General features: G+C 44.6%; 1 protein-coding gene across 1 annotated transcript; it reads left to right on the top strand.

Annotated features, from left to right (window-relative positions):
* The first annotated feature begins 36,913 nt into the window (after nucleotides 1-36,913).
* On the top strand, nucleotides 36,914-120,852 carry LZTS1 (leucine zipper tumor suppressor 1). The gene is made up of 4 exons (XM_040346130.1): nucleotides 36,914-37,034; nucleotides 101,755-102,281; nucleotides 113,826-114,452; nucleotides 118,070-120,852. Exons 2-4 carry the CDS (start codon nucleotides 101,862-101,864, stop codon nucleotides 118,574-118,576), a joined length of 1,554 nt encoding a protein of 517 aa, XP_040202064.1. The 5' UTR covers nucleotides 36,914-37,034; nucleotides 101,755-101,861; the 3' UTR covers nucleotides 118,577-120,852.
* Nucleotides 120,853-144,179: the final 23,327 nt, after the last annotated feature.

The following is a 144,179-nucleotide window of genomic DNA, read 5'->3' as shown; positions in this document are numbered from 1 at the left end:
AAGCCTGCCTGCTTTCTGTTTGTCAAAGTGGGTGCAGGGCCGCCATCAGGAATTATGGGGCCCCTTACACAGCTTCAGGCATGGGCCCTCCTGGAGCAGAGAACCGGGGGGGGGGGGGTGCTGCTGCTGCCTGAATATAGAAGTGGGGGGGCTGCCGCGACTTGAGAAGCAGGGGGAGGGAGCCCTTTACAAAAAAGTAAAGAAAAATATATATAAAAAAAGGGGGCTAGCCATCCGGGGCCCTGGGGACCTCTGGGCCCTTCAATAAAAAAAAAATATATATATATTTTTTTTTTAAAAGGGGGGTTGCCATCTGGGGCCCTGGGGACCTCTGGGCCCTTTAATAATAAAAAAAAAGAAACCTCTGGGCCCTTTAAATATATATATATATATATGTATATATATATATATATATATATATATATATATATATATATATATATATATATATATATATATAAAAAAAATAAACATTTATAAAAAAGTATATATATAAAAATAAAAAATAAAATAAATAAAAAAAATATATAAAAAAAGTTATTTTTTTATTAAAAAAAGGGGGGTTGTCATCCGGGGCCTTGGCAATCTCCGGGCCCCTGGGGACCTCCGGACCCCTAAAAAAAAATTTTTTTCCCTTTAATAAAAAATAAAATAAAAATATATTAAAAATATATATATATTTTTTTATAAAAAAATAAATAAAAAAAGGGGGGTTGTCATCCGGGGCCCTGGGAATCTCCGGGCCCCTGGGGACCTCCGGGCCCCTTACAGGTGTACTGCCTGTACCCCCCTGATGGCGGCCCTGTAAGTCACCTAGAGGAGTGAAGGTATCCTCTGACTGCATGTCAAAGCCCACCCATCTAAATGATTACCCTTGACATTCTCAAACTTAAAGTGGTTGTAAAGGTTGAAGGTGTTTTACCTTCATGCATTCTGGTCGGGAACCGGTTAAGCAATGAGTCGGGAAGCCGGCTGCCCATGTCCTTAACAACCATGAGTCATCATCTGTCAGCAGGCTTCCCCACTGACACATGAATGTAAAGAAAACAATGCTGGTAATTGAAAAATGTAAAAAGAAAATTGCGTAGTGTCCCCCCACCAGTCCATACTAGGCCCTTTGGGTCTAGTATAGATTTTAAGGGGAGCTTATCTGAATCTGGAAGCCCCCAGATCCCACCCCTTCCCTATGTGAATTGGTATCGGGTACATCATTTTTGACAAACCCTTTATTAAAGCGGAGTTCCGGCCACAATTTCACTTTTTAAATATAAATACCCCTGTAATACACAAGCTTAATGTATTCTAGTAAAGTTAGTCTGTAAACTAAGGTTCGTTTTGTTAGGTTGTTATAGCATTTAGACACTTTATAAAATAGAAACTGACTGGGGCCATCTTAAGTGTGGGCATCATGAAGCCAGACTGTATGACTTCCTGGATTTCAGCCTTGCAGACCTCGCACGTGCTCAGTGCTGCACAAGCAGTGTCAGATCAGGTTTCAGCACCTGTGCTGTCCAAGTCACATGATTCTTTGAGACTGGGGAGTGCACAGACTCCTGGAAAGTTACACCCACTACATTCCCAGGAGTCTGTGCGGTGTAGGTTAGGAAGCATTAAGCTCCTAGGTGCAGGAAGTGGGAAGATGAACTATTCTGCCTAGCAACAACCCTTTGAAGGCATCTAAAAAAAAAAAAAAAAAATCGTAAAGGACTAATGACATTTTTTTAAAACTACTGATGTAATGTTATATTTATGGGTGGAACTCCACTTTAAAAAAGAAAATACAGTTCCCCCCCGATGTAGACCCGCCCTTAATCACGCCTACTGCCGACCTGAAAAAAAATCGATCTTGGCGACACAAAGGCGCTATGCCAGGCTCCTCCGTTTGACATTTCTTTTATAGGGTAGGGCGGGGCCACCTGTCTACGTCACCTTGTGACACGGCCTCCCTTCTGCCGTCACAGACGTTGGAATTCAAATAAATTAAACAAATTTTCATGGATTTCATGAAATTCATTACTATTCGTTACTATTTCTTTCGGAGATTCAGGAAATACATCCAAGTCTCAGAATAACCCGGAAAATTTGCCTGAATTTGTATTCAGACCGAAAAGAATTGCACATGTCTACCCAATAACTGCTGTAGTGCCTGGGTGGTGACCCGGCGCTTGGAGCCAGTCATTTGAGCGGACCGGAGCGCCCTCAGAGTAGGTAAGTATAGACAGCTTTCCTTTTCAGGCATGGGCGTCCGCTCCATAGGGCAAGGGAGGGTGCTTGTCCCCCCTAGAAACCAGTGCCATGATCCTTGGGGAGAAAAACAGTGGGCAGGAAGCAAGGCTGTGGCACGGCAAATCCAATTAGAGCCGCTCTCTCTTTCTCTTCTAGCTCCAGCTGACAGAGAGGGGGAGATATACAGTACAGCCAGCCCGCGGCTCTCCTCTCCCTGTCACAGCGCCGCTGCTGAGTTCTCTGGTAAATGGAGCAGCGCCGATGTGACACTAACACACAGCTAACACAGCTAACACTAACACACAGCTCCTTTCTCTATCTGCAAAGTAGAGAGCGTCCTGACCCTCCTGCTCGCCCCCTCCCCCCTCAAGAGGCTTTCTCCACACCAGGGAGAAAGCCTTGCATTACTGTGTGTAGTTACAGACAGAAGAACAGGAATATCCACAGACATCTCCCCCCACTGTAATATCCACAGACATCTCCCCCACTGTAAAATCCACAGACTTCTCCCCCACTGTAATATCCACAGACATCTCCCCCACTGTAAAATCCACAGACTTCTCCCCCACTGTAATATCCACAGACATCTCCCCCCACTGTAATATCCACAGACATCTCCCCCCACTGTAAAATCCACAGACTTCTCCCCCACTGTAATATCCACAGACATCTCGCCCACTCTAATATCCACAGACATCTCCCCACTGTAATATCCACAGACATCTCGCCCACTCTAATATCCACAGATATCTCCCCACTCTAATATCCACAGACATCTCCCCCACTGTAAAATCCACAGACATCTCCCCCACTGTAATATCCACAGACATCTCCCCCATTGTAATATCCACAGACATCTCCCCACTGTAATATGGTCCACATCTCCCCCACTGTATAGGAAGATTATTGCTTGCTTAGTCTAAGGCCCCATACACACGATAGAATCCATCCGCTGAAAAATCCCAGCGAATGGGTTTCAGCGGATAGATCCTATGGTGTGTACACTCCAGCGGATCTGTTTCCGCGGATATTTATCCCCTGGGATGGATGCCAGCAGATAAATATTTGCTGACATGCTAAACAAATCTATCCGCTGGAATCCATCCCAACGGATGGATCCGCTGGTCTGTATAGACTCACCGGATCCATCCGTCCGAAGGGATCCCCCGCATGCGTCGTAATGATTTGACGCATGCGTGGAATTCCTTATATGACAGCGTCGCGCACGTCGCCGCGTCATAATCGCGGCGATGGCGCGACACATCATCGCCAGAGGATTTCGGCGCGGATTTCAATGCGATGGTGAGTACACTCCATCGCATGGAAATCCGCTGAAATCCTCGAGAGGATTTATCCGCGGAAACGGTCCGCTGGACCGTATTCGCGGATAAATCCTCTCGTGTGTATGGGGCCTTAGAGAAGCCGACTGAACATGAGCAGTTGAGGCCGGGTGATGATGTCAGCGCCCCGGTCTAGGCTCACCATGGCCGGCGCTCCTGGAGCTAGGCCGAAGCCGTGGCCTTTCTGAAAGGCGAGGCAGCAGCAGAGCTCCGCGGATCACGTGGTGTGCCGATCCGTATATGGTGACCCGTTCAGATCACAGATCATTTACGATCCGTTGCACCACTAGTACCGATCGAAAGATTTTGATCGATCAAAATTTTTTACAATTAATCGAGGAATTAATCTTTAATTTCCACAGCCCTAATTATTGACCTCTACACATTTTGAACATTTAACCCTTGCAGTGCACGGGTGGATTTTTTTAAAACTCTTGGAGTTGGACTTTAACCCTAAAACTCTATCCAAAACTTCAAAATAATAATTTTTCTGCAGATGGTCTTGATAAAAATACACAATGTTGATACCGTAATTAGGTACCCCTCCTGTCACCTTGCCTCACTAGGCCCAGGTACTCTTGTGTCCTATTGTAATACCAGGACACAAATATCTTATATTCTGCATAGGCATCGGTCAAGTCCTGGGGAAAAAAGTGTGGGAACTCCCACCCAAGATCCATTCCCCCACCAAAAAAAAATAAAAAATGATTCGCCCATATGTATAATTACTAAACCGCATGTTTTTTTTTTTCGATCCACTGTACCTTAGTAATCCTTTATGTTACTGGCCGCTTCCTGTATATGGATTCATCGGGTAGTGTGCGGGTATTCGCAAGTTACCCGCAAGTTCTTTTGAAATCCCACGATAACTCGCGGCAGACCTCCGCAATGTCTCCTGGGAACAATGACAAAAGCTCCCAGGAGACATTGCGGCATCTAGGAAGTGACGGAATACCCGCACACTACCCGATGAATCCATATACAGGAAGCGGCCAGTAACATAAAGGATTACTAAGGTTCGCCTGCCCCTGACAGTGACTGGAGCTGGGCATCGCCACTTAGTGAAAGATTGGCTTGGGCGGCTCGGCTGCTCTCGGCTGCTCTAGTCCTGCAAAGGGAACTGAGTTCCTGCTGTGAAAAAAGTGCAGGAACTCCGTTCCCACGCGTTCCCGCAGGACTTGAGCCCTGTGCATAGGGTTCAGTGAACAATGTAGCTCAGATTTGCCTGCTGAGTCTAGAGCAGTGTGGACACCAGGACATGATCAGAAACATTTAGAGGCTTTTAAAAATTTCACCCTCGATGCTTTGATATAATACATCTCTGCTGTGTACCAGTGTGGTAACAATACATATGCTGTCACCTTGTACTAGGAATCTGCTCTGCTCCAGCAGTGAAATCACAGCACAATCCTTCTGTTCTCATTTACCTCAAGCGCCTCCAACTCACGCCTACCACACATTCACTCGCACATAATATAGGCTCCTTTATGATCTATAAGGTCGCTTGTAGCACGCTGAGTCACATTTTGCTTGTTGTATGCTCTGTTGTACAATGGTCCTCTCAGTGTATGTTTTGTACTCTTATTTCATGATTCTACCAGGTTTCTTCTTTATTCCTAAGAAGAACATAATGGAGTGTATAGTAGCAGTCTGTGAGAGTTGTTTCGAAATGGAATCAGCAGTCTTGTATGCCATTTAATTACAAAATAACCAATCACTGAACCTCGTTTGAAGCCACAGCAGTCATTTTCTATATGGAGATACGTTGGCAGCCGAAAGCGAGCACTTTAGCTATTGCGCAAATGCGCACTGTGGAGCAGTTATGCAACCAAGCCTAATGTAACATTGTCCCATTCACAGTAGAGAGAGTTAGCTCTCTTTTTTTCACAAAACAGTTTGCCCACCTGCAGTGGCATATGTAGGGTATGGCAGACATGGCAAGTGCCATGGGCACCATATGAAGGGGGCGCTGTTGAGTGGCTGGGCAGCAAGGCACTTACCAGGGTCTGAGGGTCTCTTCTTCCCTCCTCCCGAGCATAGGCAGGATCTCCTTTTCAGCACCTTTGCTAATGGACAATGACATCGCTATCCCTGCTGCGTTCAGCCACAGCCCTCCCCTGTTCTCCTAGGCTCTCCCATTCCATCTGGTCGGGTTGGCAGTGCACAAAGAAGGAGGAACATCAGTTTCTCCCTCTCCTCTGTAAAAACTGAGGCCTTAAGTGATGAAGATTTCATCACTTCCAGTATTGGTTCTGTATTTTCCTGGCCTTGGAGGGCAGAGGAGGGATCAGGGGTCTAATAAACCCCAGATTTCTCCATAAAGAGGATATGTCACTACCCAAGGCATCACAAGGGATGATAAATATCACTAGTTTTGTTAGCTGTTTTTTTTTTTTTTTAAGTTTATCTGAAAGTTGGGTTTTAAATGTTTCCACAGGGGTGCAATTTCAGCGCTTGCCATAGGCGCTATTTTCTCTAGATACGTCTCTGCCCACCTGATGGTTTTTTAAAAGTGTTATCCTGAGAAGATCTGTCACTAAAGACCTGTACACAGAGCCATTAGATGCAATACAACCCCCATGCAAGTATACAGGTCTTTGGCCAAGTCAGGTGATCCAATCTGTGTTCTGTTCAGCAGTTTTACGGAGAGTGTTTATGTGTTAGGCCATTCGGCTAGGGTGACCAGACATCCCCGGTTTCCGGGGACACAGTCACTTGCTCCGTAAGTTGCGGCGGCGTAGCGTAAATAGGCTGGCGAAAGCCCGCCTAATTCAAATTTGAAACAGGGGGGCGTGTTTTATGTAAATGTTCTGTGACCCGACATGATTGACGTTTTTCACGAACGGCGCATGCGCCGTCCGTGGAAATCTCCCAGTGTGCATTGCTCCTAATACGCCGCAAGGACGTATTGGTTTTGACGTGAACGTAAATTACGTCCAGCCCCATTCACGGACGAGTTACGCAAACGACGTAAAATTTTCAAATTTCGTCGCGGGAACGACGACCATACTTAACATTGGTACGCCGCACTTACGCCACCATATAGCAGGGGTAACTTTACGCCGGGAAAAGCCTAACGTAAACGACGTATCTGTACTGCGTCGGCCGGGCGTACGTTCGTGAATTCGCGTATCTAGCTGATTTACATATTTTGACGCGTAAATCAGCGTACACGCCCCTAGCGGCCAGCGTAAATATGCAGTTACGATCCAACGGCGTTAGAGACTTACGCCGGTCAGATCTAATAGAAATCTATGCGTAACTGATTCTAAGAATCAGGCGCATAGATACGACCGGCCAGACTCAGAGATACGACGGCGTATCTGGAGATACGCCGTCGTATCTCTTTTGAGAATCTGGCCCAGTAAGTGCAGAATAAGAAAAAAAATCTGAATTACACCTAATTACACCACAGTCCTAAGACTCCCTGGCCAATCGGGTCTCAGGAACTGCTTCCTGATTGGCCAGAAGGAGAATCAGGAAGACAATAGTGAATATGAATCAAGTGGGTGGGCTCTGGGTGCAGTGCTTTGCATCCTGAGCCCACCCTTTTTTGAAGCCATTAGCACCTCTGGCTCTAATTATGTGCTTTAAGAAAAAAACAAAAACCCATTGAAATCCATGCGTCCGGCACCCTGCATGTAGATTAGGGAGCCAGATGAATGGATGGGGGGGGGGAGCACCCGTCCCCCCCATGGATGGGCCACCACTGGCCCTCGTATTGGTTGTCAGTGGAAAGAAGAATGTTCTTAGCATTGGAGATCATTAGAAAGAAGAATGCTATGCAATTGTTGGTCAGTGGGAGGACAAATGTCCCTGCATTAGTGGTTTGTGGAAAGAAGAATGGCCCAGCATTAGTGGTCAGTGGGAAGACAAATGCCTTGGTGTCAGTGGTGTCAGTGGTATGAAGAATGCCATTGTTTTTTTTTCAGTGGAAAACCCTTTGGGAATACCTTCCATTAGCACTAGTGTCAGTGGGAAGACTTCCCAACACAGATGTTTGCAGGTAGACCCACTGCCCCAGCATTGATTACAATGGAGGGTTCCCTCCCACCCCCTTCCCCCAGTATCGGTGTCATTGAGAAGTCACTTCCCCTCTTCCCCTCACATTAGCATTGGTGTTAAAGTGGAGTTCCACCCATAAATATAACATTACATCAGTAGTTTTAAAAAAATGTCATTAGTCCTTTAAGATTTTTTTTTTTTTTTAGATGCCTTCAAAGTGTTGTTGCTAGGCAGAATAGTTAATCTTCCCACTTCCTGCACCTAGGTGCTTAAGCTTCCTAACCGACACCGCACAGACTCCTGGGAATGTAGTGGGTGTAACTTTCCAGGAGTCTGTGCACTCCCCAGTCTCGAAGAATCATGTGACTTGGACAGTACATTGCTTGTGCAGCACTGAGCATGTGCAAGGCTGAAATCCAGGAAGTCATACAGTCTTGCTTCATGATGCCCACACTTAAGATGGCCCCAGTCAATTTCTATTTTATAAAGTGTCTAAATGCTGTAACAACCTAACAAAACGGACCTTAGTTTACAGACTAACTTTACTAGAATACAATAAGCTTGTGTAATACAGGGGTATTTATATATAAAAAGTCAAATTGTGTCCGGAACTCCGCTTGAAGTGACAACTTACCAAAGTAGACACTCTGAGGTTTGCATTTCTACATTTCACACTGACTGATGGTCTCAGCTCTGGAACTATGCAGGCACTGCCAGGCAAGAGTTCATCCAGTCCTGGCCTGGCATTGATCTGGGAGTCTACTCATTACAAAAAGAAAATATTAAGACAAATGTTAAAATAGAATGCATCCATTACACACTACAGTGGAACCTTGGATTACGAGCATTATCCGTTCCAGGAAAATGCTTGTAATTCAAAGCACTCACATATCAAAGCGAGTTTTCCCCATAGAAGTCAATGGAAACAAAGATAATTTGTTCCACATTGACTTCTATTGCATACAATACCGCATGTGACCAGAGGTGGGGTCGCCGGAGAGACTCGGAAACACTTGGAGATAGCTTGGTTCAACTCGGAAACCCGAGTATTTCTGAGTTTTTCTGAGTGATTACGAACGGCTGCGAATCGTTCCGAGTGTCACCAGCGTCACCTCAGGCCAAATGCAGTACTGCACACCGCAGAGGCTTGAATTCTGCTCATTTTGCAAGACAACGCTCGCAAACCGAGGTCAGGATTTGAAAAAAAATAAAAATTCTCGTTTTTCAAATTGCTCGTTACCACGTACTTGTAAACCAAGGTTCCAATGTACTTATCAAAGTAAGTAATAGAAAATTGAAATAATCCATGTGTAATATTTAGAATATATCAATATGATAATGAGATATTTCTATATGCATAATAGACGTGTCTGTTTGTATGTATTTATATATTTGTGTGCGGGAGGCGGGAGCTGTGGTTATATAACAGCCATTACTGCTAATTATTATTTCTAATGATTCATCATCACAGCTAATCGTGCAGAAGATGAAGTAAAAAGAAGCGGAGAATTGTGGGTACAGCGTGACATATAGCCATGTTCTGTGTCTGATAGATATTAGAACTTGAGTGTCAAAAAGACCAGCTCCTGTCTTCAGATACTGTATATCTGATGATGGAAAGTTGGGACGTCAAGTGTTTTTGGATGTAGTAATTAAAGTTTATTTTTAAAGTGACACAGGCAGACAAACACATTGTGCTGGGGTGTCATTATGTTAACATTGACAACAAATGCTGATCGCAACTGCGTTTTAAACTAAGTGCGGGAAACACGCAGGGCCGTCTTTAATATGGTTTGGGCCCTGGGCAAACATTTTTTTTGGGCCCCCCTCCAGCTTATTTTGGGCCTGGCTGGTTCACATGTATGTTTTGGCGGTCCTCATTTGTGCAGGTACAGCAGCCCATTGATTTGAATGGGCTGCCATGCCTTTGTTTCCTGCAGAAAAAAGGTGCATTCAGCATTTTAAAAATACAGTTGCCTTGAAATCCATTCTGCTTTTGCACCATACTACTTACCTGCAGTTCTTGCACCATGCTACTTACCTGCAGTTCTTGCACACACAAACGCACTGGGTTTTTAAAAGCGTGACCTAAACGTCTAAAAATGCAGCAAGTTTGACAGTGCGGGAACTGCAGATAAGTCACAGCAGACAGCAGAATGGACAGACAGTGCTGTATTTCAGTGTTTGATGGGCATGGGCGTGCCGTGTGCGCAGCCTATTACATGAGGCATGCGCTTTTCTTTGCAGGAAACGCAGGCATGGCGGCACATTCAAATGAATGGGCTGCTGTGCCTGCGCAAATGTGGGCCGCCAAAACACATACATGTGAACCAGCCAGGCCCAAAATAAGCCCATCAAGCAGTTAAATACAGACAGTAATGCCATGTGCTCTGAGACCTTACTCAGCCTGGACTGCAGGTCTGGTCTGTGATTTAAAGAGTTCCTCTATTTTACACATGGCATGGCGTCCCATGGTGCTAATACAGAATGGACAGACGGTGCTGTGACCCCCATGCCATGCCATGTGTAAAATAGAGGAACTTTTTAAAACACTGACCAGACCTGCAGTGAATCATCAAATATTATAAAGACTTTGGGCACACTCTACAGAAAACTTCTATTTACAATATAGATTAGCAAACAGTGACATACCTTGAGGAGCAGGACATGAAGAAGTCAGTCTCGGGAAGAGCAAACTGGGGATGTTATAAAATCACATTCTAATTCACTTTTATATACAAGCAGCACCCAGTGGCAGGAAGGGAGAAGTGCACGTCTAAAGGGAAGCCAGGGGTGCTGTACATTTTAAAACACTGGGAAGGGAAGCAGTACTGTCACTGGCTGCGTGCCGCTGATGATTTTCAGCCTGATTTGTGGGCAGCACAGGGGCTTAACGGGCGGCAGGGCCGCCATCAGGAATTATGGGGCCACTTACACAGTTTCAGGCATGGGCCCCCTGGAGCAGAGAACCGGGATGGGGGGGTGCTGCCGCCTTAAATTGAGAAGCAGGGGGCGGGCTGCCGCAAATGTAGAAACGGTGGGCCCTTTACAAAAAAAGAAATATAGAAAGAAATAAAGAAAAATATATATAAAAAAAGGGGTGTAGCCATCCGGGGCCCTGGGGACCTCTGGGCCCTTTAATAAAAAGAAAAAAAGAAATAAAAAATATATATAAAACATATATTTTAAAAAGGGGGTTGCCATCTGGGGCCCTGGGGACCTCTGGGCCCTTTAATACTTTTTTTTTAATAAAAATAAATTACAAAAAAAAGGGGGTTGCCATCCGGGACCTCTGGGCCCTTTAATAAAAAATAAAAAAATATATATAAAAAAGAAACATTTATTTAAAAAAAAGGGGGGGGGGGTTGCCATCCAGGGCCCTGGGGACCTCTGGGCCCTTTAATAAAAAAAAATATATATATATAAACACAAATAAAAAAAATAAACATTTATAAAAAAAATAAAGGGTGTTTGCCACCTGGGGACCTCTGAGCCATTTAATAAAAAAAAAAAAAAATATATATATATATATATATATATATATATATATATATATATATATATATATATATATATATATATATATATATATATATAAAAAAAATAAAGAAAAAAAAATAATAATATATAATAATAATATCCCTGGGGACCTCTGGGTCCTTTAATAATAATAATAATAATAATAATAATAATAACATATATATATATATATATATATATATATATATATATATATATATATATATATATATATTATATATAAAAGAAATAAAGAAATATATAAAAAAGGTTTTTTTATATTAAAAAAGGGGGTTGTCATCTGGAGCCCTGGGGAACTACGGGCCCCTGGGGACCCCCAGACCTCTAAAAAAAAATTGTCCCTTTAATAAAAAATAAAATAAAAATATATTAAAAAAAAATATTTTTTTTAATTTAAAAATAAATAAAAAATAGGGGGTTGCCATCTGGGGCCCTGGGGGCCTCCGGGCCCCTGGGGACCCATAAAAAAATTGTCCCTTCAATAAGAAATAAAAATATATTAAAAAAAAAAAAATATTTAAAAATAAATAAAAAAAAGGGGGGTTGCCATCTGGGGCCCTGGGGCTTGCCATCTGGGGCCCTGGGGCTTGCCATCTGGGGCCCTGGGGGCCTCCGGGCCCCTGGGGACCCATAAAAAAACCCATAAAAAAAATTGTCCCTTTAATAAGAAATACAAATATATTAAAAAAAAAGGAAAATTATTTAAAAATAAATAAAAAAAAGGGGGGTTGCCATCTGGGGCCCTGGGGCCTCCGGGCCCCTGGGGGCCTCCGGACCCCTAAAAAAAAAATTTTTTTTTATTTTTTTAAAGGGGGTTGCTTTGGGCCCCCATCAGAGACAGGGCCCAGGGCACCTGCCCCATTTGCCCTGCGGTAAAGACGGCCCTGGAAACACGCACGGAATGCAGGTCTCCTACACCGCGTTCTGGTGTGAACTGGCCCTTAAAGGACAAGAAGCTTACAAATGTCCCCTCCCCCTTAAAGTGTTACTAAACCCACAACAGTTAAATCAGTCTGTATATGCAATAAAGCATGCTTGTTATGGAACCTAAGGGGTTAATCCTCTGCATTGTGTATAAAGGCTGTTTGATCCGGTCTCTCTGATCCTCCATGTCTTTAACTGACTCCAATCCATCTCGTGATAAAACACAGCATTAGGAGTCAGGCTGCACATGCTCAGGTTGGTGTGTATTGCTAGAAAGTGTTTTTTCTTTTTGCATGTGATCATCACAGGGCCAATCAGCACTGTCCAGACAGAGGGTCTGGGGATAATGAAAACTCCTCCTACAAGCTTTAAGCAGAGACTGATACAAGTCACAAGACTGCTATATACTGCTGATGAGAAAATGTATTTAGCAGGTTATATGTACTAAAATACCGTATATACTTGTGTATAAGCCGAGTTTTTCAGCACATTTTTTTGTGCTGAAACCCCCCTCGGCTTATACTCAAGTGAGGGTCCCACTTACTGCTCTCCGGTCTCTCTGGGGCCGATTTGAGCTGTTTTTGCGACCGCCTCTAGAGGTCTGGATCGTGATGGCGATCCGCCTCTAGAGGTCTAACAGAGGCCTGCAGTGTTTCGGAGTCGCCGCCATTTTGTTGTAGCCACGGCTCAAACCCGACAGTACAGTGAACATAGGGAGACTGTAAACAAGGTGAGGCTGCAAATGGGCACAGTAAAGCTGCAAATGGGCACAGTGAGGCTGCAAATTGGCACAGTGGGGCTGCAAATGGGCACAGGGAGGCTGCAGATGGGCACAGTGAGGCTGCAAATGGGCATTGTTTACCAGTAGCTGCTGCATTTCCCACCCCCTAGGCTTATACTCGAGTCAATAAGTTTTCCCATTTTTTTGTGGTAAAATTAGGCACCTCAGCTTATATTTGGGTCGGCATATACTCGTGTATATACGATAATTGCATTTCCATGTTCTGTGTACTGTGGGAGACCAGATATAGTGAATGCAGGGTCCTGGATTTAGTAACACTTTAATTCCCTGTACACACGGTCGGAATTTCCAACAAGAAAAGTCCAATGTGAGCTTTTGGTCGGACATTACGACCGTGTGTATGCCCCACCAGACTTTTCCTGTTTGAAATTCCCCAACAAAAATTTGAGAGCTGGTTCTCAAATTTTCTGACGGAAAAAATTCCAATCGTCTGAAGTGTTGTACGTCACTGCGTTCTTTGGTGGTCGAAAGTTCCGAGAACTTTTGTGTGACCGTGTGTATGCAAGCCAAGCTTGAGCGGAATTTTGTCAGAAAAACCATCCAAGGTTTTTCCGATGGAAAATCTGATCGCGTGTACGCGGCATTAGTCTCAGCAAGCATGAACTCCATATTGCCCCTATATGGGTGGCATTATAAACATTTATATGATTTTTTTCTGTACTGCACAAGCTGCCCAGAGCTACAAAGTGATCTCCATTCCTGACAAATTCTTATCACTTAGCTGTTACATCGCATAGAACATATACCGTATTTTCCGGTGTATAAGACGACTTTTTACACCGGAATTTCACAGCCAAAATCCGGGGGTCGTCTTATACGCCGGGTATAGCAGCTGCTCAATCGATATCAGCTGCCGGGGGCTCTGTACAGCTGCATGTATTCTGTATATGCGCCGCTTAGCCAATCCCAATGCACTGTGTGATGACAGAGCATGCTAAGCCTGCTCGGATTGGAGTAACGACCTCTGCCAATCCGAGCAGGCTACATGTATGTAGCCTGCTCAGATTGACAGAGGTTGTTATCCAATCCGAGCAGGCTTAGCATGCTCTGTCAACAACACAGTGCATCGGGATTGGCTGAGCGCGCATATACAGAATACATGCAGCCGTACAGAGCACCCGGCAGCTGATATCAATCGAGCATAAGGATTGGCTGAGCGCGGCGCGCATTTTACAAACTACATACAGCTGTACAGAGCACTCGGCGGGCTTCTTCATTACTTCCACACAAGGGGGTCTAATACGGTGAGTAGACTACAAAACCACCGTTTTTAGCAGCATGTTAGGGGGTCGTCTTATATGCCGAGTCGTCTTATACGCCGGCAAATACGGTAATTGTAACATTTGCCACTTTATACCTATGTACAATTTCACACAGAAGCATTTCCCATTGAAAATTTTAAAAAATCCAGGTGTTCAAGAATCTTCCTGGGACAGTTGAATTCAGCAATTAATGACAGAGAGAATTTATTATAGAAATATTTTGTGGTGATATGATGAATGTTTGCTATAAATTTCTCTAAAGCTGGCAATACAACACAATTTTTAGTCATTTTAAGTCACCTTCTAGCCACCTAGAATTGCCATCACTTCTTTTCACAGTGTCAACAGAAAATGTTGCTGGTGAGTAGCATTCGTTCATTTTGGCCTATTTTTGTGTTTCAAAGCCAGTTGAATGTGGTAAAAGAGAAGTATCGCCAAAGCTTTTTTTTTTTTTTTTTACATTCTTCTCCTATTGGTCACAGGAGTGTACTTACTTTTGCTCTTCTGAGGCAGTGAGTGAGCTGATAGCAGGCTATTGCTCACCGCAGACTGATAGGCAGAGCCGCTCCAGGCTCTGGAAGGATACTGACAATAGTGGGGTAGATTCAGAGAGAATTTACACCGGCGTATCTATAGATACGCCGCGTAAATTCAAATCTGCGCCGGCGTATCTTCTTTCTGTATTCAGAAAGCAAGATACGCCGACATTAGCCTAAGATACGACTGGCATAAGTCTCTTACGCCGTCGTATCTTAGGGTGCATTCTCACGCTGGCCGCTAGGTAGCACTCCCGTCTTTTTTGGTGTAGATTATGCAAATTACCTAGTTACGCCGATTCACAAACGTACGTGCGCCCGGCGGTAGTTTTTTACGTTGTTTGCGTAAGTCGTTTTCGGCGTAACGCTGCTCCTGCTATTAGGAGGCGCAGCCAATGTTAAGTATGGACGTCGTTCCCGCTTCGAAATTTGAATTTTTTACGTCGTTTGTGTAAGTCGTTCGCGAATAGGGCTGGACGTAATTTACGTTCACGTCGAAACCAATGACGTCCTTGCGACGTCATTTGAAGCAATGCACACTGGGATATGTACACGCAAGGCGCATGCGCCGTTCGTAAATCACGTCAATCACGTCAGGTCATCACATATTAGTATAAAACACGCCCCCCCTTCCGCCCTTCCACATTTGAATTACGCGGGCTTACGCCGGCCCCATTTACGCTACGCCGCCGCAACTTACGGAGCAAGTGCTTTGTGAATACAGCACTTGCTCCTGTAAGTTGCGGAGGCGTAGCGCAAATACGATACGCTGCGCCGCCGTAACATAAAGCGCAGCTACCTGAATCTACCCCAGTGTCTGTATCCTCTTAGCTGCCTGATTGACAGCTGGCTCCGCCTCTCTGTGTGCGGCTAAGAGTTGGAGCTACCTGCCCTTACCCCCTCTCCTACCGGGGGCTCCAGTAAGTGCTGGAGGAGCAGAGAGTGGTTGTGACAGACAGTCACTTTTCTCTACTGAGCAGACCAAGAACTGAGTGATCAGAGGTAATATGATCACTCAGTTCTTATAGCCAATGTAAGACAGCTTGAGCATCACCCCGATGATGCAGCATAGAGATGAGTATGTATGTTTGTTCTCCTTCTCCTTTAAAGGTTCCTGAAAGTTGTAATTTCTTGTGACCAGCATATTGCAATTTTGTTGATTTCAATCAGCATTTTAACCTCAAACTTTTCCTTGATTTAAGCAAACAAGCAATCAGTAGAACCATTATGCATGGCATTGAGGCGCTCTCCACTGATTTTCACCCCATTTTCAATCATTTGATTGCTGGTAAACTAGCTGACAGCTAATTGAAGGCCAGTACATTGCTAAGTATATGGCCATCAAGTGTTTACCCTACAACTTACTGTATTTTTATTGGCATTTTTGCACTTGGGTAAAGCATTGCTGTGCTGTCCATAGTGTAGTGCTGGCAACACACACCACAATTTTTAGTCATTTTAAGTCACCTTCTAGCCACCTAGAATTGACATCACTTCTTTCACAGTGTCGACAGAAAATGTGCCATAAGGGCCGCGGGTGAATGTACTTGTCTCCCACCCTGCACAGCCAGGCACACGGATTTCCAGTCACTCAGAGACAAGAAACAGTCCTTGCAGTTTTTTTTTTTTTTTTTTTATTAGGGCAATTGAACTTGGATGGGGAAGAGTGCATATGAAATGCCCATTTGATCAAAAAAAATCTGTAGGGAGCTGCGGTGGCTCAACGCGATTGGCACTGCGCTGATAAGCCATTCACCTCTGCAGCTAGGGGTTCGGACCCCGGTCTCGGCTACATGTGAATTGAGTTTGGTGGTCTCAGCCCGGCTCCCGGTGGGTGTGCTATGCGAGGTAAGCCTGCGCTTAGTACGCCCACCCCCCTCCCACAAAAACCACCACACTTACATGCACTCGAAATTGGGTTAACATGCACGCACTTTGACCACGCGGTCTCTATAAAAGAGAGGCGAAGGACTAACGGGGCTGGTTGAGCGGGCAAATCCTCTCACTCCCTTATAGGGAGTCCCTCTGCCCCGTTGGGCTTCAAAGCGGAGCAGGTAGGGTGGGCTGTGTGGGAGGACCCCCTCACACACCTGCCATTGCCACCCGGGGCATTAGAAAGGTGGCAGATTGCCTCTGGGGGAGGCCTGCCTACTCCCAAGTCCGGCTCCTCTCTCGAGTACACGCACAAAATACACTTTAAAAAAATCTGTATGGACTTGAACTATATACACTCCAGTATATACATTCTCTTCTCTTCTACTTCCAGCATATACATTCTGGCAGACTATTATTCCCAGGACCAGCTTGCACAGGTTTCAGACTCAGCACAATCTCAGCTGGGTCTAACTGAATGCCCTTTGCAGGCAGGGACCGCGGGCCCCTATGGTGTAACAAAAAAATGTAAAGTCTTTTGTGCTAGCTTTCTTATATGTGTCTATTGCTCCCAGTACCAACTCTTCAGGCACTGCCAGTCCTCCTGGCTTCAGCTGCCCCTGCGACCATAGTCCTGTACCCATCCCAGTCCTCTCGGGCATGCCTCCCAGTCCTCCTGACTGTGTATAACTCACCAGCCCTCTTAGCTGTTCCTCCTGGAGACTTGCTTGGCTGTGTTCTCCTGCGTTCCTCTCCTTGCTCCCAGTGCCTCCTGGCTTGGACACCTCTGTGTGTTTTGAGAAGGTCCTGTCAGCACCTGAGCCCAGGCCCAAGGTCACCGCCCAGGGAGATCCCTCAAAGGCCACAACAGCCTAACACTCCATCTCCTTTACTGGTACCTGTCCACTGACTCTTCTAGCTGAAGAGAGTAGCCCTCACTGGACAGGCCCAGATCTGTACTCACAGTAGGCAGAATCAGATCCTTCCTGGTGTCTCCTTTCCAGTCAGCTCTGCAGGACCTCTGGGTTCAGCTTTTCTCTCTCTCTAGGCCCTTAGGTAGACCACCCAGGCCTGCACGGCCTCCTCCGGGGAGGAGAGGGCAGACGCCCCCTCCCTCCTGGACTCTGTTCCCTGGCTCAACTAACCCTGAGCACATGTACTCTGGCTTTATATACAGTATCCCAACATACAGATTGCTGTGCATAGTACAGCAAAACAGCATCTTTCTATGTTTTCAACTGAAACTGGATTGGTTGCTATGGGTTACTGCACTTTGCATGCAATTATCATTCTTTTTTTGCCCTGCTTTATTGAAAAAGCCTGCATGTGCTATCAATGTGTGTGCTTTGCCTAGTGAGATACAGTGACAGCTACATGTACACTGACAGACAGCTGCTGTGTTAAATAACAGGCAGCAAAGTGTTTCGGTGAGAGCCATGTAGGCGTCTCATTGACAGATGCCGGTACCATTGTTCACCTGCAATCTAGAAAGTATGGTGTGTGTGTGGCTCAGTAATAGCTGTAATGTATGTGTGGTAGATAGCAGTGTGTGTGTGAGTGTGTGTGTCTTTCTGACAGGTAATTGCATGTCTGCTAAAAAAAAAAAAGCTTAGAGACTAGTGTCTCGGCAATTGTCTATGTTGCTTTTATGTATCAGTTGTTAGGCAATATAGAGGATGCACTACAATGAAAATGAAGAGAAAACAGCCAAATACAAAGTAATATTGTGATATGGAGAAAAAGTAAAGGATTAATTATAGATAAATTCCAGGCAAACAGCTAACTGCACAGCTGTGCAGTTGGATCTTCTGATCCAAGCACCTCTGCCAGGAAGCACAGCCAGGCTGGTGAACCTATTTAAAAAATATATAATTTAGAACAACCTTTTTCAATCTTTTTACCATGAAGGAGCTTTTCAATAAATGTGTATAAATATATATATATATATATATATATATATATATATATATATATATATATATATATATATATATATATATGGCAAAAGCATTCTGGGAATGGCAAAAGCATTCAGGGAGAAAATGGGGTTGATGGGAAATGTAGTCTAAACACTGTGATATAGCCATGTGGAAGGAGCAGTTGGGACTACATTTCTCAAGGTGTCTAGGGAGAGCAGGCAGAGCAAAGAAAATAACGAGGACTAAGAGCCTGGGTGGAGAGAGATAAACAAACATGGAGATACAGAGACTGTAGGCACAGGTTGGGGGGTGTGCTGACTTAGGCCCCTTTCACACTGAGCACGGGAGGTGTGCTGGTGGTATAGCCGTAATTTTTGCTGCAATATTCGGCCGTTAGCGGTGCGGTTTTAACCCCCGCTAGCGGCTGAGAAAGGGTTAAAACCGCCCGCAAGCTGCTGCTACAGCAGTGGTTTACGGGCGGTATAGCCGCAAAGTCCCATTGATTTCAATGGGCAGCAGCGGTAAACACACCACTCCTTAACCGCTCCAAAGATGCGGCTAGCAGGACTTTTGGAGTGGGCCTGCTAGCGCACCGCTTCAGCGTGCAAGCCTTCGGGCTTGTACACTGAAGACTGCAGGGCAGGATTTTTTCAGGTGTTATTTAGGTGCTATTTTTAGCCTGAAAAACGCCTTGGTGTGAAAGGGCCTAAAGGAACAAGAACAGATCTCTGTCTGGCTGCTACTGAAGAGAAAGGTCACAGAACAAAGATATAGGGCTCCAGGCCTGCCTGTGTGAACTGAACTGCTACAGGGCAGTGTTGCCAACCGTCCGTATTTTTACGGACAGTTCGTAAAAACGGGCACTTTTTTCCCCCGTTCGTAAATGTCTGTAGTTGCGGGAATGTGCCACTAAAAATAGCCGAGATTGGTTCGGCTTGGAACTGCGCATGGAGATTGGAGGCAGGGGGTGATGGTGGCTACGTTGGCACCACAGAGGGGGATGGAGGCAGGGGGAGATTGGAGGCAGGGGGTGTTAGTGGCAGGGGGTGTTATTGGCAAGGGGTGATTGGAGGCAGGGGGTGTTGGTGGCACCGCAGAGGGTGGGGGATGGAGAAAGGGGTTGTTGGTGGCAGCGCAGAGGGGGATGGAGGCAGGGGACGATGGAGGCAGGCGGTGATTGGAGACAGGGGGCCTGGGGGAGATTGGAGGCAGGGGGTGACTGGAGGCAATGCAGAGGGTGGGGATGGAGACAGGGGTTGTTGGTGGCACCGCAGAGGGGGATGGAGGTAGGGGGAGATTGGAGGCAGGGGGAGATTGTGGCACCGCAGAGGGGGGTGAAGGCAGGGGGTGTTGGTGGCAGAGGGGGATGGAGGCAGGGGGTGATGTGACCACATAATTTGTCATTATATCGAAAATAACAAAAATATGTTTTTTTAACTTAATATCTACCTTAAATCACATTTCTATTTGCCTAGCGTAATTGTTTGTAGCCTAAATACTGAGATTTGCACCTAAAAATGTAATTTAGTAACTTTTGTGAAATGCCAGTAAAAACGTGGCTGCGCCAGTACATTTCGGGTGTCGTGCCAGTAAATTTCAATCTGGTAGGTTGGCAACACTGCTACAGGGAAACCAGCTTTCAAACCTGTTTACTGTTGTGCTGCTACGGGATCCAGAGAGCGGAAACAGAGTACTGAGGCCTTTGTTGCGCCATTACGCTGCATGCTGCCTTATGTGTGGACTGAGTAGCTGCCATTCCTGTCTGGGACTGCTGGCTGCCAGAACCTGTGTGGCTGCTGTGTGCTCTGAGTAGGGATGAGCCGAACACCCCCCGTTCGGTTCGCACCAGAACCCCATTGAAGTCTATGGGACTCGAACGTTCAAATTCAAAAGTGCTAATTTTAAAGCCTAATATGCAAGTTATTGTCGTAAAACGGGTTTGAGAACCCGGGTCTTGCCCCAGGGAACATGTATCAATGTAAAAAAAAGTTTTAAAAATGGTCGTTTGTTCTGGAGCAGTGATTTTAATGATGCTTAAAGTGAATTTTTTTTAAAAAAAAATTCCTTTAAATATCGTACCTGCTGGGTGTCTATAGTATGCCTGTGAAGTGGCACGTGTTTAGAACTTTAATGTAATGTCTGGTCCCTGCAATATGGATGAAAATCATTGAGAAAAATAGCACAGACACAGACAGTACACACATTACGTAGCTTTAGGTGCACACTGCAAAGGACACAGACAGTACACCACGTGAAAGTACTTGCAGCAATATCCTCTGCCTGTAGTATTAATATGAGCCTGACTCTAGGAATAAACATGAGAAACACCAGCTTTACGTTAGGTGCACAATGTGCAGAGGACATGGACAGTACACACACCACGTAGCTTTAGGTGCACACTGCAGAGGAAACAGACAGTACACCATGTGAAAGTACTTGCAGCAATATCTTCTGCCTGTAGTATTAATATGAGCAGATCCCTGACTCTAGGAGTAAATATGAGAAACACCAGCTTTACATTAGGTGCACAATCTGCAGAGGACACAGGCAGTACACACACCACGTAGCTTTAGGTGCACACTGCAGAGGACACAGACAGTACACGTGAGAATACTGCAGCTAGCACAATCACCTGCCTGCCTGTCAGTAAATTAGGAAGAGCGGATCTAGCTAAACCATACAGTGTATAAATATATATACAACACCTGGGATGCATATATATCCTCTACACACTGTAACTCTAACTGACTAGCCTGCCTGCCTGCCTGCTCTATCTACCTGCAATAAATGACACTCTCTCTCTGTCTCTCTCTGTCTTAACCACCGCAACACACTACACAAGGCCGACTTGCAGGCGGCCTTTTATAGTGTGGGGCGTGTACTAAACCCCCTGAGCCATAATTGGCCAAAGCCACCCTGGCTTTGGCCAATTATGGCTCTCTGTTTTTTGCAAGCTGTGATTGGCCAAGCATGCGGGTCATAGTGCATGCTTGGCCAATCATCAGCCAGCAATGCACTGCGATGGCGCAGTGAATTATGGGCCGCGACACGCCACTCGAATTTGGCGCGAACGGTCCATAACGGTCGAACATACGATGTTCGAGTCGAACTCATGTTCCATTCGAACACGAAGCTCATCCCTAGCTCTGAGTAAAGGTACTGTGTGGTGCTACTGCTGTGGACCCCAGGGGAGGCAGAAGGCTGCAGTTTCATTCAACATCAGCTTGAGGGGGAAACTTCTGCCTGATCCTGTGAGATTGTGAAGCAGATCCCATGGTTCACACTTTGTGTATAATTGCCATTCTGAGTTTTGACCACAAGAGGCCGCTGTTTTTACAGACTGCAAGCTCTTGCTTATTTAGAGGAGGTGGAGCTGAGCTGGAGAAGCTAGAATCAGGAAGCAGTTGGAGCAGACATGTTTTGTGGGACTGTGTGAAAATTGAATCTGTTCGCATCCAGGGGGGACCGTGCGTCCTAGAGCTTCAGGAACGGCAGCTGAGTAGTCACTGTTCAGTACAGAGCCTGTCCGGAGGAAAAAGGGATCGTTTTTCAGGAAGGCTGATAGGAGTTGAGACACGGAGAACTATCTCACCTGCAGTACCTCATGTAGAGTTGCCACCTCATCCCTTTAAAACAGAACACATATGAATTACACAGGTTCTGAGGCTAATTTAATGCAAATAAGGCACCAAGTGAGTTTAATTACCTCTTTAATCAGCCACAGAACCTGTGTAATTAATATGTGTTCTGTTTTAAAGGGATGAGTTGGCAACCCTAACCTCATGGTTGCTAAAAAGGACTTTTGTTAATCGGTTGGAAGACATCATCTTCTACAGATCAAGACCCGGGTCAGTAATATCGTGCACGCACCGCCTAGTGATGTTTGGCGCCTAAAGATTAGGCCTGTAGTTAGTCATGCAGGAGGATCATTACAGTGTATCAGGCCAAAAGTGTTGCTACCATTAATACAAGGATCCTGCTACTTAAATAGACATTGCATACGGAGAGCAATCTTCCAAACTACAGAGACGTGGGCACTGGGCACTAAGAACAGGGGACTTGAAGAAACAGCAGCTCCTTCGGGTGTGAATGCGACATATGGAAAATATAACGAATTGACTGAAATAACAAATGCTTTTTTTCACCACCACTGGCTTTTCAAGATGACAAAGGAATTAACTTAGGCCGCGTACACACGGGCAAACATGTATGATTAAACCGGTCCGCCGGACCGTTTTCACCGTACATGTCTGCCCGGGGATTTCTGTACGATGGCTGTACTAACCATCGTACAGAAATCCGCGCGTAAACAATACGCGGGGCGTGTCCGTGCCGTCGCCGCGACGATGACGCGGCGACGTGGGCGGCCCTGCCAGTTCAATGCTTCGAAGTCATTCGACGCATGCGAGGGATGGCGGCACTCGGACATGTATGGTAGGTCTGTACAGACGACCGAACATGTCCGAGCGGACAGGATTCCAGCGGGCTGTTTTAAAACAAGTCCAGGAATATTTGTCCGCTGGGAAAAGGCCCGGCGGGCAAATGTATGCTGGAATCCTGTCCGCTCGGGCCTACACACGACCGAACATGTCTGCTGAAACTGGCCCGCGGACCAGTTTCAGCAGACATGTTTGGTCGTGTGTACGGGGCCTTAGAGGTTGAATTAAAGATTTAGTGCAGTTAAAGCGGGGGTTCACCCTTAGAGGGCACTTTTCCCCCTTAGATTCCTGCTCGTTTTTACTAGGGGAATCGGCTATTTAATTTAAAATATGTGCAGTACTTACCCGTTTACGAGACGCATCCTCTCCGTCGCTTCCGGGTATGGGCTTCGGGAATGGGCGTTCCTTCTTGATTGACAGGATTCCGAGAGGCTTCCGACGGTCGCATCCATCGCGTCACGATTTTCCGAAAGAAGCCGAACGTCGGTGCGCAGGCGCAGTATAGAGCCGCACCGACGTTCGGCTTCTTTCGGCTACGAGTGACGCGATGGATGCGACCGTCGGAAGCCTCTCGGAAGAATGTCAATCAAGAAGGAACGCCCGCTCCAGAAGACCCATACCCGGAAGCGACGGAAGAAGATGCAGCTCGAAAACGGGTAAGTACTGCTCATATTTTAATATAAATAGCCGATTCCCCTAGACCGAACGAGCAGGAAGCTAAGGGGAGATTTTTTTTTTTTTTTTTAAATGGGTGAACTCCCGCTTTAAATAGCCAGATTCAGAAAGACTGGCTTAACTTTGAGGCGGCGTAGCGTATCTTATATACGCTACGCCGCCGTAAGTCAGAGAGGCAAGTGCTGTATTCACAAAGCACTTGCCTCCTAAGTTACGGCCGCGTATCGTAAATGGACCGGCGTAAGCGCGCCTAATTCAAATGAGGAACAGGGGGGCGTGTTTTATGTTAATGACTCGTGACCCGACGTGATTGGCATTTTTAACGAACGGCGCATGCGCCATCCGTGGACATATCCCAGTGTGCATTGCTCCAAAGTACGCCGCAAGGAAATTCACGTCCAGCCCTATTTGCGTACGACTTACGCAAACAACGTAAAAAGATAGGCTCTTTCCGACGTCCATACCTTGCATGGGCTGCGCCACCTAGGGAGCAGCTTTATCTTTACGCCGGTGTATCTCTTACGTAAACGGCTTAACTAATTGCGACGGGCGCACGTACGTTCGTGAATTGGCGTATCTTTCTCATTTGCATATTCAACGCGGAAAACAACGGAAACGCCACCTAGCGGTCAGCGTAAATATGCACCCTAAGATACGACGGCGTAGGAGACTTACGCCGCTCGTATCTTAGCCTAATTTAAGCGTATCTGGTTTCCAGAATACGCTTAAATTTACGACGCCGTAGATTCAGAGTAACGACGGCATATCTACTGATACGCCGCCGTAACTCTCTCTGAATCTAGCTAAAAGAGTACATTTTTCGTATAGAGGTCTCTATATCAGACCAAAAAAAAAGAGACAGCTGGTAAGAAAAGAGGTGGAGAAATGAGACAGAGGTATTTGGTTCCAAAAACAAACAATCCCTCCAAATAAGGGACAGTTGGGAACTATTTTAAATTTACAGCTCATGAGAAACTTGCGAGAACCGTAAGTTGGAGATATAATAATAATAATAATAAAAAAAATGCACTGTGCAGTGTACCTAGCATATAGGGCACCAAGTGGAGATACTTTTTTAACACCCCCACCTATGCTACACAACAACATTAATTTGAGCCCCGATTCTCTTTTTTTGGGGTCCCCTGACAGCATTACAGGCCCTTCCTCTTCATCAGGTGCCCCCATGGAAAGCTGCTTTTCCCAGGGGCACCTGTTTGGGCTCGCTCCTGAGCCCTGCTGCTGCTGTGGTAGAGAATGGGAAATGTACAGCATGGCATATGGAATGAAGAGGTGCAAAATTTGAAACATACAGCATGGGGTATGGCGTCTACCCTCAGAAATATTTTTGGACCTCAATAGAACGATCCTGGCCCAATCAGACCTCCATTAGTGAAATCCACCATCTATTGCAGTGATAGCTTAGGCAGGCCATAGATGGTGCGAATTTTGCAGGAAAGAAATTTGCACAATTCCCCCATCAACACAGGCAGTGTTGACAGAGGAATCAGCGATTGTCTTCTCCCGGCGGAGGAAGCCACCCCCGACTGGAGAAGACCGTGATTATATCTAGCGGCTACAGTATAGCAGCCGTTTGCGATAATCCAGCAGGCTGGTTGTACCCAAGTTGACCAATCAATCAACTTGGTACATTGAGCCTGTTCATTAATGGTTCAGCTGACATATTGACAGATGCAGGTTCTTTTACTAGCTGTATTTAACCAGTTGAGACCTGCGCTATGGTCGAAAGACGTCCACAGCGCGGCTCTCAACTGCCGGGTGGACGTCCCTGGACGTCCTGCTGTTGTTGTTCCCCGTGCGCGCCGCTGGGGGCGTGCAGCGGGGAAACAACGTGCCCGGCGCATCGCTCTGGAGCCGATGCGAGTGCCTGGCAGCCGCGATGTCCGCCAGACACTCGCGATCGTCGGTAAACACAGCCGGTAACACAGCAGGACGTGGAGCTCTGTGTGTAAACACAGAGCTCCACGTGCTGTGAGGGAGAGAGGAGACCGATCTGTGTCCCTTAACATAGGGACACAGCATCGGTCACCTCCCCCAGTCAGTCCCCTCCCCCCACACAGTAAGAACACAATGAGGGAATACATTTAACCCCTTCCTCACCTCCTAGTGTTAACCCCTTCACTGCCAGTCACATTTATACAGTAATTAGTGCATTTTTATAGCACTGATCGCTGTATAAATGTGAATGGTCCCAAAATTGTGTCAAAAGTGTCCGATACGTCCGTCGCAATATCGCAGCCCTGACAAAAAAAAACGCAAATCGCCGTCATTACTAGTAAAAAAAAAACATAAATCTATCCCCCATTTCGTAGGCACTATAACTTTTGCGCTAACCAGTCGCTTATTGCGATTATTTTTTTTTTTTTTACAAAAATACGTCGAAAAATACGTATCGGCCTTAACTGAGAAAAAAAAAAAAGTTTTTTTAAAAAAAAATTGGGATATTTATTATAGCAACAAGTAAAAAAATATATATATTTTTTTAAATTGTCGCTCTTTTTTTGTTTATAGCGCAAAAAATAAAAACCGCAGAGGTGATCAAATACCACCAAAATAAAGTTCTATTTGTGGGGAAAAAAGGACGCCAATTTTGTTCGGGAGCCACGTCGCACGACCGCGCAATTGTCAGTTAAAGCGACGCAGTGCCGGAAGCTGAAATTTCGCCTGGAAACGAAGGGGGTTTATGTGCCCAGTAAGCAAGTGGTTCCAGTTATTTGTAATGAACACATAACTGTATTACAGAGTGGACTTTTGTATCTGCCTGATCTTTACCATAAAGGGATATTAAAGTATTTTTTTTTAATACTAAACAAGTTATACTTACCAACTTTGTGCAGGGGCCCCGATCCTCCTCTTCTGGGGTCTCTCGCTGGAGCCCTCAGCTCCTCCTCTTCTCTGTGTGCCACCATAGCAAGCTGCTTCCTATGGGGGTCTTCTTGCAGGATAGTTAGAATAGGTGTTAGGAAGGGTGTTATCCTAATGCGTTCTATATATTAAGATAAAAAAACTCATTTGCCTGGTACTCCCCTCATTATTAGCTGAGACAGCAGCTAAAAAAAATAAAAAAAGAAAAAGAAAAAAGAAAAAAAAAATTGAGACTTTACAATCACTTTAAGTTAGGGTTAGGCTGGAATGCCAATTTAAGGTGACTGGATTACCCGTGTGGATATAAATACAGTACTAGGGTATGCCCTTGACACTCATTAGAGTTGAGGAATCTGCTTTGATTATTAGCAAAAAATCTTCTACATCTTTACTGTTACAGAATACGTTTAGAAAAATGTATCTGGAACTAGGAATACCATGACCTAGATAAGTAACAACCTTCACAGATATATCGGCATCTGATTTAAATGTATTATTCTGCACGCAAGAAAGACTGGAAAATTGTTGGAGCATTAGCATTGTAGTTATTTATTTTGAATGGCAACCTAACAAATCTTCAGAACACAGCTGCATATGTGCATTGGGGTGTCCTGCAAAAAATCAGCAGGACCTATTTAGGTGCATTGATGTGTGTTACAGCTCACTCATTTTGAATGGGCTGCCTAATGCAACTCACCCTAATGTTAAAAAAGTGTGTTGCAGCACACTGCAATTTTGTTTGTGTAGCGCCGGGCTACTTTCAGAGCCGGTGCTATTCTAAATTTGGGGGGAGAATTCAGAGAAATAGTTGGCTCTGAATCAGTTTGATTGTTTAAATTTGGATCTCTGCTCTAGCTTGGCTGTACTTTAGGCTAACCTTTCGTCCAGGGACTCAGGTCACCCTCCGGACGGCAGGTGGCAGCAGTGGGGTCAGGTGCGTCTGAGTACCACTCCTTAGCAGGCAGTCGGGATGGGCCGCCTCGCTGTGCATGCTGGGGAGGGGTATAAAGGGGGCAGACACCATTGCCTCAAGGTCTTCTTCCTCGTGTGGCGCCCACCAATGGGGTAGCCATTCCACGACACCCCCGCATATGGTCCTCCTGGCCAGGGTGTGTGTGGGTAGCAGTGTCCCTGGTTCCAGGACCACGTTGGCCCGGAGCAACTGATCTGCTGTGCGGGCCCAGTGTTTGACTGGGAGGGGGTCCCGAGCTGTCTGTCCAATTGGAGGAGGCTGACCAATGAGGAGTCTGTCCGAAGGATACCAAGCACGAGGCTGGTGTTCCAGGAGGGGCCTGTCCATTTATCAGGGAACTACCTGGAATCTGACAGGCTGGATGTTGGTTGCCTGTCAGTCGCTAAATTGCAAAGACTACCTGAAGGAGATCCAGGTGCTGAATCTACTGAGAGAGGATTCTGGACCATAATTGTCTCCATTCTTTTGGGAGGGTCTGTGGCAGAGACTTGGTCCCAAGTTCGAGTGACACTCTGACTGCCAGGCTTGTGAGAGAGGCCTGTCCAGGTGTGGCTGGAGTGGCAAAGTAAAGTGTTGTTGTAAGCAGGGCTGTTTCCCCGTATGCAGTTACACCTGAGTCTGCTGTCTTCTATTTGCTATTCCTTCACCTTTCCACTGTTTAATCATTTTTACCCGGCTGGGTAATAAAAGCACAGAAAATACATCTGTCGTGTGGACATTCCCTTTACTACAACTCTCATTCAGTACCCTAGACGGCGGAGATACAGAGGTAACATGCCACCCAAAACAAACCAGCAGCTCCTTCGTTGGTAGTGCTACATTTGAATGGGCTAAATGTCTGTAATTTTATGTATTTTGATGTCTAGCTTTATGACCTTTAATGTGCCAATGGCTCAATGGCTGGGATAGAGATAGTAGTCAACATTGCCCTTTTGTAGCGCCCCCTTACTTTCAGAATGGGCACTACGCTAAAGTTAGTGGGGAATGGGAGAGTTATTTTGCTCCCATTCACAATTTGCGAAATTTGGGCTGCTGTCATTCCTGAACTGTCCTGTAGGTCAGTCTGCGCTCCAGGGATGTAGTTTTCATCCCTGGGCGGCAGTTGGCGCTAGAGGGGTTCTGGCAGAGCCAGATAGAGGAGTTTTTCCCTCGCGGGGCATGCTGGGGGAGAGTATATCTGTGGCAGACGCCATTTTCTTTGGTTCTTCGCGGGTTCCAGGTTCCAGGTGCGGCACCCACCTTCAGGGTGTGCGCATCCAACAGACCCCGGGGTCATACGCTACGCGGAGCTCCATGTTGCTGAAAGGGGCCCCAGTGACTTGCTGGGTCCCCAGTTTGACTGAGGAGATCCTAGGCTGTGTGCCGTTCGATGGGGGGTTGGCTTGAGGAGAACCCGAAGGCAGGTTGTCCAACAGGGCTTGAACGAACCATCGGGGATCTGGTGACCAGGATGTTGACAGGTACACTATTGCTGTCATCCGGTGACCTATGCTTAATCTACTGGGAGGATTCGCTCAATCTCAATCCGTCCATTTACAGTAGCTCATTCAAGTAATTGGCCTGTGGCAGAGGCCCTAGAGCCAGGTCTGTGGCAGAGGCCTGTTCCTCCCAGAAATCTAAAGTGACACTTCGGCTGCCAGGCTTGTGGCAGAGGTCTGTCCGGGGGCACTTCACCCACTCTGGCTAGAGTGGCGACGAATTGTGTTTATTACTACTGTGTTACTGAGAGCAGGATTGCTCGGTTCATATCCAGGCCTGATACTGCAAAGTTCTCTCTCGCTTCATCAACCTTTTTCTCCTGATTTGACGTTGATGTTGTATTCAACGACTGGACATTCGCTCACTGCTCCAAGCTACTCTACTTATCAACTACACCCCTAGACAACACTGAGGTAACTTAAAACGCCAATCCCAACAACAACCAGCGGCTCCTGCGGGGGTAGCGCTACACTTTCTTTTGGGAATTTTGTTATTCAAACCCACAATATTTTAGGCTTTATTTATTGTGAATACAGTGTCATATAAGTAATAAGAAGCCACCCTTTTAGCGGCCCTTCCTCAAGGTGTCACAATGTCACCTTGAAGAAGGGATCCTCCGAGGCTCTGAAACATTGGTTTCATATCACTTATGCTATCTTCCCTATAAATATTTGAATTGCATTGATTTGGAATGCTGGTGACTTCATATCTTCTTATCTGGTCAGGGCATAGCACTATCCGTAGCAATCACTTTGAGCACTCACCAATTATTAAAGGTCTGTCAGAAGTGCAGCTTCTATTCAACCTTTTTTGAGGTTATTATATAAGTCTTGAATCCAAATTAGAAAGGATTAAGAAGAATGTAAAAAAGGTCATGGTAGTGAATTAAAGGCCTTCCAGACATGGGCAAGAGTCATTTCCAGTGAATGCGAATTTTGGTATTGTGGCAAGTTGGATGGTTTTACTAATGCAATCCGCTCCTTTGCTTGGGATAAACCTGTTTGGCAGTGCCGGCCCAAGACATTGTGCTGCCTGGTACCAAGAATGAAATGCTGCCCCCCCCCCCCAAAAAAATTTTTTACGCCCACCAAAATGCCCCCACATCCATTATTTTATATCATGATAACTTAAGTGGACCTATCATGGCTCTATACATGTATATAGGAGTATAAAAAGGACCTGTTATGGCTCTATTTATGCAATTAACCCCACAGTGGAGCGGAGAGCTGAACGGGAGGAGCGGTCGGGCGGCAAATAGCCCCACAGTGGAGTGGATAGTGGAGCTGACGGAATGGGATGGCGTGCGGGCAGGAAATTTGCTGCCCCCTGAAAGTGCTGCCTGGTACCATGGTACCATCGGGTCCCATGGTAGGGCCGGCCCTGCTGTTTGGTCTTCATGTATAAGCTGGTATAAGATAGGTGTTTAATTGGTTGGCCAGTATTTTTTAAAAGCTTTAGGTTGATACTAAGCAGTGAGCTTGGCCTGTAATAGACAATATTTTGAGGGATAAATTTACAGACCGTCACAATAACACTAAATGTAACATAGCTGGGTTTTAAGAATTCCCTTCCTTAATATGGTTGAAGAGAGTGGTTAAATGGGGGGCTATGATGTCTGAAATTTTTTTTGTAGGGTCAAAAAAATCTCCTGGTCTTGTATTCTTGTTCTTATTAAGTTTGCTTTTGGCTTGTTTAACATCAACATCCTTGATGTCGGATTCTAAGAGGACTGTTGAAAGTAAAACTAGGTTTGCAGCTTCAATCAGTGAGAATAGTGAGGATAGGTAATGGTGGGTTTTAAATGTATCTGGAACCTTGCCTGGATTACCAGACAGTGTGTTAGGCTGGCCATACACGGTTCTAATCTCGGCCGGTTCAGCAGGAACCGGCGGAGATTCAAACCATTAATGGGCAGGCTGGATGTACTAAGCTCATCGATCAACTTGGGCACAACCAGCCTGACGGATTCGCTTTCGGCGAGGAAGGCTTCCCCCCTGGGAGCAGACAATGGCCAGGAGGGATTTCATTGTCACCACTGTCTGTGCTAATGGGGGAATCATGCAAATTTTCTTCCTGCTAACCTTGGCTGCAGGAAAGAAATTTGCACCGCCTGTATGGCCAGCCTTATATTTTGTAAGTAATATAATTAGCTTATGTATTTGCTTTATATTGCTTTCTTTATATTGCTATCCATTTCTGTATAATAAAGTTAGTCAAACTTAACTCTTTTCCAAGGTACTTTTTGTTGTAGGTTAGGGGTTTTATTTTTAATTGAAATGGAAAATCTAATTATAATTATGATAAACAATTGGATTTCCATGTGTATGGCCAGCTTGAGCGCATTATTCTGGGTTTCCAGCAGTGTGCTTATTGTTCTTGAGGCCAAACAGTATAATCAAGCTCCACCTATTGATTTTTTCACAGTCAATCCATAGAGAGTGAGCTGACTACCTTTTTTGGCTAAACACTGAAAAAGAAAGTAAAATGTGTTATCCCGGTACTTCAGAAGATCCCGAAGGAAAGTGGGAGGTAAGTGTTTGCATCAACGCATTGATATCCAGTTTTAAATACTAGATTTGATTGGACTATGCCAGATTTGATTGGACTATGCCTTTAAATGGCTTTAAAAACTCTTTAGTGACTGTATAGGTGTGGTATGTTACTTTTCAAGCACCTGAAACCTAGAAATAAAAAAATAACCCCAAATGTCACTATAAGCTTCTTTATATCTCCAACAATACCCTAGCCCCTATTGTCACCCTCTTACGTAAATGAAGCCTACAGAGAGAACATTTGTGAATCTGCATACTTGTTACATAGTTAGTCAGGTTGAAAAAACAAGTCCATCTAGTTTAACCATAAAAAATAAATAAAAAAATATCGTACAATCCCATATACCCAATTCTATACCCACAGTTGATCCAGAGGAAGGCAAAAAACCCCAGTAGAGCACGATCCAATTTGCTACAGCAGGGGGGAAAAAATTCCTTCCTGATCCCCCGAGAGGCAATCGGATTTTTCCTGGATCAACTTTACCTATATTACCTATAAAATCCACATTTTCACAGCTCTTATTGTGAAGAAACCTTTCCGTATTTGGAGATGAAATCTCCTTTCCTCTAGACATAAAGAGTGCCCCCTTGTCCTCTGTGTTGACCATAAAATGAATAACTCAACACCAAGTTCACTATATGGACCCCTTATATTTTTGTACATGTTAATCATATCCCCCTTATTATCCTCTTCTCAAGAGTGAATAAATTCAGTTCCTCTACTCTTTACTCATAGCTGAGCTCCTCCATGCCTCTTATCAGTTTGTTTTCTTCTCTCTGCACTTTCTCCAGTTCCCCGATATCCTTTTTGAGAACTGGAGCCCAAAACTGAACTGCATATTCCAGATGAGGTCTTACTAATGATTTGTACAGGGGCAAAATGATATCTCTCTCTCTGGAGTCCATACCTCTCTTAATACAAGAAAGGACTTTGCTTGCTTTGGAAACTGCAGCTTGGCATTGCATGTTATTATTGAGCTTATGATCTACCAAAACCCCCAGATCCTTCTCCACTACGGATTCCCCCAGTTGTACTCCCCCTAGTATGTATGATGCATGCATATTCTTAGCCCCCAAGTGCATGCATATTCTTAGCCCCCAACTTTACATTTTTCAACATTAAACCTCATCTGCCACTTAGTCGCCCAATTAGACAGAGCATTGAGGTCGGCTTGTAAATTGGAGACCTCCTGTAAGGACGTTATTCCACTGCATAGCTTGGTGTCATCTGCAAAGACAGAATGTTACTTTTGAACCCAGCCCCAATATCATTTATAAAGATATTAAAAAGTAAGGGTCCCAGCACTGAACCTTGGGGTACACCACTGATAACCTTAGACCATTCAGAGTAAAAATCATTAACCACTACTCTCTGAATTCTGTCTTTTAGCCAGTTTTCTATCCATTTACAAACTGATATATCCAATCCTGTAGACCTTACCTTACACATGAGCCATGTGTGGGGAACTGTATCGAATCCAAGTATACCACGTCCACCGCCACCCCTCTGTCCAAGGTTTTACTTACCTCTTCATAAAAAGAAATCAGGTTTGTCTGACAGCTTCTGTATTTCATGAATCCATGCTGTCTGTTGCTTAATTAGTTTTAAATATTTTTTTTTCCAGCAAGAACTCATCTATGTGGTCTTTTATTAAGCGCTCCAGTATCTTCCCAACTATAGAAGTTAAACTAACAGGTCTATAGTTACTTGGTAAAGACTTTGTTCTCTTTTTAAATATGGGCACCACGTTCACCCTGCGCCAATCCAGTGGTACTATTCCTGTCATTAATGAGTCCCTAAAAATTAGATACAGTGGCTTTGAAATTACAGAGATCAATTATTTTAGGATCCGTGGGTGGATGCCATCAGGTACAGGTGCTTTATCCACCATTATTTTGTCTAAATATTTCTGGACCATATCACTTTTGAGCCATTGTGGATTATTTGGGGCTTTGTCACTCTCCCCCCCATTATGGACATGAGCTCCCCCATGCTCCATTGTATACACAGAGCTGAAGAAAGTATTTAATCAACTTGCCTTCTCTTTGTCCCCAGTCACCCACTCATATCACTTATTTTGTAAAGGGCCTACATGCTCAGACCTGACCTTTTCACTATTAATATATTTGAAGAATTGTTTGGGGTTTGTCCTACTATCTTTTGCAATCTGTCGTTCATTTAGAATTTTTGCATCCCTGATTTCCTTTTTACATATTCTGTTAAATTCTTGTAACATTTAAACGTTCCTTCATTTTTATATTTTTTCTTATTGTTTATAGCTTTTTTAACTTTGACCGTGAGCCACATAAGTTTTATTTTTAGCCTTTTAAACTTATTGCCCATGGGAACATACTTTGCAGTTAGGTCCCAAACAGTCTTTTTGAAGAATTCCCATTTCTGTTCTCTGTTTCTCAATGCCAACTTGCCCTCCCAGTCTAGGTTTTTGCAGAGCAGCCCTCATCCTTGGAAAATCTGCTCTCTTGAAGTTAAGTGTTTTTATCTTTCCCGTATGTATTTCTTGCTTACAGCTAGCATCAAATTAAATCATGTTATGATCATTGCTACCCAGGTGTTCCTTTATCTAAACATTAGTAATAAGCTCTGTATGGTTTGAGATTACCAGGTCCAACAGAGCATCATTCCTAGTTGGGGCCTCAATAAACTGGACCATGAAATTGTCCTGTAATAGGTTTGTAAATGTTTGCCCTTTAACTGTCCCAGCAGTGCCATTACTCCAGTCAATTTCTGGGTAGTTAAAATCCCCAATTATTATCACCGTTGCAGCCCTTTCCATCTGGGCAAGGAGCTGAGTCTCCACCTCCTCGTTAACATTGGGTGTTCTATAGAAACACCAAACTTCAATGATTGATGTGAAATACGCACATCTATATGCAGTTCCACCCATAATGCTTCAGCCTCATCACACTCTCCATCAACCAGGGGTGGATCCAGGGGGGAGGGCAATGGGTCAATTGCCCCCCCCTCGAAAAACTAGTGAGTAGGCTGTGCTGATGCCGACCTCCTATCAGGACAGGGCAGCGGTGCCGAAACTCACAGGCTCTGTGTAGAGACACAGGCAGAGCCGCAGCTGCGGGGGATTTCCACCCCTCCTTCTCCTCCTTGAGCAGAGAATTCATCTGCCAATGCCTGCTCCTATTGGCTACATTCAGAGCCAATGGCTGGGAAACTAGAAACAGAGCATTATGGGACATGTAGTCTAGGATACCAGCAGGCTCCATAATGATTCCCTGAGAGGACTGCAGCCCCCAGCATGCCGAGCAGGAGGAGGAAGAGAGGAGAAGAGGCTGTATGGTGGAGGGAGCCAGTGATTCTATTATTATCCTGCAAGGTAAAAACTTACCTCCCCTCCACCTGGCTTCTCCCGACCTGTCCTCCCCTCCACCTGGCTTCTCCCACCCTGTCCTCCTCTCCACCTGGCTTCTCCCACCCTGTCCTCCCCTCCACCTGGCTTCTCCCACCCTGTCCTCCCCTCCGCCTGGCTTCTCCCACCCTGTCCTCCTCTCCACCTGGCTTCTCCCACCCTATCCTCCTCTCCGCTTGGCTTCTCCCACCCTGTCCTCCTCTCCGCCTTGCTTCTCCCACCCTGTCCTCCTCTCTGTCTGGCTTCTCCCACCCTGTCCTCCTCTCCACCTGGCTTCTCCCACCCTGTCCTCCCCTCCATATGGCTTCTCCCGCATTGTCTTCCTCTGCACCTGGCTTTTCCCGCCCTTTCCTCCCCTCCACCTGGCTTCTCCTGCCCTGTCCTCCCCTCCCCCTGGCTTCTCCCGCTCTGTACTTCTATCCACATGGCTTCTCCCGCCCTGTCCTCCTCTCCATCTGGCTTCTCTCGCCCTGTCCTCCCCTTCACATGGCTGCATCCACCCTACAAATTGCCCGCAAATATTTTGGCAGTGCCCCTCCCAAGATTAGACTCTGTATCTGCCCCTGCCATCAACCAGGTCCTCTTTCATGCTTGCTTTGAGATGCCTTCTCACATAGAGACAGTCCCGCCACCTTTCCTTTCTACTTTGTCTCTCCGAAAGAGTGCATAGCCAGGAATATTAATAGCCCAGTCATGTGAGGATTGAAGCCAAGTTTCAGCAATACCGATTACATCCTGAGTGAGTGAGTGAAAAACTTGTAAAGCGCAACACATGCGAACTCAATCGCCTCCTAGCTCTCCTCATGCACCAAAGCTTCCAACTCACCTATTTTGCTTGGCAGACTTCTGGCATTGGTGAACAAACACTTTAATGTATTATTACAAAGATTGAATCCACAGACAGAAGGAAAACTAGCTGTATTATCAGAAGGCCAGCAATGGCAGCCCCCATGTTTTAATTAAACCTTAAAACCCAATCTATTGTGTTACACTGAACTTTTATAATTCTCTAATTCTAAAGCCCTGTACACCCGACCGGGAATCCCGTCAGGAAAAAAACGTTGGTTTTCCTGATGGGATTCCTGGCAAGCTTCTGTGCATACAGACGGCCATTCAAAAGAACCACTGTTCTTTTGAATGTCAAGAACGCAGTGACGTCATCAACTACGACGAGCCTGCACTCGTCACATTCGATGCCGTTGCCGCCATCTTGCTACACCACACAGTAAACTTGTATGCTACCTTGTATGCGTCGAACTCTTATCGAGCATGCGTGGGTTTCCAATAGAACAGGTAAGCATACAGACGACCGGTTTTCTCGGCAGGAAACACTCTGCTGGGAATCCCGACAGGAAAATAGAGAGCAGGTTCTCTATTTTTCCCGGGCAGTTTTCCAACATCAAGAGTCACTAGATGGACCAACACCCTGCCAGCCATATTGTGAAGGGCACATTGATGTAATATTATTTTGTGACTGGATATGAAGTAATAAATTATAATAAACGATGATGTCAACATTTGATCTCAATCTTGATATGCAAATTCTATTAAACCTATACAATAAAAAGGGGGTTCGGCGGTCTTTTGGCTTGTAAGCTGACCCCCCACACATGTGTACTGCGTGTGCTTCAATAAAAATGTATCCAATTGGAACCTACTCGCAGACACTGATGTCATCAGTTTTTTGTCGATCCTTATACAATAGCAAGGCTCACTAACCACAAAAGGTGCAGACAACTGACACTGGGACACAAGCACTTGAAAAGCGATAGTGGTCTTTTAAAACTCCTAATATGCATTGCATGTTTTTTTATCTTATTTTATAAGGCTTTTAGCATTCCAGCAAAAGAAAAAAAGGTATAATAGACTGAGGAACGTGAGCATAATAAAGTCAGCTTATACAAATGGCTAATATAATGAATCACAAAACAAATGCATTTTTAAGTGGGTGCTTGGAGAAAGCCAGCATAATCAAGCGAAAAAAAATGTCAGGATATTGGAGCGAGTGTATGAGGGAGGAGAGGAGCAGCAAAGTGTGTGGGAGTCAGATGGAGTTCTATGTAAATACTGCCTTTTTCCTCTGGCCAATCAGAAGGTAAGATTGAATCCTATCCCAGCCCTTCATCGCTTGCCAATTTGGCTACCAGACTCCGCTCTCAGTGGATAATCAAATCTTCTGAGCTACAGGTCTGGCCTCCAACTGACAGGCAATAAATGGGAGCAGGTGAGTGGAAAGAGCAATAGGGACCATGACCTTTTCAGCAGGAGACATTGGTGGTCATAGAAGACTGGTGATCACTGAATGTGCAAAGTGCAATAACCCACAGCAATCGCATTACACCTCTCATCAAGCTACAGGCAGCCAGATCAATGAAAGGTGATTTCTGAATGGTTGCTGTGGGTTACTACACTTTATTCTTTACCTTATTTCATTTGTTTCATTCTGCAGGAAAGAGATATTTCCCAATGTATGTGATGACAACTCCTCTATAGAAATGCTTTTTGTGTAACTTTATATGTATCGGGTATTGACATATCAGAATGTTTCAAAATATTAAGGCTATAATTTAAAAAAAGAATATGTTCCAAACTAAAACGCAGGGCCAAGCGACTCTATTCTTGATGGGAACAGGCTGATGATTTGCATATATGTGGGGGAGCACGCAATGTTCTGCAAGCAAAAAAGGGAGGGGGGTACTATTTAAGGAATTGGGTGGAAGCAGTGATACTCTGCAGGGACACAGAACAGAGCAATATTCTGCCGGTAGGAGACACAAGAAATGCAATGTTCTGCATATCTAAGGGCTAGAGTAGACTACCCATATTTGATGTACTACAAGTCCCAGCATAACCTGGCATATTTAATATAATAAGGCTTGCTGTAACTTGTAGTTCCTCAACAGGTAGACTGGGAAGGTTTATTAAGGATAGACTGCATTATCTAGACTTGATGGTACCAATGAATTCGGTGAAGTTATTTTCTAATGAAGATGTCTTTCTACAGATGACAAAGTCAGTGTAGAGTTAATGGCCGATGACAGGAAAGAATTACATTTGAGATGTTGAAATGAGAACTCAATCTGTCAGATTTCAGGCAGCGACTCTCTGCTAGAGTGATGCTCTGCAAGTTTCATCAGACAAGGCGATGAAAAGGCTTTCTACGGGATATCTCACACGCTAAAGAAAAGAAGTTCAGCAGGGGGCTAATAAGTGGGGTGACATCTCATTAGCCCATTTATGCTGCGATGTTCTGCATCATTGCTAATGAGTTCTTGTATGTAGGCAGATTATGGCTGGGGTGGAATTGGAAAGATGATCTGCATGTTTCCCTTGGCAGCATGGTAGAGGAATGCTCTTCAGATGCCTAGTACTTAAAGGTATAGTGCAGGGGTCTGCAACCTTTAAGACATAAAGAGCCACTTGGACCCGTTTCCGAAGAAAAAAAAACTGGGAGCCGCAAAACCATTGCGACATTTAAAACAAATATAACACTGCATATATTGTTTTTTACCTTAATGCTATATACAGGATCGTGCAGTCAGATTACACCTCCACATGCCCAGCAAATGCAATACTGTACAATATCAGATAAGATTCCACCTCCACATGCCCAGCAAATGCAATACTGTACAATATATCAGATAAGATTCCACCTCCACATGCCCAGGCTGGCCCCAGCCCCCAGCCCTAGACTAGGCCGCTCCCCCCCAGTCCCAGATACTTTCAATCCACACATGATGTCAGTCCTCACCTGCGCTGCCTGCTCTAGTGCTCTTACTGTCCGTGTCACTCGTCGTCTGTCTCTCTCTCTTCACAGGGCCACGGTCTTTTATCCGGAGCGGAGCCTCCACAGGGGATATGTCGGCGGCTGATCTGAGAGCTCTCGAGTAGTGACAGGCTGAGGCGGGCAGGAGACTCCAGGCGCGTGCATGCGCCTGCGCCACCCGGGCCGTGAGCACAGACAGGCCAGCTCTGTGGCCAGTCACATGACGCGCCGTGACCGAATCACAGGTCAGCTCAGGCCTGTGGCCACATGACCCCCCCTGCCCCCCCGCACGCCGCGCGGTAGATGTAATTGTGGTAACGCCGCCCAAGTAATGGGAACGGCGTTACCGCGAGGGTAAGAGTAATCAGGTAGATTACTCGTTACCCTCAAAAGTTGCCCCGGAGCCGCGGCAAAGGTTCAAAAGAGCCGTATGCGGCTCCGGAGCCGCGGGTTGCAGACACCTGGTATAGTGTTATGCTCTGTTCTGACACTAGTGGAGCTGTTAATAGACTGCTACTCCACTGTGAGTCTTAGTGGAGAAGGTAAAAAGGTTATGTTCTGCATTTGCAGTTAATAGAGTGGTTAACAGAAATATGCTCTGCGGTGGTGAAGCAATGTTCTGCAGTGTCTGAATAGCCAAATTGATGGTAGTGCAATGCTCTGCTGTCTGAAGAGTGCGATAATGCTGGAGTGATGATTTGTAATGTAGAAAGAGAAATAGATTGATGCTCTGCAGTAATAATTAGTAGAAGTGATAAGGTAGTAAAGATCATTTTGAAGAAATACTCTGCGGCATCTGGTAGTACAAGTGACAATTGAGCGATACTCTGCAAGTGTCTGCTGGTGGAAGCGGTAAAGTAGTGATGGGGTACTGGAGATTATGGTGGGGTGATACTCTACAGTTTCTGATTGTGTTGGTAATGGAAGAGTGATAGTCTGCAGTGTCTGATTGAATGATACTCTGCTGTGACTGAGGTGAAGTGATAGGGAAACATTATACCTGCCTGTTTTTGCAAGAGACAGTTGAGAGATGGTCTGCAGAGTCCACTTAGTGAAAGTGATAATGGAGTCAGGTCCTCTTGTGTCACTCAATAGAAGTGATAATGGAACAGTGTCAGATAGTTGAAGCCGTAATGGAGAGATGCTCTGCATTGGCTTGTTTGTAGTAATGTTAAAGCAATGTTCTGCAGTGCTAGTTAGTAGATGTGATAATGGAGAGATGCTCTGCAGTGTGTTATTAGTGAAGGGAGTATTAGTAGAATACATCTTAGTCTCTGGGTTGTAGGGGGGATGTCAGGTTGATGCCCTCCAGTGTCTGGTAGATGAATTGGTGGTGGGGCAATATTCTGAAATTTTTGGTAGTGGAGGTGATGGTAGGGTTATGTACTGCAGTATCAACATATCAACAACGTTTTTGGTGGAGCAATGTTGTCTGCTATGTGAAGTCAATGGTGGAGCGATGCTCTGTTGTGTTTAGGTAACATAGGTGATAATGTTGCAATGATCTGCAGTGTCTGGGGCGCAAAGATGGTTGGGGTGCAATGGTCTCCACTACCTGAGAAGCAGAGATGAAGACAGAGTAATGCTCTGCTGTGTTGGGGTAATGGAGATAATGATGGAGTCAAATTGTTCAGTGTGTGGGTAGTGAAGGTGATGTTAGAGCAATATTCTGCAGACTCAGATTAATGGAGGTGGACAGGTCTAGATGGCAGAACTGATGGTGGCGCAATGTTCTGCAGTGTCTGGGTAATGAAGAGAATGGCATGGCAATGTTCTGCAGTGTCTGGATAATGAAGGTGATGGTAGAGCAATGTTCTGCAGTCTCTGGTTTGTGGAGGTGGACCAATGCTTTGCAGGTCTGGGTAGCACAGCTGGTGGTGGTGCAAATTTCTGCAGTGTCTGGGTAATGTAGGTGATCGTGGAGCAATGTTCTGCAGTCTCGAGATAGTGGAGGTGGACCAGTGCTTTGCAGGGCTGGGTAGCACAACAGATGGTGGTGCAATGATCTGCAATGTCTGGGCAATGTAGGTGATGGTGGAGCATGATTCTGCCGTGTTCAGGTAGAGAAGCTGATGGTAGTGCAATGTTCTGCAGCATCTAATTAGTGAAGGAGATGGTGGAGGGATGGAGGAGCAATGCTCTTCATTGTATTGGATAACTGAGCCTATCGTGGTGCAATGTTCTGCGGTGTCAAGGTAGTGGAGGAGAGGATAGAGCATTTGGGAAAGTGTTGTTCCTCATGATCTGGGTAGGTGAGCTTATGGTGGTACAATGTTCTGCAATAATATGTAGCAGAGGAGATGATGGAGCAAATGAGGAGCAATGAACTTCATGGTTTGAGTAGCTGAGTGTATGGTGGTACAATGTTCTGCAGTGTCTAGGTAGTGGAGGAGATGATAAAGGAGCGATATTCTTTATAGTTTGGGTAGTAGAATGCATTATGGTTAAATGTTCTGCAGTGTCTAGCTAGTGGAGGAGTTGATGGAGCAATGTTCTTCATGGTTTGGGTTGTTGAGTGTATGGTGGTGCAATTTTCTGCAGTGTCTAGGTAGTGAAGAAGATGATGGAGCAATGGAGTAGTGATGTTCTTCATGGTTTGGGCAGGTGAACTTGTGGTAGTGCATGTTCTGAATTATCTAGGTAGTGGAGATAATGGATGAGAAATGCTCTTCATGGTTTTAATGAGTTGGCTTATGTTGGTGCAATGTTCCACAGTCTCTAGGTAGTGGAGGAGACGACAGAGCGATGTTCTTCATGGTTTGGGTAGCTAAGCTTATGGTGGTGCAATGTCTAGGTAGCTTTAGAAGATGATAGAGGAGCAATGTTCTTCATGTTTTGGATAGGTGAGCTTATGGCGGTGCAATGTTCTGCAGTGTCTAGGTAGTGGAGGAGATGATGGAGACTTATTCTTCATGGTTTGAGTAGCTGAGTTTATGGTGGTGCAATGTTCTGCACTGTCTAGGTAGCGGAGGAGATGAATGATAGAGGAGCAATGTTCTTCATGGTTTGGGTGGCTGAGCTTATGCTGGTGCAATGTTCTGCAGTGCCTAGGTAGAGGGGGAGACAATGGAGCGATGTTCTTCATGGTTTGGGTGGCTAAGCTTATTGTGGCTCAATGTTCCACAGTGCCTAGGTAGCAGAGGAGATGATGGACGAGCGATGTTCTTTATGGTTTGGGTTGTTGAGCTTATGTTGATGCAATATTCTGCAGTGTCTAGGTAGTGGAGGAGATGATGGAGGAGCGATGTTCTTCATGGTTTGGGTAGCAGAGTGTATGGTGGTGCCATGTTCTGCAGTGTCTAGGTAGTGAAGAAGATGATTGAGCAATGGAGTAGTGATGTTATTCATGGTTTGGGCAGGTGAACTTATGGTAATGCAATGTTCTGAATTAGGCAGGGGAGGGGATGATGGAGGAGAGATGCTCTTCATGGTTTGGATAGGTAATCTTATGGTGGTGCAATGTTCTACAGTTTCTAGGTGGCGGAGGAGATGATGGAGCGATGGTGGAGCAATGTTATTCATGGTTTGGATAGGTAATCTTATGGTGGTGCAATGTTCTACAGTTTTTAGGTAGCGGAGGAGATGATGGAGCGATGGTGGAGCAATGTTATTCGTGGTTCTAGGTAGCGGAGGAGATGATGGAGCAATGGTGGAGCAATGTTATTCATGGTTCTAGGTAGCGGAGGAGATGATGGAGCAATGGTGCAGCAATGTTATTCATGGTTCTAAGTAGCGGAGGAGATGATGGAGATTCTTGGTTTAAGTAGCTGAGCTTAGGTGCTGCAATGTTCTGCACTGTCTTGGTAGCAGAGAAGATGATAGAGGAGCAATATTCTTTATGGTTTGGGTTGCTGAGTAATAAAGGTGTAGAAGTGCTGACAGCGATTATTAGACTTGGGAACACAGCAGGCTCGGTTTAATTTGTACTTCCAGCTGGATGTAGAAAGGTAACACTAGAAGGCAGAGGGGATAACACATGTACAATGTGCAGGTCACAGTGGGGATTTAGGGATGAATGAGCTGATGTAGTGAAGGAGCTTGTAGTCAGGGACCATCAAACCTTGTGTGGTCTCTGCGAGGTGAGCAATTATTCTGCTTGTGCTCTGTGGGCTCTCTCAGCACCGCTCTTCATATTTCTCATCTCTGGCAGGGAAATGAATGATACCGGCGAGGGGTTAATGGAGTATAATCTCAATAGTTACGCCACTATGAGATGCCAAAACAAGGTGATTGTGTATCCAGAGCTTCTTCACCCGTAGCAACTATTCAAGTCATCAGTGTACAGCCATCAGAGAAATGGAAGATGCTATTTCCTCGGTTGCTATGGGTTACCACACGTTTCCATGAAACCTCATTTACAACAAAAAAAAACCACAGGAAGGTTGTCCCTAGCAACAAGTCAAGTCAGATTTGCATTTTTAATAGTTGCTGGGAGAATTAAACATGGAGTGTGTTGTTGGTTGTAGGTAAGATTTCCTCTTTTCCTTGGATGAGTATTCCGGAATGCTTGTCTTTTGTGCTATAAAAACACATTCTATTATTATGGATTATTTAGTTAGAGGGGTGCAACCAAATCTCCAATGGGAAAGTTAACTTTTTGCATATATATATATATATATATACAGGGCTTTTTTTCAGGGGGAACTTGGGGGAACTCAGTTCCACCACCTCTGGCTCAGACCCTTTGGTGCCTGCTCACCACAATCACTTGTAGACACAGAAGTCTGGTTTCTGTGTTTACAAGTGACAGTTCTGCACTCTGTGTGTAACCCCCCTGAACTCTGCACTCTGTATGTAACGCAATCCTGGTATTTAATGCCCCTTTAAGACCCTTCTACTGTTTGTGAAATCTGAACAGGTCGTGGTTGAGTTTTCCTGCACCTATTTTCTGAGAAAAAAAGCTCTGTGTATATATATATATATATATATATATATATATATATATATATATATATATATATAAATCCAGCGTGACCGCGCTTATTTATAAAGGTCCTAACCAATCTGAACACGTTCACCATGATAGGTTTGGCAGGACTGACCGCACATTCTCAGGAAAACCTGTAAATGTGCTTAATAAATAGGGTGCATGTCTCGTTAGTGAATACATATAGCGAATCTCTTTATAAATACGGTGCATGTCTCCTTTATGAATACATATATTATTATTATACATATTTATATAGCGCCAACAGTTTACGCAACGCTTTACAATGTAGAGGTGGACAGCACAATTGCAGTACAGTTCAATACAGAAGGTACAGGAGGGCCCTGTCCATAATGAATCTCCTTATAAATACGGTCCATGTTTCCTTAGTGAATATACAATGAATCTCTTTATAAATAAGTTGCCTGTCTCCTTAGTGAATATATAGCGAATCTCCTTATAAATACTGTCCATGTCTCCCTAGTTAATTTATATAGATACTCTTCTTATAAATACGATCCATGTCTTCTTGGTGAATATACAGTAAATATCTTTAGAAATAGAGTGGAAGGGTTACATGCTGGTTTAGTCTAGGGCGCCATGTATAAGGTGTATTACATACACTGGACTGGCAGGGTCTCTCCATCTGTGTGACCGGTCCCGCTCAGCATCCTCACTTAGGTGCTTTGTGCTGCAGTTGTATGCTCACCTCCTCACATAGAATACAGGGTTAATAACCATGCACTGTACATGACTAGGGTAGGTCAGGGGTCACCAATTACCCTCTGGCCTGTCTCTCTAGCTACAGCCATGGCCAAAAGTTTTGAGAATGACACAAATACTAATTTTCACAAAGTCTGCTGCCTCAGTTTTTGAGATGGGAAATTGCATATACTCCAGAATGTTATGAAGAGTGATCAGACGAATTGCAATTAATTGCAAAGTTCCTCTTTGCCATGAAAATTAACTTAATCCCATAAAAAAAATGTCCACTGCATTTGTGAAGAAGGCTTCAGGGTGCCCAAGAAAGTCCAGCAAGCGCCAGGACCGTCTCCTAAAGAGGATTCAGCTGCGGGATCGGAGTGCCACCAGTGCAGAGCTTGCTCAGAAATGGCAGCAGGCAGGTGTGAGCGCATCGCCACCCACAGTGAGGCGAAGACTTTTGGAAGATGGCCTGGTGTCAAGAAGGGCAGCAAAGAAGCCACTTCTCTCCAAAAAAACATCAGGGACAGATTGATCTTCTGCAGAAAATATGGTGAATGGACTGCTGAGGACTGGGGCAAAGTCATATTCTCCGATGAAGCCTCTTTCCGATTGTTTGGGGCATCAGGAAAAAGGCTTGTCTGGAGAAGAAAAGGTGAGCGCTACCATCAGTCCTGTGTCATGCCAACAGTAAAGCATCCTGAGACCATTCATGTGCGGGGTTGCTTCTCATCCAAGGGAGTGGGCTCACTCACAATTTTGCCCAAAAACACAGCCATGAATAAAGAATGGTACCAAAACACCCTCCAACAGCAACTTCTTCCAACCATCCAACAACAGTTTGGTGAAGAACAATTCATTTTCCAGCACAATGGAGCACCGTGCCATAAGGCAAACGTGATAACTAAGTGGCTCGGGGACCAAAACGTTGACATTTTGGGTCCATGGCCTCGAAACTCCCCAGATCTTAATCCCATTGAGAACTTGTGGGCAATCCTCAAGAGGTGGGTGGACAAACAAAAACCCACTAATTCTGACAAACTCCAAGAAGTGATTATGAAAGAATGGGTTGCTATCAGTCAGGAATTGGCCCAGAAGTTGATTGAGAGCATGCCCAGTCGAATTGCAGAGGTCCTGAAAAAGAAGGGCCAACACTGCAAATATTGACTCTTTGCATAAATGTCACGTAATTGTCGATAAAAGCCTTTGAAACGTATGAAGTGCGTGTAATTATATTTCACTACATCACAGAAACAACTGAAACAAAGACCTAAAAGCAGTTTAGCAGCAAACTTTGTGAAAACTAATATTTGTGTCATTCTCAAAACTTTTGGCCACAACTGTATACTTCCCACTACCCAATAAAATACTCCAAGTGAGATTAAACGGCCGTAAAGCCTTTTATTATAAACAACATACGAATAAATAACAAAACATAACACTTCAAGTCAACTTGGGTTTGAAGTCCTTGAAGGTACCATATTACTGAAACATTGTGTCTGTGGCACCCACTAGATAAGATATGCCCCCAGCCACAAGACACCACCTCAGGGGCAATCCCAGCTGACCTCAGACACATTACTGGTCTACCATGACCTGGTCACTATTGGTGGAAAGCAGGGGTCAAGTCCTGGGGAAAAAAGTGTGGGAACTCCCACCCAAGATCCACTCCCCCACCAAAAGAAAAAAAAAAATGATACGCTCATATGCATAGTTACTAAACCGCATGTTTTTTTTTTTTGATCCACTGTACCTTAGTAATCCTTTATGTTACTGGCCGATTCCTGTATATGGATTCATCGGGTAGTTTGCGGGTATTCGCAAGTTACCCGCAAGTTCTTTCAAAATCCCGCGATAACTCGCGGCAGACCTCCGCAATGTCTCCTGGGAACAATGACAAAAGCTCCCAGGAGTCATTGCGGCATCGAGGAAGTGACAGAAATACCCGCACACTACCTGATGAATCCATATACAGGAAGCGGCCAGTAACATAAAGGATTACTAAGGTTCACCTGCCCCTGACAGTGACTCGAGCTGGGCATCGCCGCTTAGTGAAGGATTGGCTCGGGCGGCTCGGCTGCTCTAGTCCTGCAAAGGGAACCGAGTTCCTGCTGTGAAAAAAGTGCAGGAACTCCGTTCCCACGCGTTCCCACAGGACTTGAGCTCTGGTGGACCACCAACTTGAGGGGACCATGCCAACGATGGTTCCCCACCTTTTTCCCAAAAACCGCCATATATCCGTTACAAACTACCACCAACCCAAAGTAACCAAACAAAAAAGGGAGGGAGGGCGTTCATCTGCTGGCTCCAATTCTCCAACTGATTCTGTCACACCCCTGCCGGCAAACTATGCTTTTACACTCCTCCCCATAACCCCGTCTCTTCAACCAATCACGTAACCAGCATAACTTTACCATTTTACACGATTAACCCCACGCCGTAAGGTTCCCCTTCCACCTGGCATGTATGCCCTTCTCTTATTCATTTGAATCCTAGCTCCGGGCCTGCCTTGGCACTCAGGGACTGTCACAGCCCACCCACAGACTGAGGACAGTACTCAAGCCTGTTGGAGCGAGAGATAGACCAAGTAATACACCATACCAGGGATGGACTGGCCATTGTGACTACAGGGAGTTTCCTGGTGGGCCGATTGCTCAGTGGGCCGGCTTCAGTGACAGCGGAATGCCGCGTCCCTCCGCTCCTCTGTCTCTCCCTTCCCGCAGCGCTCACCTGGGGGGAACAAAGAAGCAGGGGGGACGACAGAGGAGCATGGGGGGAGGGGACAGACAGCTGACTCAACAGCGGGAGTTGTCCGGCCGCCATTGGAAAGATCTGTCAAAGTGGGCCAGTCTGGATGAAGTCCAGGGCCAAATTTCTGTCCCAGTCCAGCCCTGCACCATACCCCTGCACTGCTAGACTAAATGAAAACATTATCATTGCAGTACAAGGGCCCTGCTGAAAGGGTAGATTTTGTCTAATTCCTAAAGAGTTCATATCCATACCTCCCAACTTTTTGAGATGGGAATGAGGGACACCTGGTATCAGCAAAAGTATGCAGGCATAGGACACACCCCTCTACCACGCCCACTTAACCCCCGGACCATATTGCTGGTCAAAGACCAGAGCACTTTTTGCGATTCGGCACTGCGTCGCTTTAACTGACAATTCGTGCGACGTGGCTCCCAAACAAAATCGGCGTCCTTTTTTTCCCACAAATGGAGCTTTCTTTTGGTGGTATTTGATCACCTCTGCGGTTTTTAGTTTTTGCGCTATGAACAAAAGTAGAGCGACAATTTTGAATAAAAAATTAATATTTTTTACTTTTTGCTATAATAAATATCCCCCAAAAATATATATAAAAACATTTGTTTTCCTCAGTTTAGGCCAATACGTATTCTTCTACCTATTTTTCGTAAAAAAACAAATCGCAATAAGCGTTTATAGATTGGTTTGCGCAAAAGTTATAGCGTTTACAAAATAGGGGGTATTTTTATGGCATTTTTATTTAATTTTTTTTTGTTTACTAGTAATGGCGGCGATCAGCGATTTTTTGTTTTCGGTACTGCGACATTATGGCGGACACTTTTGACACATTTTTGGGACCATTGGCATTTTTATAGCGATCAGTGCTATAAAAATGCATTGGATTACTATAAAAAAGCCACTGGCAGTGAAGGGGTTAACACTAGGGGGCGGGGAAGGGGTTAAGTATGTTCCCTGGGTGTGTTCTAACTGTAGGGGGGGTGGCCTCACTAGGGGAAATTACTGATCTTCTGTTCATACATTGTATGAACAGAAGATCAGCATTTCCTCCCTTGACAGGAACGGGAGCTGTGTGTTTACACACACAGCTCCCGGTCCCCGCTCTGTAACGAGCAATCGCGGGTGCCTGGCGGCGATCCACAAAGCTTTTACGCTTCGTTTTTTCTCCGTAAGTTTTAGTTTGCAAACGCAAAATTAGTTTTGAATTTTTTTTTTTTTGCCGTATCTTTTTTTTTTCCCGACGCAACTTTATTGACCCGTCGCGATCCACAAATCTCGGCGTAACGTAATTTTGCGCTATGCACATCGGGAAAATGACGTCACGAGCATGCGCAGTACGGCCGGCGCGGGAGCGCGCCTAAGTTAAATGGGAATCGCCTTGCGGCGGCGGAATTTAAGTTACACAGCCGAAAATTTCTAGGTAAGTGCTTTGTGGATCGGGCACTTAGGTAGAAATTTTAAGGCAGTGTAACTTAAATGGAAAAATTTACGTTACGCCGGCTCTTTGTGGATCTGGCCCTTCATTCCTGTCTCCACCTAGCAATGCAGTGACATGCGGTACCTTCCTGCGAGCTGCGATAAAATGCTACAAGTATGCATTGTAGTGCAACGCAACGCACCGTGCCTCCTGGGGAACAACTGTTTTCTATGTGCCATATGGGAACTAGCATTTATTTTTCCTTGAAAACATCCATTTTGCGTCATTCAAGTTTTTCTTTATTAAAAATCGAATAAATCGACTGCCATTATCAGAAGAAGTATTTGTATAATTCAGGAGGTTTTCGTTTTGCATTTCCTTATAATATATTTCAATAAAAATGGAGGCTGTTTTTTTCTTATTGATGGCGCTGGATGTTGTTATTGGTTCGAGCTTTACATAGCAGCAGCTGGGGGAGACCTTCTAAATGCTGGGTGTTTTTTCTCCTGTAATGTGTGGGTCTGTTGCCATAGGATTCTGTCAGGATTTGACTTGATCTGGTAGAGGCTGCTGTCCCTGACGATTGCTCCTGCCTGACTCATGCAGCACAGAGTGTGCGTGGGAGGCTCAGCTACCTCTAAAGACTAGCGCTGAAAAATCAGGGACAACGAGACTTTCTTAGGGTTGAACAGAGAAGTGTGTGGGAGCTCGCTGCCTGGGAGATTTTCAACCTATCTCCATTATTGTTGTTCACTCTGATCCTTACACATTGCCCTTTTCCATATGTGTAGGTTATGTATGATGCAAAATGGTCTCAAACATAAAAAAATTATAAAATGATAACAAATGGCGCTTGCATGCTCTGATCGCTGTACAATCTCACTGACATGAGGATGACCCAAGGTTGTATACTATATTGTCAAAAGTATTGGGACGCCTGCCTTTACACGCACATGGCATCCCAGTCTTATGCCCCATACAGACGATCGTTTTTTGTGATGAAAAAAAATGACGTTTTTGAAAACGTCATTTAAAATGATAGTGTGTGGGGAAAATGTCGTTTTATGTCTTCAGAAAAACGACCAAAAAAAAATTCGAACATGCTCGAATTTTTTGTGTCGTTTTTCAAAATGTCATTTTTTGTGTCAATGAAAATGATAGTGTGTGGGCAAAACGACGTTTTTAAACCCGCACATGCCCAGAAGCAAGTTTTGAGACGGGAGGTAAAACTACCATTCATAATGGAGTAAGCACATTCATCACGCTTTAACAGACAAAAAAGCACGAATCATCTTTTACTAACAAGTAACCAGCTAAAAGCAGCCTCAAGGCGAATAGAACTTCCCCTTTAGAGTGCCGTCACTTTGTTCATCATTTTTCAAAATGATGGTGTGTATGCTCCATCGTTTTTGAAAATGAAGTTTCAAAAATGTCGTTTTTTTTCATCACTTCAAACGTCATTTTTTTTTCATCACAAAAAACGACCGTCTGTATGGGGCATAAGTCTGTAGGGTTCAATATTGAGTTGGCCCACCCTTTGCAGCTATAAGAGCTTCAACTCTTCTGGGAAGACTGTCCACAAGGTTTAGGAGTGTGTCTATGGGAATGTTTGATCATTCTTCCAGAAGCACATTTGTGAGGCCAGGCCCCAAGTTCCTCCACCCCAAACTCCCTCATCCATTAGCTAGATTCACGTACCTGTGCCTAACGTTAGGCAGGCGTAGCGTATCTCATATACGCTACGCCGCCGTAGGTTAGAGAGGCAAGTGCTGTATTCACAAAGCACTTGCATCCTAAGTTACGGCGGTGTAGCGTAAATCGGCCGGCGTAAGCACGCCTTATTCAAATTGTGAAGAGGTGGGCGTGTTTTATGCTAATGAATCGTGACCCGACGTGATTGACGTTTTGAACAAACGGCGCATGTGCCGTCTGTGGATGTATCCCTGTGCGAATGCGTCGGATAGAATGCCTAAGATACGTCGAACACTGCCTACGTCGGGAACAAGCGTGCTGTGCTGTATTCACAAAGCACTTGCGTCCTAAGTTACGGCCGCGTAGCGTAAATCGGCCGGCGTAAGCGCGCCTAATTCAAATTGTGAAGAGGTGGGAGTGTTTTATGCTAATAAAGCGTGACCCGACGTGATTGACGTTTTGAACAAACGGCGCATGTGCCGTCCGTGGACGTATCCCAGTGCGCATGCGTCGGATAGAATGCCTAAGATACGCCGAACACTGCGTACAACGTGAACGTAACTTACGCACAGCCCTATTCGCGTACGACGTAAAAAGATACGCTTTTTCCGACGTCCATACTTTGCATAGGCTGCCCTACCTACAGACCAGCTTTATCTTTACGCCGGCGTATGTCTTGCGTAAACGGCGTAACTAATTGCGACGGGCGTACGTACGTTCATGAATCGGCGTATCTTGCTCATTTGCATATTCGACGCGGAAAACTACGGAAGCGCCACCTAGCGGCCAGCGTAAATATGCACCCTAAGATACGACGGCGTAGGAGACTTACGCCGCTCGTATCTTAGCCTAATTTAAGCGTATCTGGTTTGCAGAATACGCTTAAATTTACGATGGCGCAGATTCAGAGTTACGACGGCGTATCTACTGATACGCCGACGTAACTCTTTGTGAATCTGCCTACATGTCTTTATGGACCTTGCTTTGTGCACTGGTCCAAATCATTTGGTGGAGGGGGGATTATGGTGTGGGGTTGTTTTTCAGGGGTTGGGCTTGGCCCCTTACTTCCAGTGAAGGGAACGCTTAAGGTATCAGAATACCAAGACATTTTGGATAATTTCATGCTCCCAACTTTGTGGGAACAATTTGGGGATGGCCCCTTCCTATTCCAACGTGACTGCGCACCAGTGCACAAAGCAAGGTCTATAAAGACGAACGAGTTTGGGGTGGAGGAACTTGACTGGCCTGCACAGAATCCTGACCTCAACCCAATAGAACACCCAGGTCTTCTCGTCCAACATCAGTGCCTGACCTCACAAATGCACTTCTGGAAGAATGGTTAACAATTCCTATAGGCACACTCCTAAACCTTGTGGACGGCCTTCCCAGAAGAGTTGAAGCTGTTATAGCTGCAAAGGGTGGGCCAACTCAATATTGAACCCTCCGGACTAAGACTGGGATGCCATTAAATTGGATGTAAACCCGATTCATGAAATTTCAGCTGGGCATATATATCTGCAGTGTTTTGTTCTCTCTCTTCAAAGAGCTATGTCCCGTAGCTCTCTCCTGAACCGTTCCTCTGTTATCAGCCTGGTAACTCCTGACAAATTCTCTGACACATCGGATAAAAGCAGCCTGACATTTCTGTCAGGGGAGGTTGCTAAAATAGATTAGCAGGGAGCTGGCCCTGTTACAAAACACCTCTGAGAGTCTCTACCTATGACGAGAGGGGGTGTGGAAATTTGCAGTGGTGTATCGTAAACACGTCCGGCGCAAGGCGGGCCAAATCGAATGGGGCGAGTACCATTTAAATTAGGCGCGCTCCCGACGTGCTTTGCGTGAAATTACGACGCGCCGACGTTTTGTGAATCGCGACGTCAACAAAGCAGTTACGCCGGGAAAAAGAAAAAATGTAAAAATAATGTAATGTAAAAATAATTCAAAAGCGACGCGGGAAAGACGGGCATACTTTAACATGGTGGAGTACTTTTACACCATGTTAAAGGTGCCCTATCTTTGCGACGGGAAACTAACACTTGCGACGACGTAACGACAGGAAAAATCTTTGTGGATCTCTGTAACTCCTAATTTGCATACCCAACGCTGGTTTACGACGCGAACTCCCCCCCAGTGGCGGCCGCGGTACTGCATCCTAAGATCCGACAGTGTAAAACAATTACACCTGTCGGATCTTAGGGATATCTATGCGGAACTGGTTCTATGAATCAGCCGCATAGATACTCTGAGGCCGAGTACTCACGAGCAAACATGTCCGTTCGAAATGTCCGACGGGCTGTTTCCGGCGTACAAGGCTGTTTTTTCATTTGGCCCGCTGGCTTGTACACACCAGCAGAGGATATTTCCCTGCGGACCTGAACGCGTGCACGTAATCCACGTTTGACGTCACTATAAAGGGAAAGGCCAAAGTCAATGGCGACGCCCTCTGTTCCGCTTTTGCTAGTTACGGCTTTGCTCGTGTTAGTGAAGGTTTGGTTAGAGCTGATTCGCGCTTCTCGGTCTCCAGGCTTTAGCAGGTAGTATTTTCTCGTTCAGTGCGTGTGCTTGTGGGTACGTAGTTGGCATTCGGGTACAGGCGTGCAGTTCGTTCTGCTTAGCAGATTCGTACTGTGCGTTCGTATCTGTGTGTCGTGCGTTCTTTGCAGGTACCACTGGATTTGATTGTGCTTTCTGTTGGAGTGTGTTCTTGACTGACCAGCCGGCCGGTTTGAAGCCATGATGGAGCAGCAGCGTCAATTTTCGCGAGTTGGTGCTGTTTATGGGATGGCTGCTGGATATGTTCATTATTCCAGTACTTTGGCCAGAAACAGGGGGCGGAGGCGTTTCTGGACCAAGAATTGGTTGCGCCAGCGTGACCAGTTCTCACATATGCCTCTGCTTAGGGAACTCCAGGAGAATAATCCTAATGACTATAGGAATTTTCTCCGCATGACGGACCCCGTATTCAACAGTCTGCTGGATCTTCTGTCCCCCTATATCACGAGGCAGGACACTGTGATGCGCCAAGCCATCACGGCCGAGCAGAGGCTTATTGCCACGTTGCGGTACCTGGCGACTGGGAGGAGCCTGCAGGACCTCAAGTTCTCGACAGGCATCTCTCCGCAGGCGCTTGGGGTCATCATACCGGACACGTGTGCTGCCATCATTAAAGTTATGCACGAGGAGTATATGAAGGTAAGTTTCCTCATTTTAACCTCACAATGTGTCTTTAATAATGTGGCAAACTAACTTTTTATTTTATTTCCCAGATATGCTGTGTGTTTAACGAACGTTCCCTTTTCTCACTATGCATGTTGATATCAGCTTTTACATGTTCTTTTTATTTTTGCCTACCTGCATATTTTGATCTTACCCAATATTAACCTGTCCAGCATGCTATCTTTGGGCCAACCCCCACCATGCCACTTTTTATTTATTTTTTTGTTTTCTAAAAACAGTTTAAACACCCCCCACCCCCCCTTCAAAGTGTTTTTGTCCCCATCAGAGGGCTGTGGAGTCTCTTATTAATTAAGTGGGCCTATATATTTGTGCCCCGAAATTCTCCCTTCATAATTTGCAAATGCTATTTTAAAAATGTAAAGTTGCACAAGGATGCTTGTATGATTATGTTTGCAATGTTTATGTGCCAAAGTACTAAATCTCTTTTTTTGTTTGTCCCCACAGCTACCCTCCACACCACAGGAATGGCAGTCTGTGGCTTCCCAATTTGCCGAGCGGTGGGATTTTCCTAACTGCGGTGGAGCAATAGATGGGAAACACGTCCGCATTGTGCCCCCACCCCACTCGGGGTCCTTCTATTATAACTACAAGGGTTATCATAGTATCGTGTTGATGGCGGTGGTGTCGGCACAGTATGAGTTTCTATATGTGGACGTGGGGAAGAATGGCCGGATGTCAGATGGGGGAGTGTTCGCACGGACTGATTTCTATGATCGTCTCCAAACTGGTGGTCTGGCATTGCCACCAGATGAAGATAATGTGGAAGGACTTCCGTTTGTGTTCCTAGCGGACGAGGCTTTCGGCCTTGGACCTCACCTAATGCGGCCTTTTCCCCAGAGGACCCTCACCTTAGAGAGGAGTGTGTTTAATTTTCGGTTGTCCAGGGCTCGGAGGGTAGTCGAGAATGCCTTTGGGATCCTCAGCAACCGGTTCCGCCTGTTCCTGACATCGATACATTTGGCGGAATATAAATTGAACACCGTTATATTTGCCTGCTGCATTTTGCACAATTTTCTACGCAGGCACTCCCAGACGTACCTAGCCTCCATGGGCTCTGAGGCAGGACTACCCTCAGAGAACATTCCTGGCCTGGACACTGGTCGCGCTGGCTTGGCCCCCCAATCTGCTCGTGAGGTACGCGACAAATATGTTGAGTACTTCATGGGTCGGGGGGCCATTGCTATGCCAGATCATATTTCTTTCTAATTCGGCCCCCAAAGAAAGGAATATTCTCACAACTAATAAATAATTAGACCATTGGACTTTATACAGTTGTTTGTCATTACTGCTTTTTCTCTATTTTTCTGTCTTCCAGGTTATCTCCAAAAATAGTGCACTTCTAGTGCCAAATTTACTTACTCAGATGTATTAACTAACCACATTTGCACATTATTCACTCATCTACAAACTGGGTATTGAGTCTAGAAATAAGAAGCCACTCATTTTTCTGCTTTTGATGTCTCATTTTTTTTTTTTTATTTTAGTCATTTTTTAAAAAGAAATGTGTATTTTTAGGCAGAAAACATTTCCTGCAAATTCTTGAGACAAAATATAGGCTTTTAATTATTTATTTTTTTGTCTTTATTGACAGTGATTATCAATAATAATGATCGAAACACAATGTAAGAATAATTTCACTGAAACTATACGCAAGAATTTTTGGGCTTGTCATTTGTTTGTGTCTAATTTTTTAAACAAGATTTTAACACAACACAAAATTTTTTTTTTTTTTTAGAAAAATTAGTTAACTTCTTTCTTTAGGTGAGATTTATTGTTCGTTTTGTGATCTGAAACTGGAAACATTTACAAACCAAAAAAGATCAACACCAAACAAAAATTTAAAAAAAGAACAGCAGTCAGTCATGGATGGTGTGCTTTCACACTGGAACACGCCAAAATTTCTAAATGCACACATTCAGTGAAAACTCGCCAAATGTCATTGGTTAAACAGACAAATGGCCACATGTGCTATCTGACATCATGGGTGATCAATGTCTGTGTTTTGTGGGAGCAAACCCTTCTTCCTCTCAACTACTTGAGGATCGAGGAGGGGTTTGTACCCACAAAGCACAGACAATAGATAGTCTGTGATGGCAGATAGCACATATTGGCACACTGTGTGTGCATTTAGAAATTTTGGCGTATTATAAAGTACAAAAATTAAAAAGGGTTTTGTGGGCGGGGGATGGGCGGGGGATGGGCTTCTGTGGTTCAGTCTTTGACACGGCCCATCATGTCAATGATATTTTTGTAATTTTGTTCGATGACTAGCATCCTTTGTCGCATGTTCTCCATTTCCGTGCTACACTCTGAAATGACATTTCGCACATTCTGCTCCATGACTAGCATCCTTTCCCGCATAATGTCCATTTCCGTGCTGCACTCCATTAGTTGCTGTATAATGATAGAAGCACTTGCACGTGAAAATTGTGCTACTCCATCTTCATCCCCTAAAAATAAACAAATTGGCATTCAAAATATGTAAATAATTTCCAGCCTATCTGCATATGTTTGGCCCTATTAATATAGGGGTGACACTGACCTGATGGCCTGATAATTTCCACATCCCCAATTTCTTCATCTTCTATCACTCCTCCTTCTTCCACCACCTCCCCATCATCTTCTATCACTCCTCCTTCTTCCACCACCTCCCCATCATCTTCGACTCCTCCTTCATCCATCAATCCACCTTCTTGCAATTCGCCAAATTGTTCTTGCGCCACTTGCCCTTCATCTGATATCAATTCTAAGTCCAAAATAACTTCTTCCTCCTCTCTTCCTTCCTCCTTTCTTCCTTCCTCTTCTCCTTCCACATCCTCTTCTCCTTCCACATCCTCTTCTCCTTCCACATCCTCTTCTCCTTCCACATCCTCTTCTCCTTCCACATCCTCCTCTCTTCCTTCCCCAGCCTCCTCCTGCTCAACATGTGGAGGTGTTTGATTTTCCGGGTGTCTGGCCCTCTCTGCCTCCTCCAATTGCTGGCGTCTTCTTTCCCCTATAAGAAATAATAAAAAACAAAAGGTATACTCATCAGCACACTGATATTGGATATCATAAATCGCACACATTGCATAGACGATACATTTATGATGATTTTTGGTTGTTTATTCTTTCAGCAATCCTCCATTTTTGGCGTAGTTCTAGGCCAAGCTCTGATCCTGCCCCTTTTTTGCAAAGAAGTGACACAAATGGATGTCCCCCCAAAACATTAATTCTCGTCGACCCTCCAAATAAATATACTTTGATTTTTGAGACACAGGTGCTTTGCATTTCAAGATGTTAAAAACATCAGCTTTATTTGCATTTTGGAGAATGAATCTTGTTTGCCTGTCACATTCACTCAATTTAATTTCTGTGATTTTGCTATTCAACAATGTTGGAAAACCAAGTTTGGGGCCAGTCAGCCATGTCCAGGTGTGTTGTTCCTGGAGTAACGTCACATTTTTGCTAAACAATGTCATATTACGCGTGTTTACTATTTCACCAAATTTGTTTAAGGTTGTTATTTGACATAAACACAATACAGTATCTACACGTGTTCAAAAGTACAAGCAGGCCAAGGAGGCAGATGTTAAAAAATACATGTCAACACATTAATGCAGACATTTCCCCCCCCCCCTTAAATAATATGGACTTACTTTTACGCAGAATTTTGAGTATCTTCTTCATGTGATGTGGCTCCCTCAATTTTAAATCGGACCAACGCTTCCGTAGTTGCTCCTTTGACCTGGTGACACCAAACATTCTCCTCATTCTCCTTGCCACCTTGTCCATTATGTGTGACTTCCTACGGTTCGGTGTTTTGTAGGGCCCACATTCACCATCATAATCCTTCCTCCTCATGATGTAAACCAACTCCACCATTTCTTCGAACGCCATATTAGTGGCTTTATATCTTTTAGGCCTGGATCGGGACGGTCCAGCCTCTGTCCCTTCACTTGCGCCATGAGAGCTCCGTGCCCGCTCGTGTGACATCGCCATCTTTCCTTCCCACAGAGATTAGGGGCGTGGAAACGAGGAAATGTCCCGTCAGGGGCGGAGATGAGGGCGGGGATTATTGCATATGCGGAGTGTCGCGAATGCCAACAACGTATTGACGTAGGTTACGCGGAGAATATTCGCGCGATTCCAGAACCTACACAGTTAACGCCATATTTACTTTTTCAATTGATTAGGGGCATGGCAAAGGTGACGAGGGCGGCGTTTCATACATACGCGGAGTGGATAAAAGGCGCTTGACGTGATTACGTAGGTTACGTGTTAATTCAGCGAGCGGAAGAAACGAGGATTGTGAGAGAGGCAGGTAAGAAATTTAAACATGGGATCAGCAGCGGGCTCTAAAATGCAGAGCAATGGGATGGGGCTTTGGTCTGTTGGTTGCACAGTTTTATTAAGCTATTATGTCTCTTGGATACCAGAATGTGATTTTCGTACCCAAATGCTTTTGTAGACATCACAAAATAGAGAGATCAAAAATGCTGTGACTCATTATCAATTATGTAGGGTGTATTCAGATCAGGCCAAGTAATGTTCTGTGTTGGTTGGACAGAGGTCATTAGGAAGTTTCTTTCATGTAATCAATGCTGAGGGGCAGGATATCTACACATGCAATAGTGCCTTGATGAATGCTGTCATTTGTAATAATTGTGTATGGTTGTAGATTTATATTATTTCCTGCAATGTAACCAAAGGGGCGGCATGTTAAAAAAAAATGTTAACTAAAACCAACCAATGGGGCAGAGCTGGCCAGCATTTTCTAAACAAGAGACACTGTGTTTGTATTTCTATATAGGTACTACTTTTTTAACAACATATTCTATCAATGTAAATGCTGAGGCTTTTTTTAATTGTGTTTTTGGTTTCTTTTCATTTTTTCAATCTAGAATAAAAAAAAGAAAATCAGAAATTCACAATGGATCTCCTGCAGAGCCAAGACATTATCCAGCATTTGCTGGATACATTTCGGGAAATGCCCATCCTGTGGGATTCAAAGCAGGACCATTACCACAATAAGGACGTACGAGCGGCAGCACTTGAACAGCTAGCAGCATACATGAGGACATGGGTGCCAGAATGCAGTGCCAACATGGTGAAGGATAAACTTGCCAACCTCAGGGGCACATATAGGAGAGCGTACAAAGCTCACCAAAAGCAGCTAAGATCTGGAGCAGCAGCAAGACCACCAAAGGAACCCAAGCTGTGGTATTACAGCCAGATGTCATTTTTGCGGGATCAACTGGAAGGCAGGCCATCAATGTCGAGTCTGAATCCATACCTTTCCTCCACGCTACCTCCCAGCGGGACTTCCCCAGATCACCACAGCCCTGCAGAGTCGGATGAAGAGGGCCTGGCTGACAGAGAGGCAGATCTGCGCCTCTACGATGATGAGGTATAGTAGTTTCATAACTATTTATGTAATAATCTTAATTATTGTTAGATTCTTGACTTGATATTGGTTAATAAAATACAAGCTGGGAAGTAAAAATCTAAAATCGTGGGCAAACAAATAGGTGTCAGGGATGACAACTGCAGGGGTCAGAGGGTGAGTCTGTTTTCAAGTTTAAATTCAAGGCAAAAAATAAGATTCAAGCATGAAAATGTGAGTGAGTATATTCCTAAATATATTACAACATGTCCCTTTTTTTTACACAGGAAGAAGAGACCAGCCAGGAGGTGGCAGATCCTCTCCTCACTGACAGCCAGGCCGAAGGGGTCAGTGGCAGCCAGGAGGAGGCCGGGCCCAGTGGCGTTCAGCAGCTCCCCAGGACAAGCACCACCAGCCAGGCTCCTCCCCTTTATATTAGGCCACCAGGCCGTAAGAAGAAATTGGGGGCAGTGGAGGAAGCCAGCCTGAAAATGATTCAGGAGGCGAGTGCCATCATGAGGGCCCCCCTCAACCCCACTGAGGCCTACAGTGCCTCCGTGGCACATGACCTCAATAAAGGCACGGAGGAGCAGAGGCAATTGGCCAAGGGCATCATCAACCAGGCCCTTTGGTGGATGCAGAGGGAGCTGCTGACCCCAGACACTGGGCTATGTGACCCGGCCCGGCTTGCTGAACACCATTCTCCTGCTGCCACATCATCCCCACCTGCAAGGGCCCAGGGAAGACCCGCTGGAAGGCAGCCTGGAAGGAAGGTTGCAAGGAAGAGGAGACGTTGATGCCCTGCCTTCCATTTGATCCCCCACAAATGGCATCTTGTTTGGACTACCACAGCTTGGGTTCCTTTGGTTATGTGCTGCTGCTTCAGATTTTCTTTTGTGTGCTTCCTGAGGTTGGCTAGTTTATCCTTCACCATGTTTCAAATGCAAGTTTGCATGTATGTTGCTAGCTGTTCAAGTGCTGCCATTCTGTTTTTGATCCTTTTTATAATTTGCTCAAATAAAAGCCTTTTTTTTTATTTGAAAAACGTGCCTATTGTTTGTAATACTGTGGGTATTATTTTAGGCATCAAACATTACAAACAAATAAAATGTTTAATCTAAAATATTCACTAACTCATGTGGGGGGGGGGGGGGGTCATTTGGTGTGCCAACATGGTAGACAATGTAAACAACCTTCAAAAAAATCCTGTTAAATATACAAACAAAAGCTAAATCAAAACTATTTCCTATTAAAATATTCTAAATGGTGACATAACTATAAACACCTAAAGAAAGTGGGAAAGATAACCATTAAACATTAAAAGCAAAAAATTTGAAATGTGGAGGACCACTAAAAATATGATACGTCGGGCCAATAAAAGTTTGCAAAAATCTTACTACATCACAGCTAACAAATGTCACTTTTCAGTATGGAACAACTCAGTTGAAATAACATGAGCTAAATAACTGATTATTTATAGCAAGAGAAGAATGAAGAAAACGACGGCATCAAGCATTGGTTATTGTGTGTTTTGCTTCAGTGTTCTATTGCTAGAATTAATCTTTCTATTGACGAATGTGCCATATCCCAAACAAACGTGAGTTTTACCTGAACGAGCGCTCCCGTGGCCTCATTTAGTCTGAGCATGCGCGGGGTTTTTGTACGTTGGTTTTGTGTACTCACCACCAAACATGTACGTTCGGACAGGATTTGAGCGGACGGTTTTAAAACAAGTTTGGAAATAAATGTCTGCTGAAAAACGGCCCGGCGGGCAAATGTACGGTGAAATTCTGTACGCTCGTAACTACACACGACCAAACATGTATGCTGAAACTGGTCCGCGGGCCAGTTTCAGCAAACATGTTTGGTCGTGAGTACGGGGCCTGAGAGATACAACGTCGTATCTCCTTTGTGAATCTGGCCTATAGTGTATATGAGATGTTCACTATGGCCCGGATTCACAAAGCACTTACGCCGACGTTATCTCGAGATACGCCGCGTAAGTCTATCTATGCGCCGTAATATCTGTGCGCCGTGCCCACAATCTGAGATACGCCTAAAAATAGGCTTCCTACGACCGACGTAACTTGCCTACGCTGTCGTATCGTGGGCGCATATTTACGCTGTGCGCATTTTCTGCTCCCATTGATTTTCTATGCACATATGCAAATGAGGGAGATGCAGGCTATTTCTAGCGTTATAGCGCCTGCAAAGCGCCCCAGTGTGAAAGGGGTCTAAAATGCAATATGGCTACCTGGAGACATCCTGTACAGCTGTGGCCAAATGTTTTGAGAATGACACAAATATAAATTTTAGCAAAGTCTGCTACTTCAGCGTTTTTGTCAGATGTCACTATGGTATACTGAAGTATAATTACAAGCATTTCATAAATGCCATTTATTACTTAAAGCGGAGCTCCACCCTAAAGTGGTGTCACAATTGACACCTTTCAGGGTATTTGCACCCACTTTCGGCCACACAGTCTCTGGCAGACTGCGGGCATGATGTCACCTCCCGCTCATTATGCCTTTCTCTTGCCTTTCTCTTGCAGGTTTATTCGTTAAAAAAATATTACAGAGGGTTTTCTTTAAAGGGGTTGTAAAGGTTTGTTTTTAATTTTTTAAATAGGTTCCTTTAAGCTAGTGCATTGTTGGTTCACTTAACTTTTTCCTTCGATTTCCCGTCTAAATGTTTTTTTCTTTGTCTGAATTTCTCACTTCCTGATCCTTCTCAGTAAGCTGTTCTGGCAGACTAACCCCCATGGATGATGGGGGCAAGCTTACTGAGGAGGAACAGGAAGTGAGAAATTCAGACAAAGAAAAAAACCTTTAGAAGGGAAATCAAAGGAAAATGGGTAAGTGAACCAACAATGCACTAGCTTAAAGGAACCTATTTAAAATGTATAAAAAAACGAACCTTTACAACCCCTTCAATGCACACATGTCACACATATGGCTCCATGGGGACCATGGATTCTGTGCTGGGAGCACACATACTGCCCAATCCCAGCACAGTGACTGAGCTGTCACAGACAGCTCCCAGTCTCTGTTTATTATCAGGAGCTGGCAGGATGGGCTAATGATCATGTGACCACTGTGTGTATGTGATGGCCAATTCTGCCTGTATTTGGGGGGGTATTCAGCCGCTAGCGGGGCACTTTTAACCGGTTAACAGGTTAAAACTACTCGCAAAGCGCCACATGAGCTATTGATCATGTGACCACTGTGTGTATGTTATGGCCAACTCTGCCTCCTGGCGATAAAGCCACTTTAAAGACCAGGAGGGGCAGGAAGGGGTTAAAAATTGAAACATCTGTTTGTTTAACCACTTTAGCCCCGGACCCTTTGACTGCCAAATGACCAGGCCACTTTTTGCGATTTGGCACTGAGTGGCTTTAACTGACAATTGCGTGGTCAGGCGACCTGGCTTCCAAACAAAATTGGCGTCCTTTTTCCCCCCACAAATAGAGCTTTCTTTTGGTGGTATTTGATCACCTCTGCGGTTTTTATTTTTTGCGCTATAAACAAAAATAGAGCAACAATTTTGAAAAAAAATAAATATTTTTTACTTTTTGCTATAAAAAAATATCCACAAAAAATATATATAAAAAAAAAAATTTCCCCCAGTTTAGGCCGATACGTATTCTTCTACATATTTTTGGTAACAAAATCGCAATAAACGTTTTCTTGATTGGTTTGCACAAAAGTTATAGCGTCTACAAAATAGGGGATAGTTCTATGGCAGTTTTATGAATATATATATTTTTTTTACTAGTAATGGCGGTGATCTGCCTTTTTTATCGTGACAGTGACATTATGGCGCACACATCGGACACTTTTGACGTTATTTTGGGACCATTCACATTTATACAGCGATCAGTGTTATAAAAATGCATTGATTACTGTATAAATGTGACTGGCAGGGAAGAGGTTAACCACTAGGGGGCTAGGAAGGGGTTAAGCGTGTCCTAGGGAATGATTCTAACTGTGTGGGGGCTGGGCTTACTGTGAGATGACACTGATCACTGCTTCCGATGACAGGGAGCAGACGATCAGTGTCCTGTCACTAGGCAGAACAGGGAGATGCCGTGTTTACACAGGCATCCCCCGTTCTGCAGCTCCATGACACGATCGCGGGACACCGGTGGACATCAAGTCCGTGGGTCCAGCGGGCACGGTCACGGTGCAAAATTTAAAGGGACATATATATACAACGTAGTTTTCCCTGACGAGATTCTTGGCACGAATCTCTTGCCGCCCGAGTGTACAGACTCTCGTTTCAAAAGAACGGCGGTTCTCTTGAAAGGAAATAACGCAGTGACGTCATCGCGTAGGACGAGCAATGCGCTCGTCACATTCGATGCCGTCACCGCCATCTTGCTTCACCCTACCTATGCCGTGGAAGCTACCGGGCATGCGTCAAAGTCATTTTGAGCATGCGCAGGTTTCCACTGCAACAGGTAAGTATACACACTCTCGGGTTTCTCGCCGGGAAACAGGCCGACAAGAATCTTAACGAGAAAAAAGAGCGCAGGTTCTCTTTTTTTCTCCTCCAGATTCTGGCCAGATTTCCTGACGAGAAACCTGAAAGCCTCGGGAATCTCGGCAAGAAGCAGTTTTCTTGCTGGTTTTTGCCGAGAAAACCGGTCGTGTGTACGAGGCTTTAGAATGATTTATTTTCAGAATTAGTTTTTTTGGGAGATTCAAATTCATTCGTTATGTTATGATTCAGAGATTCTGCTGTATTACCTCCAGGGCTTTTTTTCAGGGGGAACTTGGGGGAACTCAGTTCCACCACCTCTGGCTCAGACCCTTTTTTTTGTCTGCTCACTACAATCACTTGTAAACACAGAAGTCTGGTTTCTGTGTTTACAAGTGACAGCTCTGCACTCTGTGTGTAACCCCCCTGAACTCTGCACTCTGTATGTAATGCAATCCCGGTATTTAATGCCCCTTTAAGACCCTTCTACTGTTTTTTAAATCTGAACAGGGTCGTGGTTGAGTTCCTGCACCTATTTTCTGAGAAAAAAAGCTCTGATTACCTCCATCCAAGCCAAACACAATAAGTAGGAATCATCTTATTTCACTTTTATACCTTACTGTAGCTATTTATTGCAATATGTTTCCATTTCATATGTATTATGCAGTGCAATTATTATAATTCACGCTCCATTCACTGGAATAAAAAAACGAATGGATCCAAATCAATTCAGATCAGTCTTTATTTAGTTATGTTATTTTGGACGCTTCAAACATTTAAGTGGTTTCTAAAGGCTGAAGTTTTTTACCTTAAAGTGGTTTTAAACCCTTTACAATCACTTTAACCTACAGATACGCCTAGATTAGGGCTTACCTGTAGGTGCAAGAAATATCTCCCAAACTTAAAAGGTTTAGGAGATATTTGCATTAAATAGCAGCATCGATGCCGTAGACATCGGGCGCAGGCGCACTGAGCGTGCCGCTACTAACAGGATCATGCTGTTAGTGGCAGCTCCCCGTGCACATGCGCGGGAGTGGCGTCATCGATGCTCCGGCCAGTCACAGCGCCGAAGCAGCGATACCCGAGGGCCACTGCGGCGGGTCCTTCGATCTCAGGTAAGTAATTCATAATGAGCTAGTATGCTATGCATACAAGCTCATTATGCCTTTGCCTTGCATGGTGTCTTGTTTGTTTGTTTTTTTACAAGAGGGTTTACTTCCTCTTTAATGCAATGCATTCTGAGTGCAGCTGCCCCCTTTATACTTACCTGAGCCCCATCTCGATCCAGCAATGTGCATGAGAGCAGAGGCTCTCCTGGGTCTCTCTTTCCTTATTTGCTTACACACCAGTGGGAGCCATTGGCTCCTGCTGCTGTCAATTACAGCCAGTAAGCCAATGAGAAGAGAGCAGGGGGTGTGGCCGAGCCATGTTCTGTGTGTGAATGGAAAATGCTCATTCACAGGAGCGCGGCTCGGAAGTGAGCTGCTCGAGTACCCCCATATCCCCCCAGAGGCTTGCTATTGGGGGCACTCAGCAGGTGGGAGAAGCCAAGACTGCCTCCAGGGGACCCCAAAAAAAGAGGCTCTGGGCTTCACTGTGCAAAACCATTCCACGGAGCAGGTAAGTATAACATGTTTTTTTGATTTTTATTTGTACCTTTAAAACCACTTTAACAAAAGGCCCAAACGATCGCATCCTGTCATCCGAATGAACTAGTTGTTTTTGTTATCATTTATTTCGGATTCCTTGAAATTTGTTACTTTTGTGATTTGGAAATGCACATACATTCGAATCTCCGAATAATTAACATTTTGTCCGAATTTCGATTCATAACTCTCTCTTATTTTGTGGCCATTACACTGGACACTTCTCTCCTTAGAGGATACCACTCTCAGGTGTGAAGCAGTTAGGAACCTGTACTGCTGAGCCAGCTGTACAGGTCACCTCTCTCCCAGTAACTGATCCCGTGGTTGCTATGGGATACAGGCAGGGGCGGACTGACAACTCATGGGGCCCCTGGGCAATAGAAGATTATGGGGCCCCTGGGCTTACAGATGGCCACCATGCCAGGAGGCAGTGCAGAGGTGGGGCAGCTAAAATCTCAGGATTTTCACATCAAAAGCATGTCGGTTTCGGACATATCAATTACAGATGTAAAAAAAAAAAAGGGTTTTACATACTGTCCCTGGTTTTACTGAGCCTGGCAACCCTGATGGGGCCCCCTAGTGGCATGGGGCCTTCGGGCAGTGCCCGGGTGCCTCAATGGTCAGTCCACCCCTGGATACAGGAAATGCTTTCTTCATACTCTCCATGCTTGCTCTTTTTCCCAAGGTACCTCATACATTTCTCCTTCCTGTGTGACTTTAGGCTGGGTCCTAAGACACCAAAGAGTGGGGAACTGGCCGCTAGTGGTGGTGCCAAGGGCACTACCAGAGTAACCGTCTCCTTTGCCAGTCACCCATCTCCTGGCTGATAGGCTGCTTTGCATGTGACACAAATACCATTAGTCCTTAGCAACAACACAGTAACTTTCACTGGACAGTTCTCTGTGTGTTAGATTGCAGATAACAGTACAGTTCTCAACTGGCAGCTTCAACACAGTTCCTATACAGAGCCAACGCTGTATCCTGGCCTAGACCAACAAGGCCCAGGCCTAGGGCAGCACTTTGCAGGGGGGCAGCACAGAAAGAATCCCCCCGGCTTGCGCTACACTGTTAGTGTAGCGCCAGTCTTATTGGGCTGACAGGCAAATTTGTCTAGCACCCCAATAAAGCAGCTGCACTGCTTCCGGTATGCGGGTGGCCGGAATTCCGCAACTAAGGGGGGGGGGGGGGCTACTTCTAATTTTGCCTGTCCTATCATCCTGGACCACAAACCTTCCTCACTGTGATATATGTTTTCTGCTGTACCATTGCCATGGCTATATCTTCTTAGTCCTCTCCATAAAATTATCAGAAATGTGTGCTTAAAGTAGAACTATAGGCAACACTTTTTGTTTTCATTTTGGATAGAGTAAGGGAGGGTTATAGCCCCTGTCAGATAATTTTATACCATTCCTGGCCCATTGCAGAGATTTCCCTTCACTTCCTGCTCCATAGCCAAACAGGAAGTGAGAGAAAACATATGCAAATTAAGAGAATTCATTGCCCCCTCCCCTCCCAGGCCCTCGGTGCTAGTGTCCACACACGAAAATTTCAGGGCGGGTCTTAACAAGGGGTGTGGCCTTGACAGGAAGGGTATATTTAAATTAGGGGGGTGCACGAGTTTAGTCAGGCCTAGGGCAGCACAAAACCTAAATACATCACTGTACAGAGCCCTTCAAATACCATAGAGTGTGCGTATCTTATACAAGAGGCAAGTCCATAAGCAGTCCCTTTTAAGGCGAGAGTCCATTTAGGCAATAATCCACAACCAGCACTACAAGTTCTTCAGACCCAGTGATTGGCAGTAATCCACAAAGGCATTAGTCCATGATTAACAGCTACAAGTCCATGGGGTCCCCAGACTTGAAACCCACTTCAGAAATCTCGATTAGATTCCTGTCACCCCCCCCAATGGGGAGGACCTCTCCAGCAGAGTAAACAGTTACATTTTGGCAGTATTTCATCGGAGCTCGACTCAGGAGAATGGAGTCAGCCTCTTTAATTTTGGTTGACCTGTAGGGGTAGTAACCTTGCCAAGAATGACAGGAAAAAACACTAAAGTGGTTGTTAATCCATTGCGCAATGACGTCATTCCCGCGCATGCGCACGGGAACCGCCGGTAACTGCACACTAGCTGAAGCAATGCCACAAACGTGCCGTTGCTTTAGTACATACGTGCCGTTGATGTCGACACATGTTGATACACGGTTTAGGAGATATCCAGGGTAGCTACAGTTAGGCCTTATTATAGGCTTACCTGTAGTAAAAAGTGGATTGTAAGGGTTTACAAACACTTTAACACTTACAGCCTAGTTACCCCCCAGATCTCTGGTCAACTTCCGGACACAGGAAAACATCAAGACATTACAACATTCCCCCCCCTGACTGGCTCAATAAACTTGAGGAAATGAGCGAAGCCAGGAAAAAAAAAGTGCTTACACAGAAAAACATGTTTACCTCTTGTAGTCAAACCAGCCATTCTCAAACAGGGTTCTTCTGGTGGTTCCTTGAGCTGTGGCTGCTCTCTTGATGGTTCCTGGATAGTTCCATGTCCAATGTCACTTTACAGAGTCAGCAGCATCACACCATTAATCCTTGTAGTAGTCACTAGTCAGTAAGGTTGGCATTCAGTGGTGGTGCGTCCATTAAGGGCGCACGGGCGCCACCTCCTCTATGACTAATGGATAGATGTATGCATTGCATGAATCTATCCATGGCTGCCGTCACCACCCCCTATTCAGGCGTTCGGCCCCTTTTCAGACGCTGGGCGCCTGAATTGCAGCGGCGGGGGAGGGGGGATTTTGAAGTACCCGAATAGAGCTAATATGCTTTAAAAAAACTGTGAACTGTGAGCGCAGAGCATTGAGCTCGTAGTTCACCCAGGTGTGTGAACAATGAATGAATATTCGCTTTTGATGGTGCACAGTGGCACTATTTGATGGGCACAGTGGCAGCATTTGATGGAGCACAATGGCACTTTTTGAGGCACAGTGGCAGCATTTGATGGGGCACAGTGGCACTGTTTAATGGACACATGGCAGCGTTTGATGGGCACAGTGGCTGCATTTGATGGTCACAGTTGCTGCATTTGATGGCACAGTGGCTGCATTTGATGGGCACAGTGGCTGCATTTGATGGTCACAGTTGCTGCATTTGATGGCACAGTGGCTGCATTTGATGGGCACAGTGGCTGGGTTTGATGGCACAGTGGCTGCAATTGATGGGCACAGTGGCTGCAATTGATGGGCACAGTGGCTGCATTTGATGGGCACAGTGGCTACGTTTGATGGGCACAGTGGCTGTGTTTGATGGCACAGTGGCTGTGTTTGATGGGCACAGTGGCTGTGTTTGATGGACACAGTGGTTGTGTTTAATGGGCACAGTGGCTACAATTGATATATATATATATATATTTTTTTTTTTTCGTTTGTTTGCGTTCCCCAAAAATTTTGAGAACCAGTCGCCACTGGTGGAAATGTAAACACCACGGTAAGATGGTCATTCTATCTACTAACCACTGACATAGGCCCCCAAAAATGTATATTTAGCAGGGGTGCCCTGAGACTTAAAATATATTTCAAGGGTTTCTCTGGGTTAAAACGAATAATAAAAGCCAGTTTAGCATTGGCGCTTGGATGGAGGGGAGATAGGACATAAGGGCCCTTGGAGAGGTGGGTATACCCATGGGCATCCGCTGAAATTTTTTCAGAGGGGGGCGCTTCGGCAGCGGCGATACACAGTCGCTTTTTACCCTATCTTTGACCGCTAGCGGGGCTTAAAAGCGACCCCCCCCACGTTAAAATGTAAAAACACCCCACTGTGCCCCCTGCATCTTTCAATATCTCTTTGTCACTACTGTGTACCCCCCTCTCCACAACTGCACCTCTGGACCCCTTTACATTACACAGCACTCTGGACCCCTTTACATTACACAGCACCTCACAGCTCTGGCCCCCTTTACATTACACAGCACCCTGCATCACTGTCCCCCTTTACATTACACAGCACCCTGCATCACTGGCCCCCTTTACATTACACAGCACCCTGCATTACTGGCCCCCTTTACATTACACAGCACCCTGCATCACTGGACCCCTTTACATTACACAGCACCCTGCACCACTGGACCCCTTTACATTACACAGCACCCATTTCCCTTGACTCAAACACTACACTATATTGACAGTATATTTATTTCAGGTCTAAAAGAGGAACCTTTTGGAATGAGGGACAAATGGATTTGATTCCAGAAGAGGGACAGGCACTCTAAATAAGGGACAACTAGAGGGGAGGGGAGTGCTGCAATCACTGCTTAAATCTGCCCCAGGGCCAGTTCTGCCCTGCTCCTGGCTCTCCCTGGCGATTCCAGGGGGGGGCAAATGACCCCCCTTGCCCTATGGAGCGGACGCCCATGGGTATACCATGTCTTATTTCACCTGACAGGTTCACTTACATTAAATAGTTTGATGCAGAGAAGATAATGTGCAGAAATCCACAGACATGGAGTTTGGGGAAATGAAATGCAACCTAATATGGTAATCTGGCAGCTCTGACATTTGCTAGAAGGAAAGAAAGAAATGACTGTATGTGCAGACTAATGTGTGTTCTGTTCAGTCTTAGTATCTCAGTATCTTCTGTTTTATTATAGTCTTTATATGTTCTTCTTTCTCTATGTTACACATAAATGATGTAGCCCATTTATAAATAGTGGCTGATGCATCTTTTTGACAGAGCTGTGTGCCCAGTCCTCCTCCTTTCTCAGTTCTGGCTATGGACTGGCCACGGCAGAGTAGGAAAATCAGACTGGGACCAACTTAGTCAGAGTCCAATTAACCTACCAGTATGTTTTTGGGGTGTGGGAGGAAACCAACAGCACCAATACATAAATATTATTACTTAATTAGGTCTCATTCTCACGGGCGATTAGGGCTAGTCTCCGAATTCCAGCGGAAAGGCTCAGACATACTTCCTTAACCGAAGGTAGCGTTGCATGTGCAGAAATGTGCATGTTTCAAACTTTGAAATTACTGTACTCTGTAAGTTCTAACAGTGTGCATTAGAAGCTGCAGCAAATGAAATAGAGCCCACCTCTTTTCAGCACCTTGTACCTCTGGACCCCTTTACATTACACAGCACCCTGCACCTTTGGACCCCTTTTCATTACATAGCACCGGTCCGCACCTCTGGACCCCTTTACATTACACAGCACCCTGCACCTCTGGGCCCCTTTACATTACACAGCACCTTGCACCTCTGGGCCCCTTTCCATTACACAGCACCCTGCACCTCTGGGCCCCTTTACATTACACAGCACCCTGCACCTCTGGGCCCCTTTACATTACACAGCACCCTGCACCTCTGGACAAAAAATAGGACCAGGCATTTTAGACTGAGAAGGCGGCGGCGGTTAATGATGGGATGTGGGGTTTCAGCACCTTGTACCTCTGGGCCCCTTTACATTACACAGCACCTTGCACCTCTCGACCCTTTTACATTACACAGCACCTTGCACCTCCTGACCGCTTTACATTACACAGCCCCCCACAGTCTGTTACACAGACACCCCCCCAAACAGTTCTGGACCCCCTGCATTTTACACCGGGGGGAGACGTGACATGCGGGCCGCCAGGGGCCGTCACAGGCCGCCGCGGCCCACTGGGCATATGCCCGGTATGCCCTATGGCCAGTCCGGGCCTGAATACAGGCTCCCAGCATGCATATGGGGCACTTCCCCTTGTAATTGGCATGGGCTGTATGAATATTCATGCTCCCATATGCATGGTTTCTGACTATTATCCAGCACTTTCCAAAATTGCAAAGATACAGTGAAACTTCAATATGGCGTGAGTAGCACCAAAGCACACTATGACCTGGGAAAAGTATGTGGGCCGCTCAGGCTTGATAAGGAGGAGGTATGTAGACAGTGCATCCGCAGCTACTGCAAGAGTGCTGACAGGGAATGGAGCCTGTCCTGGCTCCTGCAGAGGTACAAATAAGTAAGGGTCATAGGCGTGCGCACATGGTGTGCCAGCTGTGCCTGGACACACCCTAATCACCCTGTGGAATGCAGATTCAGCCCTGCTTAACCCCCATGGCAGCTACAGAGAAAGGGACTGGGAAATCTCTGTCCTCTGTCCGTTTCGCTGCTATTTTACCAATGCCCCTCAATGGGGCTCCTAACACATTGTAAAAAAAAAAAAATTGTTTTTATTATTTTATTTTGTTATTTTTTGGACAATTTAAAAAAAAAAATTATGAAAAATTTTACAAAATAACATAATAAAATAATAATAAACAGAAAACTACTAACACCAATCTCATCCCTAATAACACCATTCACTGCTCTACTGCGCATGTTTGTTTGAACTTTGGGGTGTACACCCTAATGCAATAGGCTGCACACACCTATAGTAAGGGTGATCTATGATGTGCGATTTCCAGGGGTCACTCTTCCTTTCTTGTACCAGAGCACACTGTACTAACCGATCACAGCTCTCTGTTAAGCAGACAGCAATTAAATGTACTTTGCTGTCTCTCTGTTAAGCAGAAAAACCAAAAACTATTATACACTAATCTTAGCACATACCTAGGAGGTCTGTGATTGGTCACGTGGTACAGACAGGGACAATCACAGTGCATCTGTACCATGTGATAGCTGTGGCCACCAACAGCTTGGTTGCTTATAACAGTGATATTCATTGTTCTAAGCAATCATAGTGTGTAAAAAAAATAAATCTGATCATCTCCTCAGAGTAGTACAGTTTTACTATGTTGCTACAGTATGTAAAAAAAATCATTAAAAAAATCAAAACAATTATAAGAAAAAAGTAAAAAAAATGTTTAAAAGTAGATTTTTTTATATATTTATATATATTTTAATTTTATTTTTTACATACTGTCACCAGTCAGTGTTCCTGATCACAAACACACTCGTTAAATGTTGATGTTGTATTGTCAAGCAGAGTTGTAAAAAAATAAAATAATTAATTTCTTAATGCAGAGTTCCACCTAAAAATGGAACTTCCGCTTTTCGGAACCCCTCTTCCGGTGTCACATTTGGCACCTCTCAGGGGGAGGAGGGTGCAGATACCTGTCTAAGACAGGTATTTGCACCCACTTCCGGGAATACTCTTGTGCGGCAGCCCCGTCCCTACCAGCACCCCCTGCTGTCTTCTGGGAAACACACTGCTCCCCGGAGAGAGCAGGGACCAGTGATGGCGCGCCCCGCTACTCACACATGCACAATAGGGAACCGGGCAGTGAAGCCGCAACGCTTCACTTCCCGATTCCCTCACAGAGAATGGCAGCGGGTGCAGCGGAGGGACGAGCGATTACTTGTCCCTCGGCTGCCGACATCGCAGGCGCGCTGGACAGATAAGTGTCCATATTTTAAAAGTCAGAAGCTGCAGTATTTGTAGCTGCTGGCTTTAAAAAAAAAAAAAAAAATTGGCGGAACCCCCGCTTTAAAGGGTTTGTAAAATATTTTTTTTTATCTTAATAGCTTCCTTTACCCTAATGCAGTGCTGTTTTCATGTCCTCATTGTTAGTTTTTGCTCTCAAGTTGCTGTAATTCTTCTCTGATCTCCACACTTCCTGGTTGTCTGTTTCCTGATAACCACAGTACTGGGAGATTTCTCTCTGTGGTCACTAATCAAGGAGGTGTGATTGCTGTGTGTCTAAAACCCCACAGCACCAATCAGTTTCGTTTTCAAAACCATCACTGCCCTGTATTGGCTCTGTGGCTCTGTACATCACAGAAGCAGGAAACACGCAAACACGAAACTAGAAACTGTAGGTACATTATATGATTGTTTTTTTATCTATTTTTAATCATTTTTAAAAGGAATCAGTTAACTATTATGGGCCAGATTCATCAATAGATACGCCGGCGGATCTCCTGATCCGCCGTCGTATCTGTGAGACCCGACGGTCGGATCTGTGAGATCCCACGGTCTGAGCTATGCGACTGATTCATAAGAATCAGTTCCGCATAGATCTCCCTTAGATCTGACTGGTGTAAGTGACTTACACCAGTCGAATCTTAGGCTGTAATCTCCCGCCGGCCGCTAGGCGTCGTTGCTTTGTTTTACACGTCGCATATGCAAATGAGGAGAACCGCCGATTCACGTCCGTACGCCCGCCCGTCGCTCTTTTTCAACGTCGTTTGCGTTCGGCTTTTTCCGGCGGAGAGCTACTCCTGCTATATGAGGGGTAGCTAATGTTAAGTATGGCCGCCGTTCCCGCGCCGAGATTCAAAATTTTTACGTCGTTTGCGTAAGTCGATCGGGAATCCCGATGGCCGCAATTGACGTACCCGCCGCTAACAATGACGTCATTTGGAGCATGCGCACTGGGCTTTTTCGCCGCCGGCGCATGCGCAGTTAAATCGGCGCGGGAACGCGCCTGATTTAAATTGTACACTCCCCCTAGCCGCGGAATTTGCATTCCGCCGGGGGGAGTTACGATCCACTGGTGCAATTTGCGAGGTAAGTGCTTTATGAATCATGCACTAGCCTCGCTAAATTGCACCGGCGGATCGTAAACCAGGTAGATCTAGCGGATCTAAAGATCCGCTGAGCTACATGAATCCGGCCCAATGTCTCTATACCCTGTAAACAGTCATTTCAGCAAAAAAAAAATGTTCCTTTACAACTCCTTTAAGTTTCCAAAAAATTGTGACAACAAATTACTAAATACCTTTGTACTGTCCTGGCATTTTGGGGCCTCAAGAAATGAAGCCATCAGTACATCAGGACTTTCCTGCAGACTACATAATATACACTTGTTTGGGTTATTTGTTACCAAATAAATGTAGCACTATACATGTTGGCCTAAATTTATAAAGAAAGATTATTTATTTGCAAACTTTTATACCAGAAATAAAGAAAAACACTTTTTTTTTGTTTATTTAGCAAAAAGAAACAAAAATTGTGGCAATTAAATACAACAAAAATAATTAAGCGCTATCTGTCTAAAAAAAATGATAACAATTTATTTTGGGTACAGTGTTGCATAAGTAATTGTCATTCAAACTGTGACAGCGCTAATAGCTGAATATTGGCCTGGGCAGGAAGGGGGTAAAAGCGTCCGGTATTAAAGTGGGTAATCTTTAAACATTTGTAACTTTAAATGAAAGAATACTTGGTGATCCTCTCATGAACGTTCCTGTCCCTACACTGTTTCCTTGTGTACCTCTTTTGTCCCATGCGCACTTGGTGGTGACTTCAAGTGGTGGCACATGTATATTGCAGCGTTGTCTATCAGAAAACCAGTACAGTAACATGATATGTGGCTGACACTAGAGTGAGGGCACGGAGAAGGAAGTTAGCTAAAAGAGGCTGAGGAGATCTGCAGAACTGAAAAGCAAAACAAGGTGTAAAACACTATTTTATGGGAAAAATGCAATTATTTAAGATACATAGGGCCAGATCCACATAGAATTGGATAGGCGCAGCGTATCAGAGATACGCTACGCAGCCGTATCTTACCTGGCTTTAAGTCGAATCCAGGAAGATTTCACGCCGTAAGTTACGGCGGCGTAGTGTATTTCTGGCGGCGGAATTCAAATCGGCAATTAGGGGGCGTGATTCATTTAAATGCGCATGCTCCGTTTGCGTGAAATGACGCAACGACGTCATTATTTGAACTTAGACGTGACTTACGTCCATCCCTATTCATAGACGACTTACGCCAAAAAAAAAATAATCAAATTTCGACGCGGGAACGACGGCCATACTTTAACATGGCACGTCTATCTATACGCCGCAAAATAGCAGCTTTAACTATACGCCGGAAAAAGCCGACTAGAGACGACGTAAGAGAATGCGACGGCCGCGCGTACGTTCGTGGATCGTCGGAAAAAGCTCATTTGCATACCCGACGCGGAAAACTACGCAAACTCCACCTAGCGGACGCCGAAGTATTGCATCTACGATCCGAAGGCGTACGAAGCCGTACGCTTGTTGAATCGAACTCAGATGCCGTCGTATCTTGGTTTGAGGATTCAAACTAAAGATACGACGCGGGTAATTTGAAATTACGCCGGCGTATCAGTAGATACGCCGGCGTACTCTCTCTCTGGATCTGGCCCACAGTGCTTTAGCAGACTAAATGCCATCAAGTTAAGCAAGATTTAGGGCCCAGCATGTTTGAATGGAAAAAAAACTGACAGCTCAGGAGGAGCTGCTGTACCAACACTCTGATGTTAGTACATCGATCTCCCCTGCTGTGCTATTGTGTTTTTTTTTGGTAATTCGACCAGAAGCTGGTCGAATCCACGTAGCGCGGCGCATCTTCCCGCCGTAACTTATTTTTTTTTTCAAATCCACAAGAATGCGCGCCGTAAGTTACGGCGGTGTAGTGTATCTTTGGCGGCGTAAGGGCACGCAATTCAAAACGATGTGATGGGGGCGTGTTTTATGTAAATACGTTGTGACCCGACGTAAACAACGTTTTTTTTTTAACGGCGCATGCGCCGTCCATGGGGGTATCCCAGTGCGCATGCTCGAAATTAAACCGGAACAAGCCAATGCTTACGACGGTGACGTCATTCTACGCAAATCCCTATTCGCGAACGACTTACGCGACCTACGTAAAAAATTCAAATTTCGACGCGGGAACGACGGCCATACTTAACATTGAGTACGCCACCATATAGCAGCTTTAACTATACGCCGGAAAAAGCTGAACGCAAACGACATAAAAAAATGCGCCGGCCGGACGTACGTTCGTGGATCGCCGTAACTAGCTAATTTGCATACTCGACGCGGAATTCGACGGAAACGCCACCTAGCAGCCGGGGGGAAAATGCACCTAAGATCCGACGGCGTACTAAGACGTGCGCCTGTCGGATCAATCCCAGATGCAGTCGTATCTTGTTTTGTAGATACAAAACAAAGATACGACGTGGGAACTTTAAAATTACGCGGCGTATCAATAGATACGCCGGCGTAATTCTTTTGTGGATCTGCCCCTTTATCTTTAAAAAAGTGTTTCCCAGGGCAAAACCTTTTCATCCTAAATTGCTGCATTTGTAAATTTTAAAAGCCAGTATAAAGGAATAGTAGTGGTAAAAAAAAGCCCTTTTGGATCGAATTAATTCTCCTTTAAGGGGGTGTGGCAGGAGGCGTGTCCTATGCCTACATACATTTACTGGTAGGTGTCCCTCATTCCCATCTCAAAACGTTGGGCGGTATGGCATTCAGAGAACACTGCATTTTCTCAATGAACGCAAACTGTTCCCTGATTGGACAAGGTGGACCGGGGGGAGCAGTGATGTCACACTCTTCACCTCATCCAATCAGAGAATGCTTTGCATTCATTAAACTTGGCATGGAACTCAGAAGCTTGCGACAATCTCTGTAGTAGTGGTGTCTACTACAATGATAGTCAGCATTCACCTGGATCCTACAGGTATGGCACATATATACTTACACTGGTTCATTGATGATGTACCGTATTTATCGGGGTATTGCGCGCTCCGGCGTATACCGCGCACCCCTAAAGTGGACCCGACATTCTTGTAAAAAAACATTTTAGTACTTACAGTTTTGGTGTCTTGCGCGGCGTCCATCAGCGGCCTCGTCGGGTCCGGCGTCCGTCTGCGGCTTCGGGTGTCCTCTTCGTCGGGTCCGGCGTCCTTCTGTGGCGTCCTCCCCGCTCGATCCCCGCTTTCCCACACCGAGTTTGAATACTGCGCCGGCATATACCGAGCGCAGTACACTCGTGTATAGTCGGGCAGGCTCAGCTACTCTCGCGCTCACGTCCTGTACGTCCAGGACGTGAGCACGAGAGGAGCCGAGCCTGCCCGACTGTACACGAGTGTACTGCGCTCGGTATATGCCGGCGCAGTATTCAAACTCGGCGCGGGAAAGCGGGTATCGGCGCATATCGCGCACCCACGATTTTGCCCTGATTTTCAGGGCAAAAAAGTGCGCCGATAAATACGGTAACTATGCAATAATATCCATACCTAAACTTCAGCTTTAGAACAGAAGTTATTCACATGTCTTGTTCCATCACATATATTTATATAATATATACTTTCACCAAGGTTCTAACACAAACATAAAGCACATCTATCCAAAAATTAGAATATCCTTTGACTCGGGTTCAGTTTCTTAGTCAGCCAGACACTTGATATTCCTTGCACGCTGTTAGTTAAAACAACAGTTTAGTGCCATTTCCACCCACAATAAATATGCCAGGAGGGAAGAGAGAACAAGCAGCATTAAATGAACCACCAGCAACAGAATGCTTCTAGGCTCAACCCTTGCTAACTGCAGAGTCCAATTCCATATCTCCCAACATTTTGAGATGGGAATGAGGGACACCTACTAGCAAACGTATGTAGGCCTAGGACACGCCCCCTGCCACACCCCCTTAAAGGAGAATTAACCCCAAAAAAGGTTCATTATATTCACAAGTGCTTTTTTTTACCACTACTATTCCTTTAGATTGGCTTTAAAAATTTATAAATGCAGAAATTGGATGAAACATTTAGCTCTGGGAAACTCTTTTTGAAAGATAAAAAGTGCATTTTATATACAGGCATACCCCGCTTTAAGTACACTCACTTTACATACACTCGCGAGTAAGGACATACCCCTGAGTGTATGTAAAGTGCCTTACAAGTACTGTACAGACATTTTTCAGCCGCAGTAGAAGGAGTTGAAGCTTTGAGAGCATAGCCCGCCCTGTTCCAGTGTGCTCCTGACACCCCAAATACAGCCCCTGACCCCCTACTACACCCTAGACGTGAAAAAAGGTATTGTTTCACTTTAAGTACATTTTCGTTTTACATACATGCTCTGGTCCCATTGTGTACTTAAAAGTGGGGTATGCCTGTACATCTATATAGATCAGGAGGAATGAGGGACAAATGAGGAGGAATGAGGGGCATAGCTCCAAATCAGGGACAGTTGGGAGCTATGCAATTCATGATTCCCAAACACCTGATATGGCTTATAGACCTTGAAATTTGCAGTGGGCTGATGTCACTGACTTTGTGCCAGGGTGCCAAACAACTCTCCGTGTACTCAACATATAAAAGAGCTCTGTACCTGAATGTATGTTTTTTGTCTTCTCAGTCTCCAATGTTCCCTACTCGTGGAGTTTTTTGTGAAGACAGCAATGGAGATGGGATATCAAGGGTTTCAAGCAGGAATTCTGCCAATATTTGGATAGTGAGGAAGTAGTCTTAAAATGTGGAAAGCATTAAAAGTCTTTTTTTTTTTTATTGGGTGTAGATATATTCCCCATGTGCACTAATTCATTGCTGTAGTCTTGTTTTCCACTGGTCAAAGGCATGGAGAAAATCAATTTTGTGTCAGCTGTTTCAACACCTCAGCCGTTTTCTTTTTTACAGCATCAACTGACTCAAAACGTGTCCCTTTAGCCACTTCTCTGGGACGCCGTCTTTTTACGGCCACCCCTTTCCTCGTTCCCCACACGCGATCGCGCATCTGGGAACTTCTGTGCTGGCCGTGTCCCTTGGACACAGCCAATCACAGATCGCCGTGAACGGCCAATCGGAGTGGGTGTTTGGTAGGCGATCTGTGCGGCCAATGAGAGATGATCTCATATGTAAACATATGAGATCATTTCTCATTGCCGGCTCTCACAATGACAGCGTCCTGTCAGGGAGAGAGGAGACCGATCTGTGTCTCTTGTACATAGGGACACAGATCGGTCACCTCCCCCAGTCACCCCCCTTCCCCCACAGTTGTAAAACTATATAGGGTACACATTTAACCCCTTCCTCACCCCCCTAGTGTTAACCCCTTCAATGCCAGTCACATTTATACAGTAATTAGTGCATATTTATAGCACTGATTACAGTATAAATGTGAAAGGTGCCAAAAATGTGTCAAAAGTGTCCGATGTGTCCGCCATAATGTCGCAGTCCCAATAAAAATCGCAGATCGCCGCCATTACTAGTAAAAAAAAAATAATAAAAAATAATAATTCTGTCCCCTATTTTGTAGGTGCTATAACTTTTGCGCAAACCAGTCGCTTATTGCGATTTTTTTTTTTTTTACCAAAAATATGTAGAAGAATACGTATCGGCCTAGACTGAATTTTTTTTTTTTTTTTTAAATTGGGATATTTATTGTAGCAACAAGTAAAAAATATTGTAGTTTTTTTCAAAATTGTCGTTCTTTTTTGTTTATAGCGCAAAAAATAAAAACCGCAGAGGTGATCAAATACCACCAAAAGTATTTGGTGGGAAAAAAAGGACGTCAATTTTGTTTGGGAGCCACGTCGCACGACCGCGCAATTGTCAGTTAAAGCGACGCAGTGCCGGAAGCTGAAATTTCACCTGGGCAGGAGGGGGGTATATGTGCCCAGTAAGCAAGTGGTTAAGCACTGATTTAACTTTTGGGAATTAATTCTCACATGCCTAGCTGAATCTTTTGTGCCACTCAAACACACGTGCACGAGACAGCCCGTCATTCCCATAAGCTGTAGTAAGCATTTGAAAACATTATGTAGATGTTTTGTGCAATTTTACAAAAAAATTCAAATTGACACGTTATTCAACTTTTAAACTTAGCATTTATTCGGCACACTACGGAAAACACAACCAAACTAAATGGCGACTCACAATCAATTGAACGTCATAGAGTGTTGCTGCTTGTCATGCAGGTTCAAACATATTCAAGTTCACCCCGCATTCAGTTAGAACCAGTTCTGACTGCTTTGTTTACTAAGTGGGATCACAGTCTCGTTATTTAATAGACATACCTTATATTCTGCAATGGGCAAGCAGACGCAGGAGTCTGATGAACTTTTAATAACATATATGGTCAGTCACTGTGTATGCTCTGATACAAGTACTCCGGCTTAGGTAAAGCATAGCAATAGTGCACATGGAAAGCAGAAGGCCAGAGGGAAGTGGCAGAAACAGAGACATAAGACACAGAAGCAGAGACAGTAAACAAGGAGGCCACAAATAGTAGGGCAGGATGAGTGCAAATAGTCACAAACACTAGGGCAGTGCAAATCGCAAACGCCAAAGTCACGATGCAACACCATATGCCGGTGATGGGTAACTACCTGGCAAGAAACTGATTGGCCAGACTAGCAGGCAATATATTTTTATAAATATCTTTTACTTTTTTCTTTCACCTACTCATGTATTTAAATCCTACTCAATCTGGGTGTTGAACAATCATTCTATTAATATGCACGAATGGATTATTCTAGTGTGCGTGTATATGGCTTTGACTATGAAGGAGGGTGGGGGGGCCGGAAGACAACACTGACGCAAGTTTATCTTATAAAGAAAATAGCAAACTGAAAATAAAAAAATCCATTGCCATAGAAACTTCTGGGCACCCTATTCATGAAAGTAACCAATACTCCATTACTCACATATCAGGTATTTAACACTGTCACAAACTCATTGCATGGAACATCAGAATGATAGAAAGAACCTTGCTGCGCCATGAAATTCTAAATTAGTCCATTCATGATGCCTGCCACACCAATTTCACACACTAATAAAAATACTCAGATATTAGATCTGATCAGATCGCACCCTAGATGTTATGTGTAACATTTGATTTGACCGATGGTTTTCATAGAGGTCATTCATAAAGAAGCAGCATTCCCAGCATCATTTTTTTGCATCTATCTAGTACAAATGTGGCAAGGCTCAATCAAAGCAGTTATAAAAGTGTTACAGGACAGTCCTGTACACACTATTGAATTTGTGCTGCTTTTCTTCAGAAATTATACCCCATGTTATTTTTCTGTTGCTTCGCCGCATCTCCAAGCCTCCATAGATGTTTATCATTGCACTCCCTAACCACACCTGCAATGGCAGAGGGGCACATTAGAGGTAGCTTCACTTTGGATTTAATGTATTGGGAAATAAAAAATAGAAAACCAACACACAGGGCATTTGCCAAGATTCATGAACTAGTTTCCACCCAGCCTACTGTCAAATGACAGCTGGGCGGGACATTTGTCATTCTGGGTGGACGTCATATGACGTCCTCCTGGAACACACCCCACCACGCTATGGCACAATCTGTCACCGGCTGTGTCCACCGGACACAACTAATGACTGATTAGTGTACCGGCCCGCTGCCAGTACCATGTGATCGATGTAACCAATCGCAGTAGATCATATGACAATTGTAAACAATAGATGGCTTCTTTTCATACCATTTATTCTGTACAATTCAGTTTCTATCTGTGATTAGTCACAGTGATCACATGGTACAGACCCATGGTACAGTACTCACAACAATACACACTGAATGAATCAGTTTCATTCAGCAAAAATAGTTGCTTATACCAGTGAAATTCACTGGTATAAGCAATCATAATGTGCAAAAAAAAAAAAAAAAAACAACAACAAATCCCTGATCACTTCCCCAGTGTAGTAAAATGTTACTATGGCAACACTGTATTGCTCTGGTCACAGCGTGGTAGGAAAAAAAATCGTAAAACAAAGAAAAAAATGTAATAAAAATAGCAAGAATTTTTTTATTAATTTACATTACATAACATACTGTCATCGGTCAGTTTCCCTGATCACTGCCACACCAGTTATATGATCATGATGTACTGCACAGGTACTGAAAAAATAATGACAGAAAAATTACAACTTCAAAAAACTCACCATGCCACTACCTTGGACTGTCTACTTTCCAAAAAATGTCATTGGGGCCGCTTTCGTATGGGGCGGATCAGTAATGATCCGCCCTGTAAACCTCCGCTTGCTCAGCGGGGATCGCTCCGCTGATCCCCGCTGAGCCGGCGGATGACAGGGTGGTCCCCGCACACTGTGCAGGGACCGCCCTGTCTTTTCTCCACTCTCCCCTATGGGGGATCGGATCAACACGGACTGTCTGTCCGTGTTCGATCCGCCAGACGGATGGAAAAGTAGGTTTTTCCTCCGTCACACTTTGGCGGATCGGAACGGGTCGGATGTCAGCGGGCATGTCACCGCTGACATCCGCGGCTCCATAGAGGAGCATGGAGCGCCCGAACGGGCCGCCCGTGTAAAAGATCCCTTGGGGTTTCTGACATTTTTGGGGCTCAATAAATGAGACATGCAATCAGTACATAAGGATTGATCAATTTTCAGGTACAATATACCATAGTTTGTGGACTCTAACTTTCCTACAGACTAAATCACAGTTTTAGATTAGTTTTACCAAAGAAATGTAGCAGAATACATTTTGGTCTAAATCATTTTTTTCCCACCAAACATTTCAATCTTTTTTCATGTATTTCGCAAAAAATGTAAATACCAGTGGTGATTAAGTCAATTTTTGTGTGACAATTTTTTTTGGAAAAAAATCATTTGGGTACAGTGTTGCATGACTGTGCAATTGTCATTCAAATTTGTCCTGGGCAGGAAGGGTGTGAAAGTGCCCTGTACTAAAGTGGTTAAAGCTTCAAAAAAGCATCACAAAAGCCTCAAAACCCAATATAAAATGCAGGTTAAAGCGGTAGGTGCTTTATGTGTGAAAAATAAAATGGGGTTGGGACTTTGTATGAGGCATGTGGTATGCACCACCACAGGCCTCCATCCCTGTGAGGGTGTAAAAAAATGGAGGGTTGGGACTTTAAATGAGATGTGATTATAGCAGTATGCGATTAAGTATATATATGGAAAATATAAAAATTGTTTCCATAATGACCAGGCTCAAAAATACCAGCCCAAGAAGCACTAGACCAAATTAATCTGTCTAACTGTATGTAATTAAAACAGAGGTTTAGTTGCAGTTATTTGCAAATACCTGGGAAGCTGCAGGCCAAGCGTCACGGCACTTTATGTGTGTTACTAATCCACGCAAGTGTAAACGAGCGCTAAAAATTCTATTTCAATGAAGCAGTGGGAACTTCTACTTTGTTTTTCATGTGAAGTTCTAATGATGCCATTATTGGGGCAGGCACAAAGTTTGGCTCTCACAGACCCTCAGCGACAAATTATTCACAGTGCCTGCTTTAGAACATCAGCTAATTTGCATATTAGCAGCCCACTCAGCCTCAGAAACCGAGCCAAAATTGTTAAATGGCTTTATGGTCTAAACAGTTTGCTATTAAAATGATACACATCGGTATGATTCATGAAACGTCAATAAAAATATTGAAAAAGAAAAAAAATTATACACATTTATTTGTTTATTCATAGACAAGGTTTGTGGTTATAGCAGATCTATTGGCGGCGACCTTTCAGCGCTATCCTATTGATAAACCATCAAAAACAAACACAAAATGCCAGCTCACCTACCAGCCAGCCTGCAACAAAATTCGATGGACCCTGTCTAAAACAAGGGGTTTTAGTCGCACGCATTTGCATGTTTGTGTAAGCTGCAGTGGCCCCATCAAGGCACCCCAGTGTACTGCAGTCCTAAATACATTTTGAGAGTCTCACAAATTGGAACACATATAGCAGTGGATAGATCAAGGAGGGAGCTCACCCATCCTTAAAGATATAGGGATGCAGGGAACACCCAGCAAGGGCACAATGGAAGCTGAACGTATCCTGTGTGTCCCCACACCAATTCAAAAATTATACAAATGAATGGCAGCCACCCCAACCTATAACTATCCTTTGCAGCAAGGAGCACACGGAAGGGCGACTATTTATACACCATAATATCTGATTCCACAATCAAAACCATATCAAATAATTTATAGCTGGATTCAGAGATAGTTACGCCGGCGTATCAGTAGATACGCCGACGTAACTCTGAATCTGCGCCGTCGTAAGTTTAAGTGTATTCTCAAACTGAGATACACTTAAACCTAGCTAAGATACGACAGCCTGCGCCGTCGTATCTTAGGGTGCAATATTTAGGCTGGCCGCTAGGTGGCGCTTCCGTTGAGTTTGGCGTAGAATATGCAAATGCCTAGATACGCGATTCACGAATGTACGTGCGCCCGTTGCAGTCAAGATACGCCGTTTCCGTAAGAGATACCCCACGTAAAGTTAAAGCTGACCCCTAGGTGGCATACCCAATGTTAAGTATGGCCGTCGTTCCCGCGTCAAAATTTTAAAATTTTACGTTGTTTGCGTAAGTCGTCCGTTAAAGGGGGTTGGACATCATTTACGTTCACGTCGAAACCAATACGTCCTTGCAGCGTACTTTGGAGCAATGCACACTGGGATATGTACACGGACGGCGCATGCGCCGTTCGTAAAAAACTTCAATCACTTCGGGTCACCCCCCATTAACATAAAACACGCCCCCTCATCCTCATTTGAATTAGGCGTGCTTACGCCAGCCCCATTTACGCTACGCCGCCGTAAGTTAGAAGGCAAGTGCTTTGTGAATACAGTACTTGCCTATCTGACTTAAGGCGGTGTAGCATAAATACGATACGCCGCCTTAAAGATACGCGCCGCTACCAGAATCTAGCTAAAAGTCTCTCTATTTGCAGTTCATACAAAGTGTTCAGTGCAAAAAAAAAAAAAAACACCAATATAGCGCAATGATGAATTGAACTGTGGCTGCTGCTGTGAAACACTCCATGACCCCCCCAATGGTGTTCCCACACTCACTGCAAGTATATGACTCATAAGAGTCTGCCAAGCATTTAAATATCTCCCCTCTAGGGTTTCTTTCTACACTCTAGTACTTCTCAGATGGTTCGGACCGAGGTTAATCCCTACATGAAAAATCTGAATGTAACACTCACCTGTAAAGCTCAAAAGAATAGGAAAGGGGATGGTGCTCCAGCATACACTCAATGGGCCAGAAGTGATGTCAACGGAAGCCTCCCAATGCGTTTCGTCATAACCAATGGACGTTCGCTGGTGAGTGTGAGAACACCTGTAGGTGGTCATGGCGTGTTTCATGAGCAACCACTATACAATTCATTATTGCATAATATTGGTGGATTCTTTTAGCATTGAGTACTTTTTACATGAACTTCCAATTTAGATACTTTATGATTAATTGATTACACTCTTATTTGATATAACGCATTGTGGAATCACATACTGTATATTATAATGTATAAAAAAGATAGTGGAAAAAGAATTGGGGAGCAACTGCGCTAATAAAAATACAAATACAGTGTAATGGTACTCCTAAAGAATACTATTATGAACAAATAAAGCTGCACCTTACTGCATGTGGTAGAACAGTGGTAACATAGGGAAAAGAACAAGATGCGCTAAAAAAAATAATACAAAATATGATACTGTGACGGTATCGGTATGATATCCCCGTCAACGTTCCCTTCTTCCCATAACGACAATCACCCCAATATTCCACGAGGAGGGATATCCCTGGAATCGCCCAGAAAGCCACACATGAGACAAGCTTACTGCTGGAACAAGACACTTTATTGACACAAAAACTCAGCTTATATGTGGTTACAGCCTGTTAGGAACGCCCCCCTCACACAGTGGGGTTTCCCATACAGATTATAGGAGACAAGTCGGAGCCGACCATGCAGACATGTTTCTTTAGATAAAGACATCAGCGGAGTTAATTACTAGGTGTAACAGCCTGACCACAATGAAGCAATCAGAATAATTAACATGAGCCCCTTATCTAATCATTGTAAACAGTAAGGCCGGTCTCCTTCCCACACACAATAAATCAATTACCATTTGAACTAGGGAGCTGGCTGAGGAAGGGTCATTAACATGTCAATAGCTTGTGACACATGAACCAAGCAGGGAGATTTACACTGACATCCTTCACAGATACCAAACAGCATGTGACAAATCAATGTCCATAAATGGAGGTAAAGAAATAGAAGAAATAAAGTCCTTAAAGGGACGGCAAGACTCCTATTCACCCGTGTAGTGAAAAGAGGAGATGAACCTTATTGATCCACAAATAAGTCCAAGGTTCTAAAGGTGACTATCCCAAAGCAGTGATCCACCACCGAGAGTAAATTTAGACTCCTCCCGGATGTCCGGCGGTCTCTTAATTAAAAGAAGACCCCAGAAAGCATATAAAGATGAACCGTTGGAAATCAGAGTGCAGGTGGGCTGAGCTGGAAACCAATCTTTATCTCATTCCGGTGCTTGCAAACTCGATTATCAGGTACCATGGAAAAACATATGGGAACCGCAATAGTGTAAAACCATAGATACGTTTATTTTAAAAAGAAAAGTCAAAAACACACTTACATTTAAACAATGTTATAAGGGCATGTCTAATTGGAGCTCCGGCCGGAAGCTGTCCAAAATGACCCGTCCAAATGGTGAAGAAGTCGTGCAAGAATACGGGGGGTGATCCGATGCCGCACTCGTTCCGCTGTGAAAAGTTGGCAATATTTGTCAAGTAGCTTATCCGACTTGTGAACAGCAGCTAAGAGAGTCATTTTTTTTGTAGGTTGATTCTTTTTTTTCTTTTTTTTTTAGCATATGGTGGGTCATTTTGGTTTAATTTATAGCAGATCTATAATGGAATGTTAAGACCCTTTGCACACTAGGCATCTAGCCTGTGTGTATCCAATCCTGGCATTTTAGTGTGCCCAGGAGGCACAAGTGCAGCATCCAGCCCTGCTGCCTGCAGCCTGTCAACATCTATGGCAGGCTGAAATACGCTGTGGCTAGACAAGGCTGAATGCTGTACTTGAGTACCACTCGCTACAGCATTCTACCCATTCAGCTGCAGCAAATTTCAGTCTGCCATGCTACTCCAGTGATCGCCACTGGGCCAGATTCAGATAGGGAGCGCGTAACTCTGTGCGGGTGTAGCGTATCCTATTTACGCTACACCTCCGCAACTTTGACAGGCAAGTGCATTATTCACAAAGCACTTGCTCCGTAAGTTGCGGCGGCGTAGCGTAAATTGGCCGGCGTAAGCCCGCCCAATTCAAAGGTGACCCCACGTAAATGACGCTTTTTACGAACGGCGCATGCCCTGTCCGTGAACGTATCCCAGTGCGCATGCTCCAAATTAACCCGCAAATAGTCAATGCTTTCAGCGTGAACGTAAATTACGCACAGCCCTATTCGCGAAATACTTACGGAAACGACGTAATCGACGGAAAATTTGACGCTGGCCCGACGTCCATACTTAACATTGACTACGCCTCATATAGCAGGGGTAACTTTACGCCGGAAAAAGCCTTACGTAAACGGCGTATCTGTAACGCGACGGCCGGGCGTACGTACGTTCGTGAATAGGCGTATCTAGCTGATTTACATATTCTAGGCGTAAATCAGCGTACACGCCCCTAGCGGCTAGCGTAAATATGCAGTTAAGATACAACGGCGTAGGAGACTTACGCCGGTCGTATCTTAGCAATATTTAAGCGTATCTCAGCTTGAGAATACGCTTAAATATACAACGGCGGGGATTCGGACTTACGACGGCGTATCTACTGATATGCCCGTCGTAAGTCTACCTGAATCTGGCCCACTGTCTTTATGTTCCCTTGTTAAGCAGCTGCCCTGCTGTAAAGTAACCACAGGGGTTTGCTTACTTGGCACAGGAGCCATTCACAGAATGCCTTACATTTTTCACAAAGAATGCAAAGCATTCTTTGATTGGACAAGGTGTAAATTGTGACATCACTGCCCCGCCTCTCCACCTCATCCAATTGGATAATGCCTGTTGTAACAATAACTAATACAGTGATTCTTCACTTCTATGGGAACCCACAGGTATGAAATAGGCAATCCAAGCTACAATAACATCCATTACCTGGCTTCAGCTTTTTCCCATTAACAATACTTTTTTTTAAATATAGAAAAGATACAACAAGTTCCAATGGATCTATCCTAATAAATTATTTAAAGCATTTGTTTCCAGGGTCAGTGACTTGTTAAGTTCATTAGACTGGTTTAATAACTCAAAAAGCAGCATTTTCAAAAGCACAGTTCAGCACTTGCAGTCTGCATGTTTTGTTAGTGAATGTGGCAAAATTGGATTTTACTCTAATTGGGGATGCCTTGAAGTGTACCCATCCCACCTTTCTCTAAAATTCACATCAACATACATCTCTGTGTGCTGGCTCATGTTCTTTGGAGACAGGTGGATGTGTTTGCCATTCATAGCTCCATCTGCCGTGTAGAAAACCTTCTTTGACATGACACTTGTGACAGGGCAGCAACTCAAGTGCATATTGGTTCAACTCCTGTCAGTGGTCCATCCTAAACACCTACTTGTCCATGGGCTCCTTACTCCCCAGGGTGTCAGTGTTCACTCTGGAACCTACATAAAAACTGATCATTAGGATCAGATGCTGCCTATGCCTGGTGCATTTTGGTCTATATATGAGTGATTGGAGCAGATTTTGGTTTTATCCAAGAAGGTGGTTCCTGCAAAAATGGTCCCTCTCTTGTATGACTTATATACAGTACAATTAGTCTTTTTGAAGACAGTGCAGCTTGAGGACCCAATAAAAGACAGATTGCCTAGGTCTCAGTGTCAGTTGCCCCATACAGAGGATAGCTGAAATGTTCCTGTATTTGTCTTCCTCCCCTCACTTCAGCATTCCAACTCTCTTTCTTCTATTCTGTTCATATAGGGAGCTTTCCCTACTTCCTTCAGAGGGGCCTTGTAGTGAAGAGGGGGTGCTATTTAACAATGTTGAGCAAATTTCTGATAAAACTAAATTTTTTCTCGAATTGCTCCTAAAAAATTGCAATGCACTTCCTGGCATATGAGTCACTCTTGTCCCTTCGGCCTCGTAGCTGAATATTTGCAGTGTGAGAGGCACTGCTTGTGACTGCTTGTCTTACAAGATTTGGGGTAAGATTTCGGGATGGCATTAAAGGGACACTAAAAGTTCCCGTTTTTATTTTTTCAAATAACAAACATGTTATACTTACCTCCACTGTGCAGCTCGTTTTGCACATGGTGGCCTCGATACTGATCTTCTGGGGTCCCTCGGTGGCTGTCTCGGCTCCTCTCCTCAAAAAATAACCCCCTTCATGGGAGCTCTCTCCCATGGGGGTTAGTTCTTGTGGACGTGCCTCCCAGGTGGCTGTCTCGGCTCCTCTCCTCAAAAAATAACCCCCTTCATGGGAGCTCTCTCCCATGGGGGTTAGTTCTTGTGGACGTGCCTCCCAGGATACAGCCTGCGGCTATAGCCGCTGACTTTATGACTCGGCCCGACCCCAGCGCGCCATGTTATTGATTTGATTGACAGCAGCGGGAGCCAATGGCTGAGCTGCTATCAATCAACCAATGAATGAGCCAAGAATCCTGGCCAAGAACGCAGCGCGTTCACAGCGCAGGACTTTCGAGGGGTCAGGTAAGTAAACAGGGGGCTGGGGGGTTGCTAATCCTCGGATGTTTTTTCACCTTAATGCGTAGAATGCATTAAGGTGAAAAAACATGTACCTTTACAACCCCCTTTAATGTGTTCTTTGGCTGTACCTGGTGACCTCCACTGCATGCATCTCTCTGCTTCATCCATTCTATTTAGCTGTACTCCTCCACCTCTCCTGCTGCTCAGTTATCAGATCACCAGTCATTGGGGGATGAGGGGCAGCTCGGAAATTAGATAGCAAAGTCCTGCTTTTCTACCAAGTTGGCCACCTCCACATAGACAGTGCAGAACAAGGCATAATAAGCCAATAACGGAAAGAGGGTAGAGCTGGCAGCATGTCCAACAATTGCGATAATGCCAGAAAATCAGAAAAACACCTTTGCTGCATCCTTCCTAGCCGCCAAATAGCTCACCGAGTATACAGTGAATTTTAGATACCGTATATAAATAATTTATATGGAGGGTCATTTTAAATGCTATATGGAAGATAATGAGAACATTTCGTTTCCGATTGCCTTGGGTTACTGTACTTTGCACTACTGTATTAAATTAGAGAAATTGTTTGAACTGGCTGTTACTGGCCTTCAGCTTGCATCTTGATCCTTGCCCTATTAAGTGTCATATTGAGGCCCTAGTGTTACATTTCTCAACTGTGGTTCTTTTCCCTTTGACAATGCTGCTGGCAACTCTAGCAACTTAACCCTTTCCCCTCACCCCAGCAGAGCCTTTTGTCCTGCTCTTTTTAGAGGCATCAGACTTCATGTTTCCACGGAAACTGAGTGCGCTGCTTGGAACATGCTGTACAGTGTGCGTATTTTTACTGTGGCCTTTGTGATTGACAAACTATAGCATTGTGCTCATACACAGGATATGATTATTATATCATATAAATGCCTTCTATTCCATACTATTAGCAAATCAAGATAGTCGGCATCACGTGTAACTTTTACATGTAAATAAAAGGTTTCTTTTCCATTATAATTTAATGTACTGCAGCTTGATCAAAAGCATAGATGCCTATACCACTAAACCTTTTTTATTGATGATATACCCTTCACCTAAATAAAACAAGAAATATACAGTGCTGTGAAAAAGTATTTGCTTCCTTCTTGATTTTTTATTTATTTTTTGCATATTTCTCACACTTTTGATTTAGATCATTTTTTTTTAATATTACACAAAAATAACCCAAGTATATCCAAGATGCAGTTTTTAAATAATTATTTCATTGAGGGAAAAAAGCAGTTCAAACCTGCCTGGTCATATGTGAAAAAGTAATTGCCCCCTCCCATGCTGAATCATGAATGAACTTTGATTAACTAGAATTTTTTGGAAAGCGGAGTTAAATTTCACTTGCCACACCCAGGCCTGATTACTGTCAGACACTGTCTGACAAAGTGAAGCAAAAATCACAAAAAGTCACACATCATGCCACAATCTAAAAAAATTCAAGAACAGATTAGAAACAAAGAAATGTACATGTATCGGTCTAGGAAGGATTTCAAAGACATTTCTAATGCCGGGTACACGCGATCATTTTTCGGCATGAAATAAAACAACGTTTTTTAAAACGGCATTTAAAATGATCGTGTGTGGGCTTCACATCGTTTTTCGGCTTCTGAAAAACGACCAAATTTTTTTCCGAACATGCTGCATTTTTTCATGACGTTTTTTAAAATGTAGTTTTTCGTGTTGTAAAAAATTATCGTGTGTGGGCAAAAACGTTGTTTTAAACCCACGCATGCCCAGAAGCAAGTTATGAGACGGGAGCGCTCGTTCTGGTAAAACTACCATTCATAATGGGGTAAGCACATTCATCACGCTGTAACAGACAAAAAAGCACGAATCGTCTTTTCCTAACAAGGAATTAGCTAAAGCAGCCCAAAGGCGAATAGAACTTCCCCTTTAAAGTGCCGTCATACGTGTTGTACGTCACCGCGCTTTGTTCATAATTTTTCATAATTTTTCATAATTCCCTTTGAACTTAAAGTGGAACTTCACCCAAAATAGGAAGTTCCACTTTAAGGCCTCCTCTCCCGTTCCTCTCTAAAGCGGGGGTTCACCCGAAAAACACATTTTTAACATTAGATTGAGGCTAATTGTGGGAAGCACAATCGGGTGTTTTTTTTTAAATCAATGCAGTACATACCGTATTAGAGATAGATGTTCTCCGCCGCTTCCGGGTATGGTCTGCGGGACTGGGCGTTTCTATTTGATTGTCTTCCGACCGTCGCATACAGCGCGTCACGAGTTGCCGAAAGTAGCCGAACGTCGGTGCGCAGGCGCCGTATAGAGCCGCACCGGCGTTCGGCTTCTTTCGGCAACTCGTGGCGCGCTGTATGCGACGGTCAGAAGGCTGTCAATCAAATAGGAACGCCCAGTCCCGAAGACCATACCCGGAAGCAGGGGGGAAAATCTATCTCTAAAACCGTAAGTACTGCATTGATTTAAAAAAAAACACCCGATTGTGCTTCCCACAATTAGCCTCAATCTAATGTTAAAACAATTTTTTCGGGTGAACCCCCGCTTTAACATTGGGCACATTTTTTTGGGGGGAGAGGGTAGAGGGTGTCTGGTTTTGACAATCCTAATGGAAGTTCTCCTCCACCTTTCCCCGCAGTCTTCTAGGACACATCACAAGTCCCAGAGGACTGCAGGACCATTCACAATATGCAGTGTGGCCCGAATCTATACTCCAAGGAAAAAGCCCTGCGTTTACTAATCATGTATATACCCAATCACATAAAAGCTTTAACATGTTAATGTAATTTTAAAAGTTATTTAACTATTTTTTTGCCTTCCTGGGTACTTTCACCTCCTTACTTTTTTTTTTTAGACAGATAGAGCTTTCTTTTGGTGGTATTTAACCGGCTCGCTTAGATATACTGCGGCACAATGGCTCTCCTGGGCGAAACCCTGTATGGGTAAGTTTTTCCCCTTTAGAGCCGCCAGAGGATGGGGGACCCGATGCAATTACCGCTGGCCATGCGTCATCGAATGCACGAGCATCAGTAAACACACAAATCCCTATTTTGTTAGAGGAGAGGAGACATATCATTTGTTCCTACTAAGTAGGAACAAATGATATGTCTCCGCCCCCAGTTAGTCCTATCACCACACAGATAGGATACACTGAGGGAACACACATTTAAAGGGGTTGTAAAGGGAAAAAAAAAATTTCATAACAAGCATCCTTTACCTGCAGACATTCCTCTTTTCACTTCCTCATTGTTCGTTTTTTTGCTCAGAAGTTGCTCTATTTCTTCTCTGTTCTGTTCACTTCCTGCTTGTCTGATTGTTACTCACCACCATGAAGGGAGGCTTTACTGCGGTGGTCAGTAACGTGCTCGCCCCCTCCTGGGAACTACATCTGTGTGGCAGGACGCTCTCTACGTGTTAGAGACTTCAAGGAGGTGTGACTTACTGGGCGTGCCGCAATGCATACTGGGAAATGTAGTTCTTACATGAACGAGCGCCGCAAACCAGGAAGTGAATGAGAGAACAGAAACTAGAACGCCGGAGGTGGTATAGATGAGGGAATTTAATAGGTATTTACTTGTTTTTTAACAGAATCATTACACTATTCTGTCTGTCTACCTTGCAGGCATTAATTTTAGGCAATTTTTTTTTTTCCTTTACAACTCCTTTAACCCCTTGGTTGCCCCTTAGTGTTAAACCCTTCCCAACCAGTGACATTTACACAGTAAGCAGTGCATATGTATAGCACTTATCGCTGTATAAATGTCAATGGTCCCAAAAATGTGTCAAAATTGTCTGATCTGTCCGTCATAATTTTTCTTCTTCACTGATGTACGCTCATGAGGCTGCACTGATGGGCACTGATAAACGGCAATGATGGGCACTGAGAAGATGGCACTGATAATCATTGCCCTGATTATCAGTGTAAATGTATGCTGTCACAGGATAGTCAGTTATATGCTTTCCTTTCCTCACACAGTGACAGCGCTGAGGAAAGGAAATGCTGATAACCAGCATTTGTTTACATGAGATCAGCTGTGATTGCAGACAGCTGATCAAATGGTAAGGGGCCTCTGTGATTGGCCTTTTACCTCGATCTGTGATGAGCTGTGTCCGAAAGACACAGCAATTACAGAGCGGGCCCGATGCGCCGATGCACACCCCGGGGGGGCGCAGCAGGGGCAGAGTTCTGAGAGGATGCATAAGAGGCCCTCCCAGAACTGGACAACCTTGCTGTAGGCATCTTTTGGCTATAACGCAATCGGCATGTGATTAATCTGCAGCTTTCATTCAAACAATATCTGGCAATCCTGCCATGAAGGTTCTTGTTCAAGTACTTCCTGTTATATAGGGACAATGGTTTATCTCTATTTACCAATTAGGTTTATGCACTTTCACCCAGTCCGGCAGAATTATGATGACAACACGTGACAGTTTCAATACACATTACTCAAGCATAGTCCATTATTGTCGTTATCAGGAAACCCACCATGAGAAATGCCATGCAGAATGCATGTAAACAGGAAGTGGCTGAATGGAAAATTCAGGAAACCAAAATCCAGGCTCGGTTTTATAAGGGGGCAAAAGGATAAACTGCCCTAGGCCCCCTGACAGAAGAGGCCACCCCTGTACAAAAATAATATAAAACAATATAATAAATATAATAAAATAATGACAAATATTACAATATTATAAAAATATATAATAATAAAAATCCTTTTTATTAGATGTATCTTGGAAAGTAATATTTGACCTGCCATCTTCTGTAAAAGGTTTTACTCTGGAATGGCATATTGTATAATTTGTAAAAAGAAAATTGGCAGCTCAAGCGAACCCTGCATAGAGCACTTACGCTCTTAAGGAAAGTGGCTGCGTGCATGTGTACACGTTTGACCTCAGAATGATTTGTTATGCATTTTGAAAATGTATGACTGTCACTGAGGATGCAAACCAACTCTGTGAATGAGAGGCCCCGAACCCAAAGTGTCCCAGAACCCCCAAGGTCTAAATCTGGCCCTGTCAACAGCATGGCAAATAGGTGAAAACAAGTATTTTCTTTAAAATTAAATAAATGGAACTCAGTTTGGGATTACTTGTAATTTTTGGGGGCATTGTGTGTGCAGAGAGGAGGTTGTGAACAAATGCAAACGTTTGATAAACAGATACCCTCTGGTACTTGCTTTTAGGGTTATTGTCAGATAGGGTGGTCAAATAAAGGATCCACTTTTAAAGAGGACATAAACTGTGACCAAAATAATGCAAACAGAGGACAAACAACTGGTTACCAGTAATTTTTGTGGACTCCCTGCAGCTTAACTTTTCACATTACTAACTTACCATGCCTTGTTGTGCACTGTGTCTCTCTGTGGAGTTGTCAGTGCTGGGCTCTCAGCTCTGACAGGAGACAGCCAACTTGGCACATAAGCAGAACTTCTCTACCTTGTGTTAACACTGCCCCAGATGTGATACTAATGAAGAAGTTTGCATTGGCCCGCTTATGTTGGGGCCCTTCTGTCGCTGGTGCACAAGTAGCTGTCCCTTTAGGAGTGTGCAGCAGATGGCTGGTGAGCTGCTGAACAAGGGGAATTCCCTCTTGCATTAACTGTGTCATTATGTACAGCTCACCCCTCCTGTTACATAGGTATCTGATCTAGATCACTTGGCGGTCTGCAGTCTTCTTAAAGCGGGGGTTCACCCGCACATGACACTTTTTACCCTTAGCTTCATGCTCGTTTTGTCTAGGGGAATCGGCTAGTTGTTTCAAAATATAAACTGTACTTACCGTTTACGAGATGCATCTTCTCCGCCGCTTCCGGGTATGGGCTGCGGGACTGGGCGTTCCTATTTTGATTGACAGTCTTCCGAGAGGCTTCCGACGGTCGCATCCATCGCGTCACGATTTTCCGAAAGAACCCGAACGTCGGTGCGCAGGCGCAGTATAGAGCCGCACCGACGTTCGGCTTCTTTCGGCTACTAGTGACGCGATGGATGCGACCGTCGGAAGCCTCTCGGAAGACTGTCAGTCAAGAAGGAACGCCCGCTCCCGAAGACCCATACCCGGAAGCGACGGAGAAGATGCATCTCGAAAACGGTAAGTACAGCTCATATTTTAAAACAACTAGCCGATTCCCCTAGACAAAACGAGCATGAAGCTAAGGGGATTGTTTGAAAAAACAGTTTTATGGGTGAACTCCCGCTTTAAGTCAGGTCTCACAAGATCCACTGGTCTCAGCATCTCTGGTGTAGGCACTCACAACAGCAGGTCTCTAAGCAGCCATTCACTTGTTGATTTTCCTGATGACGCGAGACACGCAAAATGCATAGAGATTTGACACAGCACGCCTTCACACTGGAGCGATGTGTTTGTAAGTTTTAAACAGCTTAGATGCATGCCGGGGTGTATATTGCTCACTGTGATAAACCCGGCCACTGCCTTCATTCATAGCTGTGTGTGTACTTGCCGGTATGCACTGTTTTACCCTGCAAAGCTTTTTTATTAAAAACGGTAAAAAAAAAAAAAACGGTATTACACTATCCCTGTGTTTGTGGCTCATTGCGGTGAAGCCGTTTAGAATTTTTCCAGATTGAATGATTGGAACACATCGTTTTTTCACCAATGAGCCATCTGTGTTGGATTTATTGGGAATTGATCCTATTTGGGAGAGATTGTATCAAGAAGGATCCTGAGAGAATCTTTATATGCCTGAAGGCTAAATATGGCCGCTTAAATCTGGTGAGCGCATTTTGATTGTCACTTCGGGTGAAACACTTTAATATGCACATTGCACTTTCTGAGAGCACGGTGGTTGGAGCTTAAATCTGGAACACACAAATCCCGCTACCAGTTCTACATTTGCAATTATTTGAATTTTTTTGGATCTGCGTTTTTTGGTTCTGCGTTTTTTAAAAATAATTTATTGGTGTTTATATGGACATTTACACTTGTTGCGCCCTTTTGTACCTTTCTTTCACAGCCATTCACTTGTTGTAGTGTACAGTGACCCTGTAAGACTACATTTCCCATGATTCGCAGTGTCTGCTAGCAAGCTATCCCAGCCTCTATTTGATTTAGGTATACTGCAGCTGTGGAAAGGGGGGCAGGATTGAACAGGATCACACCGTGCTCAAACAGTAGGGAACCTCAGGATGAGAAGCAGCTGCTACACACACACAGTGACCATGGGGAGAGGGAAGTAAAGGGAGAGACACACATGCAGCCGTTAGCGAACCTGGCTACAATTAATAGAAACAATTTATAAAATAAGTAAAGTTAATGGATTGGAGTAGAGAGATCTACGTACAAATGAACATAACTAGAGCCATAGCAGACCATGGAGCTGCTTTTTAACCCCCCATCATCATTATCTGAAATAATCAAATCTGATAGCACAAATGAGGATCATATTTATCACCAGTACTGGGACTTTCTTACCTTCACAAAGTTTTGGATAGGAACTTCTTTTTTAGAGGGGGGAATATACTTCCCATGGAAATTTGAAAGGTAGAATAGAAACACATTTTATAATTGACTATGGCCAAAACTGGTTATTTATTTTTGGCTGTATTGGGATAAATAATCTGCTGGCCTTTTATATGTCTCAGGCTACAATAGCAAGAATTCTTTTAATTGTTTTGTCTCCTACAAAGCTCCAACAAACCTGACTTCCTGCTGAACTCACCAATTAAATTGTTCTTTCCACATCATGGAAAAACCACTGGGGGACCATCATTTGGTTGTGTGAGTTGTGGGTGGAATTGGTAATTTTAGAAAGAGTCACATACAGTTGCTAAAATAGAAGTTATTACAAATCTAAATAAAGGGAACCTGCCTGAAGCTGGAGTGTCTCAAGCTAAATCTAGTTTTTGCAGTTAAGCTGTAGCTAGCCTATGCATTGTTTATGTTTTAGGTCAGGGATCCTCGAACTACGGCCCTCCATCTGTTGCGGAGCTACACATCCCATGAGGCATTGTAAACCTCTGACATTCACAGACATAACTAGGCATGATGGGAATTGTAGTTCCTGAACAACTGGAAGGCCGTAGTTTGAAGATCCCTGTTTTAGGTGTTCATTGGGTGTCTCCTAAGCTCAGGACATTATGCTGCCTACTGCTGTTAAGTTGGCTCCGGTAGTTAGCGTGTAACTTCTATCCTTCTAAAACAGTCTTTCCTCTTAGGCTTTTATCTTAGTATGATGCCAATGTGAAAGAATCAGTCTTCCCTCCAAGGGCTTTGCCTTGAGAGCATGATGATTTCTTGGAGCCTAGTCTCAGCTGGCAGCCTAAGCCAAGGCCCAAAGAATTTAGGCAGGCCTGTGTTAGGGCCTGAAGTATCTGGAAGATGGCTGCTTGTCAGGGCATATTCAAAGGACTCTGATTTGAAAGAATGTCCAGGAGAGCTCGGGGGAGCTGCTTCTTGATGAACATTGCATAGGTACCTTGTTATTCAGCTCTTTAAGGTATTGTGACCATTCTCCTAGATGTTACTAGGTTACCATCCCTCCCCATTTCCCATGGATAATTCCCAGTTTGAAGGGTCTGTCACCGGTAAATGGGAGTCCCCAGATTTATCCCTTGCTACTGTTGAATCTAGAGTCACCAATTGTCACTCTTAACGGAACAATTTGTAACCGGGAGGCAGCAGCTGAAGGATCTAGGGCCACTATTAACTATTACTGGGAGTCTGCTACTTAAAGCGGAGGTTCACCCAAATAACATTTATATCAACTTCTTTATACTTTTAACATGTACAGTCCGCAATTTTTTTTTAGGCTGTACATACATTCTAATCTATATTTGCAATCCGGCTTCCGAATACTTCTCCCCGCGGGAGTAGGCGTTTCTATGCTGAGGAGGCATGTCATCTGGGCGGTCGCCCAGATGATTGACGTCTTTTCAGAAAAAGTTCTCCCCAGAAGATAAGGCCCCGCCCCCGTATTGCGTAGGCGCGTCACGAGTCACGCCGTTTCCCAAAGAAGCCAAACATGAAGAAGCTCTATACGGCGCCTGCGCAGTCAGCTCTACACGGCTCCAAGTCGGTGCGCAGGCGCCGTATAGAGCCGACTCGCAGCTCTGCATGTTCAGCTTCTTTCGGAAACGCCGTGACTCGTGACGCACCTACACAATACGGGGGGCGGGGCCTTATCCGCCCGGGGGGAACTTTTTCTGAAGTACCTGGAAGCCGGATTGCAAATGTAGATTAGAAGGTATGTACAGCCTAAAAAAAAAAAAAATTGCGGACTGTACATGTTACAAGTATAACGAAATTGGTCTGATATAAATGTTATTTGTCTGAACCTCCGCTTTAAGAAATTGGGACCATATACAGAGCAAATCGGAAACACATGCTTTGATAATCGTGAATAAATGTTTGATAAATAAATGGCTATTCCATTTACCCGATTACTGGGATTGCTTTGTTCTTATTATTTGGGCATCCTGCACCCCAACCCTCTATCCACAAGTTTATTGAGCAAATAAAAGCATGAAAGACTAAAGTGACTAAAGCTTTATTGTTGTCAATGGAGTGTCTGTGTTGCCGGGTGCTGCTACAAAGTGGGTCACCATTGGGAAAGGTAGGAAGGCCTGTCGAATTCCAGTGCCCCCCCTAAGGGTTTAAGTACTACACAAGAAAATAACAGGTTTATACTTCATGTTAGGATAGTGAGCAGAGCATGAAAATCATCCTTATTCGTCCCTGGGACCATTTGTGTATTAAAGCGGGAGTTCACCCGAAAAAAAACTTTTAACCTTAGATTGATGCTTATTTTGTCAAGGGGAATCGGGTAGTTTTTTTAAAATCGAAGCCGTACTTACCGTTTTAGAGAGCGATCTTCTCCGCCGCTTCCGGGTATGGTCTTCGGGACTGGTCGTTCCTATTTGATTGACAGGCTTCCGACGATCGCATACATCGCGTCACGAGTAGCCGAAAGAAGCCGAACATCGGTGCGGCTCTATACGGTGCCTGCGCACCGACGTTCGGCTACTTTCGATAAATCATGACGCGATAGATGCGACTGTCGGAAGCCTGTCAATCAAATAGGAACGCCCAGTCCCACAGCCCATACCCAGAAGCGGCGGAGAAGATCACTCCTCTCTAAAACGGTAAATACTGCTTCGATTTGAAAAAAACTACCTGATTCCCCTTGACAAAATGAGCATCAATCTAAGGTTAAAAATTAACTTTTCAGGTGAACCTCCACTTTAAGTACAGATACAGCCTAATATCCACTTGCCGCCAAATCAAGTACATGTATGTGATTGGCTTCAAATGGTTATACTTGGGTTATGGTTGTTTTTTAGCTGATAATACTCTTTCATCTGAAAGAAATTCCAGCAGCTGATTTGCTTTTACAGGCAGCGGGAGGGGACTTCGCCTCTCAGGCTGCCTCTCCTAGCTCTCCCATGTGATTGAGGAGCCTGGTCTCCAATCTGGCGGTGCCGCCGGGTTATCATAGAGCTGGCCGAGGAACCGAAAGGTCCCCTATCTTCTCTATGGTCTAGGCGGCTTTCTAAGGTCGAGGAAGGATCTGCAGTATTATAGACCCCAGATGTCTTAATAAAGAGGACCAGTCATGCCTTATCTCTATCACAAGGGATATTTTCATTTCTTCTGATAGGAATAAAAGTGATAAAATAAAAATAAAGGGACTAAGAATAAAATAAAAATAAAATAAATAATAAAAACTATTTAAAGCGCCCCTGTCTCTCTGTGCTTGCTCGCAGAAGCAAACACATACGTAGGTCGTGGACACGTATGTAAATTGGGTTCACACCACACATGTAAGGTATCGCCGCAAACCTTATAGCAAGAGCAATAATTCTAGTGCTAGACCTCCTCTCTAATTCTAAACTGGTACATTTTTAAAGTGAGATTTTACAATATATTGCAGTTTGTCGCCATTCCATGAGTGTGTGCAATTTTAAAGCGTAACATGATAAGTATCTATTTACTCGGCGTATTATCTATTTAATTTTTTTTTTAAATTGGGTTGTATATTGTTTTTTGCATTAAAATGCATTAAAGTGTATTTTTTTCCAAATATTTTATTTGAGAAACTGCTGCACAAATACTGTGTGACATCAAAAATTGCAGTGACCACCATTTTATTTTCTAGGACCTCTGCTAAAAAAATATATAATGTTTTGGGTTCTAAGTAGTTTTTTGGCCAACAAAATGCAGATCTTTACTTGTAAACAAAAAGTGTCAGAATAGGCCTGACTTCAAGTGGATAATATCACAAACTGCATACAGCTGTTTCCGACTCATTGGCCATCATCAGCTTAGTGTATGGAAAACAATGTTTCTGTGAAGTAATGGCCTGTACACACGATCAGAATATCGGACGAAAACGGTCGTCCAAGGAAGAATCAGACGATTTTCGGATCGTGTGTACACTACTTTCGAGAGCCGATCACGACAGTTCATCCGATATTATTAGATCGGACAAGCACGAAAATATTACTCGTACGATACCAGATCGTACGATTTTCGTTCAGTTAGTACAGTTATCGTCCGAAAATACAATACAAATACATTACAACACATGACATCACTTCTGATTTTTTTTTTCTGTTGCACGAGAATTTTCGGGACTTTATTACCCTATTCAATTTCTAATTGCAACTATTACGTGAAAAAAGTCGTACGATATGTCGTACGATATTCGGATCGTGTGTACAGGCCATAAGGCTTATAAAATGATTTGCATGTTCTTCCTCCTCTCCGAAAATTAGATAATGACCCTTTTTTTTTTATTTAGGAATGCTCTACTGTTCTTTGCATCTATTACGTTAGAGCCTTTTTGGATCATTTTAGCACACATCACTAAAACCTTGCTGCTTGTGCCACCTTGTTTGTCTTCTAGCCTCTACCCTATGGCCGCGTACACACGGTCGTTCCAAACCGATGAGAATGGTCCGACGGGCCATTTCCATCGGTTCACCGCTGAAGTGGCCTGATGGTCTGATGTGCGTACACACCATCGTTCCAAAAACCGATCGGGTCAGAACGTGGTGACGTCAAACACAAGACATGCTGAATAAAACGAAGTTCAATGCTTCCAAGCATGCGTCGACTTGATTCTGAGCATGTGCGGGTTTTGAACCGATGCTTTCTGTACCTACCATCGGTTTAGACCGATCGGGCAGCGGGCCATTGGTTCGATTTTGAAGCATGTTTTAAAATTTTGGACCGAAGGACAACAGACCGATGAGCTATACACACCGTCGGTTTGGACCGATGAAACTGAACCTCGGTCCATTCTCATCGGTTTGGAACGACCGTGTGTACGGGGCCTATGAGGTCCTGCCCGATTGCATGCAATTTATAAAATAGGTTTGACCTCTTATTATATGGTTTTGGTAAATCTAAAGGAGAATTGAACAAGAAGATTGTAATACAGATCGCTAAAAAGATCATTGGTGTGATTAGGAACTTATTTGAGAGGCAGAAGTTGCTCATTGATCAAGGAACCCCTAGCAACCTTTGGAGTAAACCTAGGGTTCCATGGTTGGCTATAGATGCCATACATTTCACTGATTCTTGTTAACTAACATGAAACAGCTATATGGATCTGTGGGATTGCATTACGAGATTTGACTTTTCCAACACGTCAAAGCATTTATTATTAGCTTTTTAAATGGTTTACATTTGCTTCTAGCCTACAAACCCTAATATCATCTAATGGCAGTGCTGTGTAGAATGTATACTGCTGGAAGGATTACTACTGCTTTCTGAATTATTCCTTTTTGTCCCCCCTTAGGTACCTCAGTCTAGAAATGGGGGGCCCCTGGATATGACTCCGGCCCCCGGTATTTCTTCTCTGCCTCTTCACTTAACAGACTTTGCTCTGTCGGTTCCTGTGGCATTATGGGCAGTGTGGGCAGTCTCCTCTCTGGGCATGGCCTTAGCAGCAAACAAGGAAGAGGTTCTCAGCATCGTGGGAGAAAGCCACCTCACCTCAAGAAGCTGAGCCGTTGCTCAGATGGTATCCTAAGATTTGGCTTTTCCCAAGACTCAGGGCATGCCAAAGGAGGGGGGTCAAAGATGGGCCGCAGTGAAGACTTCTTCTACATCAAAGTAAGTCAGAAACAACATGTTGGACCACGAGACCACGTAGGTCCACGGGATCATGTAGGACCACGGGACCATGTAGGACCTCGGCAGGAGTATCATGGAGGAGTGACAAGCTCTGAATCAGAAACCCAACCAGTCCAGGAATATCCTGTGCCAACAAATAAGCCCTGCAGCCAGACCAGCATGATCCACTTTCCCAACCGACTAGAGCTGGTAAGAATGGGTTATGGTTGCCTGAATGTTTATCTTTATTCCTTTGTAGCAAAAAGTATTCATAGCTGTAGAAATAAAGTTTTACTTTAGTAGAGCCCACAGCAACAATTTGTGGTTGCCAATTTCTCTTCCTTATCACTAAGTCATTTAAAGATCTACTTTCTGGAATCATAATGCTAAACATTAAAGTGTATCTTTGCAATTATTTTTATTAAAGTCATGTCGCATACAGAGGTAGACAAATACACAGCAAATGATTTCAATTGTATAGAACATATCAATTTGCATATAACATCTGACGTGGCTACAATGATACATGATGGCGCAGTGGAACATTAAAGTGTATCTAGACACAAGAACAATAATGAAATATATTGATGCTAACCAGTCCTTAGATACTGTGGGGCATATTCACAGAAGAAATATGCCGGCGTATCTACTGACACCCCGGTTATTTTCAAATTTGCCGCGTTGTATCTTTAGTTTGAATTCTCAAACCAAGATACGACGGCTTTTGGCATCGATCCGACAGGCGTACGGCTTCATACGCCTTCGGATCGTAGGTGTAATACTTCGGCACCCGCTGGGTGGAGTTTGCGTCGTTTTCCGCGTCGGGTATGCTAATTAGCTGATTACGGCGATCCACGAAGGTACGCGCGTTCGTCACATTCTCTTACGTCGTCGCTAGTCGGCTTTTCCCGACGTAAAGTTACAGCTGCTATTTGTTGGCCTATCTTTAGACATCCCATGTTAAAGTATGGCCATCGATCCTGCGTCTAATTTTTAATTAATTTATTTTTTTGCGTAAGTCGTCCGGGAAAAGGAAAGGACGTAACGCACGTCGCAGTTCAAAAAATTCCGTCTGTGCGACGTCATTTCGCGCAAAGCACGGCGGGAAATTTCAAAACGGAGCATGCGCAGTACGTTCGGCGCGGGAACGCTCCTAATTTAAATGATACACGCCCCATTTGAATTAGGCGGGCTTGCGCCGGACGGATTTACGCTACGCCGCCACAACTTTACAGGCAAGTGCTTTGTGAATCTGGCACTTGCCCATAAAACTTGCGGCGGTGTAACGTAAATGACATACGTTACGCCGCCGCAGAACTACGTGAATCTGCCCCTGTGGTTGCATTAGTTGTCTTTTTTTCTTTTTTTTTCAGGTACAGTGGAACCTCGGATTGCGAGTAACGCGGTTAACGAGCGTTTCGCAATATGAGCACTGTATTTTAAAAAATCCGGACTGAGTGTTGTCTCGCAAGACAAGCAGGATTCAAGCCAAAGCGGCGGGCAGTACCGCATTTGGCCTGAGGTTGGGGGGCGCCGGAGCCGAGCAGAGCCGATCGGAGCTGTTCGGAAATGCTCGGGAAAACCGAGCCTTTCTGAGTTCAGTCGAACTGTCCTTGGGCCTTTACGGGTGTTTCCGAGGCTCTCAGGCGCCCTCCCACCTCTGGACACATGCGGTATTGCATGCCACTGAAGTCAATGCTGAACAAATTATTTTTGTTTCCATTGACTTCTATGGGGAAACTCGCTTTAATATGCGAGTACTTTGGATTACGAGCATTCTCCTGGAATGGATTATGCTTGTAATCCGAGGTTCCACTGTAGTAATCTACACCTCCCTCTCTCTGTCCCTATAACATGGGGGTAAGAGGTGTTCTTTAGCCTACAGAGAGAACTGGAAGAAATGTAACTGATAAGAAAAATAAAAGTGGATAATTTTAATTACCCCTGCCAGTGTTAGATAGTTGTCTCATCCATGTAAACTGATACATTCTGCTGGAGAGCTTGTGCTGTGAAAAACAACAGACTCGCTGGCTGGATTAATTCGATGAAAACAGAAGAAAGAAAGCCTGAAAAGGGAAACTAATGCAGCTATCACATCTAAGAATTGGTAATCTGCAATATAATAAATGTTTGGTTTTGGGTTTAATAATGCTTTAAATAGGGAAGTAAAACAGTGGCTAAACTGCCTATTTTTTACTGACCCCAACTACAAGAATGAACAAGCACGTACTGACTCAGAACAAGTATGAAGTAAATGCAGTGAGAACTTCTGAACTACAGTGCCTTGAAAAAGTATTCACACCCCTTGAAATTTTCAATGTATTTTCATAAATGTATTTTGTTGTATTTTGTATGTGATGGACCAACACAAAGTGGCACATAATTGTGAAGTGGAAGGAAAATGATAAATGGTTTTCCAATTTTTTTTACAAATTAATATGTGAAAAGTGTGGCGTGCAATTGTGTTCAATACTTTGTAGATCCGCCTTTTACTGCAATTACAGCTGTAAGTCTTTTTGGGGGTCTCTACCAGCTTTGCACATCTAGTGACATTTTTGCTCATTCTTCTTTGCAAAATACTGTAGCTCAAGCTCTGTCAGATTGGATGGAGAGCGTCTGTGAACAGCAATTTTCAAGTCTTGCCACAGATTCTCAATTGGATTAGGGTCTGGACTTTGACTAGGCCATTCTAACACATGAATATACTTTGATCTAAACCATTCCATTGTAGCTCTGGCTGTGTGTTTAGGGTCGTTGTCATGCTGGAAGGCAGGGCCGGACTTACCATTGGGCTTGACTGGGCTCAAGCCCATGGGCCCCACCCAATAGGGGGCCCCCTTTAAAAAAAAAAAAACCCAACCCTTCGCCACCCTCTTATTTCTGGATAGGCCCCTTACACAGCCTGATGCCCCCAGGATAGGCCCAATCTCCGGCCAAACAGCCCAAGGCAGATAACACACATTCACCCAGACCACCGTCTGGGTGGCACACAAGAACTTGGATCACCTGACCTCACCCGAATATATAGGCTCTCCCAGCAGGCCAAGGGATTCAACAAAATCCCTGCCCATTGGCTAAGATACCCCATATACACATAACCTGACCTTGAGTTGTCCTTATCAATCTAACACAGTGGTTCTCAACCTGGAGTCGGGACCCCCTCGGGGATTGACTGACGATTTGTCAGGGGTCACCGAATCCTGGGCTGTTCCTTAAGCCCGCACCACTCTCCCAGCCTTTTTGCGGCTGTCCAGCAGGGCTGTACCTGGAGCATGTGGCCGCCCAACTGGACTGTTCCTGGATAACAAAAAAACCTGGGGAATGCCCAGGGAAAAACCAAGCCTCCTTACCGACCAGCCTGCAGAACAACCAATTAACCTGTCTAACAGTATGCGTTAAAAACAGGGGTTTTGTTCGCACGCATTTGCAAACGCATGCGTGAGCCACAGAGCTGTGCTGTAATCTGTGGTCCTAACACTAAACAATGAGCGTCCCCACATTGGAGGCACATGCATTCTAATTAATAGCTAGGGGCAGGTGGACTGAAGGGGAGCCACCCCTCCTTAAAGGTACAGGAGCACACCAAACACCCAGCATATAGCACAATGGCTGCAAAGGTGTTGGTGCACTGCTGGACCAATATAAGCACCACAGGTGAAACAAAAACGTGTCCACCGCCCCCATCTATAGCTGGCAATCGCAGTAAGTGGCATTGGAAGGCTAAAGCAGATAACAACAAAACCTGGGGAATGCCCAGGGAAAAACCAGGCCTCCTTACCGACCAGCCTGCAGAACAACCAATTAACCTGTCTGTTCCTGGAGCCCGCAACTGCCCACTCAGCATCTTCACAGCCACCCATTCAGTTCATGGCATGGTTGGGGGGTAAAGACTAGAGGTCAGCTGACTGGTGAGGAATGTGAAGTGGGAGGGGCTGGGGGAGACCCTATCTCCTGATTTTAGCATAGGTGTCACTGCTGCGAGACACCACAGAGCTGGAGACTAGACATGTGAAATTCGTTTTTTATTTGTAATTAGTTTTTTTACGGAAATTCGTTAATTACGAATTTTCGTATTTCCGAATTTTCGGACCTCCGAAAATTTTTAATTTACGAATTTTCGTATCTACGAAAATTCGAATTTACGAATTTACGAATGTTCGTATTTCCGAAAATTCGTATTTACGAATTTTCGTATTTCCGTTTTTTTTTTTAATTTACGAATTTTCGTATTTCCGAATTTTAGATTTTAGAATTTTGGGAATTCCGAAATTTCGAATTTTTCAATTTTTAAATTTTCAACATTTTCAAGTTTCGAATTTTCGAATTTTTCAAATTTCACATTTTTCAATTTTCGAGTTTTCTAATTTTTCACTTTTCCAATTTCGAATTTTCACATTTGGAATTTTTCCAATTTCGAATTTTTCAAATTTCGAATTTTCAAATGTTTCAAATATCGAATTTTCAAATTTCTCATTTTCGAAATTTCAATCCATCATCCGAAAATGGAGAGTATGGCACAACTGCAAACCTATCAAGATATGGCCGTCCACCTAAACTGACATGCCGGGCAAGGAGAGCATTAATGAAATCCACAGTTCAGGTGGGAGAATCTGTCAACAGGACAACTATTAGTCCTCTCCACAAATCTGACCTTTATGGATGAGCGACAAGAAGGAAGCCATTGTTGAAAGAAAGCCATAAGAAGTTTGCAAGAAGCCATGTGGAGGACAAAGCAAACATGTGGAGGTGCTCTGGTCAGATGAGACCGATGTAGCGCCCTGAGGTTTAGTCAGGGAGCTCCTCGCTAATTTCCTTGTCAGGAATAACTACTATATTTAATTACTAGGGATCCATTGATTTCTTGGTTGTACTTTCCTCTTCTACCACCAGGTGGCCGGGTACATGGATGTTTTAGATCAGTGGTTCTCAACCTTTTTAGTGCCATGACCCCTTGATAAAATTTCCCAAGTTGTGTGGACCCCTAAGGCTGCATTCACACCTTGGCGTACAAAATCGCGGCGTTTTGTACCGCGATTTGCGGCGACAAAATGCCACGATTCTGAATGCAGCCTCACCCCCTCTATGGAGATGGTTCACATCTCCTATGCCGAATGCCGAAAGCCGCCTGAAAAAAGGTCCGGGACTTTTTTTCAGGCGGCAGGCGTACGGCGTTCGGCTTTCGGCGTGGAGATGTGAACCATCTCCATAGAGGGCAATGTGAAATCATCCCTCCAGCATCTCAGGGGCGGCTGTGGCGTCGCACTACAGGCGTATATACGCCACGGTGTGAAGGGGGGCTAACAGTAAAATTTTCGTAGTGTGGGTTGTCAGCACCCAAGGCACCCAAGGCCCTAGCCCACAGACATTTAGCCCCCCCTAGTCCCTTCCACTTGTACAGTATTAAAACTCCTTATGGTATTTTTTAGGATGTACCACGGTCTCTTTGTTCTGCTTTCTTTCGCTTCTATCTCCCCCCATCCCTCTCTCTAGCCGTCTTTCTTGTTCTTTCTCTTCCTTTTTCTTTGTTCCTCCCCCTCTGTTCCTCTCCCTTCCATGTATTCTCTATTTTTATTCCTTCTCTTACTCCTTGGTGGGGGAATGGAATGAGTGGCAGTGCTGGTGGGGAGTTGGGATCAGTGGCAATTCTGGGGGGAGTTGGGATCAGCCAACTTAGGTGCTCTTGATAAAGGTCATCTGCTGATCTGAGAACTGTAGTGGGGACTTTTAATGGCAACTCTAATCACAGGTAGTGTTACTCACTGTGCTTCCGGCTTCACTGTGTCTCCATGTGCACTGCCATAAAAATCATTTTTTTCGTTTGTTATTTTATTTTTTTATTTTTTTTCGTAAATTCGGGAAATTCGAAAAATTTGTTTTTTTTTGAAATTTCGAATTTCGAATTTTTCAATTTTCGAAATTTCAAATTTTTCAATTTTCGAATTTCGAATTTTTCAATTTTTCATTTTCGAAATTTTGAATTTTCGAATTTTTCAATTTTCGAATTTCCGAATTTTTCAATTTTTCATTTTCGAAATTTCGAATTTGGAATTTTTGGAATTTGGAATTTTCGAAATTTCGAATTTGGAATTTTCGAAATTTCGAATTTGGAATTTTCGAAATTTCGAATTTGGAATTTTCGAATTTTTCAATTTTCGAATTTCCGAATTTTTCAATTTCCGAATTTTCGTATTGCCGAATTTCGAAAATTCAAAAATTTCGAAAATTGAAAAGTTCGAAAATTGAAAAGTTCGAAAATTGAAAAGTTCGAAAATTGAAAAATGTTTCAAATTTCGAATTTTTCAAATTACAAATTTCGAATTTTTCAAATTTCGAATTTTTCACTTTTCGAATTTTTCAGTTTTCGAATTTCGAATTTTCAATTTTTAATTTTCGAAATTTCGAATTTTCGAAATTTCGAATTTTCAATTTTCGAATTTTTCAATTTACCAATTTCCGAATTTTTCAATTTCCGAATTTTTCAATTTCCGAATTTTTCGATTTACCAATTTTTAAATTTTCGCATTTTTAAATTTTCGAATTTTGTATTACCGAATTTCGAAAATTCAAAAATGTCGAAAATTCGCAATTTCGAAAATTCAAAGTTAAAATTTTTCAATTTCCGAATTTTCGTATTTCCGAATATTATCGTATTTCCGAATATTTTCGTATTTCCGAATATTTACGTATTTCGAAATTTCGAAAATTGAAAAATTCGAAAATCGAAAATTGAAAAATTCGAAAATCGAAAATTCAAAATTTGAAAAATTCGAAATTTGAAAAATTCGAAATTTGAAAATTGAAAAATTCGAAAACTGAAAAATTCGAAATTCGAAAATTGAAAAATTCAAAGAAAAAAAAACGAATGAAACAAAAACGAAAAAGACGAATTTTTCGAATTTCCGAAAAAAAAAAAAAAAAACGAAATTAAACGAAAAAAACGAGACACAGTGAAGCCGGAAACACAGTGAGTAACACTACCTGTGATTATAGTTGCCATTAAAAGTCCTCACTACAGTTCTTAGATCAGCAGATGACCTTCATCAAGAGCACCTAAGTTGGCTGACCCGAACTCCCCCCAGAATTGCCACTCTTCCCAACTCCCCGCCAGCACTGCCAATCATCCGATTCCCCCACCACCCCACCAAGGAGTAAGAGAAGGAATAAAAATAGAGAATACATGGAAGGGAGAGGAACAGAGGGGGAGGAACAAAGAAAAATGGAGAGAAAGAACAAGAAAGACGGCTAGAGAGAGGGATGGGGGGGAGATAGAAGGGAAAGAAAGGAGAACAAAGAGAGAGTGGTACATCCTAAAAAGTACCAAAAGGGGTTTTAATACTGTACAAGTGGAAGGGACTCGGGGGGGGGCTAAATGTCTGTGGGTTAGGGGCGCAAATAACTTGTCTTGCCTTGGGTGCTGACAACCCACACTACGAAAATTTTACTGTTTGGGGTCCACACAACTTGGGAAATTTTATCAAGGGGTCATGGCACTAGAAAGGTTGAGAACCACAGATCTAAAACATCCAAGTGCCCGGCCACCTGGTGGTAGAAGAGGAAAGTACAACCAAGAAATCAATGGATCCCTAGTAATTAACTACAGTAGCTACTCCTGACAAGGAATTTAGCGAGGAACTCCCTGACTAAACCTCAGGGCGCTACATCGGTCTCATCTGACCAGAGCACCTCCACATGTTTGCTTTGTCCTCCACATGGCTTCTTGCAAACTGCAAATGGGACTTTTTATGGCTTTCTTTCAACAATGGCTTCCTTCTTGCCGCTCTTCCATAAAGGCCAGATTTGTGGAGTGCACATCTAATAGTTGTCCTGTGGACAGATTCTCCCTCCTGAACTGTGGATTTCATTAATGCTCTCCTTGCCCGGCATGTCAGTTTAGGTGGACAGCCATGTCTTGGTAGGTTTGCAGTTGTGCCATACTCTTTCCATTTTCGGATGATGGATTGAACAGTGCTCAGTGAGATGTTCAAAGCTTGGGATATTTTTTTCATAACTTAACCCTGTTATAAACTTCTCCACAACGTTATCCCTGACCTGTCTGGTGTGTTCCTTGGCCTTCATGATGCTGTTTTGCTCACTTATGTTCTCTAAAAAACCTCTGAGAGCTTCACAGAACAGCTGTAATTATACTGAGATTAAATTACACACAGGTGGACTCTATTTACTAATTAGGTAACTTCTGAAGGCAATCGGTTCCACTAGATTTTAGTTAGGGGTATCAGAGGAAAGGAGGCTGAATACAAATGCACGCCACACTTTTCAGATATTTATTTGTAAAAGATTTGGAAAACCATTTATCATTTTCCTTCCACTTTATAATTATGTACCACTTTGTGTTGGTCTATCACATAAAATTCCAATTAAATACATTTATGTTTTTGGTTGTAACATGACAAAATGTGGAAGATTCCAAGGGGTATGAATTTGGGACAGTCAGCTTCTTAGGACAGTCAGAGAAGAACTCCTCCTACAAGCTTTAACCAGACACTGGTAGAAGTCACGAGACTGCTATATACTGCTCATGAGAAAGGGTACAGTATTCCACAAAAGTGAGTACACCCCTCACATTTTTGTAAATATTTTATTATATCTTTTCATGTGACAACCCTGAAGAAATTAGACTTTGCTACAATGTAAAGTAGTGAGTGTACAGCTTGTATAACCGTGTAAATTTGCTGTTGCCTCAAAATAACTCAACACACAACCATTAACTAAACCGCTGGCAACAAAAGTGAGTACACCCCCGAAGTGAAAATGTCCCAATTGGGCCCAAAGTGTTAATATTTTGTGTGGCCACCATTATCTTCCAGCACTGCCTTAACCCTCTTGGGCATGGAGTTCACCAGAGCTTCACAGGTTGCCACTGGAGTCCTCTTCCACTCCTCCATGATGACATCACAGAGCTGGTAAATGTTAGAGACCTTGCACTCCTCTACTTTACATTTGAGGATGTCTCACAGATGCTCTAAATGGTTTAGGTCTGGAGACATGCTTGGTCAGTCCATCACATTTACCCTCAGCTTCTTTAGCAAGGCAGCGGTCTTGGAGGTGTGTTTGGGGCCGTTATGTTGGAATACTGCCCTGTGGCCCAGTATCCGAAGGGAGGGGATCATGCTCTGCTTCAGTATGTCACAGTACATGTTGGCATTCATGGTTCCTCAATGAACTGTATCTCCCCAGTGCTGGCAGCACTCATGCAGCCCCAGACCATAATACTCCCACCACCATGCTTGACTGTAGGCAAGACACACTTGTCTTAGTTCTCCACCCCTGGTTGCCACCACACACACTTGACACCATCTCAACCAAATAAGTTTATCTTGGTCTCATTAGACCACAGGACATGGTTCCAGTAATCCTTGTCCTTAGTCTGCTTGTCTTCAGCAAACTGTTTGTGGGCGTTCTTGTGCATCATCTTTAGAAGAGGCTTCCTTCGGGGACGACAGTCATGCAGACCAATTTGATGCAGTGTGCTGTGTATGGTCTGAGCACTGACAGGCTGACCCCCCCACCCCTTCAACTTCTGCAGCAATGCTGGCAGCACTCATACGTCTATTTCCCAAAGACAACTTGTGGATATGACGCTGAGCATGTGCACGCATTTTCTTTAGTCGACCATGGCGAGGCCTGTTCCGAGTGAAACCTGTCCTGTTAAACCGTTGTATGGTCTTGGCCACTGTGCTGCAGCTCAGTTTCAGGGTCTTTGCAATCTTCTTATAACCTAGGCCATCTTTATGTAAAGCAACAATTCATTTTTTCAGATCCTCAGAGAGTTCTTTGTCATGAGGTTCCATGTTGAATTTCCAGTGACCAGTATGAGAGAGTGAGAGCGATAACACCAAATTTAAAACACCTGCTCCCCATTCACATCTGAGACCTTGTAACACTAACGAGTCACATGACACCCGGGAGGGAAAATGGCTAATTGGGCCCAATTTCAACATTTTCCTTTAGGGGTGTACTCACTTTTGTTGCCAGCGGTTTAAACATTAATAGCTGTGTGTTGAGGTATTTTGAGGGGACAGCAAATTTACACTGTTATACAAACTGTACTATCATTAATTTACATTGTAGCAAAGTATAATTTCTTTGGTGTTGTCACATGAAAAGATATCATAAAATATTTACAAAAATGTGAGGGGTGTACTCACATTCGTGAGTTATGCCAGGTACACACGATCGGATTTTCCGTCCAAAAAAGTTGAAAGTGATCTTTTGGTCGGAAATTCCAACATTTTCTGTCAGAATTTCTGCCAGCAAAAGATTGAGAGCAGGTTTACTATTTTTCCGTCTGAAAAAGTTCTTGTCGGAAAATCCACTCGTCTGTATGCAATTCCAACTCGCTAAAAAAAAAATCACACATGCTCAGAATCAAGCACAAGAGCCGAACTGCCTATTGAACTTCATTGATCTCGGCTCGTCGTACATCTTGTACGTCACCGCGTTCTTGACGGTCGGAATTTCAGACAAGATTTGTGTGACCGTGTGTATGCAACACAAGTTTGAGCCAACATTCCGTCAGAAAAAAAGTTTTCTTGTCAGAATTTCCGATCCTGTGTATGGGGAATTACTGTGTATATGTGTATGTGTGTGTGTGTGTGTGTGTGTGTGTGTGTGTATGTATATATATATATATATATATATATATATATATATATATATATATATATATATATATATATATATATATATATATATATATATATACATACACACACACTATATTACCAAAATACTTTTGTGAGATACTGTATTTAGCAGTTTATATTTACTGCGGCACGGCAGCCCGACTGCGCAAAATCACGTACCTGTGTGTGATTTTGTGCATGCAGTGCTCCCGCTGTGATGGGACACAGCGGGAGCCAATCAGCGGGTCTGGTGGCCGTAATGGGGCCAGCAGCTGCCAATGGGCTCCCGCTGTTGTCCCGATCAATGAGGAGGGAGCGTCCCGGTGCAGCCGAGGCTATTGTAAACATTGCTGGATCGAAGGGAGCTCAGGTAAGTATTAGTGGGGCCCTGCACACAGAAGGTTTTTTACCTTTATGCATAGAATACATGAAGGTAAAAAAAACTTCAGCCATTAGAACCACTTTAAGTTCAGGTATTTTGGAATTCCTGCAACATTTTAAGAACCCCATGAGACTCTAACCCAGGCAAGTTCGCTCATCGCTTTTGGCTTATTGCTATGATGCTTTCCCCCAGTTTGAGGCAGCTCTTCATTGGAGATTGATAGCAGCGCAACCATTTGCTCCCGCTGTTATCAATCAAATCAATGATGCGGCGTGCCGGGGGGGCCGGGCCGAGCGGTACACTTGGCGGCTATGGCCGCCACTGTATCAGAGGGGAGCTTGCCCGCAAGCTAACCCACTTGGGAGAGCACTTCCCAGAAGGGGGTTAGCTTTTGCGGGGAGGAGCAGAGAAAGCCGCCGCGGGACCGCAGAAGACGAGGATCAGGGCCACTCTTTGCAAAACAAACTGCACAGTATAGGTAAGTATGGTATGTTTGTTATTTTTTAAAAAAAACTTTATACACCCTTTGAGACTTTTATCATGTTTTTTTTTATTATTATTCTTTTTTTTACTATTATTTATTTTTATTCGTTTTTTATTATTATTATTATTCAGATAGCACTTAGTGTAGTGCCCCTCTAAACAGGCTACTTTTGATACTTAGCAGTAGTTATAAACTAGGCATGAACAAACTTGGTGTGTTACAATAATGATGTTATTTTTCCACAGGAAATGAATGCCCTGCGCCCATCACCACTGAAGCCTGGCATGCGCAGGAACTCAGCCGTCACATGTTATCCTGCTGTAGAAAGTGGCCCACAACTTTCTCTTTACTATCGGCCAGATCGGGCAAGAGAAGCAGAGAGTCGGGCTGGGCACTGTAAAGATGGCATGTCGCAGTCTGGCAGGAACTCAATGTCTAGCCTACCCACTCATCCCAGCAAGCTGGGCACTGCATGCCACTTGGATGCTCTACTTATGCCAACAGGGCGTTTTGGAGGTAGTGCCCACAACATCACTCAGAGCAACAGGAGCAACATGCTGAGCCTCAGGGCTATGTCTTTGTCAGATGGCGGAAATGCAAATAAGATACTCAGCGTACCCGCAAAGCCAGGTGTGAGGTCTCCTCCATCCTGTGAGAAATTGGCAAGAGCAGAGTCTAGTGAAATCGCAGATGAAGGTCACCGAGGAGGAGGTATTTCCAGGTCAAGGCAAAGCTCTCAGAGAGGCCAGAGACCCCAGCACATGCTTTCTATCCAGGTGACAGAAAGGGAGCCCATGGAAGGCAAGATGCGAGGATACGAAAAAGAGAAGAAGATCACTATTAGCCCTTCTATGGATGAAACACAATGGGAGGTAAGAGAAAAAACAGAAGAATCAAAAAAATATTATTTAGGGCAAATTAACAATTAAAGCCAGCTGACCAGTCACAAGCAAATGGAGAGAGATTTTTTGTCTGAATGCACCGTAAAGGTCAGATATTTCTATGGTTTGTACTGTTGAGAGTAGGGTTGTCCCGATACCACTTTTTTAGGACCGAGTACAAGTACCGATACTTTTTTTCAAGTACTCGCCGATACCGAATACCGATACTTTTTTTAAAATGTGTCCCCGAATGCAGCCATATCCCCCCACAAATGCAGCCATGTCCCCCCACATATGCAGCCATGTCCCCCCACATATGCAGCCATGTCCCCCCTATATGCAGCCATGTCCCCCCTATATGCAGCCATGTCCCCCATAAATCCAGCCATGTCCCCCCTATATGCAGCCATGTCCCCCCTATATGCAGCCATGTCCCCCCTATATGCAGCCATGTCCCCCCTATATGTAGCCATGTCCCCATAAATCCAGCCATGTCCCCCATAAATCCAGCCATGTCCCCCCTATATGCAGCCATGTCCCCCCTATATGCAGCCATGTCCCCCATAAATCCAGCCATGTCCCCCCTATATGCAGCCATGTCCCCCCTATATGCAGCCATGTCCCCCCTATATCCAGCCATGTCCCCCCTTTATGCAGCCATGTCCCCCCATACCTAGATGCCGCCGCCGCATGGGTTAAACAGCGTGGGGGGAACATCACAGCTTTCATTTGAATAGCTGTAGTATTCCCCGTTGCGCCGCGTATAGACACTCCCCCTTGCTCGGGATTTGACAGATCCCGAGCAAGGGGGAGTGTCTATACGCGGCGCGGCGGGAAATACTACAGCTATTCAAATGAAAGCTGTGATATTCCCTGCACGCTGTTTAACCCATGCGGCGGCGGCGTTGCGGTATGCGACGGGGTCGGCATTCGTTGCGGCGCGCGGGGGAGGGGGGGGTTTATGGCCGGTTTGGGCAAGTATTCTATTTAGGTATCGGGGGTATTTGCAAGTACTCCCGCAAATACTCGGTATCGGTCCCGATACCGATACTGCTATCGGTATCGGGACAACCCTAGTTGAGAGGGCCTCTTCTGAGGAGATTTTCCATTCATATGTGGTCACAGACACAGGAAGTGAGGGGAATTGTCCTAAAGGAAACGTATAGAGCCATAAAATTATTATTTTTTTCACAGAAAATCGCTTAGAACATTTATCATATTTTTAGGACCCTTTGTATACCTGTTGGGAAAAAATCCCCTTGCTTCCTGTGTAGTGTCTGGGACAGAATGCACATTAATATCTGTCTAATGACAGCAAAATCAAAGACAACAATTAAAAAGAAACAGAGATTCTATTTCCTTTTCTCACACCTACTCTATAAAAAAAAAAAAAGCTTCTGACAGGAATCCAGCCTTGTTACTCAGGCACCCCAATCACCTAGCAAAGCAGGAAAACTACACAGCAGTTAACAAATACAGCCTTGGTCAGGAACCCCCCATCCCACCTTAAACAGCAGCACACTGATTAGGTCATCCCTTTGCTCACTGCACCATGCAATGCAATCCTGACTGGCTTCCAGTGTGAGAGGAGGTGGTCATATCAAGACAAATTCTTGTACTGGTAATTTTAAAGTGATTCTAAAGAAAAATGTTGAATAGATAAATGGAAATGTCATACTTACCTGCCCTGTGTAATTGTTTTGCACAGAACAGCCCTGATCCTTCTCTTCTGGGGTCCCCGCATCCAATTTGCATAGCAGGAGAATGTGACCGCCTCTCTATGGAGCCGGTTCACATATCTCTGGGGTGGCTGCGGAGCGCACTGCACAGAAACGCTGTGTGTCTTTGGCTCCATTTCAGGGCGGAATTCAGGCAAATATTTGTCCCTGCTTCGTCCCTGAAAGGGAGAACAGGGACGCACAGTGTTCCTATGCGATCCACGGCTGTTTCCAGTGTGAATCGAGCCTTAAGCTGAGAAGCAGCAGAAAACAACTCCGTCTTTAAATTAGAGCAGTCCTTCTCAAACCTTGTAATATGGAGGAACCCCTCAAATAACATGCCAGGGTCATGAAATCCCAATGACCATATCAAAAGTTCACAGTAAATTGGTGTGATGGTCACTTAGAAGAATGTTCCTTAAGCTGGCCATATACCTATAGATTATCTGCAGATTTTCTATGGTCAGATGGAAAAAGTGGAACAGATTCCTCCATCTACACTGAACTGTGTGGAAGGAAGAATCTCCCACTGGCCCAAGCTTCCATATCTTGCTAGTGGGCCCCGCTGACTCTCACACAACACAGTTTAGCATACATGGAGAAATCTGTTGCACGTTTTCCATCTAACCATAGAAAATCTGCAGATAATCTATAGGTGTATGGCCAGCTTTACATTGGGGATCATTGAAAAAGATTTTCCCCTTACAGATAGCTAGAAAAGATCATTGTAGATAGTGGTTACTCTGGAGGAGCCCTAGGGTTCCATGACACCACCCTGGTTAAGAAAGGTTGAAATACAGCACAAAAAGTAAATTGACAAGAAGAACCTTTTTTCACATATGTTTCATTTAAATACGTTTTAAAAAAAAAAAAAACATATCCATAATGTGCCATTAAGCTAAAAAAAAATACTAGTTATGTGTTCAACTAAAAAATACATAAAAATAAATATTTTTGAATACTGCTAGAGTAGGCGCCTAAATTTGATTTGGTATCAGCCTCAGCCCCCTTTTAAGCAACAGTAAGACTGGAGGACTGATGCCGCGTACACACCATCACTTTATGTGATGAAAAAAAATTACGTTTTTTAAACGTCACTTTAATTGACTGTGTGTGGGGGAAAACGTCGTTTTATGTCTTGTAAAAAACGACCAAAAAAAATTGAAGCATGCTTCAATTTTATGTGTCGTTTTTCAAAAGTGCACTTTTTACTTCACAGAAATTGACCGTGTGTAGCAAAAAACGTCGTTTTCTAAGACGTTTTTTCATCCACGCATGCCCAGAAGCTACTTATGAAGCAAGCTTCAATGGAAAAACGTGGTGGAACGTAACCTCACTTTGCAAGAACATTGTGAGAAAACGATGGTGTGTAGGCAACTTCGTCTTTGAAAATTGAAGTTTCAAAAACGTCATTTTTTACTTCACAGAAAGTGTCGTTTTTTTTCATCACATAAAGTGATGGTGTGTACGCGGCATGAGACATCCTGCAAAGTATATAAACGAATAAAGTACATTCTGACAAGAAAAAAAAGAAGACTAAGTGAAGACTCCCCAACATGCTGCTGCTGTTCCTTTATTAACCAATCACTGGCTGGGGGTGGGGAAGTGACCAAACTGCTTTGCTTAACTGCAGTAGAGAAAAGTCAGGTCACCAACCTGGCTTAGCTTTCTTCTGGGACTGTGTAAATTCCAGGACTGAATGGACATAAGTACAAATTATTCTGCAGGTAACATGGCTCCTATATACGCGTTTCATCTGTATATTTATATGTTTCTCTGTAGTTCAGCTTTATAATCCATGTTAAGTGGATGATTTGATATTTGCTGCAGAAATGTTGCTTCAGGTTTTCCGGTGCCAGTAATTTTTTTTTATACCAATATTTTATACAGGTATGCCAGAAATCTGGGGAAATTGCTTCCCTACGCCAGCAGTTACGGGACACTCAAGACGAGGCGTCTCTACGTGCTAGTGAAATTCTAAGCCTGAAAGCTCAACTTCGGGAAACAAAAGGCCGTGGAGAGGCCCTGGAGCAGCGGGCAAGAGAGGCAGAGGAAAGATTGCGTGTAGCAGAGGCAGAGAGGGATGAGAGGGATGATACAGTGGTAACAGAAGTCGAGTTAGAGTCCCTCCGTACAGAGCTGGAGGCAGAGCGGCAGAACAATGAGCAGATGACCGATGTGTTCCAGAGGGAGAGGAAAACATGGCGGGATGAGAAAGAAAAGGTCATTCGGTATCAGCGCCAGCTGCAGCAAAACTACCTTCACATGTGCCAGCGATGCCAAGCTCTGGAGCAAAGGCTGAGGGCTGTGAGTGGAGAGGACCTGGACGACGGGCCCATCATGACTCTGCCTGATATGGAGCTCTCCTTCCAGGACATTTTAGCCACTGAGATCTGACTGGAGTGAGAGAGGCGCGTGGAGTGTGACTGTATGTGGTGTGTACGAGTGAGAATGGGACTGTGCATGGAGACATGTTGGACATCATTACTGAAAGTCTGTTTCTTTTGCCCATAGCAACCAGGAACATTTTCCCTTAGCAATTTTTGGTTCAATATAGGAGACCTTAACTGGTTACTGTGCGCAACATTTCTTCCTTTAGACACCGGGAAAGTCATTGGGGACCTGTCCGTCACGAAACATTGGATGTCATTTGAATTGACATTTTATAAATCTGCAAATTTAGTGAAGCCATGTGGCCTCCAAGCCCTGACTTGTTATTTTTTTTAGGGTGCAAAATTCTAATATTTCTCTTCATGAGCCAGCTTCAGGCTTTGTTTGAAAAAGACCACAGGGGTTAGATCAAGCCCAGTTCAGCCTTTAGGTTCCAATAGCAGCTTTGCCCCCATTGAACACCGTAATTCTGTTGCCAGAGTTGATATTAGGACTCTGCATCTTGGGAACAGAGGTTGTAGCAACACCCCCATTCCCTCCTAATAAAACAGGCCATATTACATTTCTTAATAAATTGATTCGTCCCATAACCCCCAAGGGAGGACGGCGCCATATTGCATTTTTTACTTATTCTGGTACACTTTAGCCCTTGCATTTTTGAATTTGAAAAGTGTATTTTTTTTTATACAACTGTGGTTTAAGAAGCTGCACCTGCCATGTTCCCCTAGTTACAACTATGTATACCACTGAATACAATAGCAGACAGGGTAAATTCCTCCATTCGCGCTGTTAAGCATTAATGGGGAAATCAATTGATTTATTTTGCTGAACAAGAGAAATATAAACACGCATTGCTAGCTTGAAGGATTACTAAACCCAGAGCAAAAATGCAATATATTGAAGCTTAAAGTTCTTAGATGTCCTGCCCACATTAGTTTTCAATTTTTTTCAAGCTACCGTGTTTCCCCGAAAATAAGACCGGGTCTTATAATAATTTTGGCAACAAAAGACACAGCAGAGCTTATTTTCGGGGTAGGTCTTACCATGTAATGTACTGTCTTCTCAACAAACCCCCCACCTCCGCATGTCATGAATCCCCAGTGTGATCCGAGTTAAAATGCTTGTAAAATCCTATAATCCACTCTATTACAGAAGTTAAATAATGTACAATATAATTGTGCCAAATACCTTTTTATAGCGCCCTGGAGGTTTCCGTGACCTGGTTTCTTCCCCACTCTGAGCACTGCAGGGGGAGGGGATGGAGGAAAAGATCCTCTGCTGACAGCTGGGAGAAGAGGAGGAGGAGAGCAGTGGGAGGTCAGATGAGTGCCGAGCGATGCTGTACCGAAGGTATTTGGCACAATTATATTACAGTAACACACCAATTGTACAGTATTTACTACTGTAATAGAGTGGATTATGGGATTTTACAAGCATTTTAAACTAGGGCTTATTTTCGGGGTAGGGCTTATATTGAAGTCCTTCTGGAAAATAACAGTAGTTCCTATTTTCAGGGTAGGTCCTATTTTTGGGGAAACACGGTAAGAACATTTTCAACAAATACAGAAAATAGCTGTTTCTGTGAGCTGCATCGCAGATTATCTCCTTTCCTTGACATCTTTTGTAAACTACAAATTCCCCCCCCCCACGTAACAGAGATGAAGAGATAGGGACAAGTTTGTAGTCTATATCAGCAGAACAGCCTAGGGTGACAATGATGGCTCCTTCCATAGATACAATGAAGGGAAGATGTAGCCACCCGGGGATAGGAAGTGTGTTATTTGTAGGATTGCCAGGTGAAAGTAAAGTGAAAACAATACAGCCGCCACACCATAAGCTGCAATATATTGCATTTTTTGGTTTTGGATTTAGATAAACTTTAAATCCTCAAAGTGATGGCCAGTGCAAACAACAGACAATAGTAGAGTCAACAGGCTGATAATCAGCAAAGGCCCAGACAAACAGACCCCAGGTTCAAAACAAAAAATGAAGCAATAGCAGAGTCAACAGGCTGATAATCAGCAAAGGCACAGCAAGTTTAGTACAAATACTGGTATAATCCAGGGAATCCTTGCAACCGCAAGTCAAGGGTTTGGCTCATTGGTGCGGCATAGCTCCAATGACTTGAATTGCTGAGTTTAACAACTGGCATCTTGACATGTGAACAGCCTCTTCCGGCAATATTCCAGAGCTTAGGCAGGTTGCAAGGGGATGGTAAATTGTGTGAAATAACCTCTGATATTGGGATTGTATAGGCAACAAATAAGAAATTGTATAGAAAAATATATAAATTTATTGATAAAAAATCAAATAATGCATATATAATGGAGACATAAAAACATGAAATAAATAATACATATGAAACAAATGATACAATGCCAGAATTCAAAACCTCCAGTGATTAGGATACGCCACTGTTTGACTGTCTCCTAATCACTGGAGGTTTTGAATATTTTCAATATTTTGAAGGTTTTGATATTTATTTTATGTTTTTATTTCTCCATTATATATGCATTATTTGTTTTTGTATCAATAAATGTATATCTTTTTCTATACAATTTGTTATTTGTTGCCTATACAATCCCAATATCAGAGGATATTTCACACAATTTAAACTTTCAAGGGATGATGGCAACTTCATGTTTTTATGCATGAGTTGATCTAATGCAAGGGGATGGTAAAAGTAGGGCCGCTATACCGTCAGGTATTAACCCCCGCTAGCGGCCGATAAAGGGTTAATACCGCCCGCAATGCACCTCTGCAGAGGCACATTGTGGGCGGTATTGCAGCAGTTTCCCATTGTTTTAAATGGGAAGGAGCGGTATACACGCTCCTCTCACCGCTCCAAAGATGCTGTTGGCAGGAGATTTTTTTCTCTCCCGCCAGCGCATCGCCTCAGTATGAAAGCCCTCGGGCTTTCACATTGAGTATGCAGTGCAGGAGTTTTTCAGGCGGTATAGCAGCGCTATTTTCAGCGCTGTACCACCTGAAAAACTCCTCAGTGTGAAAGGGGTCTAAGGGTAAGAGGAGCCAGCCCTGAGGAGCTTTTGACTAGGTTACATTGATGCGATTTGATATGTCAAATCACATGCCAAATTGGCGGAAATTGGCGGCAATGGCACCGTTCAAACGGTGCGACACCAAAATTGTGGCACTGCACCGATTCCCAAAAGCAGTTTCTGTACTAATTTTGGTGACTTCGATTGACATCTGTGCAGGAACCCGCACAGATGTCTCTGAAATTGCCCCCAAAGTCAAACTGACATGCGGCAATGAAATCGTTGCCAGTTCAGCTCAACCTAGGCTTAATCTCAAAAAGTGCCCTTGTAATCCATTGCAGTCCATTTTAGCATGGGTTAAAGTGGCAATTGAGATGCTAGAGAGCAACACTAGAAACCCTAACAAGATCCCTTGTAGTGCTGAAATAGTGAAATTAGTGAGAAAAAGTGGCTAGATTTCAGCCTTTGTGGACAAACATTTCCATACATAATTACATGAAAAGCTGCTGGTTTTACCCATAGATACAGACTAAAACACAGAGCCATGTATCCAACCTCCATAAAGACCTTTTGGTTCACCTTACCAAAGCCTTGATGATTTTACTATCTAGTTGCTTCTCAAGTCCAATTCCACATGCATCACTTTTTTCACATCTCACTCTGATAACAATTAAAGTGTATTAGCTGGATTCAGGTATGCGGGCGCATCCTTGCGGGGGCGTAGCGTATTTACACTACACCGCCGTAAGTTAGTAAGGCAAGTACTGTATTCACAAAGTACTTGCCTGCTAAGTTACGGCGGCGTAGCGTAAATGGGGCCGGCGTAAGCGCGCCTAATTCAAATGAGGATGTGGGGGGCGTGTTGTATGTAAATTAACTGTGACCTGACGTGATTGAAGTTTTTTAAGAACGGCGCATGCGCCGTCCGTGTACATATCCCAGTGTGCATTGCGGCAAAGTACGCCACACGGACGTATTGGTTTTGACGTGGTTGTAAATTACGTCCAGCCCTATTCACCGACAACTTAGGCAAACAACGTAAAATTTTCAAATTTCGACGCGGGAACGACGGCCATACTTAACATTACTAGTCCAGCTATTTGATGGAATAACTTTACGCCTGAAAATGCCTTACGTAAACGGCGTATCTGTACTGCGTCGGCCGGGCGTACGTTCGTGAATAGGCGTATCTAGTGATTTACATATTCTACGCTGAACGCAATGAAAGTGCCACCTAGCGGCCAGCCTAAAAATTACACTTTAAGATACGACGGTGTAAGACACTTACGCCGCTCGTATCTTAGCCTAATTTAAGCGTATCTGGTTACCAGAATACGCTTAAATTTGCATCGGCGCAGATTCAGACTTAGGCTGGCGTATCTACTGATACACCGGCCTAAGTCTTTCTGAATCTGCCTATATGTCTGTGCAAAAAAAAAAAAACAGTACATCTCTGCAATGCACACACTTTTCCCTATGTTTTCACTTTTTTCAAATGCTGCAAAAAACAGAAAATACCTGTTGATCTGCCAAAAAATCAACAAGCAAAATTACTTTGTAAAGTTGAAAACACTACCTCTGATGCAATCCCTATCCCCCTAGTTCTCCCCTGCTAGAATGCTGAACTACTGAAATAAAAGTGCCCATAGTAACCAAGCAAATTCTCACTGCATTTTTGGTTCAATACAGTAGACCCTAATTGGTTAATGTGGGCAAGTGGGGTGTAGCGTGGTAGGGTGACATTAATTTACACAGTCGGGTGAAATAATAAACTTGTATTGAAGCAATGCAGCAACAGTTTACAACAATCACGGTGGAAAGACTACCCAACCAGTTGCACTTATGGTTACAGCAATGGTAACAGATCGTTCTCAATCCAGAAGAGATGTGACCTTATGTATTCCCTCCTTATCAGGAACCTTTCCCTGCTGCTAGTACTGTTCCTAAAAGACAGTACCTTTTCCTGTACTACCCACTGGCATAAAAGCTAGCGAAACCAGGGAGGCAGGGCCTAAAATAGGCTCTGCCTGACCTATGATGGCTGTCATAGTCTCATGAGGCAACAACATCAAACTGGATCGCTTCCCCTGTGACCCAGGAAACCATAGAGGAACCAGGTTACTCCTTTTCCAGCTGCAGCGCCGCTGTGGTTCAGTGCCACCTGCAGTGGAGAATATAAACTGCTTCTGCCTGCAGACATATGGGAAGCCATTTGGGAAAAGCTCATCTGGAAACATTGGATGTCAGTCAAACTGACATATTATATATTTGCAGATTTAGCGTTGCCCCATGACCTCGAAGCTCTGACACTTTTTTTCTTAGGGTGGAAAAAGATACATTTTATCCCATAGTTCTTCCCCATAAACCAGGCTTCAAACTTCTCTCAGTGACGACCATAGGAGGCCCAGATCAGGTGTTGTTTAGCCTTTATGTTCCAGTTGCAGCTTTGTCCCCAGTGAGCACTGTAATTCTGCTGCTAGAGTTTTAATAATGAATCTTTGCATCTTGGGGGTAATGGCTTACTAATAAAATAGGTCATACTGCATTTTTTACATATTCTGGCATACATCAGCCCTTGCCTTTTTCATGTTAGGCTTTCATTAGTTAAATGGACAGGTATTAGGGAAGGCAAGTAGGAGAATTATACTTTGCAAAAAAAATCACTTAAACGCAGCTGCCACTGTGGCATTCCGGTAATACGTTTTGGGAGCTGAACCTTCCATATTAGAGGAGCTCTCTGTTGTGGGCAGCCCAGTCTTTTACATTATTTATTTAAGGTTTTTTATAAAGATAAATAATACAAAGGTATATAAAAAGTAGAAAAAAAAACATATTAAAAGCATCGTTAAAAGGTGGTACCAGGAAAAGACAGTATGCATTTATTGGCATTGATATGGTCATAATCTTGAGACAAGGACCCATACAGTATTACTATCCGAGAATTATTACATCAAACTAGATCAGGGAGAGAGGTAATTGGTACAGCTGGGCAGTCTTAATTCACTTTGACTAATGATCACTGCCCTATTGATAACTGCCACAGATTCAGGTCATGTATTCTGGAACAAGAGCGGGACCTGATGGGTAAAGTTATGAGGTAAACATTTTCAGACTCTACTCTCCTTGCCCAATACCTTCCTATTTGATCAAATCAGAACATACTTTAGATTTTAGGTTCTGTTTAGGAACCCACTGGGATGTATGTAGCACATGTGTAACGGGTATCAGTATTATATTGTGTTAGGCCGCGTACACACGGTCGTTCCAAACCGATGAAAATGGCCCGACGGGCCATTTCCATCGGTTCACCGCTGAAGTGGCCTGATGGTCTGATGTGTGTACACACCATCATTCCAAAAACCGATCGGGTCAGAACACGGTGACGTCAAACACACGACGTGCTGAATAAAATTAAGTTCAATGCTTCCAAGCATGCGTCGACTTGATTCTGAGCATGCGCGGGTTTTGAACCGATGCTTTCTGTACTAACCATCGGTTTGGACCGATCGGGCAGCAGGCCATCGGTTCGATTTTAAAGCATGTTTTAAAATTTTCGACCGAAGGACAACAGACCGATGGGCTATACACACGGTCGGTTTGGACCGATGAAACTGAACCTCGGTCCATTCTCATCGGTTTTGTCCGACCTTGTGTACGCGGCCTAAGTGTTTTCTCTAAAGGAGAAATCCAACCTGAGCTTTTTAGGCTGGGCTTCTCCTAATGATCACATGAGTGCAATTCGTTTTGCACTCCTGTGAACCGTTTTCAGCGGAGAGCGGTCTGAATTCCGCTCTCCACTGACGTCACTGCCATCAGTCGAGCCAGTGCGTCATCCCCACTTCCGAAGTCTGGATCCGCTAGCTGCCTTGACTGATGGCAGTCTCAGCGAGCCGCTGAGACTGCCGCTCCCTGCCCCTCCACAGCTGATTGCTCCAATGAGCATGGAGACGCAGAGAAGAGAGCTGCTGACTGTCAGTTCTCCTCTCGGGGTCTATGAGAACCGAGCCATCTGCGGTGTTCAGTGGCTCCGTTCCCAGTGCAGAGACGCCGGGGGACAGCTGTGGCATGGCAGTGCTGCTGCATCCACCTAGGCAAGTATAAATATCCCCTAAAAAAACAATACTTTTCTTTTAAGTCCTCTAAAGCTAGTGGTCCATCATGGATTACCTGTGGGCACAATGTTAGGCATCAGTAGGTATTAACCCCCCTGGCGGTATTCCCGAGTCTGACTCGGGGTTACATTTCTGTGCTGCGATCGGTAACCCCGAGTCAGACTCAGGCTAGCCGCACTGAATCCACAGGCAGTGATTACTTACCTTGTCCTGGATCCAGCGATGCCACCGCGCTGTGTGAGCGAGCGGGTGCTCACTCGATTCACACAGTGCCTCTGTGTGCCGATCTCCGTTCCCTGCAACGTTACGACGCACAGGGGCGGAGAACGGCGCCAAATTCAAAAGGTAAACAAACACCTTACATACAGTATACTGTAATCTTATAGATTACAGTACTGTATGTAAAAAATACACACCCCCTTTGTCCCTAGTGGTCTGCCCAGTGTCCTGCATGTACTTTTATATAATAAAAACTGTTCTTTCTGACTGCAAACTGTAGATTGTCCATAGCAACCAAAAGTGTCCCTTTATGTCAAAAATGGTTTTAGAGCAGCTAGAAAACAGCGATAATAAATTATAATCACTTGCAGAATTGTGCGATAGCGATTTGTGGGGAAATTCGTCATAAAAAAATAAAAGTAATGACAGCGACAATTCTGCAACTGAGCAAATTTCAGTGATTTTGAGTTGATTACATTATTGAATAATTTTTATTATAATTATATTATTATTTGTTAGAATTATTTATAATTATTTATATATTTATTTATTTATCTTTTTTTTTTTTTATTCATACCCAGGATGCCTACTAGACTCTTGTTTGGTCAGATTTAAGTGAGTTATTCCTAAGAATTACAGGCCTACAGTATAAAACGCCAAATTTCCTTGCAAATAATGGTACCGCTTTCAGCACCTAAAATCTGAAATAATCATACCGCCAGGGAGGTTAAGAACCATCTAAAGCTTGTATTTCATACATTGCAGTATTTGTTCATTTCAGGAACTGCCCTAGCCAGGCAGTACATAGACGTTGTCCACCATTCAGGGTGCTCTTAGGCTAGCTGTCACAATGACTATGTGCAGCCATAGAACTATCCCTGGCTGCTGCTAACTAAGTCTACATACATGGGCCCAGATTCTCAAGAGATATGACGGCGCATCTCCAGACACGCCGTCGTATCTATGCGACTGATTCTTAGAATCAGTTACGCATAGATATCTTTTCGATCCAACAGGTGTAAGTCTCTTACACCGTCGGATCGTAACTGCAATTTCTTTTCCCCCGCTAGGTGGTGCTTCTGTCGATTTCCGCGTTGAGTATGCAAATTAGCTAGATACGCAAATTCCCAAACGTACGCGCGGCCGACGCAGTAAAGTTATGAAGTTTACGTTAGGCTTTTCCCAGCGTAAAGTTGCCCCAGGGTCTATGAGGCGCAGTCAATGTTAAGTATGGCCGTGGTTCCCGCGTCGAAAATTTAAAAAGTTACGTCGTTTGCGTAAGTCGTCCGTGAATGGTGCTGGATGTAATTTACGTCCACGTCAAAACCAATGACGTCCTTGCGACGTCATTTAGAGCAATGCACGCCGGGAAATTTTAGAGACGGCGCATGCGCAGTTCGTTCGGCGCGGGGACGCGCTTCATTTAAATGAAACACGCCCCCTACCCGTGGGAATTTGAATTCCGCCAGGTGATTTACGCTACGCCGCCGCAAGTTTACAGGCAAGTGCTTTGTGAATAAAGCACTTGCCTGAAAAACTTGCGGCGGCGTAACGTAAATGAGATACGTTACGCCCGTCCATTTTTAGGCCGATCTACGAGAATCTGGCCCATGGTCTCCATTCATGACCTCCAACATGATAAGTACCAAAGTTCTACAAGTCATTAATTACTAGACTGAGAGTGCACCAACCTAATATTTAGCAGGAGCAATACATCTCTGTTAGTTAGCCACTCTATGTAAAGCAAAAAGTAAGAAAGTCTCTGAACACCCAGAATGCAGAGCCACCAACAAGGCAAATACAAAAATAATAAGGGAAGGGTTATGCTGAGAGTATGTATGGAAACCTGAAATCTTGAGGGCACCGGCATCCTAATTTTCTTAATATGAAGTAGAGAAGAGCGATTTGATTACCCTATAGGTAGGATAGCACACCCCTACAAAATGGGGGAAGTGTGTCTCAATGGGGTATAAGGCTGCATCAAGTGGGAATAGGCCATGGAAGGATGTGTGCTTTGTGTACCTTGTGTGATTGTCTACCATGTGCAAAGTGACTGTGGAAGTATGACTGCACACACACACTGTGTGTATAAAGAGCCCTTCTTATATCAACCTATATGGTCCTCTTTGTTCCCTCAACATTTTCTGAAAATTGCCACAATGACGTGTTGTGGAGTTTGTGCCGCACGCAGTCCATGTGTTCTGTAGGAGTATGGCCACTGACAAGATTAGCAGAACTGACAGATGTCAAGCTCAGAAAAAGGAAGGAAGTGAAGAACCCATTGTATTCCTGTAGCTAGCAGATATATGGATGAAGAGAATGGAACAATGATGTGCCATCTTTGGAGTAGAAAGTGTTCATAGACAATGCTTTTCTAGAAGGCAGAGCTTTACAGGACTGCTCTGTGGAGGTGAAAGAGAGGGAATCGTGGTAAACACCAAAAAGATAGGCCAGGCTATTTGTACAATGAAAATACAGGAAATGTCTATCTGTGTGACATCTAATAGTCGATGAGCACTGAGGAAATGACGTGACCATAGTGATGCTAAAGCCTTTGTGAATATGGGGTGGTGTTGTCGCACCTTTTCCCACTGTCATATCATGAGTGGGAGGGGCGGCATACCATACCTGGAGGGGAAGCCATAACTCTATGTCTGGTGCAGCCTGGTAGCTGCCTAATCAGTACAAATAAATTGAGATTTGATGTTTATATTGTTTTAAATAAAGAAATCTCCTGGATTATGTGAGGCTGTTATATTCCACAGGTCGCTATTTAAAAAAGCAACAAACAATACACTGTACATTGTTTAGGACAGAAAAAGTATCATGGATGTACAATATGTTGTTTTGGATAGAGCAGGGAAGGGTTAAAAGCCCTTTTCTGATTTGTACGGCTATCTGGAGCTCAGACAGAAAGATTTCCCTTGACATCCTGACTTACTGCCACAGTGGCAAAAATTTCCTCAGGTAGAAAGTGAGGCAAAGGGGTAGATCCACAGAGCGAGTATGCCGCTGTATCTACTGATATGCCGGCGTACTTTCAAATTTCCCGCGTCGTATCTTTAGTTTGAATCCTCAAAACAAGATACGACAGCTTTTGGGTTAGATCCGACAGGCGTACGTCTTCATACGCCTTCTGATCTAAGATGCAATTCTTTGGCATCAGCTGGGTGGCGTTCACGTCTTTTTCCGCGTCGGGTATGCAAATTAGCTATTTCCGACGATCCACGAACGTACGAGCGGCCGGCGCATTTTTTTACGGCGTCTCTAGTCAGCTTTTTTCGGTGTATAATTAAAGCTGCTATTTCGTCGCGTATAGTTAGACTTACTATGTTAAGTATGGCCATCGTTCCCGCGTTTAATTTGAAATTTTTATTTTATTTTTATTTTTTTGCGTAAGTCGTCTGTGAATCGGAATGTACGTAAGTCACGTCTATGTTAAAAAAAATGATGTCCTTGCGACGTCATTTAGCGCAATGCACGGCGGGAAATTTAGGGACGGCGCATGCGCAGTTCATTCGGTGCGGGGACGCGCTTCATTTAAATGAAACACGCCCCCTAATCGCCGTTTTGAATTCCGCGCCCTTACGCCGCTTGAGATACACTACGCCGCTGTAGCTTACGGCGCAAATTCTTTGGGGATTCGAACCGGCCAAAAGTAAGTTACAGCGGCGTAGCATATCTCACATACGCTGCGCCCATCTAATTGTATGTGAATCTACCCCAAAATCTCCAACAGCACTTTGACCACAAAAAAATAGTTGTTGAATAACAGAAGGCGAAAAAAACTGACCTAATTCTCCCCATTGTGTGCTATATCCTGCAGTGCTGATTAGGGTTGCCACCTTTTCTTCAAGCCAAACCCAAACACTTTAGCGGCACAGGGCACGTTTTTTTCCCAAAGTATACACAATAGGATAATAAAAGACCTGGGACACCTTTGGGTGCCTCAAGTACAGTGGTAATGCAGCGCGCTGCGGAAAACAGTGGGTGTGGCCAAACTGCTCTTGCTGAAATCGTGGCTCCCCCTCAGTGATGCCAAACCTGCCCCCAGACAGTGGCCCGCATCTCCCGAATGGCAACAGATTTTTGTGTGACTACCTCAGTTACTTGGGGAGCCACAGCCCAGTCTAAATAATGTGTCCGGGTTTCAGGCAGACTGAAACCCAGACACAAGATCCCAAACCCGAACTGTCCGGGTGAATCCTGGACAGGTGGCAACCCTAGCGCTGATTGAGCGGCTAAAATCCGACAGTGATCATATCCACAGTGGCCACACATGGATCAGGAAGGGGCCATCCCCAAAGCATGAAACACGAAATTGTCCAAAATGTCTTATGCCGCGTACACAGGATTGGAATTTCTGACAAGAAAACCGTGGATTTTTTTCCGACAAAATGTTGGCTCAAACTTGTGTTGCATACACGCGATCACGCAAATGTTGTCAAAAACTCCGAACGTCAACGAACGCGGTGACGTACAACACTACGACGAGCCGAGAAAAATGGAGTTCAATGATTCTGAGCATGCGTAGAATTTGTGTGCGTCGGAATTGCATACAGATGATCGGAATTTCGGACAAGAACTTTTCAGCGTCAGAAAATTTGAGAACCAGCTCTCAAATTTTTGCTGTTGGAAATTCCGACAGAAAATGTTGGATGGGGCGTACACACGGTCGGAATTTTTGACCAAAAGCTCACATCAAACTTTTCTTGTTGGAAATTCCGATCGTGTGTACGCGGCATTAGTATGCTGGCACCTTAAAAGTTACCTTCACTGGAACTAAGGGGCCAAGCCCAACCCCTGAAAAATACCATACACCATAATCCCTCCTCCACAAAATGATTTGAACCAGTGCACAACACAAAGACATGAGCTAGCAAGTGAGTTTGGGGTGGAGGAACTTGACTTGGTCTGCACAGAGTCCTGACCTCAACCCAATAGAACACCTTTGGGATGAATTAGAGCGGAGACTGCGAGCCAGGCCTTCTGGTCCACATCAGTGCCTGACCTCACAAATGTGCTTCTGGAAGAATGGTCAAACATTCCCATAGACACACTCCTAAACCTGAACAGGGTGGGCCAACTCAATATTAAACCCTACAGACTAAGACGGGGATGCCATTAAAGTTCATGTGTGTGTAAAGGCAGGTGTCCCAATACTTGTGGTAACATTGCGGAAATATTGTGTATATATGTATAAATATATGTGTGTATATATATATATACATACATACATACACACAATATCTCCCAAAAAGTGAGTACACCCCTCACATTTTTGTAAATATTTTATTCTATCTTTTCATGTGACAACACTGAAGAAATTACACTTTGCTACAATGTAAAGTAGTGAGTGTACAGCTTGTATAACAGTGTCAATTTGTTTCCCTCGCAAAATAACTCAACACACAGTTATTAATGTCGAAAACCGCTGGCAACAAAAGTGAGTACACCCCTAAGTGAAAATGTCCAAATTGGGCCCGAAGTGTCAATATTTTGAGTGGTCACCATTATTTTCCAGCACTGCCTTAACCCCTCTTGTGCATGGAGTTCACCAGAGCTTCACAGGTTGCAACTGGAGTCCTCTTCCACTCCTCCATGGCGACATCACGGAGCTGGTAGATGTTAGAGACCTTGTGCTCCTCCACCTTCCATTTGAGGATGTCTCACAGATGTTCAATAGGGTTTAGGTCTGGAGACATGCTTGGCCAGTCCCTCACCTTTACCCTCAGCTTCTTTAGCAAGGTAGTGGTCGTCTTGGAGGTGTGTTTGGGGCCATTATCATGTTGGAAGACTTCCCTGCGGCTCAGTCGCCGAAGGGAGGGGATCATGCTCTGCTTCAGTATGTCACAGTACATGTTGGCATTCATGGTTCCCTCAATGAACTGTAGCTCCCCAGTTACGGCAGCACTCATGCAGCCCCAGACCATGACACTCCCACCACTATGCTTGACTGTAGGTAAGACACACTTGTCTTTGTACTCCTCACCTGGTTGCCTCCACACACACTTGACACCATCTGAACCAAATAAGTTTATCTTGACCCCATCAGACCACAGGACATAATTCCAGTAATCCATGTCCTTAGTCTGCTTGTCTTTAGCAAATTGTTTGCAGGCTTTCTTGTGCATCATCTTTAGAAGAGGCTTTCTTTCTGGGAAGACAGCCATGCAGACCAATTTGATGCAGCGTGCGACGTATGGTCTGAGCACTGACAACCTGTACTGGGAGGATACGGAGTCTCCCGTACCTCACCTCTCATTCTGAAAATGATGGTTGCTTGCTTGTCTTGTTGATCCAATGACTTCAGTACTTTCTAGTATGCAAATCAGGAGCTCTGATGGTCTAATCTGTATGCTTGTTCCAGGTCAGTGATTTACAAAGTACAGAAGCCAAAGAACTAGGCAATGGGTGTTTATAGGAGCATACTAAACAAAAAAAGCCAGTGCCTTCCTCACCCTGAGGAGAGTCGGGATGGTGTCACCCCTTTAGCAGGTGTCACCCAGTGCAGACCACACCCCCCTAGCGACGCCACTGCTCCTATAAACACCCATTGCCTAGTTCTTTGGCTTCTGTACTTTGTAAATCGCTGACCTGGAACAAGCATACAGATTAGACTGTCAGAGCTCCTGATTTGCATACTAGAAAGTACTGAAGTCATTGGATCAGCAAGACATTACAGCTAAACAAAAAAGGCCAGTGCCTTCCTCACCCTCAGGAGAGTCGGGATGGTGTCAACCCTCTAGTGGGTGTGTCACCCGGTGCAGACCGCACCCCCCTAGCGACGCCACTGCTCCTATAATTACTCATTGCCTAGTTCTTTGGCTTCTGTACTTTGTAAATCACTGACCTGGAACAAGCATGCAGATTAGACTGTCAGAGCTCCTGATTTGCATACTAGAAAGTACTGAAGTCCTTGGATCAGCAAGACAAGCAAGCAACCATCATTTTCAGAAGGAGAGGTGAGGTACGGGGGGACTCCCAGTACAGGTTGTCTTGCCCATTCAAACAAAAAGGCCACTTCTCTATTTACATTCTTATTTTCTTCATCATAGGGTGTGTATATAGGGGTGCTCTCTATATCAGTGTTGTTCTCATTATAGCATACTGCCAATTGATATACCATGATATCTACACCAGCATGGGACACAAGACCATATCATATTACCCAAATGGTAAGAAACTAGACTTGATTACTGCCTGCTCTATGGAAGTGATACCTATTAAAAATGAAGTACATGCATGTAGGTGACCACTAGTACTTCTAAAATGTAATATTTCAACTCCACTCCTCACTGGATTGGAGAGCAGTGATTTGGTCAAAATGTCTCCAAAAAAGAAAACCTAAATTCCACTCACTGAGCTGCTTAGTTAATATTTTCTTGGGAACAAAATATTGGGCTATATTCAGTAAGGAGATACGACGGCGTATCTCCAGATACGCCGTCGTATCTCTGATTTGCGGTGTCGTATCTATGCGTCTGATTCTTAGAATCAGTTACGCATAGATTTGACTAAGATCCGACTGGCGTAAGTCTCTTACGCCGACGTATCTTAGTTGCAATTTTACGCTTGCTGCTAGGTGGCGATTCCGTAGATTTACGCAAGGAATATGCTAATTAGGTAGATACGCCGATTCACAAACGTACGTACGCCCGTTGCTATTTTGTTACGTCGTTTACGTTAGCCTTTTTCGGCGTAAGGTTGCTCCTGCTATTAGGAGGCGTACGCAATGTTAAGTATGGCCGTCGTTCCCGCGTCAAAATTTGAAAATTTTACGTCGTTTACCTAACTCGTCCGTGAATGGGGCTGGACGTAATTTACGTTCACGTCGAAACCAATGACGTCCTTGCGGCGTACTTTGGAGCAATGCACACTGGGAAATTCCACGGACGGCGCATGCGCCGTTCGGGAAAAATGTCAATCACGTCGATCACCAATAATTAACATAAAACACGCCCCCTCATTCTCATTTGAATTAGGCGTGCTTACGCCGGCCCCATTTACGCTACGCCTCCGTAACTTAGGAGGCAAGTGCTTTGTGAATACAGCACTTGCCTCACTTACTTACGGCGGCGTAGCGTAAATACGATACGCTACGCCGCCATAACAATGCGCAAAGCTACCTGAATCTAGCCCATTGTCTTTTATATTTCCTTGTTTGCAGGGTGTGTGTGTGTGTTTTCTTTTTAAAGAAACATGTTCCTATGTTTGGGGTAGTCTTGTTTATTTAAAGTTCTGAATATTTGTGTTTTTTTCCTTTCTTTATGTGTGTATTTGTTTTGTGTGCACTAAAAACTAAAATTATGAGCACAGACTCTTCAATGCACGAAAAACATGCAGTGTCTCCTCCGCAATAAACTTACAGTGCCTGTGTGCTGTGTGTTGGGATTAATGAACAAACGCCTGCACATTCACAGGAGTTATGCCATCCCATGCCAGCCAACAAGATGGCTGAAGACCCAGAACTTGGAAAAAGGTGGAGTGTAAATGCAAGCTCTGGTGAGGGACCTTGCAGATATTGGACCATTGGAGGGTAAGAGAGTATTTTTGTTTTTTTGCGGTCTCTTTTATTTTTGCATATAAAAAAGTAAAAAAAATAGGTCCAAGATAGTTGAAAGGAGCTTTTATAACCCTAAGAAATCATTTAAATCACACTGCACCCTTACAAACCACCTCAATCCATTACACTTTCACCACTTATTTTAATGCATTTCTGCCAAAATTGCATAAGATTTTAATTGTTTGGGGGGGAAAAAAAAATTCACTCATTCCTGGATTCCACTACAATAGCCTTTGCCGCGTAAAATTCAGTCTGATTTTGCATTATTCATCATATATTTGCAGCGCAGTCTTTACCGATAATGCACCATATGAACATGCTTTGAGTTTCACTTTTATCTGATAAAGTGAGTATGTCCTGAAATTAAAGCAGTGTTCCAGTAATTTTTTTTTTTTTAAGTCAGCAACTACAAACACTGTTTTAATAAGGGCACTTACCTGTCCAACGAGCATACGATGTCGGCCCCCCGAGGCCGATCTGTTCCTTGGATCGGGTGCCGCTGGAGCGCCATTCCGCCTAAGAGAAACAAGCAGCGGAGCCTTACGGCTTCACTGACCGTTTCCTACTGCGCATGCGCGAGTCGCTTTGTGAATGGCCTTGTCGTCTTCTGGGACCTGTGTGTGACGGGGAAGCTCGCCAAAAAGGAGGAAGAAACCACGAAAAAAGAAAGAAGCAGATTAGGAAGACTGCATAGCAACAGGGGTTTCTGGTATGAAAAAAAAAAAAATGTTCTTTCTATATTTTTTTATTTATTTCAAATACATTTTTAATGTATAAATGTTTTTAGGGTGGACCTCTGCTTTAAACATACAGAGTCCATGCACACTGGGCTTAAAAAAATGTTCCCTTGACAGAACGAGTGCTCATATACTGTAGAGTGTTTTTGTACAGACATTTAGAAGTGTTTAGCATTTTGTTTTTTTCTGCCAGAAAACTCAAATTAAAAAAGCAAACCAAAATGTTTTTTTTCTGCCTCTAAACATTGAGCTTAAAATATGCCTCCGATTGTCCTCATGTGCATGGACACATAAGATAACATCGAGCTGCTTCTACAAGCAAAACACAAAACTCCTGTAGAAACAGAGATTTTTTATGCCCAATGTCCATAGATTCTTATAAGGAAGAAACAATACTTAAATGCAGGCACCACAGTACCTGCATTAATCTTCATCTCGATCCCTGTGTCCATGAGAATCCCCTTGGATGCAAAGTCCTGGCTGTACATAGGACTTTGACTTCAGCCCTTTGTGACGCAGCCCTATTCGCTTGAAAAAAGTTGTGTTCAGTGGTGGTGCTGCCTGCCAAATACGACAGAGGATATCATTTTCATCAACAGCCACAAAGCATCACAGGTGTGGCATGTGTACAACTCGCTATGACCGTTGTGCTAGGGGCGGTAAAACCATGCCTTAGCCACTTATTTTTACCCTCACCCCCAGGTTTCCGGGGACAGTCCCCGGATTGAGGAAACTGTCCCCGGACCAAGTCTATCCCTGGGGTTGGATTTGACAGTCAGACTGCAGACATGGCAAGCAGAGGGTCAGAGAGACTGCAGACATGAGAAAGAGAGGGTCAGAGAGACTGCATTCATGGCAAGGAGAGGGTCAGAGAGACTCCAGGCATGGCAAGGAGAGGGGAGAGGGTCAGAGACTGCAGACATGAGAAAGAGAGGGTCATAGAGACTGCAGATATGAGAAAGATGGTCAGAGAAACTGCAGTCATGACAAGAAGAGGGTCAGAGAGACTGCAGGCATGGCAAGGAGAGGGTCAGAGAGATGGCAGACATGGCAAGGGGAGGGTCAGAGAGACTGCAGGCATGGCAAAAAGAGGGTCAGAGAGACTGCAGGCATGGCAAAGGGGAGGGTTAGAGAGACTGCAGACATGAGAAAGAGAGGGTCAGAGAGACTCCAGACATGAGAAAGAGAGGGTCAGAGAGACTGCAGGCATGACAAGGAGAGGGTCAGAGAGACTGCAGACATGAGAAAGAGAGGTTCAGAGAGACTGCAGACATGAGAAAGAGAGGGTCAGAGAGACTGCAGACATGACAAGGAGAGGGTCAGATAGACTGCAGGCATGGCAAGGAGAGGGTCAGAGAGACTGCAGGCATGGCAAGGAGAGGGTCAGAGAGACTGCAGACATGAGAAAGACAGGGTCAGAGAGAGTGCAGACATGGTACAGGTACTGTGGATGGTGTGGTGATAAATAGCTTCCCCCATCCCTCCACATTTCTGTAGAGGGGGAGATGTTGCAGCTAAGTGTACACAGCTCTAGGACCTGGGAGAGCATGTCCTCCCTCTACACTTGTTCAGTGTGATCCCTGATCCCTCCCCCTGTTCTGAGTGCCGGACTTCTCTGCTCACTTTCTCCTCACTCAAATCATCAGCAGTGTCCAGATCCAGACAGCACACAGGTCCCCTCATACCCCCAGCCAGTCATCTCAGAAGTGCCCCAGAGCAGACAGCAAGTCCTCTCCTGTTTCCTTCCATTGTCAGCAGGTCGGAAGTCAGGAAGGAGGAAGTTACATCTTCCTCCTCTGAATGCCGGGTCCTCCAAGCACCTGATTGGTTGTTAGGAGGCTAGCAACCAATCATTTCAACAGGCGAGACTTGGGAGACAACAGGAGAAAGCCAATAGTTGCACTTGATTGGGCACCTCTTCTGCTACTCGCAATCAGTTAATATGTACTCGCCAAATGCTAGCAGGCGAGTACAAATTTTGAGGGCTGTTAAATATGAGGTCATGCCTAAACACTTTAAATTTGTATGCAATCAGGCAGGCCCTTGCACTACATAGTTGACGGTAAATCTAAAGGAAATTTAACAAGAAAAATGTATCATGTATGGCCAGCTTAAAGCGGTTCTCCACCCTAAAGTGGAGTCCCGCTGATCGGAACCCTCCCCCCCTCCGGTGTCACATTTGACACCTTTCAGGGGGGAGGGGGGAAGAAAGACAGGTATTTGCACCCACTTCCGGCCCGGCATTCACGGGCAAAAGACGGGCATTCCATCACATCCCGTCGCCCCCCCCCCCGTTGTGTGCTGGGAACACTCGGCTCCCAGCACACAGCGGGAGCCAATCGGCGGGCGCGGCGCGACTCGCGCATGCGCCGTAGGGAACCGGGCAGTGAAGCCGCAGCGCTTCACTTCCTGGTTCCCTCACCGTGGATGGAGGGGGGAGCAGCAGGGTGACGAGCGATCGCTCGTGCCCTGCTGCGGACGACGCTGGACTCCAGGACAGGTAAGTGTCCTTATATTAAAAGTCAGCAGCTGCAGTATTTGTAGCTGCTGGCTTTTAATATATTTTTGGGGTGGAACATCCGCTTTAAGAGACCTTAGACATTCAGGGTACACTCCGACTAAAACTGAAAATATTCTCAAAGGAAGAGAGAGCAGAGTATAGCCCCTTTGGTGTGCTACTGCTCTTTTTCCCCCCAATCAACAAGTTGGGGTTGGATCATTGACCGATATTGGAGAAGGTAAGAACCTCACTATGCTGTCTAACAGTAAGGTCTAGACCACAAAACTGGTGGTAACTGAGGTCCTTAACAGTATGTGTTGGTAATTGTATCATTAGAAATGGCGCAAAGAGAATTAAGGGCCAGCACAGGTGTGAACATTAAGAAGACCATGTGGCTGCACAAGGGCCCTCTGGAACTTTGGAACTGGAAGAGAAGGCATGCTCACTGTCTGACACCAGAGTTGAATGTTATGTACTGTGGTAGAGTCCACGCTATCAAAAAGACTAAAGCCCTGTACACACAATCGGATATCTGATGGAATCTAATCCGATGGATTTTTTCGTCGGATATCCGATGAAGCTGACTTTCATCAGTCTTGCCTACACACCATCGGTCAAAAATCCGACCGTGTCCAAACGCGGTGACGTAAAACACTACGACGTGCTGAGAAAAAAGAAGTTTGATGCTTCCGAGCATGCGTCGACTTGATTAAAAAAATGCGTGGATTTTTGACCAATGGACTTCCACACAGACGATCGTTTTTTTTATCCATAGGAAAAATTTAAAACATGTTCTATTGGTCATCGGTCTGTTTTCATCGGACAAACCGATTGTGTTTACAGGGCTTTTCCTTTATCTACATGTATGAAGATCGATCAATCTACATATCTACTCTATCTATCTATCCATCCATCCATCCATCTATCTATCGATTGTGGGTATAAAAAGTCTACACACTCCTGTTAAAATGTCAGGTTTCTGTGATGTAAAAAAAATTAGACAAAGATAAATCATTTCAGAACTTTTTCCACCTTTAATGCCATGTATAAACTGTACAACTCAGTCGAACAAACTTTTAGGTGGAGGGAAGTAAAAATAAAATAATATGGTTGCATAAGTGTGCACCCCCTTGATTTTATTCCAGCTCTCAGTCTTTTTGGGTATGAGTCTATCAGCATGGCACATCCTGACTTGGCAAAATTTGCCCACTCTTATTTACAAAAACACTCCAAATCTGACAGATTGCGAGGGCATCTCCTGTGCACAGCCCTCTTCAGATCACCCCACAGATTTTCAATTGTATTCAGGTCTGGGCTCTGGTTGGGCAATTCCAAAACGTTAATATTTTTCTGATGAAGCCATTCTTTTGTTGATTTGGATGTATGCTTTGGGTCGTTGTCATGCTGAAAGAAGAGGTTCCTCTTCATGTTCAGCTTTCTAGCAGAAGCCTGAAGGTTTTGTGCCAATATTCACTGGTATTTGGAACTGTTCATAATTCCCTCTACCTTGACTAAGACCCCTGTTCCAGCTGAAGAAAAGCAGCCCCAAAGCATGATGCTGCCACCACCATGCTTCATGGTGGGTATGGTGTTCTTTTGGTGATGTGCAGTGTTTTTGTGCCAAACATATCTTTTGGAATTATAGCCAAAAAGTTCAACCTTGGTTTCATCAGACCAGAAAATATTTCCCACATGCCTTTGGGAGACTTCAGATGTGTTTTTGCAAAATTTAGCCAGGCTTGGATGTTTTTCTTCATAAGAAAAGGCTTCCATCTTGCCACTCTACCCATAGCCCTATGAAGAATACGGGAGATTGCTGTCACATGTGCCACACAGTTAGTACTTGGCAGATATTCCTGCAGCTCCTTTAATATTGCTGTAGGCCTCTTGGCAGCCTCCCTGACCATTTTTCTTTTCATCTTTGAATACATTTTGGAGGGACGTCCAGTTCTTGGTAATGTCACTGTTGTGCCATATTTTCTCCACTTGATGATGACTGTCTTCACTGTGTTTCATGGTGTATCTAATGCCTTGGAAAAAAAATTGTACCCTTCTCCTGACTGATACCTTTTAACAATAACATCCCTCTGATGCTTTGGAACCTCCTGATTGGCACCATCGGCTCCGACTGCTGTCAATCCAATTCAGCTAGCCAATCAGGGGAGAGAGGGGCGGGGTTGGGGCTCCATGTCTGAATGCACACAGGGATCTGTGACTTGGGTGCCCCCATAGCAAGCTGCTTGCTGTGGGGGCACTGAACAGGAGAGAGGGGCCAGGATCACAGAAGAGGGACCGGGCAAGAGGAAGATCTGGGCTGCTCTGTGCAAAACCACTGCACAGAACAGATAAGTATAACATGTTTGTTATTTTTATAGGGGGAAAAAATGGCCTTTACAATCACTTTTTCCCACTAATCCCCCCAAAAAATTAAAATTATTAGTGCTACATACACATTAAGGCAGTCCTACTGAAAAAGATTCATGTCATTCTGAAACACTGACAGATATCTCAGCATACTCACATAGTCAGCGACTGCCCAGAGAGAGCTGCAGTATGTGTATAAAGCTATAGTCATTTATTCAGATTGTACAATATAAAACAACATGGATATACTGTACATGTAAAAACTGCATCTAGTGCTCTCACTTCAATATAGACCTCCGAAGGGCTATAAAGGCCTGTTCATAACTGTATGCTGCACATACATAGTAAAGTTCTGTGATCAGTGTACAGCCTGTGCTCTGATTCTATCAGCCCACACATGACAGATGAAGATGCTAATGAACTATAATTGTTCTTCACAGAGAAATTCTCACTGAGCTGATTACTGGGAGAAGGGGGGGCAGAGCTCAGGAATAGAACACTGTTAAATAAGCACACCTAGAACCCTTCTCTTCTTAGGTACCTGTGTGTCAGGCATCCTCCATAGCAGGCCCCAGAGATATGGCTTCTGTCTGACACTTCTCACAACAGGCTCTCATTAAAGTTAAATGTGACCCAGTTGTCATCTGTATTTATCGTTCTTGCAGAAAGTCAACATAAAATAGTGCAATGCCCTTTGGCACTTAATGCTAAATAAGAAGCTATTTCTGCACCGAGACCAAGACACAGTAGCACTGCTAACCTTATAGTGAGGGAGGGGATGGAATTAGGGTGACCACGTGTCCCGGTTTGCCCGGGATCGTCCCGTAATATACACTTTTGTCCCGTGTCCCGGGAGCCTTCAAACCGGGACAATGGAGAGTCCCGGAATCAACTGCCTGCCAGTCTGCCACACTCACTGCCGCTGCTGCAGCTGTAATTAAATGATTCTAAATCACTGGTTGCTAGGGAAGCCCCGCTTGGCTTGTAGCAACCAGTGACGTCACCGCAGTGTCCCGCTCTCTCTGCGGCCTCCGACTCCACCCCCATCTCCTCCTCCTCCAGCGGCCAGCCGCGGTTCTTGCTGCAGAGAGAGCAGCAGCGTAACAGGCAGTGAGTCACTCACCGTTAGCGGCACAGACCAAGACCTCCTCCTCCTCCCCTCCAGGCCTCGGTTGCTCAGCTGGACTCGATCCGCCGCCCGTCCTGAGTCCCGACCTCCCGCGAGTCCCGACTTCCGCTGCGCCGCGGCGCCGGCCATCCTTGGGGCAGAAAAGGTAGGTGCAGGGGAGGGGGGGGGGGGTTGACCATGCAATGGGGGGAGATATTATACAGTCCAGATTACAATTTGCAGGGGCAGCAGAGGTGACAGTGAGAGAGGGGGGAGGGGGGGTTGCATGGTGCACCCCCCTTTCTCTGTCACCTTTGCTGCCCCTGCAAATTGTAATCTGGACTGTATAATATCTCTCTACCCAGTCCCTGTCACCCAGTCACTCTGTCACCCAGTCACTCTGTCACCCAGCTCTCCGTCACCCAGTCACTCTGTCACCCAGTCACTCTGTCACTCTGTCACCCAGTCACTCTGTCACCCAGTCACTCTGTCACCCAGTCACTCTGTCACCCAGCCCTCCGTCACCCAGTCACTCTGTCACCCTGTCCCTCTGTCACCCAGCTCTCCGTCACCCAGCTCCTCTGTCACCCAGTCACTCTGTCACTCTGTCACCCAGTCACTCTGTCACCCAGTCACTCTGTCACCCTGTCCCTCCGTCACCCAGCTCTCCGTCACCCAGCTCTCCGTCACCCAGCTCCTCTGTCACCCAGTCACTCTGTCACTCTGTCACCCAGTCACTCTGTCACCCAGTCACTCTGTCACCCAGTCACTCTGTCACCCAGCCCTCCGTCACCCAGTCACTCTGTCACCCTGTCCCTCTGTCACCCAGCTCTCCGTCACCCAGCTCTCCGTCACCCAGCTCCTCTGTCACCCAGTCACTCTGTCACTCTGTCACCCAGTCACTCTGTCACCCAGTCACTCTGTCACCCTGTCCCTCCGTCACCCAGCTCTCCGTCACCCAGCTCTCCGTCACCCAGTCACTCTGTCACCCAGTCACTCTGTCACCCAGTCACTCTGTCACCCTGTCCCTCCGTCACCCAGCTCTCCATCACCCAGCTCTCCGTCACCCAGCTCCTCTGTCACCCAGTCACTCTGTCACCCAGTCACTCTGTCACCCTGTCCCTCCGTCACCCAGCTCTCCGTCACCCAGCTCTCCGTCACCCAGCTCCTCTGTCACCCAGTCACTCTGTCACCCAGTCACTCTGTCACCCAGTCACTCTGTCACCCAGCCACTCTGTCACCCAGTCACTCTGTCACCCAGTCCCTCTGTCACCCAGTCACTCTGTCACCCTGTCACCCAGTCACTCTGTCACCCAGTCACTCTGTCACCCAGTCACTCTGTCACCCTGTCTCTCTGTCACCCAGCTCTCCGTCACCCAGCTCTCCGTCACCCAGCTCTCCGTCACCCAGCTCCTCTGTCACCCAGTCACTCTGTCACCCAGTCACTCTGTCACCCAGTCCCTCTGTCACCCAGTCACTCTGTCACTCTGTCACCCAGTCACTCTGTCACCCAGTCACTCTGTCACCCTGTCCCTCCGTCACCCAGCTCTCCGTCACCCAGCTCTCCGTCACCCAGCTCCTCTGTCACCCAGTCACTCTGTCACTCTGTCACCCAGTCACTCTGTCACCCAGTCACTCTGTCACCCAGTCACTCTGTCACCCAGCCCTCCGTCACCCAGTCACTCTGTCACCCTGTCCCTCTGTCACCCAGCTCTCCGTCACCCAGCTCCTCTGTCACCCAGTCACTCTGTCACTCTGTCACCCAGTCACTCTGTCACCCAGTCACTCTGTCACCCTGTCCCTCCGTCACCCAGCTCTCCGTCACCCAGCTCTCCGTCACCCAGCTCCTCTGTCACCCAGTCACTCTGTCACTCTGTCACCCAGTCACTCTGTCACCCAGTCACTCTGTCACCCTGTCCCTCCGTCACCCAGCTCTCCGTCACCCAGCTCTCCGTCACCCAGTCACTCTGTCACCCAGTCACTCTGTCACCCAGTCACTCTGTCACCCTGTCCCTCCGTCACCCAGCTCTCCGTCACCCAGCTCTCCGTCACCCAGCTCCTCTGTCACCCAGTCACTCTGTCACCCAGTCACTCTGTCACCCTGTCCCTCCGTCACCCAGCTCTCCGTCACCCAGCTCTCCGTCACCCAGCTCCTCTGTCACCCAGTCACTCTGTCACCCAGTCACTCTGTCACCCAGTCACTCTGTCACCCAGCCACTCTGTCACCCAGTCACTCTGTCACCCAGTCCCTCTGTCACCCAGTCACTCTGTCACCCTGTCACCCAGTCACTCTGTCACCCAGTCACTCTGTCACCCAGTCACTCTGTCACCCTGTCTCTCTGTCACCCAGCTCTCCGTCACCCAGCTCTCCGTCACCCAGCTCTCCGTCACCCAGCTCCTCTGTCACCCAGTCACTCTGTCACCCAGTCACTCTGTCACCCAGTCCCTCTGTCACCCAGTCACTCTGTCACCCAGTCACTCTGTCACCCAGCTCCTCTGTCACCCAGCCACTCTGTCACCCAGTCCCTCTGTCACCCAGTCCCTCTGTCACCCAGTCACTCTGTCACCCAGTCACTCTGTCACCCAGTCACTCTGTCACCCAGTCACTCTGTCACCCAGCTACTCTGTCACCCAGTCACTCTGTCACCCAGTCACTCTGTCACCCAGTCACTCTGTCACCCAGTCACTCTGTCACCCAGCTCCTCTGTCACCCAGTCCCTCTGTCACCCAGTCCCTCTGTCACCCAGTCACTCTGTCACCCAGTCACTCTGTCACCCAGCTCCTCTGTCACTCTGTCACCCAGTCACTCTGTCACCCAGTCACTCTGTCACCCAGTCACTCTGTCACCCAGCTCCTCTGTCACTATGTCACCCAGTCCCTCTGTCACCCAGTCCCTCTGTCACCCAGTCACTCTGTCACCCAGCTCCTCTGTCACCCAGTCACTCTGTCACCCAGTCACTCTGTCACCCAGTCACTCTGTCACCCAGTCACTCTGTCACCCAGT

The sequence above is a fragment of the Rana temporaria genome, chromosome 3 (genome assembly GCF_905171775.1).
Source record: "Rana temporaria chromosome 3, aRanTem1.1, whole genome shotgun sequence".
Lineage (NCBI taxonomy): Eukaryota > Metazoa > Chordata > Amphibia > Anura > Ranidae > Rana > Rana temporaria.
The sequence above is the reverse complement of the archived record's forward strand: the minus strand, read 5'-3'. Positions and strand labels throughout refer to the sequence as shown.

Bases quoted from the DNA above. Each gene is read 5' to 3' on its own strand.
- LZTS1 (XM_040346130.1), top strand. From the start codon at position 101,862: ATGGGCAGTGTGGGCAGTCTCCTCTCTGGGCATGGCCTTAGCAGCAAA. The intron at 102,282-113,825 runs GTAAGAATGGGT...ATTTTTCCACAG, and splicing joins TTCCCAACCGACTAGAGCTG to GAAATGAATGCCCTGCGCCC. The intron at 114,453-118,069 runs GTAAGAGAAAAA...TATTTTATACAG, and splicing joins TGGATGAAACACAATGGGAG to GTATGCCAGAAATCTGGGGA.